The following is a 121983-nucleotide window of genomic DNA, read 5'->3' on the forward strand; positions in this document are numbered from 1 at the left end:
TATTAAATGATTTGAAAGATAAAAAAAGCTCGAATAGATTTTTGTTTTTCCTTTATTTTTTAGAAATATTTTTATTTAAAATTTAAAAATTTTTTAACCATTACGCTTTTCGTATAAAATTTTTAACCGTTCACTTTATTAACAAATTTTTTTAATCCCCTATAAACTACCTATATTTCAGAATTTATAGTTAAAACTGAAAAAATCTAGAAAAGTCTAGAAAAATCTAAAGATTTCTAATTTTTTATCTGCGCGCGCAGACTAATTTTTCTAGAACGTTGCAAACAAAGTTAACGTTTTGATTAACGTTACGAAGCCAGAATCATTCGAGTCCCGACGTTCGAAGCGACAAATTCGCCAGTGAAAAAGTATATCTCTCTCATCTGACTTTTCGATTAAAGTGTGTGTGTGTGTGTGTCAGCCGATATTACGAAGAAATAAGAACAATGGCTAGTCACAGAGAAGACGCTAATAATTCTGAGAAGCGGATGTTTACTCGCGATATTCCTGATAAAAAGATTCCCGATAAGGGACGTAACTTCGAGGGAAGAAACAAGCAATTACATATGCTGCTATCGACAACATATGGACTCAACAGCTCCCATACAAAAAGAATTCACGTAGGTTTGCAAGCAACATCCGAGGGAGTTTTCGTGCCGATGGTCAAATTAACCGACAACTGTGCGGACGGCATTTATTTCGACGAGAAATCGTGGCAGCAGTTTCAAGAAAACATGGGACTCGTAAGCGAATATTTAAATGGAGAAAGCAAATTGAAGCCGAATTCTATCTCCATTAACAATATCTCCGTCAATTTTATTTCGGCTTACAGAGCAAGATCCATATTGCTGGCGTACAAGAAAAACGATGAAGATACTTCTGCCAGGACGGATCAACGAACAAGCGAGGAAAATTGTCCACTGACGAAGAAACGAAAAACATACGCTGTTGCAATTGTGATGCAGAAGCCTACATTTCTCGGACTGAAAAATATTGCGAAATGTATCGATGCACATTTATTACATTTAAAATCAGTGGCCGATAATGTTAACAATTGCGCGCGTTATCTTATTAAAGAAATAGAGTTAAATCTTCCTAAAAGTTATATAGATGAGGATATTGTGAAATTAATTCTCAGAGGAAATTACTTCGACATCGAGCTAAATGTACGTACGCAAATAACCGATTTAACTTTCCTCGATATGTATTTTAATATAGTAATGATAGAACTTAGTTTGCTGCGCTTTACTATAATCAGTCGTATAGTTTTGTCGAATTGCAAATTGTAAATTTTATAACATTATTGTTTAACAATTTATCTACAGTCTTACTTTATAAGCGACAAAATTGTATTTTTTCCTATGAAGAAGAATTTGTAGTAATAAACATTTTTTTCTAACTTCTACATTTTTCTATTTTTCTTCAATTCTCACGTTCTCCGCAACAAATTCCTTTTTCTCTTATTTTTTCAAGATTGGTCAAAGTTTCTAAATCGTAAATTTTTCGAATGCGCTCAATAATAAAAACTTTTATCTAAAACGAACTAGTTGCATCACGTCATAAAGCGAATCTGTCCGTTCCTGTTTTACAACCTCGTTTCCGCAGGAAATAAGTAATACATGAGCAAATCTTAGAAACCAAGCGTATTTGTTTATTTCAAAAACACTTTGTCTAGACCCAAGTCCTAAAAAGAACCCCGTCATAAATCATAAAAATTCTTTGTTACAAAAAAAAGGGTTGGATTGCGTCTCGTGTCGATACAAGCGTTTCTGTCCAGACCCAAATTCTAAAAGAACACCGTCATAAATCATAAAAATCCTTCGATACAAAAAAGGGTTAGATTGCGTCACGTCACAAAGCGAACCTGTTCCGTGTTTCCCGTTCCTGTTTCCCCCGCCCCTCGAAGTAAAACGCTCTTAAAAATTACACTTTTCGTTTTCGACATCTTAGCATCATATCCTTTTTCGAGCTTAGCGTCTACCACGTGCTCCCACCAAAATGGCGCTGGCCGGCTCTTCCGCTATTTTACCGCGTGACTTCAGCGTCGTCCGCCACGTGCAGACCCAAAAAGACGCTGGACATTTTAGGCGGGAGAGCCAATCAGACGCTGGGTAGGTATAGGGTATCCAATCAAAACGCACCATTTAGTTACTATTTTGAATCCGACATTTTTGTTTCGTAGTCGTCCACCACGTGCAGTCCCAAAAAAGTCACTAGGCACTAAACACCTTAGGCGGGAGAACCAATCAGACGCTGGGTAAGTATGAGGTATCCAATCAAAACGCTCCATTTGAATCCGCCATTTTTGTCTCATAGTTTTCCACCACGTGCAGTTCGCCCCAAAAAATCACTAGACACTAGACACCTCAGGAGAGGGAGGGCCAATCAGACGCTGGGTAGGTATGGGGTATCCAATCAAATCGCTCCATTTTACTCCCACCCCTCACGCGGCAGCCAATCAGAGCGCTCCGAGGTCACGTGGGCAGACCGTCTGGCTACGCCCATGGCGCCGGAGGGGTCGGTTGAGGGGGTTTGTTTTGACGCCCCATACCTACTTACTTACTACTCCTACACAAATAACACAATAAATGTTTCTCAGCCGTTATGTTAAGACGTCCAGCATCATCTAAATGTAAAGTTAAATGTCAATGTCCGCGTCAAAAAATATTCGCGAGTGAAAACCTAGTGCAGCGGTGCCAAGGAAGGAAGGTTCTCGCACTGCGTTGCGCGTGGAAATTTTCACGGGAATCTTCTAGAACGGGCGTAAACGGGAGATGCGCAAAAGGGCACGCGAGAGAGTAGTGAAAATCATCGTGTTCTCGCATGATCGCGCCAGATGTGCCGGCCGCGAACAATAGACAATCGAGAAAGTTCCGAGGAGTGGGAGCAATCCGGCATAAGTGGGGAGCCCAAGCGAGAGCGACCGCTCGAGGCAGTCTCTCGGGTATAGCCGTGGCGAACACACGTATCACACTCTGTACGATCGGCATACGCGTTAAACTTTACAACCGAGAACTCCCGCGTACTATCGCGTAAAATTACTCGTCTTAACAATAGCGAGGGGCAACTAGTTGCCAAATACAATCGAGTGTTAGCAACAATACGTAAAGTTGAAAATCGGCTACATTGTTAATTAACGGAAGTGCATATTGAGTATATAACAACCACGGGCATTGGGTCACGCGAATACGGAATATTGTACGGACATTATTAATAAGTGTATACTACAACCGAATACTCTTGCGTAAATTAAGCGCACGAACATTGTATAATAGAGTGATGATCATAGCCGAGTGCGTGATCATAGTTAACAATCGTGGGACATAGAGTCCTCCAATCGGAATAATTATCTGGAATAAAAGCATCGTAACGACTAAACAAATAAGCCGAAATACGCAATTCAAATCATTGTGCAACTTTAGTAAATAAAGCGACATCCACACCGAGGCAAGAAACTCGCGTTGTGAGACACCTTTATGATATTGTAAAACGGCCTGTAATGTTGAAATGATGATTTGGAATTAAAGAGTAATTAATTCTGAAACAAATTCTCCTGATTAATTATAAAAAATTATCAATACTAACCTTCTACTTACCTTGTCCTTCGGCGATGATCCAACGTTGGCCAGCGGCAATCCGGTATGCGAGGTAAAGCGAGGATCCAGAGACGGGTAACGGCAACGGCGATCCGTTCCGGGCGTCGATCTGCAACAAAACCATAAAATAATCATCACATAACTATTTTATAATTACTTACCTCTATCTGGTATGCGATGTAAAGCGAAGATCCAGGGAAGAGAAGCAGCAACGGTGATCCACCAGGGACATCAATCTGAAATAAAAATTCAAATAAATAGGATATAATAATTTTATCCTTAATTACCTCTATCTGGTATGCGATGTAAAGCGAGGATCCAGGGATGAGAAGCAGCAACGGGGATCCATCAGGGACATCCTTCTGAAACAAAGAAATCCCATTAGCGTCTTGCGAATAATCGTGGCGTTGATGCGAACTTACCTTCTCGGTAGTCTAAGGTTAAACCGAGTGGCGACCGTTTGATAGGAATATTATCCGCCGGAATCGGGCTCAACTCGTGCCGTCCAGTCACAATCTTACAGGTCTCGCTGCTCGCTGCTGCTCGGCGGCGTCAAGGCGCTCGTCCCGGGGTGGCTCCTCGTCAACGGCTCGATCGACAGTGAGGAGTGGTCGGTTCGGCGGGACTACGCCAGGCCCCCACATTTGCGCCCTCAAGCTCGCGGTTCGTCCGCCCCGCCGATTGGTCGTGTGCGTCGCCCTGTTTGCGACGTTGCAAGCGATTTTCCGCCATTTTCCTGCGGCCCGTTTGATTTGGCTGCTGGTTGCGCGCGGACTTCTCTCGGTTTCCCGTTCGGCTGGCCAGGCCGTGGCGGCGCCGCTCGGCCCTCGGGGCGCCGTCGGGGGAAATGTGCGGGTCGCCTACCCGCGCTGCAGTCGCGGTGGTGCACCCGTGTTTATGCTGCGGCGGGGCCGTGTTACGCTGTGCGAGACATTCCTGGCGCTTCTCCAGCGGCAGGCCCCGGTAGCCCACCCGTCTGTCCGACCCCTCCGCCGTACGTTCTCCGAGCGCCCGTTCTTCCCTCGTCACGACTAACGTCGGTACATTAGGTCGTGATCCCAGGCTCCGGCACCACCTGTCATCCCTACGGAATTAAGCTTAAAAGAGTTAGTTAACGCGAGTGGCCCTTCCTCGACTCGAGTCGAGGCGCCATCCCTGACCTTCCTCTCGGCCGAGCTACCGTCTGGGCGGAGGACGCGACAAATGTCACGTCACAACTTCCCCTTCCCAGATGAGTGCCGAGGGGAGTGCGACTTCGACAACCGCGACCAATACTCCGGCACCGGTCAGTGCCACCATTCCAATCACAATAGGAAACGAATTTGGCCCATCAACTCGGGAGGCTTCCCCGACCCGTCCCCGTCCGTAATCACCCCGAATCTACGCCACTGATTCCGAATCGAACCCTAATCATCGGGGACAGGAAGGTGATACGGCTTTAGGTCCTGAACATGTATTTTTCCGATAGGGAATCCGTCCGGCCGCTCTAGTTCGTAGAGGACCGGAGAGATCACGCGTTTGATCCGAAATGGCCCCTGGAACTTCGGCGCCAGCTTCCCCGCAATATTCTGCGCCGCAGACGACAGCACGTGCTGTCGCCGTAATACCAAATCGCCGACGCGAAACCGACGCGGTCGCCTACGTTATATCTCGCGGCCTGCTGTTGGTTTGCCTGCTCCAAATTTTCCATTACCCACTCCCTAACCGCGCTCATTTCCGCCATCCGTTGCGACCACTCCGCAGGGTCTCTATTCTCTGCTTCGGCGACGTTCTCGCAACAATCGCGCAACGCATCGGGCGGTAGCAACTCGCGTCCAAAATTTAAAAATGCTGGGGAGGTACCCAATGAGGAATGACTCGCCGTATTGTACGCAAACCGCAGTCGCAGCAAATGCTTGTCCCATTCTCGGTGATCTTTCTCGACAAAGGCGACGATCATCGTCTTCAACACTTGGTTCACCCTCTCCACGGGGTTCGCCTGAGAGTGGTAGGAGGGTACCGTAACGTGCGTTATCCCGTTCTCGTCCGCGAAGCCCTTCATGACTTTATTTATAAATTCCGTCCCATTGTTCGTTAAGAGAGTTCGCGGGGTGCCCCATCTCGTCACGACCAGGTTCTCGAGTGCCTCCTTTATCTTTGGCCCCGTGGCCGATCGCAACGCCCGAATTTCTATCCATTTGGTAAAGAGATCTTGTACTACTAGCAGATATTGGTATCCCGCCTTGCTACGGGGCAACGGCCCCATAATGTCCGCAGCGACGGCGGTCCACGGCCCATCCACCACGCGGCGGCCCATCCACCCCGCGGGACTCGACTGTTCAACCTTCGTTCGTTGGCACACATCGCACGTTCTCACATGCCTCGCCACGTCCCTGAATAGGTTCGGCCAATAGTACGAAACGGCTACCCGGTGGTATGTTTTCTCGACGCCCAGATGACGCGCATGAGAGGCATCGTGCAACTCGCGGAGGGCTTTCGCGCGGAGCTCCCGCGGCAACACCAGTTTCCAACGATCGAGATCCTCCACGATATCCGAAACGACCAGCCTCGGCCGCAGAAAATACAAACGCCCCTCCACGATCCTCCAATGCGTGAACCTTCGGGGATCGGTAGCCACCTCGGTGAATCGTTTTCGGTACCAGCTATCCGATGTATCTTCGCTTTTCGGGATCTCCGCCGCGACGTTCACGTTTCCGGCATCTCCCCCCTCCCCCTCGTACATACGAGACAACGCGTCCGGCACGTAGTGTAGGGCCCCTTTACGATATTCCACGGTATAGTCATATTCCAACAGTTCGAGGGCCCAACGGGCCAATCGACCTGTCGGATTCTTCAGGTTGTGTAACCACCGCAGACTGCTGTGGTCAGTTACCACCGTAAATTTGTACCCTTCCAGGTAAGGCCGAAATTTCTGGATAGCCCACACCACGGCCAGACACTCCTGCTCGGTAACCGAATATTTCTTTTTGGGATCGGTCAACACGCGGCTCGCGTACGCTATCACCCGTTCCTCGCCCCCCCCCAGTTTTTGGGTCAGAACGGCCCCCAGCCCCACTGAGCTCGCGTCGGTCTGTAATATGAAGGGTTCTTCGAAGTTCGGGCATGCAAAAATAGGCGCGGACATAAGGCGCTCACAAATGCAGTCAAAGGCGCGAGACTGCTCATCCCCCCACTCACAGCGCCTATTCTTCTTTAACAGGCGGGTCAGGGGTTCACTGAGCGTGGCAAATTGCGGTACAAACTTTCGGTACCACGAGAACATCCCGAGAAAGCGGCGCAATTGTCTCAAATTCCGCGGAGCCTGGTATTCCAAGATCGGTCGCACTTTATCCGGGTCGGTCGCCAAGCCCCCCTCCCCAACAATGAAACCGAGGTACCGGACCTGCGATTTGCAGAACTCGCACTTCTCCAGATTTACCGTCAAGCCCGCCGCCGCAATCTTATCTAAGACGCGCTTGAACCACTTCATGTGCTCCCCAAAAGTTTCTGTCGCGATAATGATGTCGTCTAAATAATTGAATGCGAACGGCTCCATCTCCGGACTTATTAACGAATCAAGTAGTCTTTGAAAGGTGGCCGGGGCGTTGTGCAGCCCGTACGGCATTCTACAAAAATGGAAAAGTCCCATGCCGGGGACACTAAAGGCGGTTATCTCGCGGCTGTCTTTTGACAGCGGTACCTGAAAATATGCCTGACTCAAGTCAATGGTCGATATGTACTTTGCCTTTCGCAGCTTGTTTGTAATACCCTTCATGTTCGGTATGGGGTATGCATCCTTTTTGGAGATGTCATTTACCCCGCGAAAATCTATGCAAAACCGGTATTTTCCGTTTGGCTTTTTAACCATGACTATTGGGTTCGACCACTGGCTTGACGACGGTTCTATGATACCGGCTTTTAACATTTCGACGACTTCCGCGCGAATGGCCTCTTGGACTTTTGGCGATACCAGATAACACCGTTGTTTAATAGGCGCGTGCGCCTCCACGTCGATTTTGTGTTCCGCTAAGTTCGTAATACCCGGATCTTCTGAGGGGGTTGGTATCGTCCGCAAGAAGGAATCTAAGTTATTCTGTTGATCCGCCGTCAACTGCACTAATCCGCAGACCGGAGAGGTCAGTCTTAAGTCAAAACGATAGCGATTACACGAGTCGCCCGCGAAATGCCACTCGGCCTCAGCAAAATCCAACACGATACCAAATTTGGCCAAAAAGTCTGTCCCAACGATGCACGGAACCGATAAGTCCGGCAACACCCCCACGGTTATCTCGCGAACTCGATCCTTCAACCGCACCGACAAAGCGACATCGCCCCGAATGGCGGTTGTCTTTCCGTTCGCCATTTGTATGCGCGCACCGTCGTCACGCGTGATGAGTACGCCCAGATTTTTCGCGATCCGCATTCCCTCGCGACCGACGAGGGTGCGATTCGACCCCGAGTCGACGAGTGCCAGCAGCGGTTGTCCGCCTATGTCGAGCCTGAAGTATCTAAGTGGCGGGAATTTGTCAGGCTCAAGGGTCACAAACAAGTGCGGGGACCCCCCCGCGTCGGCGTCCATCAGTCGGGCCTCGGTCTCAGAATTTGGGGTCGTAAGGACCCGTCCTACGAACTCCCTTCCGCGTTTCCCGGACACGCCGGGCAGGTCCTCGTGGTAAACCCTCGGTTGCCGCACCGGTAACAGTGGGTTTTTGGCGCGCGCCTCGTCACAATTCCGCGCGCGATGTCCCATCTTCTCGCAATTCCAATATCGCATGCTCGCGTCCCTCATGCGAGTTCCCGTCGCGGCACCCCTAATCGCCAGGTTTGCGGAGGCGGCAGTCGCGCCCACGGCGGAGCTCGCGGCACTTGCTCTAACTCCGGCCCTCTGGTTCATAGCCTCCCCGGCGGCGACCGTGTTCGGGCTTTTCGGCTTCCCCTTCGGCGCATGGTACGCCAGATCGGGAAAAATGGATTGCTCCGGCGGTAGCGGGGGTCGGTAATATCTATCGGCGAGTAGGGCGCGCTCCACCCGCGCGGCGAGGTCCTCCAGCGTATGAAAATCACGGAATTCCTGCCGACGGATCGCGATCTGTAAGCGGGGCAACAAGCTTCGGTGCGCGAAAGTCAACTGCTCCGATAAATTCCACGGGGGATCCATCCGAACGAAAAGGGCACGCTAGCGGGTCAAATAGTCCGTAGCGGCTTCGTATTCCTTCTGGGTCCTCCGTAGGACCTTCTCCCGGAGCATATACTGGTAGTCCGGGTCCGCGAACCGCGCCCTCCACGCCCTCTCGAAATCGTCCCAATTTTGCCAGTTCTGCGCCTCGAGCTGTACCCAATATAATGCCACGTCCGACAAAAAAAGTGGCAGGCATTTAAACAAGTCCGCGTCGTCAATCGGAATAATGGCGCGGGCCTCCTTTATCCGCGCGAGGAAGGCCTCCGCATCGCTACCTTGCTTCCCCAAAAAGTGGAGGTCCCACTTCCGCATGAGGTTATATGCCTCGGAAGCGGACCCCCGCGTGAGCGGCTAGGCTCAGCCCGCAGCAACGGGAAGAGATGACTCGGCTCCCTCGCGCCCACCCATGCCGGCACGTAACCCGATGACCGCCCCGTCGGCTCGAAAGTCGTGCGGGGGAGTTCATACGCCGAGTAAAACGACTTCTTTCGCGCCCCCGTGCTCACGAGGGTCTCCGTCTCCCGGGAGTCAAGGCTCGATCGGGGTGGCGGCCGCGTCAACTCCAAATTGGCGAGCAGCTCTTCCGCCCCCGCGAGTTTTTCCTCCCGTTCTGACGGCACCCCTCCGATTGCCGCGGTGTCGGTGCCCCCTCCCCGAGGTCGACCGGGGCCGGCGGATTCATATCCGAGAGCTGCGCCAGCTCGTACTTCAACAACCGCGTGCGCAAAACGGGGAGTATGCCGTGGGTGTCGATATCCCTATCTGCCAAGTGCCGGCGGGCCTCCTCCAAATTCAACTCCGCGATCCACGTGTACGTCGGACTGACCCTCCGTATTTTCTCGCATTAGCTAAAAAAAAAAGGCATAAATATTGTAAATATCGAGACGATAGATTCTTATCAAAACACTTATTTCGCGCAATTTACTTTTTTAATATAAATATAAAAATCTAAACCGTGGCACTTTGTTCTAGTAAAATAAAGATGAAAAAAGAAAGAAGAAGGTTCAAGTACGAAGCTATAGATAAGAACCGTAAATGGTAGCTTCTTAATACTTACGAGCAGTATAATTAGTTCTGTAATGCTTCTATTCGAATATACCTTATGTTAAATTGAAAATTTTTCAACAGATTAAATCAATGTAGAAATATCAAAATGTATTGTATTTATTTCGTAAAATCCAAAAAATATAAACTATATTATCTCTATTAACAATACGATTTGGTACTCATGTTCGGGTCGGTCAAAGGAGACAAACACGGAAATCTCATTGGGCATATTTTAAAAGCACATAAATTGTGGAACATTTTATAACTAAAACCAATTTGCTATCTGTATTTTAATCAATTGTTATATTCACAGATCATCTTAAATACTTTTATGCCCGTTTCCACCAATGTCGTTTAACTTGAACCTTAGTTCAATTCACTTTTTGTCTGTTTCTAAGAGAGTTCATTAGAAAAAGACAAGGAGTGAATTAAACTAAGGTTCAAGTTAAACGACGTTGATGAAAACGGGCATTAGTTTGTAAAATATAATTTGTACAGCATCCATAGATATACAGCATCCATAGATATTACAGACTGTTTTATTGGCGAAAAAATTTTTAAATGTGTATTTAAGCGACTATATATATAAATATAAGAATAGATTATATAAATAAACCTTAGTGCGCACTCATTGTGCACTAATGCAAGCGCCCGAATTTGCTATTATTTCACAAACATCGGTTAACTCTTTGTCTCTTTCTAACGTCTTCCTTACGTCCATTTCTATACCAATGTGGATTAATTTTGATCTCGGTTTAATTTACTTTTTATCTGTTTCTAATTTTTAACTAGTAAGGTAAAAAGTAAGTTAAACAGAGATCAAAGTTAATCGGCATTGGTAGAAACGAACATTAGAAAAAGACGAAGAGTGAGTTAACCTAAAGTTAAAAGTTAACCGATGTTTGTGAAAAAAGTAAACAATTTGTTATATATAATAATAATAATAATTTAATATGTATATTATAACATACCTCAAGGCACACAAACACAGAATTGCGTATATGAATCCACGCGGCGGTGCCCGATCAAGAAATCTATTAAATACATAAATCTATAAGCTAAAAGAAACGGCAAATACTTTACTTGTAAATTATTGTTAATACTTACCAAATTACTAAACACGTTTACTTCTCTTTTATTATAGATTTCTTTATCAAGAAACGCGTACGGTTATCGTTTCACTCACGTAAATCGCTTCACTGACATAAAGCCTCTATCTATCTATACCACCATAAACCAAATAAATCATGATATTACCATGAACAATCCCAGTTGATAATTCCATTTCGCGTATCGTCGATAATGTTACCGATCGTATAAGAAAAGAAATTGTGTATAATACATAAACCGTGGATGAGCAGCTAAGTAACAATTAAGCTATATCCACACAAACTTCCATAGGTGCATATATCATGATTTCGACGTTGATTAAACGTCGATTCGATGGGTCATTTCTCGCTGGGATAAGCATGCATAAAGAAACGGATTGGTCTATTTCCTTATGCACATGCATATGGACCAATCAATTCTCTTATGCTTATGTTTATGCGCTATGCAAGTTTGTCTGGATTGACCTTTAAAGCGGGGAACACAGATTTTTGCATAACGCATAATACGTAAGCATAAAAAAACTGATTGGTTTATCCTTACATGCAAATGTGTATGGACCAATCAACTTTCTTATGCTTACGTATTATGCGTTGTGCAGAAGTGTGTGCTCCCCGCTTAAATATGATTGATTGGATCCAAAGATAAGAACCAATCACATTCTGTGTGCGTTCGAAAAAGCTATTAGCGCTAAAAACGCGCTCTCCGAACACAATCTCTATTGTTACTTAGCCGCTGCAGTCGCCACCCGCGCCACCGTCATTCGTTCATCAACCGACGTCCGCGAATGGCGCGAATCCGCCCCGGAAATTCGTCTCGAACTCGAACGGCCACGCGGCACGCCTGAGTGAAGTGAGTGAAGAGTCCGCGTAATAACCGCATGCATCTCCTAGTGCGCGACAAGGATCTCAACCAGCCTGGGCGATCCTCGGTCCTCGTATTTTGTTTCTTGCGCGAACGAGCGTGCGAGTGTTGCGCGCTTCCTCTCGAACGGCCACACCAGTCGAGTCCGCGTAATCGACGTTTTATATACGTACGTCTTTTCCCCTTCGCGATTTCGTTGAGATATACGGATCGGGGCTCGCGAGGAACGAGAGATTCTCTCCTTTTCTTCCCGACACGAGTGCACGCGCGCGCACGTACGTACGTACGTATGTACATTATACATCACAAGAATGATAGAAAAACTAATGGACGCAGTAAGTATTACGAAAATGAATCTTAAAATCTCGGGTACTCGCAAATCGTCGCGTAGTATAAAAGATTTATGGTGTGATCTCGCTTCGCGTATACTTGGCACGAGACATTAACTATATCTCTTGATTTATTATAATCAAAATATAATAATGTATATTTTTATTTTACAGGAAGACGGGACAGTATTGGCGGCGGGAGAACAGGTGGAACGGTTGCAATTAAAAAAAAAAGTTGGCTGCGAGTGCTGCGAAAACTACAGCGGACACAGCGGCTGCAACAACTACAACAGGTACAGCGGCTGCGACAACTCCGATGGCTGCGGCTGCGGCTGCGGCCTTGCCAGCTCCCACGAGAGACGTAAGTATATAAAAATAAATAAATATAAATAAATAATATTCATATATATATATATATATACATATATATATATAAATGACAAGATTATATTGATTTAAAATATATTTTTACGAGAAGCGGAAGAATATAATAATATAAGAAGAATGGAAGAATATAAAAATTCTAAATTAAAATTAAATTTATCTATCTGCATATATATATATATATATATATATATATATGCATGCATGTGTAATATGTTCATAGAGTTATTAAGTGTGCAAGTAGAAACTTGCACAGTATTTTTAAGTGTTAAGGTAAAATCCTGTACATTGCTTCCTCATAGTTTTTAGGTGTGCAATTAGAAACTTGCACATTGCTTTCTTAGAGTTTTTAGGTGTGTAAGTAGAAATCTGCATATTGTTTTAGTTTTTAAGTGGACAAGTATTTTTAGTATTTTTTAGTGAATGTACATAATTATTTACGCAGTCCCCAAAAGAGTTAAGTGTGAAATCAGAACCTTTGCTAACAAAGCTTCTTCTATGAGGAAGCCAATACAAATAAATACCGATAATTATACCTCAAATAAAATAAAAACTTGCACACTTAGGAACTATGAGGAAGCAATGTGCAAGTTTCTACTTGCACAATTAAAAACTACGAGGAAACAATGTGCAAGTTTCTACTTTTTTAATTCTGTTGCAACATTCAGATTGAAATAGTGTTGCAGTGAAAAATTCTGTGTTACATACTGTAAATGTAATGAATAACAATTACTTACGAATTGAAAAAGTAATACTTGATAAATAATTTTGTAAAAATATTTGTTACATTTTATGTTTTTTGTGTTTTAGTTTAATTAGACTAGATGGCATATTGTATATTTTACAAGGGATGAAACTTGTGTAAGAGATTTCTTAGTATTACCTACACTATAGGAGAAGTCTAGGTTTCTCTTCAATTTTGCAACATATTTTATACTTGCAGTATATATAAATGTTATAATTCTTGGCAAATATGGAGTTTGAACGAATTATATTTCTTGAAAGTAAGAAATATTAAATATATAATATGAAAGAAATATCATGAAAGAGTCTATGTGTTCATAGTGTTGCATCTGCGCTGAGCTCGAGCGAGACGCCCGGTACAAGAGAGTCTCGAGAAGCCTAAACTTCGCTCACGAGTACCTTCAAGCCCAAGCGTGTTCCCTAACGACGGGAAGTATTGATCGGTTTATCAACAACAACAACTGTCAGATTTGTTCTCAAGCCGCTGGACCGTTCGGACGTATGTCCGCGCTCTTCTGTTACGAGTTTTTAATAAACGTTGAGATTGTTTTGCAATTTTACGCAAACTATTTTCTTTATTTTCGCGAGCTTCGGGAGTGCGAGCGCGAGAGTTCGAGTGTGTGAAAGTGCAACGCGACGATCGCAAAATTTTAGGGGCTCGTCCGGGATCGAAGAGACGAGCTGCGCTTGATAAGACGAAATGGCCTCGACTGGCTCCAGGCAGCGACTCCCCAGTCAGACGCCCCGGAAGTGACGGCGGAAGTGACGACTCTGCAGGCCGTTATGCAGGAGGTGCGGCTGCTGCGCAAGAAACATCACGCGTGATGCGAGGAGGAATACGGCGCGTCGTTACGCTCTCGAGAGGAGCAGCTCCGCTTGCTACGGGAAACTATCCAGGTAAGTCCCTCCTTATTAAGAGCGTCTGGTGATACGGAACCGCGAAACGCGTTTACAATAGAGACACGCGGTAGTGGCGCGAACGCAGAGTTGGGCTATAAATTAAAGCCCGACAATTTTGACGGAACGACACCGCTGTGAGAATTCCTATCTCAATTCCTTTTGATCGCGCGCGCGAATGATTGGGATGACGCGTCGAAGTTCGTTGCGTTGGCCGCGAATCTGAGGGGAAAAGCGCGAACGGTATTAGAAACTGTTAAAAATTTGGAGAGTCTTAGTTTCGAGAAATTAAAATTAAAATTCCTCCTCCTTGCGTCGTTTTCCTCAGTGCTGAGGGTCGTGACCCCTTCCTGGAATAATCTTCCGTCTCACGACATTCCGCAAGCTGATTCGGTCCTGGGCGGTGTGGAGGGCCTCATGCATGGTGGTGTCGAGTGTAGTGCGTATCTGATCGGCCCAGCGTGTAGGGCTACGCCCCCTCGGTCTTTTTCCTTCCATCTTGCCAGTCACCATCAACTTTTCCAAGTTGTCATCGCTCCTCCTGGAGATGTGGCCGAAGTATTCAAGTATTCTCCGTAGGCAGATAGTAGAAAGTCTCGCTGTTATACTTAGCTCACGCAGGATAGATGCGTTGGTCCGGTGTGCCGTCCAGGGAATGCGCAGCATCCTCCTCCAGCACCACATCTCAAAGGCGTCAATACGTTTGCGGTCGTTCGCCTTTAGAATCCAGGTTTCAGCGCCGTACGCGAATATCGAGAACACCAACGTGCGCACGAGCCTGGCCTTGGTTTTTACGGAGATGTTCTTGGCCGCCCAAATTCCATGCAGCTGTGACATTGCGTTCTTTGCCATTCCGATTCGCTTGCGTATCTCCGCTTCACACGAGCCGTTGTTGCTGATGGTAGAGCCCAGATAGTTGAAGCTCTCCACTACCTTCAGGCCATGAACTCCGGTGAGCTCCAGCCTGTTAAAACGGTCCACAACCATGATTTTGGTCTTGGATCTGTTTATAGTAAGCCCCATATCGTTGCTAACCTCTTCTATTCTGCTCAGCAGGGCAACCATTTCGGCCTCTGTCGCGGCAAGGAGTGTGGTATCGTCGGCGTAGCGTAGGTTGGTGATTTTTACGCCTCCAATAGTGACTCCACCCTCCCATTTTTTGCAGGTTCGCCTCATTATGTATTCCCCGTAAACGTTGAACAAGATGGGGGACAGTATGCAGCCCTGGCGCACACCCTTTCCGAAGTTGAAAGGTCCCGATGTCGTTTTATTTACCCTCACAACTCCCCGACTGCTGTAATATAGGGTGCAGAGTAGTGCCGTTAAATGCTGCGGCACCCCTAACTCTGTTAGTATTCCCCACAGGCAACGCCAGTCGACACAGTCGAAAGCTTTACAGTAGTCGACGAAGCACATTATTACTGGTGTGTCGAATTCATAGGACTTCTCAATGACTTGTCTGATGTTAAGGATCTGTTCACGGGTCCCCCTCCCCCTGACAAAGCCCGCCTGTTCTTGCGGGATCTGCCAGTCCAAAAAATGCCGGATTCGGTTGTTGATGATATAGAGCAATATTTTGCTGGCGTGGGAGATTAGGGATAAGGTGCGATAGTTATCGCACCTCTTGGTCGATCCTTTTTTGTGTAATGGTAGGACGACCGATTCTGTCCAATCTTGGGGCCATTCCCCGTGCTGCCAGATGTGATTGCAGATCGCGTGCAGCGTGTCAATCCCCGTCTCGCCCAGAGCCTTCAGGACTTCTGCCGTTATTTGATCTGGTCCTGGTGCTCTCTTGTCCTTGAGTGAACGTAAGGCCTCTGTTATTTCGGAGCGAAGAATGGATGGCTCCTTATCTATTCCGCTCCATTCAGGTTGACGATCGAATGAGTTGCGGGGGTTTTTGTACAGTTGTTCGCAATAACAGCGCCATCTTTCCGCGATTTTATCTAATTCGTGCAATGGGTTCCCGTCAGCGTCTTCAATAACCCATGACTTAGATTTAAATTGCTTGGAGAGTACACGGACTTTCTTGAAGAGGTCTGAGGTTTCAAACCTGTGTGAGTGGTTTTTAATGTAGCTGCATATGCCCTCTATGAAGTTGTTTTTGTCTTGTCGGCAACACTTCTTAATGATCTTGCAGAGGGCCGTGTATTCTGCCATTGTCTGTGGATCCCTTAGGCTTTTCATTTTTATGTCCTTCCTTAGCTGTATGAGCTCCCAGGTGCGGTCAGTAATCCATGACTTCTTCCTACTGCCAGTGCTCCTATTTTTAATTATATGGTCCAGTGTATCACAAATGTGGCCTTTAAGAAGCCCCCATCGTGTCTTGGCGTCCGCGTCCTCGGGCGGCGGACTCTCTTTTAGCTTTGTCTCCACGATGCCCTTGAAGAGTGACCGCTCTGGGGACTCCAGGCGCCCAGGCTTTCGTGGTGGGTTCCTTCTAGACACTTTCAAGCGAATGGAGAAGTTCGCGACGAGCAAGTTATGATCAGAGCCGCAATCAACTCCGGGGAAGGTCTTAACGTTAGTTACTGAGGTTTTCCAGCGCGTGTCCAAAATGATGTAATCTATTTGATTTCTAAATCGGTCGCCCGGAGATCTCCACGTGTAGAGTCGTCTGGGATGATGCATGAAGCGCGTGTTCATGATGCTCAGCTTTCTGCCTGTACAGAAGTCGATGAGTCTCGCACCGCGTTTATTTCTCTCACCAAGTCCATATTTGCCAACAGTGTTCCTGATGTGATCGTCTGTAGCTGTGTTGCCGACTTTGGCGTTCCAGTCCCCGAGGATCATAGTTATTTCCCTGTTGGGAATTGTGTTCAGCGTCTCCTCCAGCATCCTGTAATAGTCGTCGATATCCTCGTCTGACGATCCTGAGGTGGGAGCGTATACCTGGACAATATTCAGCGTACATGGTTTTGTGCTGAGTTTGATGGTGATGATCCTTTCAGATACCGGGTTGTAACCGAGAACATATTTAGTCATATGCGGCGGCAGCAAGACACCGACCCCACTCCTGCTCAAGTCTCTGCATCCCGAGAAGTACAGTGCATACCCTGCGGCAGTTGTGAAATGTCCGCTGCCTCGCATGTGTGTCTCGCTAATGCCGAGCACGGTGACGTTATGATTCTTCATCTCTCTCTCGACGATGCTCAATTTGCCCGCCTGTAATAGACCGCGGACGTTCCAGGTGCCAATGCGATAACCTCGCATTGAGGCTTTGCCCAAAGTTGCCCCCCTCCCGCCAGTAGCAGCTCTTCCATCAGAGGCCCGGCGTTCCACCTCTTCGGAAGCTTCGGTCGCCAATTTCACAACACCCAGCCCGGACACTGAGTGGCGCCGATTGTTAATCGGATTGCCCAACGATCCAGTATCCATATCCATTTCTGATTCCATTGGGGGTTTTCTTGGGAAAGTAAGCACGGTGGGTTCCCATGTCCTTCCGCGTCAGTCATTTTGAGACGATTTAATTCCTCACGGCCACTGAAGCCGCTCCACGTATGTCGCGAAGTTGTCGGGTTAGTTTCCGCCGCCCGATGCTAGGCGTTGAATGTTTTACGGCTGGTCGTGTCTCCTCCACACCAACCCTCCTCCTTTCACATCCGGGCTTGGGACCGGCAACGGCGGAGTTAAAATTAAAATTAGAGCTACGATTTAGTGAGGGAAGTCTGTCCCAAAATTTTTTACTCAATTTACGAGTCGTAAACAGAGATATGGTGAGGATCTAGCCACAGATTAATAGACAGATAGCCAATGGCCCCTCAAAAGTCGAGACCACCATTTCCGTGACTTGATTACCAACACACTTTGCCCCTTACCGACACACTTTGCCCCTAGGATTAAGTCCGGATTAAATCACATTACAGACTTTGTCCCTGGTGCGAGTCCGAACTAAATATACCCGATTTTACCTACAGACTTTGCCCCTGGTGCGAATCCGGACTAAATATATCCGATTTTATCTATAGACTGAGACTTTGTCCCTGATGCGAGCGTGCGAGTCCGGACTAAATATATATCCAATTTTAGAGTTGAAAACTATTTTTTTTTGTTTCGGCCAAAATCGAAACTGAAAACCGAAACTTTTGAAGGAGTTTTACAAAAGCGATATAATTTAAAAAAATCGTTGGGAATCATTTATGTATTTACTCTTTTTATTAAATATCATTGAAATACAAAAATATTTGTCAAATATTATAACAATATAGAACATTATAATATTGCATCCCCAACTTTAAAAATTATAAAATCACATAAGTATTATTCAGATCACATAAAAGTTTGTACTTGAGATGTTTTTACTTAAATTTAGATAATACTTAACTTTAGTAATATCAGTAATTGAACTCAAACAATCAAGAGACACGGTAGTGTCTCGCGCCAAGTACACACGAAGCGAGACCGACCGTGATTTTTTTACGCGACGCGACGGGTTGCGAGTACCCGAGATGTTGAGATCTCGATAACGAGTGAACGAATCAAGTTCTAAGTAGGCTTGATTGATAGCTTGGGGTTTAATTAGGGGGGGGGGGTTTCTCTTATAATATTCCGCTACGTGCCTTACGAGCGGAGATATTGCGACGCAAAGTCCAAATGTGAAAATTTTTTATTAAGATACTTCCTCCTCTTCCTCTTCCTCTTCCTAACGCCGACTTATTATATAATTACGTCATAATCAGAAACGTCACTTTCACTTTTTCGACACTGGCGGCTAGCGGCGTTAGTATCGCAATGCAGTGCAGTGCAGACAGTGCGTTCGTTTTACGCGCTGTCAGTCAGTTCGTCAGTTAACCTATCTCGATCGATCGAGAGACACGGTAGTACGCGCGGAGCGAGACCGACCGTGACTCTTTACACGACGCGACGATTAATTTAAGGTAATTGTTTTATGTAATTATCTTATCTTATAATTATCCTATTTTCTCTATGTATATATCTATATCTATAAAGGAAGATGTCCTGACTGACTGACTGACTGACTGACTGACTGACTGACTGATTGACTGACTGACTGACTGACTCATTAACGCCCAGGCCAAACCCCTGAACCTAGAGACTTGAAATTTGGAGGGTGTATTCCTCTCATGACGTAAGCATCCACTAAGAAAGGATTTTTAGAAATTCCACCCCTAAGGGGGTGAAAAGAGGTAAAATGTGTTTTTTTCACGATTGTTTTGACTGACTGACTGACTGACTCATCAACGCCCAGCCCAAACCCCTGAACCGAATTTTTACCAAAAATATATGAAATAGGGGTAGAATTTTCCGGGGAGTGCCACTATGTGTATAGTTTTTTGTTATCGATTTTCTGGAAACCGATTTTTTTAATTTTTCCTATTTTTCGAAAAATAATTGATCAAATCTCAACAAATTATAGATCAAACAGGGATAGAATTTTCCGGGGAGTGCTATAAAATGTATAATTTTTTGTTACCGATCTTTTTGGAAGCCGGTACGGAAATTTTTTCAATTTTTTGGGAAATAATTGACTGAATCTGAAAGAATTGTATATGAAGTAGGGGGTAGAAATTTACGGCGAGCGCCATAATGTGTACAGTTTTTGTTACCGATTTTCTGGAAACCGGTTTTTTTAATTTCTTTAATTTTCGAAAAATAATTGACCGAATCTCAAAGAATTGTATATGAAACGGGGGTAGAATTTTCCGGAAAATGTTAAAAAGTGTATAATTTTTTGTTACCGATTTTTTTGGAAGCCGGTATCAGAAATTTTTCAAATTTTTCGGGAATTAATTGACCGAATCGCAAAAAATTATATATGAAGTAGGGGTAAAATTTCCCCGGGAGTGCTATAAACTGTATAATTTTTCGTTACCGATCTTTTTGGAAATCGGTATCCGAAAGTAGTATTGACTGTAAAATTTAATAACGTCAAAGGTGGCACTAAATAAGTTTTCACTAAATAATTAATTGCTCGCGACAGTCACGAATTGAAGTGACTGATTTATCAGTTTTGACATATAATATGTGAAAGCAGCAACTTCATACCATAACACAGACAAATGACATAGACACTACGCGGCGCATCGTCGTATATTTTCGCGTTATTAAGATCCGACATCGACCTCTATATCTAGGGCAGCGACATTATCCTTTGGTTTACCCTTACTAACAACTGACATATACTGAGTGAAATTATTAACTTATCTATACAGAATGTGAGAAGCCGATTAACTTGAAACTTGGTGACATTTATGAGTATATGTTTGGCTCGAACTTCTGAACTCGAATTTCTGAGCCGAACATATACTCATAAATGTCACCAAGTTTCAAGTTAATCGGCTTCTCACATTCTGTATAGATAAGTTAATAATTTCACTCAGTATATGTCAGTTGTTAGTAAATGTAAAAAGAAATATATGGAAAAAGAAATACATGGAAATGGAAAGTAATCTAAAGAAAATGGATATTGAGGAAGAAAAATAAGGGTAAAAAAATTAAAAAAATCTATATATATATAAATATATATATAAATTTCCCGGGAAGTGCTATACTAGCTGGTTACCCGGGCTTCGCCCCGGAGGACATATGTAGTAAAACACGCAAATAATCTCTCTCTCTCTCTCTCTCTCTCTCTCTCTCTCTCTCTCTCTCTCTTTCTCTCTCCCCTTCTCTCTTTTTCTCTCTCTCTCTTTCTCTCTCTTTTTCCCTCTCTTCCTCTCTCCCTCTATTCCTTTACTCCTCTCTCCCTCTCCCTCCCTCTCTCTCTCCCTCTCCCCTTTTTCTTTCTCTCCCTGTTTTTATATACAATTTTTTGAGATTTGGTCATTTGAAACCAGTTTCAAAAATGATTGGTAACAAAAAATAGTACACTTTATAGCACTTCCCGGGAAATTTATATATATATTTATATATATATAGATTTTTTTAATTTTTTTACCCTTATTTTTCTTCCTCAATATCCATTTTCTTTAGATTACTTTCCATTTCCATGTATTTCTTTTTCCATATATTTCTTTTTACATTTACTAACAACTGACATATACTGAGTGAAATTATTAACTTATCTATACAGAATGTGAGAAGCCGATTAACTTGAAACTTGGTGACATTTATGAGTATATGTTCGGCTCAGAAATTCGAGTTCAGAAGTTCGAGCCAAACATATACTCATAAATGTCACCAAGTTTCAAGTTAATCGGCTTCTCACATTCTGTATAGATAAGTTAATAATTTCACTCAGTATATGTCAGTTGTTAGTAAGGGTAAACCAAAGGATAATGTCGCTGCCCTAGATATAGAGGTCGATGTCGAATCTTAATAACGCGAAAATATACGACGATGCGCCGCGTAGTGTCTATGTCATTTGTCTGTGTTATGGTATGAATTTGCTGCTTTCACATATTATATGTCAAAACTGATAAATCAGTCACTTCAATTCGTGACTGTCGCGAGCAATTAATTATTTAGTGAAAACTTATTTAGTGCCACCTTTGACGTTATTAAATTTTACAGTCAATACTACTTTCGGATACCGATTTCCAAAAAGATCGGTAACGAAAAATTATACAGTTTATAGCACTCCCGGGGAAATTTTACCCCTACTTCATATATAATTTTTTGCGATTCGGTCAATTAATTCCCGAAAAATTTGAAAAATTTCTGATACCGGCTTCCAAAAAAATCGGTAACAAAAAATTATACATTTTTTAACATTTTCCGGAAAATTCTACCCCCGTTTCATATACAATTCTTTGAGATTCGGTCAATTATTTTTCGAAAATTAAAGAAATTAAAAAAACCGGTTTCCAGAAAATCGGTAACAAAAACTGTACACATTATGGCGCTCGCCGTAAATTTCTACCCCCTACTTCATATACAATTCTTTCAGATTCAGTCAATTATTTCCCAAAAAATTGAAAAAATTTCCGTACCGGCTTCCAAAAAGATCGGTAACAAAAAATTATACATTTTATAGCACTCCCCGGAAAATTCTATCCCTGTTTGATCTATAATTTGTTGAGATTTGATCAATTATTTTTCGAAAAATAGGAAAAATTAAAAAAATCGGTTTCCAGAAAATCGATAACAAAAAACTATACACATAGTGGCACTCCCCGGAAAATTCTACCCCTATTTCATATACTTTTGGTAAAAATTCGGTTCAGGGGTTTGGGCTGGGCGTTGATGAGTCAGTCAGTCAGTCAGTCAAAACAATCGTGAAAAAAACACATTTTACCTCTTTTCACCCCCTTAGGGGTGGAATTTCTAAAAATCCTTTCTTAGTGGATGCTTACGTCATGAGAGGAATACACCCTCCAAATTTCAAGTCTCTAGGTTCAGGGGTTTGGCCTGGGCGTTGATGAGTCAGTCAGTCAGTCAGTCAATCAGTCAGTCAGTCAGTCAGTCAGTCAGTCAGTCAGTCAGGACATCTTCCTTTATAGATATAGATATATAAATGACATATGACATGTGAAACTCGCAACTTGTGATGCTTTCTACAGACTGAATTTCGAATCGATTAAAATTAAAATCGTGCAAAACAGCTGTGCTTATACAACATGCTTTTGACATGGTTACATGTTACTGCTAATATCGTATTGACATAATAAATTTTTATTTTAACGTATTTTACCATATTTGATTTTATTTCACTTTATTTTACCAACCGTGGAACGATCCTGTATCCGACATCGTTCGAAAAAGAAACGTTAATGTCTGCTATATAGTTACTCCCCCCTTTACCAATCATCGCCAAATTCAATACCAACCTTCCTTAAATGATATTTTATCGATAAAGAAAATCAGCCCAATTTTATAAATATTTGAGATAGCGATTTATTTTTAATTCTATTATATTTTCCAGTTTTTTCTACTTCTATTTTATATATAATTGGTTAAAATTTGGTTGATCAGATCAAGTTTTATAAAGCTTCTATGTATGTACGAATTCTTCGAAATTTCAAATGTGTGTAATACGAGATCTGATCAATCAAATATTAATGAATTATATATGAAATATATAGGGGTAGAAAAAAAACTGGAAAATATAATAAAATTAAAAATAAATCGCTATCTCAAATATTGAGAAAGCGGCAGCGTAAAACACATTTTTCAAAAAAAGGAAAATCTGCATAAAATCTATACCGGTAAACCGATTTCAATAAAATTTGAGGAGGACATACTCTCTAGGATACTCTATTTGTGTGCAAAAATTCAAACTGGTATCTAAAAAATTGTAGAAGTAGATGCGTGTACAAAAATCTGTACACACACGCACGCACGCACGCACGCACGCACGCACGCACGCACGCACGCACGCACGCACGCACGCACGCACGCACGCACGCACGCACGCACGCACGCACGCACGCACGCACGCACGCACGCACGCACGCACGCACGCACGCACGCACGCACGCACGCACGCACGCACGCACGCACGCACGCACGCACGCACGCACGCACGCACGCACGCACGCACGCACGCACGCACGCACGCACGCACGCACGCACGCACGCACGCACGCACGCACGCACGCACGCACGCACGCACGCACGCACGCACGCACGCACGCACGCACGCACGCACGCACGCACGCACGCACGCACGCACGCACGCACGCACGCACGCACGCACGCACGCACGCACGCACGCACGCACGCACGCACGCACGCACGCACGCACGCACGCACGCACGCACGCACGCACGCACGCACGCACGCACGCACGCACGCACGCACGCACGCACGCACGCACGCACGCACGCACGCACGCACGCACGCACGCACGCACGCACGCACGCACGCACGCACGCACGCACGCACGCACGCACGCACGCACGCACGCACGCACGCACGCACGCACGCACGCACGCNCNTACGCACACACGCACGCACGCACGCACGCACGCACGCACGCACGCACGCACGCACGCACGCACGCACGCACGCACGCACGCACGCACGCACGCACGCACGCACGCACGCACGCACGCACGCACGCACGCACGCACGCACGCACGCACGCACGCACGCACGCACGCACGCACGCACGCACGCACGCACGCACGCACGCACGCACGCACGCACGCACGCACGCACGCACGCACGCACGCACGCACACACACACACACATACTTCCGGACATTTTTTACTAATATGATTTTTTGACATTTTAGAACATTCTAAACCTATTTCCATCAAAATCTCGAAAAAAAAATTTTTCACCATTACAAAGCTTCCTCTATGAAGAAGCAAAAGTGTTTATTTTACACTGTGTAATATAAAATCGAAAATAAATGTGTGTGTGTGTGTGTGTGTGTGTGTGTGTGCGTGCGTGCGTGCGTGCGCGCGCGCGCGTGTGTGTGTAAGTATATATTTGAATGATATATTATTGTATGTCAGTGTCCGCAATATTAAATTCGAATCCGTAGGTTTGTTAAGCCCAAAGGATTGTGCGGATCAATCCTTTCTACGGAAGTTTTTAAACAATGATGTTTACACTGAGTTACTGCTCATAATTCAGCGCAATGTAATTAAACGTCGCCAACTGTTTTTTTATCTCATATCTATCTTGTATCAGAGTGATAAACATCTATACTACATATCATGCAGTTTTTCTATTATATAAAATTTGTTAAATACAAAAATAAATACATAAATAAAAATATGTAAAATAAAGAAACAGTTGGCGACATTTAATTACATTGCGCAGAATTATAAGTAGTAACTTAGCATAATCATCGTTTAAAAACTTCCGTAGAAAAGATTGATATAAAGCATAAATTATGGCATAAACCAACGGCATAGTTACAGTCCTCTTCCTAGTTAGCAACAATCGTAAAATAAATTTCCTTTGTTAGATATTTTTTCAGCTGTAAAGTGTTTTGCGCGACAGTAAACACAAGATACATCCATAGAACCAATTTAATTATTTCATTAATTGGTATTGTACTACTAATATTTAAATAAAGCTGTTGCTTTTTCCGTGATTTAAAATAAAATTGATATTTTGCACGTTGTTGATCTAATGGTTAATTACTTGCAGAATTTTCTCCAACTATTTCATTATTCAATTTTATTATATGATTATTGTGTGTCGTATTATTGATACAAACACTACGAGTTGTAATTGTTGCCTTTGTTATCTGATGACGACGACGTTGATTTTCCATATTTCTTTTAAGACGTTGTTGTTAAAATCGTTCTTCTTCCTCTAAAATAAGATTTATTTTACGTCTTGGCATTTTGCATAAATATTCCTCAGTCCTATTACTCGTGTCCGAGCATGGTGACTTCTCTTCATATACATGTGTTGCGCACGTGGATTATACACATTGTATATGGAACCTACAGTTTAACGCCGAGGCAATTTTTTAGAGAAGTTCTCATGGCAAGACATACTCTCGGTGGTTTGCTATTGCCTTCCGAGAGGAGAACGAACGAATAAATTTTTCTAGCTCTACCGAGAATTGAACCCGGGATCTTTGGCTCAATAGACCAGTGCGCTGTCTACTAGGCCACGTTTGTCCCTTAGAAATATCTTATTTAAAATAAAATGTATAAATATATTATTTTAAAAATGTAAATATGGGCGTTTCTATTTTTATCGTGCGGTCTTCTACCTTAGTCAGCTATGCTTATTCTAACTTAGTCACTAACTTAGTCAGCTACTGGGTGCGTGCGTAGGAGTGGCCCAAGTTAGGCGAATCGCAAAGGAGGGTAGATAAATGTAGGCGACACAGTAAGATTAGTTTTACATAACTATATTTACATTTTATTTACATCTGTTCCGGGTGTCAGTGTACCTAGCTTTAACCCCCTCGCTGCTTAGTTTGCGTCGATGCATCCACCTTCGTGCCCTCCGGGTTCGTCTGGGTACCTACAGTGGACGTAACTGTGGCGTCCCGCATCGTTAGCTCAGCATCGGTTGTAGTAGAGGCGTCGCGCGTCTATTTCTTCTTGCTGGTGCTTGGAACTTTATCAGAGTTAACCTTGGAACGCTTCGGGGGATCGCCGTGCGTTGAGGCGTCTGTGGCCGCGGTAGTGCTACTCACACTCGTTACCCCGGATGAGTGAGAAGAGAAATTTATGTTTCTCTTTCGGTGTGAGATGGCCTGTAAAGGCATCGGTAGGGTCCGCCGTCGTCGAGTAGGATCATCATCTTTCTTAAACCGTTTTTCGAAAAGCCGCGGCGTCTTGCCTTCTGTTGTCTTACCGCTAAGTGTGTGGGATGCCAGGATGGGGCGACCACACGCAAGGGTCCGTACCCTGTGATAACTTGAAATGAACTGACGCGGTACCGTGACTCCGTGACAGGCCGTGCTCTGTGTATGGCATGCCGGCGACTGCGCCTTGTGCCGTTATTGGCTGGGCGACTCGCGCCTTGTAGGCGACTGGCGCCGTGTGTAGGCGACTCGCGCCGAGAAAGCGGCTAGCGCTGTAGGCGACTTGCGCCGTCGTAGGCGACCGAGCGCCGAGGAAGCGGCTAGCGCTGTAGGCAACTTGCGCCGTCGTAGGCGACCGAGCGCCGAGAAAGCGGTTAGCGCTGTAGGCGACTTGCGCCGTGTGTAGGCGACTCGCGCCGAAAGAGTGACGAGCGTCTGAGCGCTTTCACCTCGGCGTCTAGCGCCGAATAAGAATTCTTCAGTTCCGTAGGGGGTCTCCCTTTATACTAGTCGGTGCGGAAATTTGAACTCGCGAAAATGCCCGCGATACGACGCCTAGCGGCGTTGCTGCGAACTGCCGGTATTGCAGGCATCGCGCAGGCATGTATCATTGGTGGCGCGGTCCGCCACATCACCTCCTTCGTTGTTTTGAAGTCGGAATTTGAAAACGTACTGTTTTCCGTGACACTGCCACTCCGCGTTGTAGTTTCCTTAGATGGAATGTCTGTTGGAGTATCCTGTGCTGGCTGATGTGTCTCCCGAGGTTTGTCGCTTGATTCTTGATCTGCCAATATGTAGGCAGGCTTAAGGCAATCGATAGTTACGTGGACGGTTTTGCCGTTAATCCGTAACTTGTAAACTTTCTCGCCTTTGCTGAAGACTTCGTAAGGGCCGTCAAAAGTGGGTTGCAGCGCCCGCGTTGGTGCGTTGTGCCTGAAAAACACGTGTGTTGTGTTTGTCAGGTCTTTGTGCTAGAAGATAGCAGGCGAACCGTGTTTCTTGATTGGCTGTGGCCGTAAACTTTTCATCGTCTTTCTGAGCCTTAGTAAGAAGTCACTTGTTTTGTTTGGTTGAGTAGTTTTTTATAAAAACTCTCCCGGAAGTCTCATAGTTTCTCCGTATACAAGTTCTGCCGAAGAAGCGTGGAGATCTTCCTTAACTGCTGCTCGGATGCACATCATGACGACAGGTAATACTTCCGTCCAAGCTTCGGTTTTGTGGCATACCCACTAAAAACCCCTCCATTTTCTTATCCTTACTTTTTATATAAATTTTTTTATATGGCTCTGCTCTTTAGCAATAGAAAATCGGCCCAAAAAACACACACGCACGCAGAACCGCACGCACGCACGCAGGGAGCACGCCACGCACGCACGACACACACGACACGGGACCTCGTTCCCGAGTCTACAACTCGCGCGAAAAGCAGAGATTTTTGCCAAGCGTAATATAGGTACTGTTTTCCAGTACCAGTCACAAGGGCCCCCAAGTCGTAAGTTTATCCTTTAAATTTCTTTTTGGTCCGTTTTTTTGCAAAAACGATATTGGAAGGGGCGGAATGCCCCAATTTAATAAAAAGAGGGAAAGTTAATTCTTTGTAGAAGTGTACAGCCCAGTATATTTGCATTTATTTGCTCGCTCCAAGACACTAAACTTCTTTTTGAAATTATTTATAAATTCGGGATAGAAAATTTGAGTACGAGCGCCCGTCGCGTACGTACTTTGCCCTTTTTTGATACTGAGCATAAAGCTTTGCGGTTTAAAAATTTTCAATATGCCCTGTGTCAAATATATGACAAACAGACGTTTTTTTTTGATTGAATTTCCGCAAAACCCGGGGTTTTTAAAGGATTCTTTGTTTGTAACAGCCCATTGACAACCCTTTCGTTGAAAATTTTTGGAAAAAAAATTTTTAAAGTGCTTTTCTCCAAGTTCAAGAATCGATGGAATGGACATATCAATAGCATCGTCATAAAATTTGGACTAGTGAATCGAAACCACACGTGTTTATTACAAAATACTGCTTGCCATCAATTTTCCAGGCCACGTACATTTGAAACCATTCGGTAGGAAAAATGGTTTTTTTTTCTTACTGAGAGTTGGTTTATCTTTTCAAATTTTGGATAAGGCTTGAAAATTGCTGGTTTTAACCGTTAGCGAAATTTTTTTGAAATTACGCTTTTGTTGTTGCAATGGGTTTTTCCATGCAAAACGGTATTTCGGAAACTTTAAATCGTCTGTTTTTCTTCATTTTAAGTATGAATGTTCTGTCTTTACAGTATTTACGTTCTGAGGGAAGTAAACTGTGCTGTGTCTTCTCGATTATAACGTTGTGTTCGCTTGTCAATTGTTTCGTCGCTATGCCGAGTCCCCATCGATTTACATTGCTTTTGAGCTTTGTTCTTCCAGTCTTCTACGGACTTTAAGTCTGAATCCCGAAAAATTTGGGTTCATTTTCTGTTAAGCACGTTTGATTTTTTTTTCGTCTTCTGTGTTTTTGACAACGGAGTATTAAATCGTAAGACGCTTTCTTTGCTCTTGGATTTTGGAGCGGCTGAAACATTACCGGCCTTATTGTTATTTAATCTTTGTTAATCTTTGTTCGTCAACTATATGTAATTTAATATCTTGGAGCTAAATATTGACGTTGCCCCGGGACTATGTCGAGAAACAGTTGTTATAAAGTAATCAAACGCTCGGTGGTTTAGGCTTCGTCAGAACACTTTTTTTGATATCTTTAAAAATATCTTTCCACATAATCAAAGGGACGCGGCGGAAATAATACGGAAGCGCCGGACTAGTCATAAACGGGAATTTTTTAAATAACAAAAATAGATTTTAAATGAAATCGGGAAGATAAAAACGCCTTAAGGTTTTTGCCTTCGGTGTTTCTGTTTGGCCTTTGCTACATTGCCGAAGCCACCGTTCAATTGGGGGTACCGGCGTTCAAGACTTATCCCATTTGGGATGACTTTCGAAGATTTCTACCCATTTTTTTTTGGCTCAAATATACTTTATCGCAATCCATTTTCTATTGTTAAGTGACAGCGCTCGCCGCACTAGCATTTACCGCACTCGCAAACGCGCCGCGCTTCCCCGTCACCGGGAATAAAAAATCTCTGCTATTATAAAGAACGATTTATTGCTCTAATAAAACAAGACAGTCTGTTAGTTCGAGATCAGAGCAATAAATTGATGGCGGCTGTTAGTAACAGCATCGTCAAGCAACCCTCCGTGGTTGAATATTCTCTGCCGCCCCGGGTCTAACGGCGATACGGCCGAAGGCCAGCGAGGTACGCAGGGGCCCCGTAACACTATCCCCCCCTCTTCCAAGACGTCGCCCGACAATCCGGAGGGTAGTTTTTCGCGGTCCACAGCTCCTCGTTCCGTGGGCTCCAGGGCACCAAATAGTTTACTTGCCCTCCTCGAGCTGCTGCTCCGAGTCAACGGACCCTATCCCTCTTGGTCTCCGGTAGCCGCACTCCAGGTCTCCAACCGTCTCTCTTCTGGAGAGAGCTGGCCAGGCTCCCCCCCTCTGACGGTCCCAGGATGACCCCGCAGAAGCTCCGCTCTTCTCCCGGCGTAGTCTCTCTCGCTGCCGTCCTCCTCCGCTGCCGTTTCCCTAATCTTCGGACAAGGGGGGGGACTTCCTGAGGACCCAGCGCCACTCAAGGCTCCCCAGGTCCTGTTCGGCATTCGCCTAAGTCCCTCGGAAATCTCAGTCACATAACCGAGGAAGAGGCAGACTTCTTAAAAAAAAAAAGAACTTTTTTGAGAAGAAGTCTTCGGCCGATGGTTCTGCCGCAGTACCTTCTTATTCCTCACGTACCAACCAATTCCTCTAGGAAAATTAACATCACGCACAGTAAAGGGAACCAAATATTTAAACAACGAAATCAAAATAAAACTCATTATTTATTTTTTTTATAACATTCAGAGCAACTTTTCATTAGTAATAATCGGGTGGTATCTATAACTCGAGCCCAAACCCACCCGATGAGTTTGACTAAACCGCGTTTCAGTTAACTAAACCGCGTTTCTCCCTTCCTCGGGACACTCGGACGGAATGTCCGGTCTTCCCCGCATGTCCAGCATTCCCCGCGGTAGCGCTAAATTGCTGCCACGGCCATTTCCTTTTGATCTTTTTTCCCTCCTCTTTCTGTTCCTATCCCCTTCTACCTACCCTTATCATTATTCGCGCTTCCTTCTGTTTTTTTTCTCAGTGATTATAAAATTTTTCGCGGGCGAAACCCTCCCCCTGAATATTTTTTAAAACCTTTGCTCTCTCAATCGCTTGACACAAAGAGGTATCCCCTCCATTTGTAATGTCCGTCATGATAAAGTGGTCCGTGACGGCCGTCACAAACTTGAGCACGCAATCTTTCGCAAATTTCTGGGGCACTCGGGGTATGCGAGACGCGACAGTCGTTCAATATCAGTGCCGAGAGCGGCTAAATCTTCCTCGAATTTTTGTCTGCGGTTTGTGAGCGGGAATAATAATTTTGGGTTAAACGCCCCTTGCCGAAACGCAACTCGGGGCTTCGATTTTAAACTCCGCAAAATTAAGACAGTAGATATCAATAACAGTCCTAGGCCGGGGATCTCAGGGGGGTGAGGGGCGGGGGGGAAGGACTCGTTGGGGGGAGGGGTTTGCCGGGGGGGGAGGACGACTTGTTGGCGAGGGGTCAGCCGGGGGGGGGGGGAGGGCTCGAGGACGAGGGGTAAGGGGGGCGGGGGGGAGGGCTCGAGGGCGAGAGGGAGCGGAAGGGGTAGACGACTCGTTGGTGAGGGGGAGCGGGGGGGGAGGACGACTCGGTGGTGAGGGGGAGCGGGGGGGGGAGGACGACTCGTTGGTGAGAGGAGCGGGGGGGGGAGTCGGCGAGCGTGTCGGGACATGTTATTAAATATTAAAAACCCATATCGTATTGACAAGAGGTACCGCCGAGGGGGGGGGGGGGTAGATGTCCACTTCTACGCCGAGAATGGTCCCCGGGGGGGGATCGTCACTTTATCGGCGCGGGGGTATTACAAAGGCGCCGTTCGGCTGCCGGGAAATTTTATCGGCGAATATAAAACAAAACAGCGAGTTAGACATTTGACTCCGCAATGATCTCAACTCTTCTAGAACATGCGAGCCGCCATTCGGTTACGGCGTCTCACTACAAAAGCGAGCGTCGATGGCCCTACGACGGTTTGAAGATAAAATAGCCGGGGGTAAACAATTGATAAAATTTGTCACGATGACGATTAACCGTTGCGGAGTCCTCTTCATGTTTTTTTCTAGAAGAGCCGCTGCCGATTACGATTTAACCGTCGCGGCGGTATTCGGTTATGGCGCGGCATATTACAAAATGCGAGCGCCGATATCCGGCTGCTGGAATGTATAAACAAAATATGTCTAACGATAATTATACGAACGCATAGCATCCGTTGTCGCCAGGATGATTATGGATCCACATCTTGTGGATCAGTCTTTGGCTAGTTTTCGCGACGCGAACGTTCATATTCGAGGGTGAAGTTTTTTGTGTCAAGTAATCAATACAGAAGAATATTTTTCACGATAAAAAAGATGACAATAATTCCGATATGGATCGCGAGTTAACGGACGACAGTGACTACTTCAGTGATGAAGATGACAATCATGAAGAAGTCATCGATAGAATAATGCTAAATTTACGTGAAAGACATTGCGTAATATATTTTTATTATTCAACGGGTGGTGCACTTGCACTATGTGCTCCGTGTATGGTTGCACTATGGGACCTTGATTTCGGCATGTACGCTCGCCTAAAACACTTCGTTGAGAGACGCGGAACGACGCATGGCCGGTATTGTTCAAGATGTCGTGAATCATTGTTTATGATATTTCCGCGTAATATGTGCCCGATTTGCACACGATAAGAAAAAAACATTATCGCGGCTCTTAAAAGTTGATACTTGGGGCTAAAGTTCTTGTGGCGAGTAAGCGGTATAAAAAAACATTTTTTCAAAAAACAATGAACAATAATTTCGAGGCAATGGATGTAGATTATCCGACGAGGATCGTCCGTTGTCGCCGACAGAAACCTATAACAGCGATAAAGACAATAACCGTAGAGAAGTTATGAAAAAAATAGTGTCGCGTCCCGAATTTTTAGCGTTGGATGGACGTACAAAGTGTTGCGCAATTTATTTTTATTTTGAATACGGCTCAGATAACTTGTGTTATTCGTGTATGATCGCTTCACCAGACACTGGTGAGCACATACGTGAACGTCGAGAGCATGTAACCTAGGCGTATGACGTAATGACCTATTAATGTTTCACAGATTGTCGTAATACTCCATTGTTTCAAATATATCCATGCAACATGTGCCCGATTTGCATGAAGTAATAAAAAACATTATCGCGAGTGGGACATTATACATAACGTGCACAACATGGTGTGGATAATTGAAGAGGAATCTGTGGAGCCTCCAAAATCTGACGATGATATACAAATGGAATGTATTACAACAGATATCACCGATGGTTGCGTGAAGAAGATCAAGGAGTGAAATTGACGGATGTGTGCAACGAATATCGCCGGTGCAGTCTTCGCGATCGCGAACTCGGTATACGCGGAACCGGTCAACGCTTCGCTAGACAAAGAGTCGTTATCAATACCGATTCTCCTTATAAGTGGGATTCTAACGTTAGACGAAAAGTGTATCGACGGCTGCGGGACGAGTGCGTTAGCGAGGAAGAATCACGTGCAGCTCGCCGTGCTGACGTTGTGCCGTATCATATTAGACCTATTGTTGACTATCGCTATTGGGCGTCTAAATTTTGTGAACAACTCTATGATTGTGAAGCAACATACATTAAGATTCATACAGGTATTGGGAAAATACGTCGAATTGGTGGTGATGAACAATTCGATACGTTTGTATAGTACCCTTACCCTTATCAATAATCCTAATCATCTATTGATGCTTCAAAAAATCTTTGAACGTGACTGTGATGATGTTGATAATTGGGAGCATAATGTCCCTTACTTCTTGCCTCATTATGTTTGTCTAACTACTATCGCATTCAAAGTGGCAAATGATATTGTTCAGCGTGCGATCGAGTCACGTGCAAGTGCTCCATCGAAAAATGTGACGTTATTTAAAAAAGACAATATTAAAAAACAAAAACATGGAACATCTCGATAAAACGGAACGGACCTGGTGGAAGAATCCAACCAAATCGCTACCTTAAACGAAAATCTCGCATGGGAACAGCGATGTGAGAAGTTTATTGAGCAGCTCAAAGAAGACTGTCGTTCCAAACGTCCGCGGCCTCAGACGGTTTTCAGACTGTTGGAACAGGTCATCTTTAGTGGCAAGAATCGCGCGACTCGATGGTGCGAAGTCTCTATTACAGAGACGGTTCGTACATATCGGTGGTGATCACGCGGCGGGCAGTAGTAGCGGTAACGAAAACGCGGAAAGACTCGTTTGGCGAGAATCGATGCCGCGTTCGAATGGCGTGTATTGACCGGTGCGGGTGATAAATATCAATTACATCGAATCGCGAAAATTTCTCGAAGACGCCGAAGTCATCGTGCTCGATCGGTGCGGAACGTCGTGCAAAGACACGCAAGTGTAAAGATAAACACCGTGTTCAACGGCGAGTTTGTGACGGGTTACAAACGTGCGAACAAAAGTGTCAGCACGGGAAACCGTGAACTCTTTCATGCGTCCGATCTGCGCGAGTGGTACGAGCTACACGTTATCGAGCCTACTTTATCGCGTCTCGAAGAGTTTCAGGAATGCGATAGCGGATGGGCGTTTTCGCGTATACTCAATTTGACAGTGAAACGTGAACAAGTACAATCTTTGCGCGCGGGATGTTACATCAATTTACCGCAAAAAATTAAATCGAAAAAAGCGGTGATAAACGTGCAATCGATGAACAATGCGTGCTTTGCGTGGTCAGTGGTCGCCGCGCTGTATCCTGTTCAAGATCATACATATCAGGAATTTTCGTACCCTGATTACACAACAGTATTAAATTTACAAGGCATTGAGTTTCCAATGACTTTGAAACAGATATAAAAAGTTCGAACGATCTCAACGATATATCCATCAATGTGTATGCCATCGAGGGAGAGAAGACACCGAACGTTCTCCCGATACGGCTCACCGACCTGAAAGAGAAAAGCACGTAAATCTGCTGTACGTGCAGGACCTGCGAGACGACAACGTGGGACATTTCGCGTGGATAAAAAATCTATCCCGCCTCGTGAAGCTCGCAATTGAACAGGTACGATGATCGGAAATACTTTTGCGATCGGTGAGTACTTATACTCCTTTTAATAAAAATAAAATAGTTTATTTTTATTTAATAATTTTCAAATTGTGTTTTTTCTTTTTTGCAGATGTTTACATTATTTTCATTCGAGCGAGAAATTGGAAGCCCACGGAGTAGACTGCCGAGAGATAAACAAATGTGCCATCCGACTACCGAGCGAGGACGACAAGTGGCTGAGATTCAAGAATCACAGCAGGAAGGAACGAGTTCCATATGTCGTGTACGCCGACCTAGAATGTACCCTCGAGAAGACGGATGCGGATCCGACAACGTCCACATACACGTCTCAACGTCATCGAGTATTTAGCATAGGATATTACGTGCGGTGCTCGTACGACGACTCGTTATCCGCGTATCGATTTCCATCGCGATAAGGATTGCGTCGCGTGGTTCGCCGAGGAACTAGACGTTTAGCACAGGACGTAAAGAACATCTGTCCAATAATATACCCATGGCGGATTTTACGCGAGACGAATGGAAAAAATTTAAAGCGCAACGCACTGTCACGTGTGCAAAAAACCGTTCGAGCCAGACGACGTGCGCGTACGCGATCACTGTCACTTGACCGGTCGTTATAGAGGTCCCGCGCATTCAGCTGTAATCTAAATTACACAGATTTGCATTACATTCCCATAGTATTTCATAATTTATCGGGTTACGACGCGCATTTTATTATCAGGAAATAGCTACAGCCTACGAAGGACGCGTAGACTTACTTTCAATCACGAAGGAAAAATACATTTCATTCACGAAAACGGTAAAAGCACTGAGGATAAAAACTACCAAAATGCATCAAATTAAGATTCATCGACTCGTACAAATGTCTTAGCGCGAGTCTCGAAAAATTAGCATCCTTCCTCGATAAGGATAAGTTAAAAATTTACGTTCAAAATTTTCCGCGTTATCCGACCAAGATTTCGAATTATTGACGCAAAAGGTGTCTTTTGTACGAGTACATTGACTGCGTCGAAAAGTTGGAGGATGCGTGTTTACCATCGCGCGACTCGTTTTTACAGTTCATTGACAGGCGACACCGTATCCGAGAGCGATTACGCGCACGCCGTCAACGTCTGGCAGCGTTCTCCATTCGAACGCTCGGTGACTACAGCGATCTGTATCTAAAGATCGATGTCTTGCTGTTGGCCGATATCTTTGAAATTTTCGCGATAGCTTGCGTCGCGAGTTATGGACTCGATCCGGCGTAATTATTACACTCTACCGGGGTTTACGTGGGACGCTATGTTGAAGCATACGGGTATCAATTTCAAACTGCTCACGGACATTGACATGGTCATGTTCATCGAACGCGGTATAAGCGGTGGGTCTGAGTCAATGTTCCGGCAGATACGCGCAGGCCACTAACAGGTACATGCAAATCTTACGATACATCGAAACCCATCGTCATACATGATGTGATTTCCGAAGTAAAAACAACAATTGTACGGCTGGGCACTGTGTCAACCAGTGCCTTATGCAGACTTTCGATTGGGTTGAAGACGTCTCGAATTTCGAGTTTAGCGCGATCGCTTCGGATTCGCCCACGGGTTACATTCTCGAAGTTGATCTAGAGTATCCGCAGAATAAACACGAACGCGCACGCTGACCTACCGTTCTGTCCGACGCGCGATAAAAACCACCCGGCAAAACGGCAAGACAAACTTCTCGCCACGCTGTACGATAAGAAGCGTTATGTCACACGCTACCGCAACCTACAGCAATGCACGCGCCACGGTCTTCGCGTCACAAAAATTCATCGCGTATTGCAATTTGCTCAATGTCATGGCTTTGCAATTACATCCATCTCAATACAAAATTTAGAACACTGGCCAAAAACGATTTCGAGAAAAATCAGTATAAATTGTGAACAACGCGGTTTTCGGGAAAACGATGGAGAACGTTCGAAATCACGTCGATGTAAAATTAGTGACAAAGTGGGGAACGGTAGATACGGCGCGGAAGCACTGATCTCGAAACCAAATTTTCACAGCAGGAGCTTTTTTTCAGAAAATCTGATAGCCGTCGAACTGCGAAAACTCGAGGTTAAATTTGACAAACCTATTTACGTCGGCATGTGTATTCTCGACATATCGAAAGTCTGTTGTACGAATTTCAACACGAGTACATGTCGCCCCTGTATCGCGACATTGTAGAATTATGTATACCGATACGGACAGCCTGATATTACTACATCGAGTGCGAGGATGTGTACGAGAACGTGAAACGCGATCGCGCTAGATTCGACCGAGCGATTACGCGATCGACAACGCGTACGGTATAACGCTCAAGAACAAAAAAAGTGCCGGGGCTTTGATGAAGGACGAGAATAACGGTGCGATCGTGACCAAATTCGTACGGACTCAGGGGGCGAAAATGTATGCCTTGCGAGTGGATGGTAAGAAAGACTGTAAAAAAGCGAAAGGTGTCAAGAGCAACGTCGTAGCCAGGTCGATAACGTTCGTCGATTACACGAGATGTCTGCGAGACGAAATTGAAATGAAGCGACAGCCGGCTTGCATACGGTCCGAAAAACACGAGGTGTACACCGTATCCGAAAACAAAATCGCTCTGAGTCCGTACGACGACAAGCGATACATTATACCTAATTCGCCCGATACGTTACCGTGGGGACATTATCGAATACCTTTGTAACGTGTGTATTGTATAACGTGTGTATTGTATAACATATGTATTGTAAACGTATGTATAGTATAACGTATGTATAGTATATGTATGTAACGTAATATACAGGGTGTTCGATATAAAAGTAATACTCGAATAGGGGGGGGAGGGTAGATTGGGTCAAACTGAAAAGAAAAGTCTCGTACCATTTTGCAAAATTTGCAATAGTTAACGAGTTATTAAAAAACGTCTGAGCGAATGCGCGCACAAGGAGCGATAGAGGCGGGCCTCGGCGGCTGGCAGGGCTGGCACGGTGCCCGGCGCGCGGCGAGCGGTGGGGGTCGAGAGACGACCGGCGAGCGGGGCGCGGCGCGGCGCGGCGAACGTCGAGCTACAGATGTTATACACTGCGACGAAAAAGTATTAGAGCCAGCCATACTAAACTTACGATAATTCCTTCGCGTAAACGGGATTTGTAGTAAATTACAATAATTTACTCCGCGTAAACGAGTGAATTATCGTAAGTTACTACAGAAGTAACGCGCTCGCGTAAACGTAGTAAAAAGTAGGTAGCACACGTATTGGCTATGCGTAGGCATTGCCGTAACGTTTACGCCTTAGATAATATAATTAGTTTAGCTTGAATTATGTGGAATAAAAACATTTAATTTTAGTAAATTTAATTATTTTGCATGTCAAAGGTTACGAGGTTTACCACAAGCCTTACTTTAACTTTTGTTTATGTTTTATGTTTTAATAACTTTAATGGTGCGTGTCCACTTGCGAGTAAAACTCTCGAGAGTAGCTCTCGAGATTGATTCTCGCAAATTGACATATTCCTAAAGAGTACTTATAACGGAGAATGAATCGCAGCTCTCGGCGAGCGAACTTTTCAAGACCTACTCGCAAATCGACACGACGTTATTTTACTCTCGGAGATCAGCTCGCCAAGCTCGAACGCTGTTTGTATTTTGAGAGCTACATGAGGACACAAAGGAACTTATTGAATAATGCGGAAATCATGAACCATTGTAGAATACTACTGTGACAGAAATAAAAGTTTTTTTAATTTTTATGTTTTGCGAATTAAAGTGCGAAAAATTCATAATTTAAAAGAATTAGATAAGAATATTTTTAATACATTCTCTGCTTATTACATGTCAATAATTAGTAACACTTTAGTTTTACATACTTTGCACGTTTAGTTACAGCGTTGAAATTAAATACATTTTTACACCGCTAATTAAGTACATTTAAAAAAAAATTATTAATATTTACATGTAAAAATCTAACATCAAGGTATTTCGCAAACTGAAAACTAAATAATAATATCGGCACTATATATTACACTTCACAACTTGTAAGTCTGCAGAAACCTTTTTATTGTTAGGAGTCTTCATCTCAAGCTCTCTAATTAAAGCAGATCCAGCACCGAATGTACACCTGCGATCAATCCATTGCTTGACCCCAGAAAGGTCTTTTTGTTGTTTCAACGGCACTATAGCTCAAGTTCCAAAGCCATAGCCCTCCTGAAGTTCGGCCTGTATAAAATCCGAGGCCTCCCTTCTGCTTTCTTAGAGATACACTCTCGGCGGGTTGCCCATTAACCCTTCCAGAGGTGACGATCAAATAAAAACCGCGGGACAATTTTCGGTCGGATTTGAACTCGGATCTTCAGCTCGCTTAGAGCAGCGCATATCTTTCTGCGCCATGATCGCCCTTTTCCTTTTAAATAATGCTAGTCACTATAGCAGCCGCAAGTTTTTTCGTTTACGCGACATTATGATGTCACCACTCTCAGACATCAACTAAAAAAATACGTAAGTGGATACGGTTTGAGAGAACTCTCCGAAAAAAATACTCTTCGGATTCTCGCGAGATGCTCGCGAGAAATACAATGTCAGAAAATTACTCTCAAATGGACAGTGTCAGAATAACTCTCGAGAGATATTATCGAGGTAGTTTTAAGGCGCGTGTCACCTGCGAGTAAAACTCTCCAAAGTAGCTTTCGAGTTATTCTAACACTGTCCATTTGAGAGTATTTTTCTAAACATTGTACTCTGCGGCATCTCGTGAGAATCCAGAGAGTATTAGTTCTCTCAAAACTGTGTCCCACTTGCGTACTTTTTTAGTCGATCTCTGAGAGTGGTGACATCAGAATGTCTCGTAAACAAGAGACTTGCGGACTATATAGTGGCTAGCATTATTTTTTAAAAAGAAAAAGGGTTGTTAAAAACATAACAACAAAAGACCTTCTGGTCAAGCAATGATTGATCGCAGGTGTCGGATCTGCTCTAAATTAGAGAGCTTAAGATTGAAGATTCCCAACAATTAAAACATTTACAGACTTACAAATTGTGAAGTGGAATACATAGTGCGATATTATTATTTAGTTTGCTGTTTGCGAAATATCTTGATGTTAGATTTTTACATGTAAATATTAAATAATTTTTTTTTAATGTATTAATTTGCGATGTAAAAATGTATTTAATTTCAACGTTGTAACTAAAACGTGCAAAGTATGTAAACTAAAGTGTTACTAATTATTGACCATGTAATAAGCAGAGAAAATGTATTAAAAAATATTCTTATCTAATTCTTTAAATTATGAATTTTTCGCACTTATCGCAAACATAAAAATTAAAAAAACTTTTATTCTGTCACATTAGTAGTATTCTACAATGGTTCATGATTTCCGCATTATTCAATAAGTTCCTTTGTGTCATCATGAGCTCTCAAAATACGAAACAGCGTTTGAGCTTGGCGAGCTGATCTCCGAGAGTAAAATAACGGTAGTGCGATTTGCGAGTAGGTCTTGAAAGTTCGCTCGAGACCGAGAGCTGCGGAGCTGGGACACGCACCATTAAAGTTATTTAAACATAAACAAAAGTTAAAGTAAAGCATTGTGGTAAGCTCGTAAACTTTGACATGCAAAACTAATTAAATTACTAAAATTAAATGTTTTTATTACACATAATTCAAGCTAAACTAATTAATATTATCTAAGCGTAAGACGTTACGGCAATGCCTATGCAATAGCCAATACGTGTGCTAACCTACTGTTACACGTTTTACGCGAGCGCGTTACTTCTGTAGTAACTTACGATAATTCACTCGTTTACGCGGAGTAATTATTGTAGTTCCTACAAAACTCCCGTTACGACGAAGGAAAATCCCGTATTACGCGAAGGAATTATCGTAAATTTTAGTATGGGCTGGGCTCTAATACTTTTTTCGTCGGCAGTGTATAACATCTGTCGCTCGACGTTCGCCGCGCCGCGCCGCGGCCCCGCTCGCCGCTCGTCTCTCGACCCCCACCGCTCGCCCCGGGGCCCGGGGACCGTGCCAGCCCAAGGGCCCGCCGCCGAGGGCCGCTTCTATCGCTTCTGGGGCGCGCATGGGTCAGACGTTTTTTTTAATAACTCGTTAACTTGCGAATTTTGCAAATGGTACGAGACTTTTCTTTTCAGTTTGACCCAATTACCCCCCTTTGGGTGGTTACTTTTATATCAAACACCTGTATAATGTAGTAGTAGTAATATAAAACGTATGTATGTACGAAGTGTGTGAAGTAGTAAACGTAACGTATTGGGAGTATTATATTACAGTATTTGGGAAAAGAATATTATAATAAAGATATTACACATGTGTATTTCATTTTTTTATGTCTTTTATGTATTTATATTTCAAACATTTTACATGTATTAAATTAGATATTGCATTTTTTTTTTTAAAAAATAAAAATACAGTTTACACGAATTAAATAACATTGTTTCTTTTAATGAGTTGTGCGATCCATCAATCCCGCCATTTAACGTAAACCTCGTCGCCCCCCCCTGCCAGTTCTTTCTCCACGAATAACGTCTGGAAAGGCGCGATAAAATCGTGCTCGTAGAAAACTCCAGACCGGATTTTCCACGATAGGCCTCGAGTTTGATAGGTTAGGGATTGGTACGGGTCCCTTTAACGATCTTTAAACACCTCGGTTGGGCAATTGGGGGTGTGCCTTTTCGAAAATTGTTTTGTATTTGCTAACCGACCAAATCACCCACTTTTAATTTTGCCGGACCCGCGATCTTTATCGCGTTGTAAAACCAAACCTGCCAGAGTCTTTCGGCTTTCGCGGGGGTAAAAGTCGACGGGTCGCTGCCGATGTTCGATGCTTGCGGGGCGTTTTGTAATCCGACACAGTCGCGGCAACGCGTCGACCCACTTGTAATTTTCCGTTGAGCGTAAACATCTTCCACATGTTGTTTTTTAAAAAGTACGATTAATCGCTCGATAAACCCACCCTTCACACCGAATACGTGGAAAATGATTGATGTCGTGTTTTCTCACGAGACGTTGCACTCGGGTTTAAAATTCCCCTTTCCCCCTGTCGGTTTGGTAGATTACTAGGGCACCTCCCGCTGGTCGAATTATCTCACGATACGTCGGCTGTCTCGCTGCCGCCTTTACCCTTAGCGGCCCGGCCCAGCGTATTGCTCAACACATCGATACGGTGAGTATTTTAGGTACCCCTTTAAAAACGCGGTAGGGGCCATTCGACGATGTCGCCTCCACAGGTCTTCGTCCCCCTCGCACTATACGTGTCTGCGGGGAAAATTTTTTTTTTTGGGAGCGTGCATTCCTCACACCTTTTCGCTTTTGTATTTTTATCCCATGGTTTTTTTTTTAAAAGGGTCTTTTTTTCTTGTCGCCGTTTTGTTCTTTTGCAAATCTTTAATTTCCAAACAGTTTTCCCCGTTCAAAACATTGGGGAACCGCTTTTAACCATTCAAAAACCGCTTCTAAACCCATTCTGAATCGTTCTTTGTCGCTTTCCCCGTCGTCGTCATTAAAACCTTTTTTTTTCCCCCTCATGGTCGCGTAAAAGTTCTCTACCGTTTTTACCTTCGTTCCGCGTATTCGCATGTTTCTAACGCCGAACTTTTTTAAGGGTTTTTTAACCTTCGAAAACCGTCCGCCAACTTTCCAAACCCGCTAAAGCCGCCGACAACCGTTTCAGTCTTTTGTTGCCGTTCCTCCCCGTCTTTATAACCTTCTTTTTAACTCGAGCCTTTCGATAGCCCTTTCTGCGAACCTTGCCCTTCTTTTTTCTTTGTCGCTCCGATTAACGGTAGCCCAATGGCGAACTTTTTTTTTCGCACCCCAACGCTTGCAACTTTCCTCGAAGCGTCATTTCCCTCGTCTGTTCTTTTCTTTATTGTTCAATATTTTAAAAAATTGAAAAACGAAACAGTTTTTAAAACCGGTCCCGTCGTCCGGTTTTCGCACGCGACAATTTGCGCGATTGCGTCAAACCTTTTGGGGGGCGCGAACAGGCTTTTTGCGCACGAAATTTTCTAATTTCCCCCCCAAAATGGTCAAATGGGTTCTCCTCTCCCTGTGCTCGAAAAAAAAAATTTTTTTGATGGGCTTTCAGGGCCAAAAAACGGATCCCCGTCGATTTTAAATTTTATAAGCCCGGCTTCGCGAATTCCTTGATGACGCCCTATGCGTGGGGGCTTTTTTGCCGCTTGACCACGCGAGCAATCGCAACATCCACCACTCTTTTGGGGTCCCCCCCTGCACAGTCGATTTTATTGCTTTAGCGTCATCGCGCGGGAAAGGAAAACCCCTTTCCCCCGGTTTTTTTTTTGGATTCGGAAAAACCTCAACGGGGGAGATTACAAATCGTTTTTTAAACCCCCACTTTTGCCCTTTATTTCCCCCCGGGGAAGGGATCGTTTTTGTTTTATGAGCACTCTTTTTCCCAAAAATAGCCCCTGATTTTATTTTTTCGCCCCCCCGTGTAGTTGCTCATGGGTTTTTTTTTTGAAGATCAAATCTTTTAAAATTTTTTTCCCGGCTATCGTAGCCGTCGAAAAAATTTACCGTTGCCACGCAAAACTTTTTTACCGACAAATTTATTTTTCCGAGATAAAGCCTACGCTTTCCACGATGGCGGCCCCAAAAATTCGATGAAATTCGGCTCAGGGAAAACCCAATGATCTTCCAACGATTCTATAAACCTTTTTTGACCCTCCACGTTTTGCAAACCAAATTTGAAGGTCTTTCCCGATCGAGTCTCCGGGGTTTTAAAACCCTTGCTTTTTCAAAATTGGGGGTTTAAAATTTTTAGGGGTTTGCCGGGGTAGGGGTTACCCCTGTAAGGTTTCGGTCGTTTCGATTGATCAATTTAAACGGGGTCGAGACAGACCCCCCGAGTTTTAAACGTTTTCTTTTTTTCTTTTTTTTGGGGTTTCCCCTCCTCCCCCTCCTCCCCCGCCTGTTGAACGGATAGGGTTCGTTTTTTGCGTCAGGTCCCCTCTCCTCGGCTCCCTTTTTTTTTTTTACCGACAAACTCAATTGTCAACGATCTTTTTCAACGGGGGATGAATTTTTTAAAGTGCGTGCCAACTCAATGTCCTTTTCCCCCATTTTAAAAGGCCCCTTCCCCAAAACGCAAGTTTTCTTCGAATCAATTTCGTTTCAACCCCTTTTTCCCCCCACCCTTTCCTTTTTGGAATTTCTCGCCCCTTTTCGCCCCGCCCCTCGCGAAAAAAAAGGGAGTTTTCGCTCTTTCTGAAAACGCATTTCCCCCCCCCGACAGGTATGGAACGCCCCGATCGTTTTTAAAGGGGATCGCAACACGTTAAAAAAACCTTTTTGTATCGGGGTTTAAAAAGGGGCGGGCCTTTCTATCATACGAACCGAAATTTTTTGGGCCAAAAATTTGGCACAAGGAAAAAAATTTTTCGTACACATGTGGGGGTTTACGTGATCGTTGTAAAAAGGGGTTTTTTAAAATTTGGGACCAAACCTTTTTTAAAAAAGACACAATTCCTTGTCCCGTTAGTTTTTAGGTTTCCCCGGTACGTCTACAGAGTAAAGGGTCACGTTGATTGCCTCCCCCATTAAAAAAATACCCTCTCACAGCGTCTTGCTACCACGCCTTTTTCCCCCCCGAAGCCGAAGACGATTGGGGGGACGGCGTCCCTCGGTGGAATTACTTCACTGTTATTGGAGAACGTAAAACCCCCCTTTTTTTCGCCCCCCCGATGTAAAAAAATTTTCCCTCCAAAAAATCAATTTTCGGTTTAAAAATCGTTTTCGAGTCCCCCGGAAACCCCCCTTTTTTGGGGAAACGCCCACCTTTGGGTTTTTCCCCCACAAGCTGACAAAAACGTTGGTTTTTAAACCCAAAAATTTTAAAAAAGGGCCCAAAAATATCGCGCGTGGGGGTTTTTTCGGTAACATCCCCCCTTTTTTTGCTTTTTCTCCACGTGCCCCCCCATCAACCTGATCTGCCCCCCCCAAAAATTCGTCACGCGAATCCCCAAATTTTTTTTTCCCACGAATTTTCTTTTTTTTCCCCACACTTGCCAAACTTTTTTTGGCTGACTCGAACGCTTATTTATAGGCCCCCCGGGAAAAACCGCGAACGCTCAGAAAAAAAATTTTTTCGTCCAAACTGAAAAATTTTCCTTTTTCCGATTTCGCGCCTTGACGCCGAACAGTTTGGAATTTTTCCCCCGAAACCCTTCTGCGGGCAAACTTTGCGGCGATCACGCCCCACTACGTGGGGGAAAAATTTTTCCCCCAACTTTTAAAAGGGGCGGTTTTGGGGGGTTTTCCCCCCCTTCGTCGTTTTTAAAACAAACTTTAAAAATCGCCGTGGCGGGGGAACGCAAAATCGACGGTCCCCGCGCCTGATAAAGGATTGCGGCTAATAAAAACGAAAAAAAATTTTGGGGGCCTTTAAAAACCCCCGCGAAAAAAGCACTTCCTTTCAAAATTTACATTTCCAGCTATCAATTTTTTCGGTCCGGGAACTCGTTTCAAGAACGTTTGGGGAAGGGGGGGATAAATTTTTTAACCCCCTTTGGGCCGGCCCCTTCGCGAGCACGACATCCCTTTTTTGCGAAAACCCCGATCTCCCCCCGAAGCCCCGGGCGAACAAAAAAAACCTCCTGCGGAAGCCGAAAACCTTACCGCGAGAGTTTTGATTTTTTGGGAGGAGACCCCCCCCGCTAAAAAAAGGGCCCCCCGGGGGGGCCCCTGAAGGCTAAGACAAGCTGGGGAAAGGGGTTTTGGGGAAAAGAAAAATAAAAAAAAAAATGGGGAAGAAAAAAAATCAAAAAAAAAAAACGGATACTTCCGACACGAACGGGGGGGGCGTTTGCCGATTCTACTGTTTGTTTTTCCCCGGGTTCGGGGGGGGCGGAGCGGCGGGCCCCAAAGGGGGGTGAACGTAAAAAAAGCCCCGGCGTCAGCTGGGGAAAATGAAAAGGGGCCCAAAAAACGCGCCGGGGAAAGGGGGCGGTATTTTTTCCCCCGCTCCGTAAAAATACGGCCCCGGGGGGTTTATTTTCCGGGGCCCCCCAAACGCGGGCGGGGGGTGCGTCAAAAAAAAAAAAAAAAACCCAAAAAAAACTTTAAAAAATGCCCCGGGTTTTACGACTAACGTAAAATTAAAAACCTTTTTGGCCCCAAAGGGGGGTGCGCGTCCCTTTTTCCTTTTAGGGTGCCCCTTTTTATCGGATTCTTTACCGATCGGGGGTGTAGGGGGCGAAACGAGAGCGGAAAACGTAAATTTTTTGGGCGAGGGGGGGGGCCCCCCGGGAATTTTTTGGGGGAAAGAAAAGCGAAGGGGAAAAAACGAGTCTTTTTATTTCGACATTTTTGGGAAAACTTCGCCCCCCGAAAAAATTTGGGGGCAAATTTTTTGGGGCCAAACGTGACGAAATTTTTTGGGAAAATTGAAAAGCCTTTAAAACAGGGGCCCACCCCCAAAATCGGGGGGCCCCAAATTTTGCCTGCGATTTTTTTTTCCCCCGGGCGATCGACCAAATTTTAAAAAACCCGAGGGGGGCCCCCGTGGTGACTCAGTATTCTTTAAAAAAGGGTTTTTTTTTTTTTTTTTCCCGGGGGGGGACATGTCCTAAAAACCCTTCACGCTGACCGGGAAGGGGGCCCCTTCCTCGCGGGGAACCCCTTTTTTCCCCCCCGTGGGATCTGAAAAAGACGGTGACTACAACTCGGGCTAACTTTCTTTTGGGGACTTATCACAACGTTTTCCCCCCGTGAAAATTTTTTGAAATAAAATTTTTTTTTTTGACGAGGATTTTTACGGAAATTTTCATTCCCCAGGGGTCGTACAAGATCGACCATAAATGAGTTTTTGAAACGGCCCCCAATTTTTTAGAAAAAAACCCCGACCGTAAATCGGGGGTCGGGGGAAAAAACGTCGGTCGCGAAATTTTCCCCCCAAAAACTACGAAAAAGAGGGGCCCCCGGAAAAACCCCATATTGGGTTTCCCCCAAATTACAATACCTTTTAAACGAGATCAAAAACGCTTTTTTAAAAAAACTTTAAACAAACCGAAAAAAATTGGGGGTCGCTTTTTTTGGGGGCCGTCGAAATGTTATTGCAAGCCCCCGGGGGGTGGGACAAAATTTTTTGGCGCGTCCATTAAATTTTTCAACGTAAAAAATTTTTAAAAACCCCCTTGGGGGGGGGGGCCCCCAAAACCCCCGGGGGCCTCAGCAAAAACAAACGTTTTCACAAAAAAAAAAACGAATTTTTTTCCCCCCCCGTACCACCGGGAAAAAAAAATAAACGGAAAAAACCCCCGGGGGAAACTTTATCTGCCGATCTCGCCCGAAACGTTACCAAAAAACGAAAAGCCCCCCACGGATCAAGACGGGACGATTGCTCCCCCTTTTTTTGGAGAAGAGATCACCCTCAATTTTCACGTACGACGGGGGCAGCAAAACCGCGAAAAAGTGAAAAACTCCCCCTTGAACGACTCGGAGCACGCGACAAATAAGAAATCTTTAACTTGGGGGGCGATCGACGGGGGTCACAAAAAAGACATTCGGTAGCGTTAAAAAAGACCCCAAAAAAAGACAGAAAAAGCTCAAAAATCGAATTTAAAAAAATTTTCAAAAACTGGATTCCCCCGGGACGAAACATCCCAACGATGAATGAAATTCTTAACTCGGGGGGGGGGCCGGTCCCCTTTTTAAAAAACATCGGGAAAAATTTTTTGAAATCACACTTAAAAAAACCCTTTGCTAACACCCAAAAATTTGAGTATACGACGAGAACGAATACCCATACAACAGCAGGGGGTGTTTTTTTTTCCCTGCCCAAAGTTTTTTCCCCCCCGGGGGGGAAGGGGAAAAATTTACGGGGGCCAAAAACCCGGGGCCCCCCCCATGACGTGGTAAAATTGGGGAAAAATTTTGGGTTTTTGTTTTATGTTTTTTTGAAAAATTTTTTTCGCTCTGCGAACGGGTCGGAAGAACGTCATATCCGCGGACACGAGCCGATTCGACGACTGCAAATTGTCCAACGTGAAATTCTACCTAAACTCGGAAGTCTATCCGTACGACGATTTGAATTTGGACTTTGGTAAACACAGATGGGCGATTCTGTACGATATGTACGCGCGTTTCTGCAAGGGCTATTACGGATACGAATATCTCGAGCCGAGTCTCACCGTTTCGACTTTTCTACGTAACGGCCCGTTCGTGATCATCGATTGCTCTCGACAAAACGAATCCGTCAAAAACGCCACCGTGGATGTCAGACTAGAATTCGATTGCATGGAGAACGTACCGCCGAATACCTCCGCGTACTGTCTCATCATACACGATCGCGTGATCGAGTACAATCCGTTGACCAACGTAGTGCGCAAAATAGTCTGAGTGTTCGCGGCAACGTCGACGAAAATTTTGTCTCTCTTTAACCCCCGATACAAATTTATGCAAGGAAAAAAGGGGGAGCAGAATATAAAAATCAGAGTGTCGCGAAACGCGCGTCTTTCCTCTCGATTCACGCATCGAAGAAAGAGAGATATCTCTTCATGTCCGCACCAACGTTCGTCGACCTGCAAGGTTTCGTCGTCGGGATGAAATTTGTCGTAAAGGAGGCGGCGGTGCTGAAAAACGGGGCCGTTCTGGCGCATTACATCTTTACATGCCCCATGCCGTGGAATCTCCTCACAAAATCCGACAAATCGTGCGCTTCCTGGTTGATTCGCAATCACCATGGATTACGATGGGAAGACGGAAACGTGCCGTACAGCAAGGTGAAGCGTTTAATTACATCGGCCGTGCTCGGTGAGGAAAAGGACGACAACGATGACGACGACGACGACGATGACGACAAGATGCTGACTCTCGTGTACGTCAAGGGATGCCAGAAACGAGAATGGCTGGAGGATCTGCTTGAGAATAAAGCGAGAAACCTAAACATCGAGACTCTGGATGCGGATTACGAAGATATAGAATCTTTAAATATTCTAGATGCTACCAATACTGTGCGATGTGGAAAACACGTTAAGAATTGCGCGTTGCAAAATGTAATAAAAATATTTAACTGGTGGTCGAAACGCCAGAAAGAATTGTCATCTTTTTAAAAAATAAATTTTATATGTATGTGTAAATTTACAATGCTTTATTTCCTTTCCCCCATTAGTCGATAGTGTACAAAAAATTAAAGAATAAGTAGGTACGTATCGTGACGAATTCTAACTCGATAGCTTCGAAGGGGGTATCAGTTTTAGACGAACATGTTTGAACATGTTTCGCGGTTGATGTCATGTGGGTGGGAAGGGGGGGATATACGTCTTAATAAAGAAAAAAACCTTTTACCTTAATCCCCTCTCCTAAAATTCAGAGCGCTAATTGGGCGTTCCAGAAACATTAATCTCCCCCCTTCTTCATCATAGTTTTGTAAGTTGCCGCGTATATTCGATTAATTTTATACGACTAGTCTCGTATCGACTGCTTGTGCGAACGGTGTTCACTTCTCATAACCGAGAGAAAGAATGTATTCCGTTGAAGGAAGCAACGGCGGTAACAGCAGTGGCAGTAGACGTATGAATTATTACGTGCCGATTCCCGATGTTGAAACTCCAACGTGTGAAAACAAGTAAGTTTTGTATAATTTATAGAGCTTTTATATTTTTTTATATCTTTTTTGCGAATTGTATTATTTTGAAAGTAATCTCATTATTTTTTTCTATAGCATTTCGTTGGGGCGTCGCGCGGTTCATATACTAGGCAGACGATACGCATTGACAGCAACAGCTTATAAATATTTGGATATTGGGATCAACGTGGGACCTATGTCCTCTGTGGATATACATATTGGCGATAACCGAGGCAATCGGATAATTCTGCCTCATGCAACGTGGGTGACGTTCATCGAAAGACGTGCGGATATTCAGCAACTCGTGCATTCACCATCGCATGCAGTACCATCATCGCTAGCGTTTCGAGATCTGGAACTCGTTAAAATACGTGACGCAAATATTGTAAAATTGGCCTCGTGCGACACCAGCTTGTACATGAAACCGTCAACCGTACTCTTCTTGTTCGAACTAGAACATTGCGTCGAGAATGTGTATTTTCAACTATGCCAAAATGTACATGGCGTAAGTGAAAATTTTAAACAATTTGTAATCATTTTACGTCAAAATTGTATCACCGATAAATGTAATGCAGTTAGAATCTTGCGTGAATTTTATGATAAGAATTCAATTATTGATTGTGAACTGTTGGCGTATGCTGCAGATAATATTGTACACGATGCATTACATGAGAAATAAATGTATATATATTAAAATGCATATCACTGTATCTAAAATTATCTTTCCTTCTCCCAATTATTTATTATAACGAAAAGAGACGCAAAGGGGCGCGAGCGAGAGAGAACGCGAACGAAGAGACGCGAGCGACAGAGAACGTGAGCGAGAGAGGAAATCTATATACATTATTATACTGTATATCTATTGTGACGTTGCGGCCCGCCGCTTCGTGGCAGCGCCCCGCCGCCGTCACAAGGCGCGGAAATTTGCGTCCAGGGACGAGCCAGAGAGGCGATGACGAGATCTCCAGAGGCCAAAGATTCGATATCGTTTCCGCGTTTTGACTATTCTTTTATTTTCATGTGTAATTATAATGCGCGCGGCGCCTCACCCACACCACGGCGAATCTTCGAGGGAGTACCGATAGCGAAAGGGGTCCGGGAGGACCAAGGACCGAGGAGGGGTGGCGAGAGCGGAAACTATAGGGATCACGGGCGGCGAGAGCAACGCGGCAGGCGTGCGGCGAAAGGGGCAGCGATGGACAAGGCCACCGATAGCGGGGCCCCGGGTACCGGGGAAAACCCGGCCTCAGCAATCTGCCTCCACGGAATACCGGCCCGCGGGGTGACTGATGACCGCCCCGAGGGCAACCGGAGGCACACCGGCCAGAACAAAGTCCAGTCCGCTGCCCAGGGACAAATTGAAGAAGTCGCTACGCCGCCGAGGGACCGTTGCGCGCCCCCGATGGATCCACCTTACGACGATCCTGCGTTGGAATATCGCGCGAGCTTGCAAGCTCGCTCTCGATTGGTTGGCACGCCCCTACGGAAGGGGTTGCCGCATCGATTCCGTTATCGAGCGAATCTAGCGAGACACTCTCTGGTCGTCCGTCGGCGAGTCCGAACGTTTTCTTAAACCACGCGATAGCCGCCCCGAGTCGGGAAAATCTGTTGCGCTGCGGCGATCCTCCGTACGAGGTGACGGCAAGGAGCCCTACGAGGAGACATCACATCGGTGAGGTTGCCCGCAGTAATTAATCGCAAAATGTAACGCCACGACGCCGCCTTCCGGTGCACGCTCTCGTCCGGGATAACGTTGTAATATCGCGACACGTGCGGTCCCTTGAGACCGCGTATCGAATGGCGATCGACAGCGAGAGCGAAGGGCCTCGGGATGGTATCGTGGCAGCGGAATTGAAGTAAAGACGCGATTGCGAGCCTCTGGAGATCGCAATAGATTCGTGGCGAAATCTGTTGCCGCGCGTCCGTTTCGCATAATGTCCGCGCTCGTGGTTGTGCCTCGCGCCTTCCGTGTTCCCGGCGTATCAAATTACCAAGCATTGCTCTTGTAGAATGTCGCATGCGTCGGCACATCATTCGCGTTAATCGGCCGTCTGTGAGTGGCTAATTGCCTCAGAGAATCGTGTGTGTTAGGGTAGTTATGTTCGGATGCGTTGTTCGGTGATTGCGTGTTATTATTGCTCGCGGTAATCCCGCACATTTTCCTCGCGTTTCTTCCAGTATTTCGCGCTACGCCGATTGCCTCGGCGTCTCATTTCCGCGTTCAGAAATCACTGAGGACAGTATTGTCTTTGCCCGAATGACTGGCGCTACCGTTGGTCATTTCTCGCGTTAGATTAAGTCCGTATTTTCGCGTTTGTTATAGTATTTTGCGTCTCCTTGCGATCGCGCCGAAATTGATATCGCATTATTGTGTTGCGTTCGATCCTCGTTACGTTGGGACGTGGCTTACGCCACGATTCGTACTTGCGTTAGGCTTAAGATAATTGGCGACAGAATTCTCGCGCGACTCCCGGCGTTGCGTTCACGCACTCCGAGCGTGAGGTATCGTCCTGTCGCGATTTTTCCTGCGAGATCTTATTTTCTAATTCCGTGCTTATTTCGTGTTTGCCGTCGATGTTCCATATTACTTGTAAGTTTTGTCATACTGTTCTGAGATAGTCGCAGCGCCTTCTGCGCGTTACTATACGATAACGCCGTACCTCGTTTATTCTGGTGTCCGCGCTATTACACTAATTCTTTTGTTTCATTTCTAACGCTCGCGCGACTGATGATATGATTGTCTGACCGACCGAAGCCGACTCGGCTTTTATTGGTTCACGCGTGAATTTCTAACGAATAAATGTTATTTTGATTTGTTAATTGTTTGAGTTCGTGGCCTTATTTATGGCGTGTCACCCCGCCGAATATCGCGCCGCCCTTCATCACCCCCGCCCTAGCCCTTAGGTTGAGCTAGCCGATTCCTCGCACATCCGCACGTCTCGCTTTGCGTCTCGTGTTGGTTTTCTTTTGCGATTTCGCGGACGCGCGTTGACGCGTCTGGCGCCCAACGGTAAATTCGTTTCGCGGAGTGTCGGAGGTGCGAGGGAATCGTCGGAGAGGCCCGTCATTCCTTACTCCTTTTGATCCGGCACACGTCCCGGAGCGGTTCGGGAGTGAAAAAGCCGTGACACTATATACGATATTTCGCCTTTGTAACGCGCGACGACATAGTTGAATGGCGCCACGAAACACCGATAAGCGGCTCTTCCTAAGACAAAAAAATAAAGAGGAGAGACCGCGACGGTTAAGTCAAAAAATTTTTTGGTCGAGTACCTACGTCGTCGGGCCATCGACGCTCGCATTTTGTAGTGAGACGCCGTAACCGAATGGTGGCTCGCATGTTCTAGAAGGGTGAGATCAATGCGGAGTCAAGTGTCTAATTCGCTGTTTTGTTTATATTCGCCGATAAAATTCCAGCAGCCGAACGGCGCCTTTGTAATACCTCCGCGCCGATAAAGTGACGACACCCCCTCCCCCACGGACCACCTTTGGCGGTACCTTTTGTCAATACGATATGTTTATTAATATTTAATAAACATGTCCCGACACGCTCGCCGACCCCTCCCCCCCGCTACCCCCACCAACGAGTCGTCCCCCCCCCGGCAGACCCCTCGGCCGCGAGTCGTTGTAACCGAACTTAGGAGTGATATTCCCCCCGATTTAGATTTAGGTGTCACCGACACGGTCGCCACTCGATTTTAACCCCCAAACCGAGAAAGGATAACGCTAGATATTAGGATTTTCCCAACCTTTCGACGCTTTGCTGATTCCTCTTTCCTTGTTTCTGTTTCAGGTCGCCCCGTTGCCGCTGGATCTTGGATCGTCGATGGACCAAGCACCTCGGACCTCTTCTGGACTGCAGCTGTGCACCGCTGACTGTGTCTCTGGATCTGCGTTGGACCGACTTAGGATCTCCCCAAATGGACTTGGGATCGCCCACAGGTAAGTATCAGGATCAGGTAAGTATGTCTTTTAGGTAGGTTACCCGCACACGATTAAATTTGAGTACTCTGATTTCTTTTAGCAAATAAAATATAATCTATTTTATTTTAATTCAGGTTGTACAAATTTCGCGTGACCGACTTAAGATTTAACGCGTCTACCGCGGGATATGTTACGCAGAGTCTAAGTGTTGATCGTAAGGTTCTCAAGACCGAATTGACTGTACTTGTTGAAGCTCTAGCGCGGAATCCTCGATGCTTGGGCTTCGCTTGGGCTCCCGACTTCGGAGCTGCCTCCCCACTTCGGCGTGGCTCCGCCTCTTCACATCTGTTGCACACCTGTTCGCCTTACAATGCCAGGTGCCACACATCGCTTCCGCGTTCCTTTGAGGCAGATGTTGCCTCGAACAAAAGGCCTATTGTGTCTTATTATTCGCCTTCCTATTATTCGGGATAATGGCTCTCGCAATAACAAGTTTTTCATCTTTCTCGAACATTCCTTCGAGAATCTACCCGGTGTCCCATTTCCATTAATTCGTAATTAATTATTCGTTCGTCTGAATTTTATCCTTAATTTTCGCGGTAGAGATGGGACCCCGCGTTTACAATGGATTACTTATAGCTAACGCTTCGCTCGCTGTTTCGTGAAGCCTCGTGGTATGACCACTGGTCACTTGTCGCATACATTGGTCTATCGTTCTGTGTGGGATCGTTTACTTAGCCCGCGACGGTTGTATTCTCGTTTCGATTTTACCGCTCCGGCTTTTCCTCCGTGAAATCCGTTTACCATTTTCCTTGGTAACTCGATTTCGCGAGTTCCATATTATTCCTATCGGTTGCCGATGTCCACGGTGTTTTCGCGACCTACTTATTCCTATGTCGTTCTTAATTTGTCCTGCGACCTCGTGGTTCGCGTGGTTCTCTTACCATCCCGTATGGTAATGCGATCTCGATACCTATTATTTCGCTATGTTATCTATTCGCTGTAATCCTCTTTTCGAGGTGTTCCCGTTACCCTCGCATCGTAACTTTATCGCTCGCGTTGTTCATTTACCCGATGTGCTTACCATCGCCTGTGGTAAGCCGATTTTCGTTTTCGCACACTTTGTCGGACTTTTGTTGGTGGCTTTACGTTATTATTTATCTCCGTGATTCGCTCGCGTTATTTTTGTCCCGATTCGCTCGGTGGTTCGGCCTATTTAGTTACCCCCTAGTACGTGTGAACGCACCTTTACCGCGCGTCAGTAGCTCTCATCCCCTTCAGGGGTTATCTACTAGAGTCTCCCCGCTCTTATCAATCTTTGTCCTTAATTTATTGTTTTAGTATTCGCTGGGTACTCGGGATAAATTACATTTCGCATTTTATTTAAACAAACCAACTTTAAACTCTTTATTGAATGCAATTGAACCTTTTTCCTCGTTCGGACGGGTTTCCATAAACTTAAACCATAATTGTCGTCAACGCAACTAAAAGTAAAGTATAGGAAAACAAACGCAACTCTGAATGTCTCTAATATAAGAAATATACTTTCTTGTGCCTAGTCATTTGATACTTAATTTACTATCTTTAATCCTTAGGCCTATTTATTTTATTCTCTACATTTTTACGCATACGGCGCCTCAAATGGTCGTCCCGCGTCGCATGGCGCTCAATCGCTCCGCCATTGTCGCTACGTTCAACTTTGCCGCCCGGACTACACGCCGCTGGGCCTGTATGATCTCAGGGCTGGCTCGCACATCATTGTCTCCGGGTGGTGATGCCGGTCTGTACCCCTTTTTTTCCTGATCGTATTTTACCAAGGGGTGTGGCAACACTACATCCCCCATGATCCTGGGTTGTCTCCTTGTGTCGTCGTTGGTCGTCGGCAATGCAGCTGCCGGCTGCATCGTCATCCCCCCCTCGTTCCCCCTCGCCTTCGAGTCCTCCCCCCGCTCCCCCTCGCCAACGAGTCGTCCCCCCCCGCTCCCCCTCACCAACGAGTCGTCCCCCCCCGGCAGACCCCTCGGCCGCGAGTCCTCCCCCCTCCCCCCCGCTCCCCCTCACCAGCGAGTCGCCCTCCCCCGCCCCGCTCCCCCTCGCCTTCGAGTCCTCCCCCCCCTCCCGCCCTCCCGGCAGACCCCTCAACAACGAGTCCTTCCCCCCCGCCCCTCACCCCCCCCTGAGATCCCCGGCCTAGAACTCTTATTAATATATCTACTCACTTTCGTATAGCTTCGCGGGCCGTAGTCTGGCCCACGCGCTCGGCGCGTGATCGGTGGGCGCGCGCGCGCCGCGCGTACCGTCTTGATTGTGCGGTCGGGAGACTGCCACAATATCATTACATAATTTTTAAACACTTTAAAGATGTACCTGTTATACACAAATACAGTTAATAAGGAAGCATCAAGGTGAGAAGATCGTCACTGTCCACTGGATCATCGAAGTCAAGCGACTCCGACGCGGTACTGTACTGGGATGGGTGACCGCCTTGAGAGAGCGGCTATATGCACATGGCATGTAACGAAACAGTTAAAAAGACTTTTTTTCTTAAATAAAGAAAAAGAACATATTTTTATAAACGTTTATCAAGTAGACATTTTAAAATTTTAATTTCATAAAAAACATTTCTAGAAACCGGTATGTCGTACATTGGACCTATTTTTGCCGTCAATAAAACGTCAGAAATTGACGTCTTTAGGATGTGACTTAGGACCGCGTAAAATACGTCATTTTTACGTTAAACTATAAGAATAAATGACGTAACATACGTCATAAAATGACGTAAAAATCACGTCATTATGACAACTGTCTGCTACCTGGTAGTTTTGTCATATTGTATATTTATTTATCGACAAATTGCTTTGTCGTACTTAGCTATAGGCTATTTGAAGCGAATCGTAATATAATATATATCTACTTTAGTTAATGAAAAATGGCTAATACTGACTAAAAATGGATAAACTTCGATTACTGTCCCTATCTTTAAAACGAAGGATGATGAGATTAGACTCACCGATAAACTCGAACCCCGACAACTTCCACGTGCCCCTTTTTGTGATAATAATGCTCGTCGGGCAAATGTTTCTATGGAGAACTTTACAGTTGCCATGAAGAAATAATAAGGCTTCGGTGATCTGCAAGGAGTAATAAAGGATTCGTAATGTTAACTGGAGCAATTATTCGGACCGCACCCCTGCATTTTCATGCCAATATTATTGTAACGATGCACCCCGTGCGCTAAGCATCGTTCCCGGCTAACGACCGCCGGATGCCGCCCGACCGACGACCAGTCGGGCGAAGACCAGGGCGCGGTGAGCCCACATTTTTAATGTAATTTCAATCGCACCGTGTGCGCGGGCCAAGCGCGGCACCAGTGCCTCCCGACGAGCGACGACGGCAGCCGAGCCGCCCCGAGGACGAGCGCGGCGCCGCGCCACCCCACCACAGCGCGACGATCGGCGCTCCTCGCAAACCCGCCGCGCCGGGCGGGTATATAAACCGCCGCTCCGGCGAGAAAGACAGACTTCGTCGAAAAGCTCCGCTTCTTCCAGACGAAACCTATCCCGACTCCCAGGGAACACACCAAACGAGGTCCGGTGCTCCGAGTCTCGACTGAGAGCTCTCAGGTGTTCTCGCACTCCTTCAAACCTAACGCCGAAGGCACGGTTACGCGGGGTCGAGCGCGCTCGGCCTCGCAACGAGGGCTCTTGCTGCCGCCGCCTCGGGGCCGGGGCTCCGGAAATCTTCCTACGCTACGCGGTCCCGCACGCATATCATCGCGATTCCGCGACATCCGCGAGCCTCCAGGCAGTATACCGCGTTCGTCGTTAAATACCGCGCCGTTATCAAGTGCAAAGGCACTTCCTGTAAATATACCGCGTCCGCCTATATGTAATACGTCTATGTAATATACCGAGCCCGTGGAATACGTCTATGTAACGCTACCGCGTCCGTTGTTGAACGCCGCGCCGTTATCAAGTGCAAAGGCGCTTCCCGTAAATATACCGCGTCCGCCTATATGTAATACGTCTATGTAATATACCGAGCCCGTGGAATACGTCTATGTAACGCTACCGCATCCGTTGTTGAATGCCGTGCCGTTATCAAGTGCAAAGGCACTTCCTGTAAATATACCGCGTCCGCCTATATGTAATACGTCTATGTAATATACCGAGCCCGTCGAGTAACGATACCGCGTTTGTCATCAAGTGCATCCGCACTACCTCTTCGTTGTATATATCGCGTCATTTCGGGTAGATAATTAAACTGTGAATAAAACTCCTGCATGTCTCACTAAATTGATTATTGTCTCTGGGCCTGTCATCGGACTCCTGATCCCGCACACCAGTCCGCGTTCGATAAAGTCAGGCCGTTACATGGCGCCCGAACAGGGACCGTTTTGATCCGCTCCGAGAGACAGTAATCAAGAGACAGCATGCCGAAATCGTGGATATATAAATTGGCGAAAAGCCAGCTGAACGCGGAGCTCGTCAAGCTCGAGCTGGACACCGACGGCTCGGTTGACGAGATGCGCCAACGCCTGAGCGCGTATATAACCAAGCACCCGGAAACGGTGCCGTCCACCGTCGCGGGGGATGACCCGCCACAGGATACACCCCTGATCTCCGTGCACCCGCCCGAAAAACTACGCATACCGATCGACACACGCCCACCGCTATCGCCGAACGTGGCCTTTCACACGCCGCCGGTAATGACGACGCCGTTCGTACCCTTTCGCCCGACCGCGAACGACCGGCCCAGCGAGACCCCCGCCCAGGTCATGGATCAGATACGGAAATGGAGGTGCCACTTCGACGGGAAAGACTCGGTGACCTTCCTCGAGCGGCTCGAGGAGCTGAAAGATGCCTATAGTTATTCCGGCGCGCAGTTACTCATGGGGCTACCCGAACTACTCCGGGGCGACGCGCTTCTCTGGTGCAGAAACAACCGCCCCAACTGGCAGGGATGGGAGGACTTCTGCGCCGACTTTCGCGAATATTACCTGCCGCGCCGGTATCACGCCACGCTGGTCCGCGAAATCCAAACACGCTTGCAGAAACCGGACGAGCCATACCGGAAATTCGCGACCGAAATGCTCACAATGATGCGGAGGGCCACCGGATTCGCGGAAGACGACCAAGTCGAGGCGTTGTACAATAACATGCATCCGCGGTACCAGATGTATATTCGCCGCGATACGGTGACCCGTACCCGAGACATTCTGCGCCTGGCGGAAGAGTTCGAACACATCGAGGAAATGACGCGCGCCCGCCAAGTCATCACGCCGAAACCCGCGGTCGCCGCCGCAGCTTACGACCGTCGCGAATACTGCTGGCGGTGCAAGCAGCGGGGCCACACCCGTTTTGATTGCCGACGACCGCCGCGCCGGTTCTGCTCGCAGTGCGGCCGGGATGGCGTTTTTACCAAAGATTGCCACCCGCCGCCGGGAAATGCCGCTCGGGCCGGGGAAGAAGCGGCCGTCCCCCGATCCTCCGAATAGTATACAAACCGCGCCCGTTCCTAACCGTCATGGTAGCCAAACAGCCCGTCGACGCCCTGCTAGATACCGGATCCGAGGCATCGTTCGTAAACGCACGCACCGCCGATAGGCTCGCCCGTGACTTTCCAATCCGACCGGTCGACGGGCACGTGTACCTCGCCGACGGGTCAAGCACCACCGTTTCGGGCTTGATCACGTTTCCCGTAACAATGCAAGGGAGGATGTTTTGGCACATATTTCAAATCATGCCAACGCTCGAGTACGACCTGCTCATCGGCGTCGACTTATGGATGAAATTGGACTTCGCCATACCGTCCCCGACCGCACCGAGCACGGAGACGCGGACCGCCGCCGTAGAGAACCTACCCGAGGGGGGCGCGCAGCCGGAGGACGAACGCCTCCGCCGTTTTTTGGCCGACGAACTGGCGAAATTCGAAGCCGTGCGAGGCCCCACCGACTGTGCCGAGCACGTTATCCGCGTAAAGACCGACCGTCCGATTAAGCAACGGTATCGGCCGCGCAACCCCGCGATGCAAGCGATCATCGACGCCGAAGTCGACAAAATGCTTCGCGACGGGATCATCGAACCCTCGCACAGCGCCTGGAGCTCGCCAGTCGTCATCGTGCGGAAAAAAAGACGGCAAACCGCGGTTTTGCATCGATTTTCGCCAAGTAAACGACGTGACCGAAAAGGACGCCTACCCGATACCTCAGATCACCGCGACCCTCGATAAACTCCGGGGGGCCCGATACCTGACGACTCTTGACTTAAAAAACGGGTACTGGCAGGTGCCGCTTTCACCGGAAAGCCGGCCCGTAACCGCTTTTACCGTCCCGAGAAAAGGCTTAATGCAATTCACCGTAATGCCGTTCGGGTTGCACTCGGCGCCGGCCACGTTTCAGCGCTTGCTCGACACCGTGTTAGGCCCCGAGCTGGAGCCACGCGTGTTCGTCTACCTGGATGACATCGTCATTATCAGCGAGACATTCGAGGAACACCTGAGGATCATGCGCGAAGTGTTCCGCCGGCTCCGCGAAGCCAGCCTGCGGATCAACCCCGAAAAGTGCCGGTTCTGCGTCAACCGAATTAAATATCTCGGCCACATCATCGACCGCGACGGTATTCGAACCGACCCCGAAAAGGTCAGCGCCGTCGCGAACTGGCCCGCCCCGCAAAACGTCCGTCAAGTCCGGCAGTTTCTGGGGATCGCGTCCTGGTACCGCCGGTTCGTTAAGGACTTCGCAACCCTCGCCGCACCGCTCACCGCGTTGACCCGCAAGCAGGCGCGGTGGACCTGGGGGGAAACCGAACGGGCCGCGTTCGAGACGCTGAAAGGGGTTCTGACAACCGCTCCGGTGCTCGCTTGCCCCGACTTCACGCGCCAATTTTACCTGCAGACCGACGCCAGCACCACCGGCCTCGAGGCCGTGCTGACGCAGTATTTTCCCGAGGGAGAGCGCGTGATCGCGTACGCCAGCCGCACTCTGAATAACGCCGAACGAAATTACAGCGCCACCGAATTAGAGTGTCTTGCGGTGATCTGGGGCATCAGGAGAATGCGCGGGTACCTTGAAGGGTACCGGTTCACGGTGATCACGGATCACCAATCTTTAAAATGGCTGCAAAAGATAGAATCACCGTCCGGCCGACTGGGGAGGTGGGCGTTCGAATTGCAACAGTTCGATTTCGACGTCAAGTACCGTAAAGGGACCCTCAACAAGGTGGCCGACGCGCTGTCACGGCAACCCGAAAGCCTCGGCATCTCCGCACCGAAATGCCCGTGGTACACGCGTATGTGGCACACGACCGAAGCCACTCCGCACGAAGTACCTGACTTCCGAATCGATCGCGGACGGCTGTGGAAGCACGTGCTCCACAGCCTGGACTTTAAAGACACTCCGGCGGGCGAACAATGGAAGGAGTGCGTCCCGAAGGACCAGCGCGCCGCGATCCTCGAACGGTACCACGACGCACCCACCGCCGGCCACCTGGGAATCGCTAAGACGATCGCGAGAGTCGCGCTCCGCTATTACTGGCCCGGCATGTTCCGCGATATCGCCCGCTACGTAAGGGAATGCCCGACATGCCTGGCGCACAAAGCCGCGCAGGAGAAACCGGCCGGTCAGTTACATCCGACCACCCATCGATCACCCGTGGCAGCAGGTCACCATTGACCTCGTCGGTCCGCTTCCGCGATCCGCCGCCGGCCATGTTTGGCTCTTAAATATGCAAGACCGCTTTACGAAATGGGTCGAGCTCCGCCCGCAGCGGCGAGCCACCGCGCCGGCCATCGTAAAGGCTATCACGGAAGCCATTATCCTCCGTCATGGATGCCCGGACGAAATCCTGTCGGATAATGGCACCCAGTTGAAATCGCAACAACTCGCAAAGTTGCTAGACGAGTGCGGGATTCGTCACCGATTCACGCCGGCATACGCGCCCCACTGCAACCCGGTGGAGCGCACAAATCGCGTGATTAAAACGATGATCGCACAGTACGCAAAAAGGCACAAAACCTGGGACGAAAACCTACCCGAGCTCCAGTTCGCGTACAACACCGCGACGCACGACGCGACCGGCTACACGCCCGCATACCTAAACCACGGCCGCGAATTACGGCGCCCCGGGGAAAACGCGCCGCGCGACGCTCTGATCCCACCGTCGACACTCCACCGCCACCTGACCGAGGCATACGGACTCGTAAAAATCCAGTTGGCGCGCGCGTTTCAGCACCAGGAGAAGCATTACAACCTCCGCCGCCGAGAATGGAGACCGAGAATTGGGGAATGGGTATGGAAGCGGGACCGCCCGTTGTCCAACAAAAGCGCGGCGTTTAACGCGAAGCTCGCGCCAAAGTTTATCGGCCCGCTAGAGATTCGCCGCATCATTTCGCCGGTCATTGTGGATCTCCGTAGCCGCTTGGGAAAATGGTACCGGCACGTGCACGTGCAAGATTTAAAGCGCGCCCCGGCCGATATACCACCCGCCGTGCCTGATCCGGACCTGGAGGGAGGGAACGCGCTCGCACCGGCCGTTACCGCCGTTCAAACGAACTCCGCCGGAAAGCGTGCGTCCACACGTCAACGCCGACGAACCGAATATTGTTACGCGACGACGACCTACCCCGACATAAACAGTTGCCGGAAAACAGAAACAAGCGCAATGAGCCCCGACGCGACGCACAGTGGGGCCAAATCCCGAAAAGCTGGCCAAAACCTCAAATGAACTTAGAATCGAGCAAAAATTGGTATACTATGGTTTTCGAAATTGCTGATTACAAATCCAAAGTTAAAATTATTGTGAACAAAATGGCGGATCCAATATGGCGGTCATACATGTAAAAAAGATATCAGACTTTAATAAAAATTAATATACAAGTGTTTTTAAGGTCGCTGATTACACATCCAAAGTTAAAATTATTGTGAACAAAATGGCGGATCCAATATGGCGGTCACACATGTGAAAAAGATATCAGACTTTAATGAAAATTAGTATACAGGGGTTTTTGAGGTCGCTGATTACAAATTTCAAGCCAAAATTACTGTAAGCAAAATGGCATTTAATATGGTGAACGCATGTGTGAAAAATATGTAAATTTTTTTAATAAAGAAAAAATTATAGGCTCGATACTAACACAACTAAGCAAATATATATATATATATATATAAAATAATGTTAGAACGATAGTGATCAAAAGATAAAACATGATTTAAAAACATTACTGGAGATAATTAATCGGAATCCACGTCAGAATCAGAATTAAGTCCGCGTCAGAATCGGAATCAAATCTACGTCAGAATCAATTTCCGAATCGTAGATCCAAATCGTGTCAATCGTAGAGCCGTATTCCGTTTCGGTTGCAACAGTCACTGTAAGAAAGACACAATTATATTTAGTTTAAATTAATACATTAAAAAATAAAATATATTTATTTGACAAAAAATATTACTAAGGATAATTAATCGGAATCACTGTCAGAGTAGGAATCCACCCCAGATTCAGAATCAACTTCCGAATCGGTGTCAAGCGTAGTTCCAGATTCGGTTTTGGTTGCAACAGTAGGTGAGAGTAATAGCTCTACAGCTTCCCGTGATAAACTTTTTAGTTTCTTCTGTGGCAGTTTTCTGATGCTGGAGATGAAGTTACCATAAGCCGATTGAAAATATCTTCCATTGTTTTGGCTCTTGAACATTTTTGTGAGAAGTCTTCACGATATCTTTTCGAGCTTCTTGAGCATCTTCAGATAACTGGCCGATTGGTAATAATGCATGAGCTATTATTTGTGGACCATGAATTAATAGCTTATGCACCGTAGTATGCATATAATACTACGGGTATAGTTCGACAAATTTTCTTGCAGTTTCAACCGCATATTCTTGAAATTTGTCACAATTTATCTCGTGGCCACTGGAAATAACTTGTAGAATTACGTGAAAGCGTTTGATTAAACCTTCGTCCAATCCTGTTATCGAAGCAGACTTAGCCGAATTTTCAAAAAAGCGCCGAGCTGTATTCCCATCATTGGTACTTCCGTATCCTGGCTTTGGACGATCGATGTTTAGCCCCAATTTTAAACGAAATCCTTTTTGAATATTTCTCTTGCGGTCTTCTGTCATCTGCTTCTCTTTCGTACAACGCACTTGCCATTTTTTAATGTCGAGTCTGTAGGACAAATGCAAACAGCATTCGAAAAAACGTATCCACGCATGCAATGTCGACAACCCAAACTTTATATTATTTTCATCGACCTCTTTTTGTAACATAGCATCAATGTTATTAAAATCTTTACTTGTAGCTCCACACAAATAACAACGTTGCGCAGATTTCGTAGATGTCAATGCGTTGCACACTTTACCATCGATCATTGTAAATGCCATGTTGTACACAATCGAAATTTCCTTTCCATCTATGACAGTTTCAAAAGGAACAAGTGCTTTAATCTGTTCTTCGATGTATTGCGCTTCGTTGACTGTCGACTCTATGTCTTCGTGCAGAAACTGTAGTCTTAACGGTCTACAAAATCGAGGTGATGAAGGCCTAGGGTTTTTCCAAATCATGATTTGTGCCTTCGATTCGTGATCGACAGACATGAGTTGTAATGGCACAAGTGAAGTAAGAAATACATTCGCATTTGATTTGCTGTCGTCAATAAATGTCTGTTTGTATTCACTTTGTCCAGAGCTTCCATCACAACCCCATTTACAAATAAAGTCCATATTATTTACGTTTCTTTGCGTCAAACTTCGAATTACGTCATTTTGGAGGAATAAAATACGCTGGACTGTATGGTCCAATAAAGCTTGTAAATTGACTTCTGCACTACTCTCTGTGATACTAACAGCCGTACAAGGTGGATAACAACGTTTTTTTGCTTGTATCACTTTCTTGTAAGGAGGATACAATTTACAATTATTTTCCTTGCTCACTGATCTTAGTCCTTGGTACTGACTTTTGGATAATTTGCATTCTATCAAAACGGAAAGTGCAGCATCATCAGATAATGTACTTTCTGTTGTTGATTGGAAAGCTTTTCGATACCGCAAAGCTCTCGTTGGACTCGTCAGTGCTGCTTCCTTCACAAGTTTCGAAGCGTGTAACTGTCCTGCAGATCGTAAACTCATTTGAGTGGCATATGCTAATTCGCTTGAGGTCGATGTTGTACGAATTCCTTCGGTCTTCCTTCGTTTTGATCTTTCACTGCAAGACACAAATTCCGAGGAAGGGCGACCGCTTTTCTTGGTCGGTATCTTTTGAAAAATAGCAGGTAGTGGAAAGAATACGGGTTCACTAAGCCATTTCTAGTAGTTTTTGAAAAAGATCCCCTCTGTCTTATTGACCTTTTGCCACATGGTTCTCATTTTATAGAATGATGTGGAAAAGGACGCTCTCATATCTTCACGTACCTGTACGGAACGTCCACTTTTTTCGAAAAAAATTTTTTCCAGGTGTTCTATTATAATATTTAATTCGTCTTTTAAATGATTTCTGACGATTATAAAAACTTCCTTTCGAGTATATTGTAAAAATTGTTGATCACTAGATCCTGTAATAAAAGCATACAAAATTTAAAAAACTGATTTGAATATGAAAACTTAGAACATTAAAATAAACCGAAATAAAATAAAAATGAAGTAACTGTAAATATATAGATTTAAACGTTTTGGATAATGGAGCGCGATTTATCGAAAACACTAATCGACGTAAACATCGATCCGGGATATGTATATTGTATGATTTGTTATTATTAGGGATAGAATTACTGAAAGAACAAAAGGACATAAGCATTTTCAAGCCGAGTCATTGTCCTGAAGCGAAACGATCGACAAATCGCAAATGAGCAACGTAGCGATAATAAGCGAAAAAACAGCATGATAGGCAGCTCTCGGCAGCTAATTTTTGTGAATTTCGCATGATAATAAAATGAACTAAAGCCCTAAATTTGGATCTTCGCGGAATATAGCGGAATATATAACTTTCTATCCAGTTAAAAATAGAAGTTTATAAAATTATATTGTCTTCGTAAGGCAGAATTATGCCTTGTTTCAACACGATAAAAATTAAATTTATAGGTTATATTAGTGTAAAAACATTTTCTACATACCTGCAGGAGTTATTTCCATGTCGTAGAATTAAAATCGAACACTTCACTTTCAAGCTATCCGATATATAATATACCGTAATTTTCTTTCCTTTGTTACGCGATGCGTGCGCTCTGAACGAAGGCTAACTTTGAACTGAGCTCACAGACGCAGGTATGAGGATAGGGTCTTTTCCTTTTACAATTGGATGCACCAAACATCCTTCTACCCATCCCACCAGTCAAAATTCCCCGAATCAAATTTTCATTTTTTAAGTTTTGGCCAGCTTTTCGGGATTTGGCCCCACTGTGCGACGGCGGAAGAGAGCGCCGATCGTCAGAATATCAAGAAACATGACGGACGAAACACCGGCAGCCGCCACATTCTAACCGAAATCGCCAAGATCCTCGGCGAAGATGAGGAGTACGACCCGGCCAACCCCGGAATCGACCGAGGATGGGCCACCGTGTACAGGGGCGAGCCCGACACGGGACCACCACCGCCGCCAGCCGGGCCGACTCAGCCGAGGGCCGTGCCACGGGTTGGCACGGTCATACAACGGTCGGACGCAGCCAACAGGGCCAAGCAAGCCTGGCTGCTGGCCACACCGCCGCCACCACCACGACGACCACGACCGCTGAGCGAGGCCCCCCGATGCCCACGGCCAACCCTGCAGCCGGCACGGGTAATGGGACCGTTGCCGCCACCGCCGATCCCGATCCAAGTCGAGCCCGGGGTAATCGTCGAAGTACCCCACTTCGCATGCCACGTCGCCCGGCAGTACAAGCCCACGCTCGGGCATCGACGATGGCACATCCGCTTTAACGGAGATGGCTCCGTACGGTGGATAAAAGAAAAGTCGCGGGGAAAACCAGCCTGAGGCCAGCCGACCATCCAGCCGACGCCTCCGACCAGCCGAGTGAGATGGCAAGCAATATGCCTCTAGTTTCAGGCATTCCTAAGAGGGGGGGGTGTAACGATGCACCCCGTGCGCTAAGCATCGTTCCCGGCTAACGACCGCCGGATGCCGCCCGACCGACGACCAGTCGGGCGAAGACCAGAGCGCGGTGAGCCCACATTTTTAATGTAATTTCAAACGCACCGTGTGCGCGGGCCAAGCGCGGCACCAGTGCCTCCCGACGAGCGACGACGGCAGCCGAGCCGCCCCAAGGACGAGCGCGGCGCCGCGCCACCCCACCACAGTGCGACGATCGGCGCTCCTCGCGAACCCGCCGCGCCGGGCGGGTATATAAACCGCCGCTCCGGCGAGAAAGACAGACTTCGTCGAAAAGCTCCGCTTCTTCCAGACGAAACCTATCCCGACTCCCAAAGAACACACCAAACGAGGTCCGGTGCTCCGAGTCTCGACTGAGAGCTCTCAGGTGTTCTCGCACTCCTTCAAACCTAACCCCGAAGGCACGGTTACGCGAAGTCGAGCGCGCTCGGCCTCGCAACGAGGGCTCTCGCTGCCGCCGCCTCGGGGCCGGGGCTCCGGAAATCTTGTTACGCTACGCGGTCCCGCACGCATATCATCGCGATACCGCGACATCCGCGAGCCTCCAGGCAGTATACCGCGTTCGTCGTTAAATACCGCGCCGTTATCAAGTGCAAAGGCACTTCCTGTAAATATACCGCGTCCGCCTATATGTAATACGTCTATGTAATTTTTACGTCTTGCGTTTTACGTTTCGTCGGTAGGGTACTGTCGTGAGTGTCTAACATAGAGACAGTATGGATTGCTCGTATAGAATAACGTACTTTTATTACAATATCGGGAGATACAGAGCTCGTAACCGCCAGACAGAGTACATCCACGAACCGGCGACTTAAAAACTAACTGAGAACGGACTCTCGCGCTATACTCGTTTTTGATTGGCCGATCGCGCGCATGTGCTCATACATAACATTCTTCCCTCCTCAGGAAAATAAAGAAAGTTAATTTGGAACATATCTGTTGGGAGGACGAAGAAATCGAGTTGATCTGCGCGGTATAACCGGAGGCGTAAAGAATGGTTCCGGGGACGACTCTGGTGTTCTAATCGGTGACTGGGTTGGAGTAGACCGAATTGATCCGGGGGTTCTTGGTCGTCGTTCAGGAGTCGAACAGGTAGTTGCATCTGGGGTGCTTCCCGACCTGTCTCCATAAAAATGAACTCGTCGAGGTGATCTGGACTGTTCAGCACTACCAGATTGGCTGACATTTGCTGACGAGCAAACGGGTTCTCTCGCAGTGAATGCTCGGATTTGATCCAAATGACGCTTAAACCGTTGACCTGCATATTCCACCTCGTAGTGTAGATTGCCTAGTTTGGTAACAATTTTACCTGGGATCCATTTATCCATTCGAGAGTTACCCAAGAGGAAATAAATCGTTTGTTCAGGTTCGAACGATCTAAATAACGGGTTGAGCTGTTGTTGCTTCTCCTTATTCCTGGTAAATACATCATCAGGTCGGACCAAATCTAACCGAGTTCGTATGTTACGTCCTAGAAAAAGTTGAGCAGGAGGCTGTCCTGTTGCTGCGTGTGGAGCTTTTCGGTACTGTTGCAGGAACTGATTCAAGTTTCGTTGTATAGATCCTGGCGTAGTAGACATGGCATTTAAGGCATTTTTCACGGTCTGCACATACCGTTCCGCTTGACCATTTGTCGAAGGATGATACGGCGCGGTAAGCTTATGGTACTTTACGCCGCTCATTTGCAAGAAATTTTCAAATTCAGCTGAGACAAACTGACGACCGTTATCCGAGACAACAGTAACTGGAACACCGTATCTCGAAAATAATTCATTTAGAATGGTGATCGTTGCTGTGGTTGTTGAAGAATTGGTGGTTTTCACTTCGACCCATTTACTGTATGCGTCTACGATAATAAGTAGCATCACTCCTGCTACGGGTCCGGCGTAGTCTATGTGTACGCGTTCCCATGGCCCTTTGGGATACTCCCAATGATGGTCTCTGGACTTCGGAGGAGCATGTGCATGTTTGGCACATTCTGCACAGGATTTCGCAACTCGTTCGATATCTGCGTCGATACCTGGCCAATATACGAAGGATCGCGCGATGCCTTTCATTTTTACGATCCCGACATGTGCCGCATGTAGATCGTTCAGGACTGCTGGCTGAAGTATGGCTGGTATCACTACTCTATGCTCAAATAATAAGCAGTTAGCAGATAATGTATAATTGGCTTTTGGAGCTTTGTAGCCTGCTCGTGTAAGATCCTGACCTGCTTCTAGAATCTTGACGATCTTGTCTAAATGTTGATCTTTGCGCGTATCCTTTGCTATGTGTTCGGCGCGGACTGGTAGCTGTTTCACTTGACATAAGACAAATTCATCAAATTCGTCATATACTGTATCCTCTTCCTCTCTGCTTCGGAGCTTGAAGACTGTATCGTGCGTGGTTGACAATGGTATACGCGAACAATAGTCTGCATTGCTATTTGACTTTGTCGGTTTGAATATTACATCATAATTAAAATGTGAAAGATAATCAGCATAATTGGCCATACGACTAATACAAAGAACGGGAAGAGATTTTTCCGGATGCAAAATTTTACTTAGTGGCTTATGATCTATATATAACGTAAAATGACGTGCGTATACATAGTAAAAAAATTTGTTAACTGCCCAGACAATAGCTAACGCTTCTTTATCTATCTGCGGATAACGTTGTTCGGTAGGGCTTAACGTACGGCTCGCATAAGCTATAGGGCGTTCTTGTCCGTTACTTAATCTATGAGATAGAACTGCGCCTAATCTTATTTTACTAGCGTCTGTTGCTAAAATTAATGGAAGTGAGGGATCGTAACACATGAGAACTTGCGGAGAAATTAAAGCTTCCTTTATATCCTTAAACGCTATCTCGCCTGCTTGCGTCCATTCAAACGGAGTAGTAAGAAGCATGTCTCGAAGCGGGCGGCTTCTAGTCGCAAGATTCGGAATGAATGAACTATAATATGTCGCTTTACCTAACAAGAGTTGTAATTCTTCTGGAGTACGTGGTCGGGGTGCGTCGCGGACTGCCTCTATATGTTTGTCCGATTTGTGCACGCCTGAACTATCAACTCTGTGTCCTAGGAACTCTATAGAGGGAGAGGCGAATGTACATTTGGATTGATTAAGTCGAAGACCATGTGACCTTATTCGTTCCAACGTAGTATCCAAAACTGATATCAGATTCTCGAAGCTATCTGCAAAAATGAATATATCATCGTAAAAATTAAATACATTAGAAATGCCTTGAAGAACCGTTTCCATTTTTTCTTGCCAAATTGCAGGGATATTTGCTGCACCGTAGACTGCTCGTTTGGGGCGGATCAGTCCGTGAGTCGGTGTATTCATTGTAAGCGCTTGTTTGAATTCCTCGTCGACTGTTAAATGCGTATATGCATCGGTGATATCCAGATGACCGAAAAATTTTGCATTTTTCATCCGGCCCAGTAGATGCTCAATCTTAGGAATTGGATGTTTATTGATAATCATGCGAGGATTCAGAGTAGGTTTGTAGTTTCCTGTAATGCGAAGTTTTCCATTTTTCTTCACAACGACATGTGTCGACGACGCCCATTCGGAGTTTTGCACTCTCTCGTAGAATCCTGATGCGATCTTGGCTTCGATTTCCTCTGCATAAGCGTCGCGTAAGGCTAATGGTATCTCTCGTGCTCGAGTAAATACTGGTGATATTCCTGGTTTGAAATGCACCGTGGCTGGTGGTCCTTTTAACGTACCGGCAATGTCACTAAATACATCTTTGTAATTGGAGAGTAATTGATCTATCTGCTCTTTCTGCTTCGAGGTTAGGCATGGTGCAGTAGTAGTAGCTAGGGCGTGTATGTCGCTTGAAAATAATTTGACAAAGTTAATTTTTTTAGCAAATTGTGTAATCCATTCACGTCCAAATAAGGTATCGAAATGTCCATCAACAACATAAAGATCCATCCTTTTCGTGGTTGACCCCATCGTTACGTCTACCGGAATTAAGCCCATGCACTTAATGTAGTGACCTGTATAGCTCATAAATTGTCTGTTTGTGTCTTGCAATGTAAATCTTGGTTTGATGGCTCGTAATTTTTTGTCGCTGATAATGCTGCAAGGCGATCCAGTATCGAGTTCCATTTGTACCTCGTGACCGTCGATTGACACGTCTAGCATTTGCCTGCGTAATGAATTGACAGCGTTAACTTCATGAACTTTACTTAATCGGTAAATCATATCAACTTGTTCCGCTGGTTGTATTGCTGGTTGTGTTGTCGTAGTTGCCTGTTCGGATTGACATGCTTTCTTCGATTGACATACTTTAGCGATATGACCTCTTTTTTCGCAATTATGACATTTAGCTTCACGGAATGGGCATTGATTGCGCTGGTGTTTGCCTCCGCATCCTTTGCATGTTGTAAACTTATCGTTGAAGTATCTATCTTTTTGTACAGTATCCCGGGGACTTCGCTGGTATCTTCTATCACGCGATTGCGATCTTGGTCGTGTCGTCTTCTTGCCCTGTTTTGTTTTCTCTAGACTGTAGCCTAATTTATGTGTTTGTTCTAATGATGCCGATAGCCCTGTCATTTTGACTTCTTCGGCGATGTGATGTGTAGCTTCTAGTGATTGAGCAATCTCATATGCTTGGCGAATGTACTCGGCTTTTTCGCAATAATCTCGTCGCACATTTCTCTCGATTCCAGGCCGTGTAGAAGTTGCTCGATTAGCATTCTATCTAAAAAATTATTGTATTCACAATAAGCAGCTCCTTGTTTTAAACGTAATGCGAAATTAGCAATTGTTTCTCCTTTTTGTTGTACTATGCGACGGAATTTAATACTCTCGGCATATTTATTTTTTGCACGATCAAAATGATTAATAAGTGTAGATCGTATTTCATCGTATGTTAGATCTTCCGGTTGTCGCGGGCTAATAAGAAATTTGAGAGCATTGTTGAGTTCTGCGCCCATATGTACACGTGCATAATTAGCGTATAAATCATTTGCGATTTTACTTAACTGAAGAGCCCAATCAAAGCGTTTGAAGTAATCCTCTACCGTCGTTCCTTCTGAAGTTCTGTATTCGGCCATCGAAAATGTTGGTGCTTTCCCTCGATTCGTTGATGCTTCTACTGGATTCGTTGCATTCGTTGAGGTTATGTTGGCTGCAGATGCTTGTAACGCACTAGTCAGCATGCTCGTCATTGCTTGCAGCAGTTCTTGTGGAATTTCCATTTTTTTTTTTTTTACGAATTTCCGGCGACTTGAGACTTAACCTTGCTTTGTGTCGCGTAATCACTATTTGCGTGGATATGGAATTCTTATACTTCTGACACCACTTTTACGTCTTGCGTTTTACGTTTCGTCGGTAGGGTACTGTCGTGAGTGTCTAACATAGAGACAGTATGGATTGCTCGTATAGAATAACGTACTTTTATTACAATTTCGGGAGATACAGAGCTCGTAACCGCCAGACAGAGTACATCCACGAACCGGCGACTTAAAAACTAACTGAGAACGGACTCTCGCGCTATACTCGTTCTTGATTGGCCGATCGCGCGCATGTGCTCATACATAACAGTAATATACCGAGCCCGTCGAGTAACGATACCGCGTTTGTCATCAAGTGCATCCGCACTACCTCTTCGTTGTATATATCGCGTCATTTCGGGTAGATAATTAAACTGTGAATAAAACTCCTGCATGTCTCACTAAATTGATTATTGTCTCTGGGCCTGTCATCGGACTCCTGATCCCGCACACCAGTCCGCGTTCGATAAAGTCAGGCCGTTACATTATTTTTAGCAACGTCTCATATACAGTTTCGATGTTATGCTACGCAACTTTAATAATTTTTAACAATTAAAGTAATTTAAATCGACCTGACTGGCAATATATACATATAACGTCTTTCCGATATGAACATTGAAAAACTGTGAGCCAACTTGGTTTGTCGGATTCACACAGCACTTTTTTCAGATCGATATCGAGACATTATTAATTCTGACCATAGTTTTGATCTGTTGATGTAATTTTTAAATTAAATAGTTTTTAATTTTATTGCGAAAAATATTACCCCAGCCAGGGTTTGAACCTGGAACCTCCCGTATACCGTGCGGGTGTCGTGCCAATTCGACCACTGGGGCTATGGTAATATTTATCGCAATAACAACTGTAAGATGGAGCACCGATTACTAGGTCGACGGTGTATAATAAACAGAATAATAAATTTCTTTCGCCAGTATATAGAATAACAATTAAAGTAATTTAAATCGACCTGACTGGCAATATATATAACGTCTTTCCGATATGAACATTGAAACATTGGGGTAATATTTTTCGCAATAAAATTAAAAACTATTTAATTTAGAAATTACATCAACGGACCAAAACTATGGTCAGAATTAATAATGTCTCGATATCGATCTGAAAAAAGTGCTGTGTGAATCCGACAAACCAAGTTGGCTCACAGTTTTTCAATGTTCATATCGGAAAGACGTTATATATATTGCCAGTCAGGTCAATTTAAATTACTTTAATTGTTATTCTATATACTGGCGAAAGAAATTTATTATTCTGTTTAATAATTTTGTTTTTTTTTGTAACGCTTCTAATAATTTCTGTTTATTTTGCGTAATAGATGAGCAAATAGATTTGTTTAAAATTTAATAGATTTAGATATTACTTTTCGCGAAATTCATAATTTCGAATTTGAGTCATAAAAACTGCGTTGCGGAACGCGATCGCTGTTACTTGACGCGGCGGCGCGAGTCTGGCTTGTGGTTTGAGAGGGTTGACAGCATTAAGCATTCTATTACGCCCCTCGTAATACATTCTATTATGTGAGCTACATCGAAGAGCGGCACCGTTATGATGGAGTTGATTTCGCGTGGTTACAACCAGAAACTCGTTTTTGAGAAAATTTACTTTGGCCACCCTTTCTCCTCTCCTCTCCTCTTCTTTCTCTCTCTCTCTCTTTCTCTCTCTCTCTCTCTCTCTCTCTCTCTCTCTCTCTCTCTATCTCTCTTTCTCTCAACATCAGATTATGAAGAGGGTGAATTCTGCGATTCTAGCGTTATCGGAGACTAGATTGACTGTAGAAATTGAGGATAGTGAGGTCAATGTACCGAGGTATAGTATAGTTAGATGTGATGCTGAAAATAGAAACACAGGAGGAGTACTGTTATATATATATATATATATATATATATATATATATATATATATATATATATGTTAGAGATGATATTAAATTTAAAATAGTTGATAAGAAAAAGATAGTGTCAAATTGTTGGTGCGTGGTGATAGAAATACGAGAGAATTTATATAAAGGTATGATAGCAGTAGTGTATCATTCGCCGAGTGCGTCAAATGGCGATTTTGTGAGATTTTTGGAAGATACGGTTGAAGATCTAATAATAAAGTATGACTGTATAGTGATAGGGGACTTTAATATAGATATAATGGTAGATTCATTTTACACAAAGAAATTATTAACGGTAATGCAAAACCTAGGGATGAGGCAATACGTTGATTGTCCAACGAGAGTTACAAAAGATAGTCGTACCATGATAGATTTAATTTTTTCGAATAAAGAAATAAAGGTACAAGTGAATGAGAAACCGAACATAACGGACCATGCATGGCTAAAAATAGAATCTAATATGAATAAAAAGAGAAATAAATATAAAGAATTTAGAGGCAGGGACTATAGTAAATTTAATGTAGATAAATTTCTTAGAATAATGGAAGAAAGAACTGAGCAAGGTCAAGAGCTAGATATAAGTATAAGGGCGGAGAGATTTGTTAATAGTATGGTAAGTGTAATGGAGATACTGTAGCACCTAAGAAAAAGTTTAAGATTCCGAAAATATGGGAAGGGAAAATGTGGTATTCAGATGAAATTAGAATGGCAGCAGATAGAAGGGATGAGGCTCACAGTAGAGCAATAAGCTCAGGTAAAGAACAGGACTGGGGATTTTTCAAGAATGAAAGAAATGCAGTAGTTAAACTTATTAGGGCAAAAAAGAAAGAATATTATGAGAATATGATAGATAATAATAGGAGTGATCCTACAAAAATGTGGAAAACTTTGAAAGAATTAATTAAAGGTGAGCAAAGGGGTTCAGAGAACATCGATAATGTAGATTTTGAAATATTAGAAGACATAGAAGAATGCAATAATATAGCTGATAAATTTAATATATATTATGTAAAAAGTATTAGCAACATTGTGCAATCTATTAGTAATAAGGGGATAGAAGGCACAGGTAGGAGACCTATTTATGTAATCGAGAATAAGGGAATTATGGAAAATTTTGAGCTAATTAGTGCAAGTAATCTGGAACAAACTGTTAAGGAACTACCACGAAAGAACGGAACAGAGGAAGGGATAAATAGTTATATACTGAAAATGGTGCTACCTGTGATAAAAGATGAGTTTGTAGGGGTAATAAATGATTCGCTTAGGGCAGGTAAATTTCCAGAAGGATGGAAAACATCCACGATAATACCGATACCAAAGGTAAACAAACCAAAAAAAGCGAGCGAGTATAGACCGATCAATATGTTACCGATATATGAAAAAGTATTAGAGTTAGTTGTAAAAAAACAGTTGGAAAAATTTCTAGAAAACAATAAAATAATAACCGAATACCAATCGGGATTTAGGAAACAGCAGTCGTGTGAGACAGCAATTCAAAGTTTTATCGAGGAATGGAAGTTGATAATTGAGGAGAAAAAAATGGTGGGGTTGTTATTCCTGGATCTTAAGAGAGCGTTTGAGTTAATAGATAGGGTAAGATTAGTGGAAAAATTATATCAGTATGGAATAAGAGGAGTGGTATTGGAATGGATAATATCGTATTTAAGTAATAGAAAGCAACAAGTTAGATTCAATGATATATGTTCTAAAATAATTGAGACAGTATATGGCGTGCCACAGGGATCAGTATTAGGACCTCTATTGTTTATTTTATATATAAATGAAATAGTTAAAGTTTGTCCAGAGGGAAGTACATTTAGATTATTTGCAGATGACACGACCGCAAGTGTAACAGGAGAAAGTTGTGAGGAATTAGAAATAAAACTAAATATGGTGCTCGGTATACTTGAAGAATGAATGAATGTGAATATGTTAAAAATAAATGCAGATAAGACCAAATATATGATAGTTAGATGTATAAGGAAAGAAATAAAAACAAACATAATAGTAAAAGTTTGGATGGAACTATAATTGAGCGTGTCGAGATAGCGAAACATCTGGGTGTAATGATCGATAGTAAACTCCGTTGGGAGAATTACTGTGATTATATGTTAAAGAAAATAGGGAAAAAAGTGAGTTTTCTGAGTAGAATAGGAAATGATATATCGGCGTACACTCGATGTACTGTGTATAAGTCTATCATAGCGCCTCACTTTGAATATTGCGCAACGATGTTGCATGGGTGAGACGCAACTGAATCGACTGCAAGTGGCACAAAACCGTGCCATGAGAGTCATACTGCAGTGCTCGCGATATACAAAGGTAGAATTGATGCTGCAAACCCTTAAGTTTATGAATGTAAGACAGAGGCTAATGTACAATGTATGTATTTTTATTTTTAAGATAGTAAGAGGCATAATGCCAAAACATTTAAGTAATAGGATAGAAATAGTAGGAGATGTAAGTGGACGGCAAACAAGGCAGACTGAGAATATTAGAATTCAATATCGCAGGACGAGAAGCGCACAGAAAAGTATATTTTATGAAGGTTTGAACATGTATAACGCCCTGCCGATAAAAATTAAGCAATGCGAAAGAATTGAACCTTTCAAACGTAGGTTAAAAGAATATATTGTACCTCACACACACATGTAGAGGAATTAATTTAAAGATATTTTATGTAAAAAATAGCCGAGAAGGCTAATAAAGCTCAATCAATCTCTCTCTCTCTCTCTCTCTCTCTCTCTCTCTCTCTCTCTCTCTCTCTCTCTCTCTCTTTCTCTCAGCAGAAGCAGACGTGTAAAACATCGCTCCGTAAAAGTGTTAATTTTTGGGTGGTTTAGAAGTGAGGGAGAGTGTTAAAAAGTTGTGTAACGAATATCTTCATAGACCGGGGGTAGCCATGAGTGTTATCTAGCCGGAATATGTTGATACATAGACACGAGAACTGCATTTTGTACAGAGGTCATCGAAGCCTCGTACGACAGGTAGACATCGGCGACGAACACAAAACGCTGACGTGTGAAAGTGACGTGTTATAGTGACGAGTCAATTAACTGTCTCTGCCGATATTAACAGAATGAACGAAGAATATGCCGAGTATCGATGCTCGGCATGTAAAGAAGGCGATTAAGAGCAGAGCCATTAAATGTAAAATTTGCCCAAAGCTTTTTTACCATCCGGGATGTGTAAATAAGCATAAAATTATCGATAGAAACCAAGAGTACGTGCCGTGTAAAGGCCCATTTGAGGAATTCGTAATTGATAGTGAGAAGGTGCCGGCGGCAGGGAGAGACAGGACATCATCTACAGGATCTACAGGATCTACAGGATCTACAGGAGCGTTCACAACATCGAGGAGTGGAAGTAAAGGATCAAGCATGGATATAAAAGTAGACTGGATTATAAGAACTGTCAAAGAAATAAAAGATGAAACGCTGCGTAAAAATGAAATTAAAATAATGATTAAGGAGGTAGTTCATGAAGAATTAAGTAATGTTAAACAAGAGCTGGAAAACTTGAAGAAAATAATACAGGGAATAGAGTATGGATCGAAGGCAGGAACGCAAAGAAGCTACAGTGAAGCGGTTAAAGAAAAGAAGAAAGAAAGTCTTATAATTGTTAAGCCGAAAGTGCAACAGGAGAGTGAAGACACGAAAAAAGTGATTAAGGAAAAGGTAGATATAAAGAATATGGCAATGGGAATAACGAAATTAAAAAAAGGAAGCAAAGGAGTAGTAATCATGGGATGTGAAACTGGAGAGGAGGTAAAAAAGCTGAAAGAGACAGTTCAGGCTAAACTGGGAGAGAATTATAAAGTAACGGAGTCATCTAAGTAAAAAATAAATATAGAAAAGATGAACTTAGATGATAATAAACTTATAAGTACGATAAAGAAGCAAAATAAAATAGATACAGTAAATATGCGAATTGTGAAGAGAATGGTCAAAGTAAAGAATGATCAAAGAAGAGGAAATGAAGAAGGATCAATAATAGTGGAATTAGATGAAGAAACACATGAGATGATATTGCAGAAAGCAAAACTAAATGTAGGATGGAAAAAGTGTCCTGCATTTGATCACATCAGTGTCAAAAGATGTTTCAAGTGCTGGGGATATTTTCATATCGCGAAAAATTGTAAGAGAGAAGAAACATGCTACAAATGCGCGGGGAATCATAACTCGCGTGTTTGTACAGCGACGGAGAAAAAGTGTGTGAACTGTATGTTCAAAAATCGAACATACAATTTGAAGATAAATGACGACCATGAAGCTATTAGCCGGGAATGTCCGACCTTTATAAGGGCGTTACAAGAAGAGAAGAGGAGAGCAGGCTGGGAAGAGGAATAGCAACGACAGAAGAAAGAAGAAATTTTACTGTATACAAATGCGCAGAGCTTGACAGCGCATAAGGATGAGATTCAACATCGGATTATGAAGAAAATATATCCTGCGTTCTTAGCATTTTCGGAGACCAAATTGACCGAGGATATTGAAGACAGTGAAGTGAACGTTTCTGGTTATAGTATAACTAGATGTAATGCTGAGAATAGAAATACAGGAGGCGTTGTTCTATATGTAAGGAATGATATTGTTTACGAGACAGTGTTAGTAAGAAAATTAGAATCGAATTGTTGGTGTGTCGCGGTAGAAGTAAAAGATAAATTATATAAAGGAGTGATAGTGGTAATATATCACTCACCTAGCGCATCGCACGGGGATTTTATAAGATTTTTCGAGGATATAGTAGAGGAGTTAATAATAAAGGGAGAATGCATGGTAATAGGAGATTTTAATATAGATCTTAGGACGGACTCGTTTTATGCAAAGAAACTGCAAACGACAATGTTAAGTCTGGGTATGAAGCAGTATGTAAATGAACCGACGAGAATCACGAAAGACAGTCAAACAATTATAGATCTAATCTTTGCTAATAATAATAAAACAGTGCAAGTAATTCATGAACCTAAAATTACGGACCATGCGTGGCTGGAAGTTGAGTTGAGTGTGAATAAAAGTGAAAGTAAATATAGAGAATTTAGCGCTAGGAATTACAAAGAGTTTGATGAAGAAAAATTTGTTATGTTAGTAAAAAATAAATTACAGGAAAGTCAGGGTTGGCAGTGTGTATGTATGGGTGTGAGTGAGAGAGCAGAAAAATTTGTCAATAGTATAGTAGACGCGTTAGATAAAATGGCACCGAAGAGAAAATCTAGAATTCCGAAAGTGTGGGAAGGGAAAAAATGGTTCTCAGATAAAATAAGAGAAGCTGCGGATAGGAGGGATGAGGCATTTAGGCAAGCAATGTATGCCAATACAGAACAAAGCTGGTTGCAATTTAAAGTTAATAGAAATGCAGTAGTAAAATTAATTAGGATGAAAAAGAAAGAATATTATGAAAATATGATTGATTTTAATAAGGAAAATCCTACGACTATGTGGAAAACTTTAAAAGAAATTATTAGAGGCGAGCCAGTATATGCAAAAGAAATAGAAGATATAGATTTTGAAATATTAGATAACATAGATTATAGTACAACAAGGTGCAATATAGCGGATAAATTTAACTTATATTATATACAGAGTATTAATAGTATAATAAAATATATAATCGAGGATAAGCCTACAGGCGCAGGTAAAAGAATTATTTATGCTATAGAAAATATGGAAACTATGGAAAATTTTGAGAATATCACGATAGAACAGCTAGAGAAAATTGTTAAGGGACTGCCACAAAAGAAAGGTACGGAAGAGGGAATAACTAGCGATATATTAAAAGCAACGTTTTGCGTAATAAAAGAGGAATTTGTTGATATAATAAATAACTCTCTGAGAGATGGTTGCTGTCCAGAAAGTTGGAAAACGTCTACAATAATACCGATTCCAAAAGTAGATAAAGCCAAGAAGGCGAGTGAATTTAGGCCTATTAATGTGTTACCTATATTTGAGAAAGTGCTAGAATTAGTAGTAAAAGAGCAAATTGAATTATATTTAGAAAATAATAGTATTATAACTGAACATCAATCTTTAGAAAACACTATTTATGTGAAACAGCGATACAAACTGTTATAGACGAATGGAAACTGATAGTTAGTGAAGGGAGAATGGTGGGGGTAATTTTCATGGATCTGAAGCGAGCGTTTGAAACAGTAGATAGGAAAAGATTACTAGGAAAATTATATCAATATGGAATCAGAGGTAAGGTTCTTGAATGGTTTAATTCATATCTAACGAATAGAACTCAGAAGGTGAGATTTAATAATAAATGGTCAAAATTAATGGCAACGGAATATGGAGTTCCACAGGGATCTGTATTGGGACCTTTGTTATTTATACTTTACATAAATGATATAATCAAAGTCTGTCCAGAAGAGTGTAAGATAAAAATGTTTGCCGATGATACTTTAATATATGTAGAGGGAGAAAGTAGCGCAGAACTAGAAAGGAAAATGAATTCAATGTTTGTTATAGTAGAGAGAGAGAGAGAGAGAGAGAGAGAGAGAGAGAGAGAGAGAAAAGTGGATGAATATAAATAAATTAAAAATGAATGCAGGGAAAACGAAATATATGATAATTAGAAGTGTAAGAAAAGAGCTAAGAGGTAATATTATGTTGACATGCTTAGATGGAACTGAGATAGAGCGTGTCGAAATGATGAAATACCTAGGTATAATGATTGACGATAGGCTTAGATTTAGAGATCACTGTGATTATATGCTAAAGAAAATAGGAAAAAAAACGAGTTTTCTTAATAGAATAGGTAGTTATATATCGGCTTATACCAGATGCACGATATATAAGACATTCATAGCTCCTCATTTTGAGTATTGTGCAACGTTACTAATTGACATGAGTGAAACGGAGCTAACCAGGCTGCAAAAAGCGCAAAATCGAGCTATGAGAGTCATACTGCAATGCAATAGATATACCAAAGTGGAGCATATGCTGCAAGCGCTGCAGTTTATGTCCATAAGACAGAGGCTATATTATAATGTGTGTACATTTATCTTTAAAGCGGTGAACAACATGTTACCGGAACAATTAAAAGACCGTCTAGAATTAGTGGGAAAGAACACTGATAGGCAAACCAGACAAACCGGCGATATAGCAATAGTGTTTCGTAGGACGAGAAATGCGCAAAAAAGTATTTTCTATGAAGGAGTAAAAATGTATAACGCACTGCCAGCCGAAACTAAAAGATGCGAAGAACTAAAAATGTTCAAACGTGTGCTAAAAGAGTACGTTCTGTTATATGTATAAATATGTAGTATGTAAAAATAGCTGAGAAAGCTAATAAAGGTCATTCATTCATTCATTCTCTCTCTCTCTCTCTCTCTCTCTCTCTCTCTCTCTCTCTCTCTCTCTCTCTCTCTCTCTCTCTCTCTCTCTCTCTCTCTCTCTCGAGCTCAACACCAAGCTTCAGAGGCTTATCAACTGTACTATTCGCTTCATCTTCAACCTTAGGCGTGACGCACATATCACCCCCCACCGTCATCGTCTCGGCTGGCTGTCGGTTAAAAACCGACGCCTGTACTTTCTTGGTGTTGAGATGTTTAAGATTACTCACGGCATGTCTCCTGGCTATCTCTCGGATATTTTTACTAGCCTTGATCCCTCCGTCAGACGTTCGTCACGTCTTGCGCTACCTCACTCTTTTCACATTCCTAACCACCGTACTGAGGCGTATCGCAGGTCCTTTCACCTCGCGGGTATCTACTTGTGGAACTCGCTTCCTATTGATGTCACTTCGTCATCGACCATCGCCATTTTCAAGCGTAAGTTACATGATCATCTTTTCTCGCGTGAGCTTAGCTCTGTTCACGATCCTATTGTGAGCCTCTCTGATCATTCATCGCTTCATTAAGAGTGTCAACATATTACATATTAGTTATAATTAGTCAAGTTAACATTACATATTAGTTATTATCAATTATTTTATCTACTTTTTCTTTCCAACCATTCTAGCGACTTTGCTTTGTAGTTCGCTTTCCGTTGCTTACAGTCTGCGCATCATCCTCAGCTTGCGTGCATCTGCTGTAGTAATACTGTTTTTATAGATCTAATTTTGTTTTTAGGGGAATTGTTAATTGATTACTATTAATTTGTCTACTCGCTAACTCTCTTATTAAATATCTACTTCTTTTCTTCTTTGTAATTTGCCATTTTGCCTAAAAGTCATAGACTATGGCATAATAAAACCATCATCAATCAATCAATCTCTCTCTCCTCGCTTTCTCTCTCTCTCTCTCTCCTCTCTCCCAATAGGGGGAAGAAAAAAAAAAGAAGCGCTCTCTCGTCGCTCGACTCGAGCTCTCTCTCTTCTCTCTCTCTCTCTCTCTCTTCTCGCGCCTCTCTCTCTCTCTCTCCCTCGCTCTCTCTCTCCCTCTCTCTCCTCTCTCATCTCTTCCTCGTCTCTCTCTCTCTCTCTCCATTCCTCATTGCTGCACGCATGCGCTCGGAGTCGACTTAATTTTCCGCAACGCGACCCTGTTATTGCGTCTATTACGCTACGATTCCGTGCATACGCACAACGTCACGGTCGTACATGCGTACTCGTGTATCGAAATTGCCTTCCTCTATTTGCTACTACTCCCTATATCTAATTTCGTGCTCTTTCACTCTGCATTAGTCGCAAGCAGCCAATCGCATGAACGCAAACAGTACTATTTCCGGTCGCAAATAGCGATTGTAAGGTTTTGATCAAATTCAAAATTTGCGTCTCTGCCATCACCTTTATGAACGTTCGCGTCCAGAAATTCATCTTTAATCCATGTTAAATCATTCATTATTAAAATAAAATTTTCTAACTTACGAGCGAGCAAGCCAAATAGACAACGGAGCTCGAAGCGATGACAACGTACCTCGACGCTCATATTGCCTGTCACAAATCGCAAAGACTAAATTTTGGATTTGATCAAACCTTGTGATTGCTGTTTGCGACTACGTTGCGACCGGAAGTAATACTGCTTGCGAAGAAAGCAGTACTACTTGCTTGTACTACTGGCAGTTCTACTTGCTTAGGATATGTGATAACGACATTTTTAGGCAAGATTCCGATAACTCTGGCGCCTTAATTTGACGATGGTTTCTGGTAGTACTTTTAATGCTGAACTTAAAATTATATACCTCTTATAGAGCTAACTGCTCTGGTTTTCGAGATATACAGTGTTAAAATTAAAAATAAATAATATGAATTTTTAAATAATACTTCGGTAATTCTATAGAATAGGGTTTTTTCCGAATTTTGATATTTTCTTGCGGTTTTCTTGGTAAAAACCTTTGTTGTGACTCCGCCAGTGATAATCAATCGGGGGAGCCCAAAAAATATGCACCCTACCTATTTTTTAATCTATTTTTATTTTATTTTTGGTAATTATATATATATATATATATATATATATATATATATATATATATATGTAGTATAGAGGGGACCACTCTCCATGACCTTGACCTTTTTTTTATAACGGAGAAAAATCCACACGGATACCCCCTCTTCCGAGGTGGGGAGGGCGGTTGTGTGGGACTTTACCCACTAAAAACCCCCTCGAATGTCTCTCACGGCGCTTTTTTTGGGGAGGCCCCGGAAATCACAAGTATACCTTCCGTGACCATGACCTTGACCTTGACTTATGTGGTGAAGGTCACTCTCCTGAGTGACTTTTAGAAGGTTTTAGCCCTCGGTCATTGTTTCTTAAAAAGTTATTAACAAAAAAAGTTTGGAAAATGTAGCATATATAGGTGCAGATATAGGTTAGTTGACGCGCTTTAAACACTTAAATACTTTAAAAGCGCGTCACTTATCTATACGCCGACGGCGTGATCGGTTTTAAAGTGTATGCGTGAACTATTTCGACATATATGTATATTAGTCATTTATGCCTTCCAATACTCAAAATAGCTGCTATATTTTCCAAACTTTTTTTGTTAATAACTTTTTAACGATAACGAGCGCGGGCTGAAAGGTCTTGTGAACTTGGCACACCATACCTAAAAATCTAAAAGTTTTTTTAGAGTTCTGACTTTCTTTTGAATAGTTCTAGAGTTCTAGATAAGCATTTTAAATAGTTCCGATGATTAATTACAAACAAATTGAATTTGAAAATATGGTGCGCTAAGTTCACGCAGCGCACCAAATCATGAAAATTAATTATTTCTTCGGAGTTCTAGTTTGTTTTACAATAGTTCTACAGTTCTGTATCAAATATATCAATAGATCTAGCAATTAGAAGCAAAAAATCGATTTCTGAAAATCCAGTGCCCAAACTGTAACACCTATCTAAGAAAGATAACAGTTCCGACCGGATCGTATTTTTGCGACTTTTCCACGTAGTTTTGCAAGAAATTTTAATCACTTTCCACTAATTCAATTATTTAAAAAATAAAAACTATATATTTTCAAATTCGATTCTCTGTAATATTAATCATCGAAACTATTTAAAATGCTTATCTAGAACTCTAGAACTATCCAAAAGAAAGTCAGAACTCTAAAAAAACTTTTAGATTTTTAGGTATGGTGTGCCAAGTTCACAGGACCGGGCTAAAACCTTCTGAAGGTCACTTAGGAGGGTGACCTTGACAACGTACTAAAATATTAAAGTCATCCAAGGGGGTCCTCCCCATCTATACAATTACCAAAAATAAAATAAAAATAGATAAAAAATAGATAGGGTGCATATTTTTCGGGGTCCCTCGATTGATTATCACTGTCGGAGTCACAACAATGGTTTTTACCAAGAAAACCGCAAGAAAATATCAAAATTCGGAAAAAGTCCTATTCTATAAAATTACCGATACTTCAATTGTGGGTGTGTAAACAGTACATACGTAAGCGAGGGAGGGGCTACCGCACTTCTCCCGAAAGCAGGGGGGAGGTGGGGGTGAACCTCGGTTCGCATGAAAAGTGTATGCGTGAACTTTTCATGCGTGGAAAGTTAATGTGAATTTTTAAATAATACTTTAATTGTGTGTGTATAAACAGTATACACGTAAGCAAGGGAGGGGCTACCGTACTTCCTCCAAAAGCAGGGGGGAGGTGGGGGTGTGTAAAGTGTGTAAGGTACAAAGAGATAGTCTGTACTCGTGGCAGGTAAGAAGCAAACTGAACTTTATTCACAACGGTCGCTGCGCTCTCTGTATCGCAAGGTGCACGCAGTGCCATCTACCTTACATCTCTCTTTTTAGGATTAGTCGTAAGCAAGAACATAAACGAGTTATGCAATACAAAAATAATCAAGTGAACAGAAACAATCATAATGAACAAAATAATCATAATCATTGGCACCTCTTGTTACAGCTTCAGTCTCCGAGGTGGTCTGCTTACTCTGCTTGACGCAGTTCTTACAGTTTGGTTTCCCGCTTCCACCTCCGAATCTGAACCTGTACTCTCTGACTCCATTCTCGAATCTTCAAACTCTTCTGTACTTGAGGTACTGCTGTTAGTCTGTAGTTCAGCGACGTTATTTACATTTGGAATCGGTTCGACCTCATTATCTCCTATTTCAATGTAAATCTTTGGTTCTATCTCTTTCTCCGCTTTTTTAGAAGCTTCTGTTTTAGGAGCCGCGTTTAATGATACGGTCCGGGTTTTAACAAGCTTTATAAACCTTTTATTTCTAATTAGTATCGAGCCGTTTTGAAGCTTGACTTTGTACGACCTATCTCTCATTTGACATAAAACCATGGCAGGAACCCAGCTAGACCTTGGACTTCGTTTAACATACACAAAAGAATTGTCGGGTATCTGTGGCAACTCTTTCGCATTTCTCGCATTATAGTACTTTTGTTCGTTTTTTTGTAGTTTAACCACAGTTTCTGCCATTAGTTTTGTCGCGACTTTAGGTTTTAACATTTTATTTGTATACGGTAATTTAGAACTAAGTTTTCTAGATATTAACGCTTCCGCTGGTGAGACATTCCCAAGTATTGGTGTGTTTCTATAGTGTAGCAATGCAAGATCTAGATCTGACTTCCCTTCTGAAGCTTTCTTAAACATGCTTTTGACAGTTTGAATATTTTTTTCCGACATTCCGTTGGACTGTGCATATGTCGGGGACGATGGTATGTGATCAAACTCATATTCTTTTGCAAATTGTTCAAACTCTCTGGAAGTAAATTGAGTCCCTCCATCAGATACCACCGTCCGGGGTATGCCGTGTCTCGCAAATATAGCTTTCATCTTTTTAATTACAGTATTGCTAGTCATGTTATTTCCGAGTTCTGCGATTTCCGGATATTTAGAGAAGTAGTCTATTAACAATAAATATTTTTTACCATTTAGTTCAAAAATATCGCAGCCTATTTTATTCCATGGTAAATTTGGTATTTCGTGAGATCTTAACGGTTCTCTGTTTTGTGATTTCGCGTATTTTAAACATAATGGACATTCAGCGATTTTCTGTTTGATTTTATTTGTCATTCTCGGCCAAAATATTGATTCCTGGGCTACTGAGAGACATTTGTTTACACCTAAGTGGCTATAATGAACTCTGTTCACCATTTCGTTTCGCATACTTTTTGGAATTACAAGGCTTTGACCCTTAAAGACTAAACCGTCCGCAATAGTTAATTTGCTTTGATATTGTTTGTAACTTTTCACGCTGTTCGGCAATTCTTTCGTATTCTTAGGCCAACCCGCTAGGATAACTTTTTTAAGCTCAACCAATTTGTCATCTTTATTTGTCTCTTCTACTAACTTTTCTAATTTTTTAGGAGTTGCATTTATTTGACTAGCTATTAGACAAACTTGAGCATCAATGTCTTCTTCCCATTCTGCTATATTGTGCTCTTTGACATACGCTCTCGACAGTGCATCCGCAATCACTAATTCTTTACCGGGTTTATATCTTAAATCTATGTCATATTTCTGCATCTGCAGTCTCATTCTTTGTAATCGAGCAGGACATTTATACAATGACTTTTTAAATATCGAAACCAGGGGTTGATGGTCTGTCTCTACTATTACCTTTTTCCCGAATACGTATTCGTGAAATCTAGTTAGTCCAAAACAGATCGCAAGTAATTCTTTATTTTCAATTTGTGTGTACCTAGATTGAGTTTCTGTCAATGCCTTAGATGCATACGCACAAGGTAATTTATTTTGCATAAGGACAGCCCCAAGTCCTGCTTTCGAAGCGTCCACTGAGACAACGGTCTCTTTATCTTTGTCAAAAAAACTGTAGGACTGGCTGACTACAGAGAATTTTCTTAATTTCATCTAAAGCTTTAGTATGTTCAGTCGACCAGATAAACTCTACGTTGTCTTTTATCAAATTTCTTAACGGAGCAGTTTTGTCTGAAAAATCCTTTACAAACTTACTTACGTACGTCAACATACCTAACAATCTCTGAACGTCGGTTTTGTTTTCCGGTTGTTGAAACTCTCTTATAGCACAAATTTTATTTCCATTAAGATACATGCCCTTGTCAGTAATTATGTGGCCCATATATTCAATTTCCGTTCTTCCAAATTTGCATTTACTTAAATTAAATGTAACATTATTTTCTTTTGCTAACTGGAACACCTTTAATAATCTTTTATCGTGTTCTTCTTTTGTCCTTCCCCAAACAATTACGTCATCAATATACGTTTCTGAACCCTCTGTGTTGAAAACTGAGCTATAACTTTCCTGAAACACTTCCAGGGCTGAGCATAACCCATACGGCATCCTCAACCATTTGTACTTCCCGAAGGGTGTTGCGAACGTGCACAGATCTGAGCTTTCTTTGTCTAACTGTATCTGGTAAAACCCCTTTGTTGCATCTAGAGTGCTAAAGTACTTTGCCCCCTTAAATTTCGTTGTTATTTGTTCCAGTGTAGGAATTTGACAGTATATGCGCTTAATTACCCTGTTTAAATCTTGTGGATCTAGACAGATACGCAAATCCCCGTTAGGCTTTCTGACAATGACAAGACTATTTACCCAATCCGTGCTATAATCGACTTTTTCGATAATTCCTTGTTTTTCTAAAGCGTCTAGAGTTTCTTTTAATTATTCTTTAATGTGCACTGGCACTTTTCTTGCAGGTTGTACTACAGGTGTCGCATTTTCTTTAAGCTCTATGTGATACGGTTTCTTTAAGCAACCGATGCCTTCAAATAACTGTTTATTATCGCTAATTAATTTTTTGTAATTTAAATTTACTGACTCGACTGCATCTATTCTCTGTACTAAATTTAGTTTAATTAAGGTCAGTAATCCCATTAATGGTTTTTTATCTGTGTCTATCACAAAAAACTGAAGATTATAATTTTTTCTCCCGACTACGCACGGTATGACACAATTTCCAACTACCTTAAGCAAATCACCTGTATACGCTGATAGTACTACATCAGTTCTCTTTAAAACATTTTTCGGAAAACCTAATTCGTTATAGGTCTTTAACGGCAACGTATTTACACGAGATCCCATGTCCATTTTAAAATTTATCTCTTTATCTCTTATTTTGATACTAGTTGACCATTCGTTCATCAATACCTTATCTTTTGAGTCAACTGTATCGACATCTATTGAGCCAACAAACATGTAATCTTCCGCGTTACTTACTTCTACTTTGTGTACTTTATTTTCCGCTTTACTAAGCGTTCCTAAGTCGTCTACAGACGATTCCGAGTCTCGACATCAAACTCGCGAAACTCATGTTCGACCGTTAGACGCCGTGCCGTCGTAAGCGGTGAGATCCCAACGACGGGCAGAGGCGCCGTACGGCAAACCGGGCTCGTGCGACGACCGGGTCTCCCGTTTAAGGGGGACCGGCCGCCTAGTAGTGTGTCACATTGTTTTGAGCCTTTCGACTCACGAGACTCCTAGAGATATCATTGCCACCTTTGACTAGAGAGGATACGGCCTTAGAGGCGTTCAGGCATAATCCCACAGATGTAGCTTCGCACCACCGGCCGCTCGACCGAGTGCGTGAACCAAATGTCCGAACCTGCGGTTCCTCTCGTGCTGAGCAGGATTACTATCGCAATGACTGGTCATCAGTAGGGTAAAACTAACCTGTTAAGAATCTAAATATAAATTTAGTTGAAAAAGCAAGTTTTTATAGGATAGTTCGGAGCATCACTCAGTATGTATTGTCACGAGATTTGAGCGTGTCCCATGCGTGAACAAATGTTATTCTATAAGCTCGACACAGTCAGAAGTCAGTCGTACGTAAGCAGTCGCTGGCTAAAGACGTATAATGTATAGACTCCGTTTTTAATAAACGTTATTTTGTTCTCTGTAACTCGAAAAGTGCTAACAGGTTATGGGCCCAGCATAACGCATTAGAGAAGCATAAGTTACTCAAGTGAAGTTAGAGTGACACTGGGTATATCGTGATATATTGGTCAATCTCGACGTCAACGATGGATGCGGGTGCATTCAAGATTGAAAAGCTGCGAGATGCAGAAAACTGGCAGCAGTGGCGTTTTGTCGTGAAACGTTGTTGGACAATGACCTTCTAGGAGTGTGCAACGGGACCCAACCTATTCCCGTGAAGGAAGACGAAAAGGCAGCATGGAATAAAGCCAATAAGGCTGCAAAAAAGTTGATAGTTACAACCATTGAAAGTAAGCCGTTGCAGCTAATCATGGGATGTCAGAATGCAGCGGAGATGTGGAAGAAACTGCACAGTATTTATGACTTGAAAAGTGAGGAAAGTTTGTCGCTCACACAGAAGCAATTCTTCGATTTTCAGTGGAATGCTAGTGAAAACGTGGTAACAAACGTTTCAAACGTTCAGCAAATAGCCAGCAAAATAAAGTCGCTAGGGAGCGACGTAACGGATTCAATGTTGATATCTAGAATCCTCTCGACCTTACCTCAAGAGTACGCTCATTTCCACAGTGCTTGGGAAAGCACAGCAGGTGCGAAGAGGACAATAGATAATCTGTTAACAAGGCTAATGACCGAAGAGGTACGACTACATAGGAGCGCGACAACGTCGGAAAGCGAAACGCAGGCATTGCTCTCTAAATCAAAAGCAAATAAGCCAGGAACGAAGACAAGTTCCGATAAACGAAATAATCACGATAAACGGTATAATGACAGCAGGTTCAAGAAGCGAGGCTGTTTCAATTGTGGAAAGCCGGATCACATACAGACAGACTGTCCTGGATGCTTCAAATGTGGTGGCAAAAATCACATAGCTAGAAACTGTTACGCTAGTGAAGATCGCAAGAGCGAGTATAGAGGTAACAATGACAGAAGAGGGACGGAGTTCAAGCAGCCGCAAAAGCAAGCGTTCATGGTACGAGTCGACGACAAATACAGTGAGGAGCATTGGCTGATCGACTCAGGGGCGTCCGATCACATGACGAGCAGGGGTGACTGGTTCACCGAATACAAGCAGTTTGGAACGCCGACGACAATTCGAGTGGGCAACGGTGCAGTTATGTCAGCGCTTGGGAGAGGCAACATCGACGTGCAAATGTGTGTGAGAGGAAAATGGTATGATGCGCGATTATATGATGTATTGTATGCGCCGGGTTTGAAACAAAATTTATTTTTCTGTAAAAATGACAGCGAAAAAGGGCGTTGATATGACCGTGACAAATAGAGGAAAAACGTGTACGTTTTATAGAAACGGTAATATAGTTGCAATCGGTTTAGAAATTGGAGAGCTGTATCGAATAGATATGCGAGTAGTTCTTCCAAAAAATGCGAATCTGGCAAGCGCGGTCGACACCCTGCAATTATGGCATGAGAGGCTCGCACATCAGGATAAAAAACACGTAAAAAGTTTTTTAAAGAATTTAAATATCAATGTAGAAGTAGATAATGAATTTTGTGATGCATGTGCTTATGGGAAGCAACATCGTACAATGTTTGGTAAAAATACTGCTAGGGCTAAAGAACCACGAGAGAAAATTTATTCGGATGTGTGTGGGCCTATGGGTGTGGATTCACTTGGGAAAAAACGATATTATGTTGTTTTCAAAGATGATTTTACGAGTTATAGAACCGTGTATTTCTTAAAAAACAAATCAGAATTAAAATTAAAAATAGAACATTATTGTAATGAGATTAGAACGCAATTCGGGCGCGACATCAAAGAATTAGTTACTGACGCTGGTCGTGAGTACATTGACAAAGATGTTAATGAATTTCTTAGCAAAAGGGGAATAAAGCATATTGTAACGGTACCGTATACGCCTCAACAGAATGGTGTAGCCGAGAGGGAAAATAGAATTGTTATGGAAGCAGCGCGATCGGTTCTATATGCGCAAAATAATATGCCTGAATTTTTGTGGGCAGAGGCAGTCAACTATGTAGTTCATGTACTAAATAGAAGTGGCCCAACTAAAGTTGAAAATAAAACTCCATATGAGTTATGGCATAATAATTCAATTAATGTAAAATATTTTAAAGTATTTGGCACCGAATGTTTTGTACACATACCAAAAGAAAAACGGCGAAAGCTAGATAAAAAAGCGATGAAAGGTTACTTAGTAGGATATTTAGAAAACTTGAAAGGTTATAGAGTATATGTACCAGAAAAAAAGAGATGTACAAATTACTAGAGATGTTCAGTTTAAGAGTGAAAAACTGTCAACTGCGTATATAGAAATTGAAACTATGAGTCCAAAGAGAGAACCGTTAAATGTATCGCGAGAAACTATAGGTCCAAAGGAAGAACCGTTAAATGTATCGCGAGAAAGTACATATGACGATGCGGAATATTTACAGGTCGACACACAAGATACTGATGAAAACACGCGATCACTACGTGATAGAACAAAAGTGAGGAAACCAAGCTGGTATGGTAGTCCGTGCGCGAATATTGCGGAAGTAATTCCGAAAAATTACAATGAAGCGATAAATTCAGAAGAGTCTAAAAATTGGATTATTGCAATGAATGATGAATTAAATTCATTAAAAAAAAATAATACTTGGCAATTTGTAAATAAACCAAAGAATGCAAAGGTTTTAGGAAACCGCTGGGTATTTAGAAAGAAAAAATGCGATGAAAACGTGAAATATAAAGCAAGATTAGTAATAAAGGGATGTTCACAACGCGAGGGTATAGATTATATCGAGACTTTTAGTCCAGTTGTACGATATGATACACTACAAATAATATTAAGTATAGCGGCAAGTAGTAAGCTAAAAATACGACAATTCGATGTAAAGACAGCCTTTTTATATAGCCCTTTAAAGGAAGAAATTTTTATGAGACAGCCAGAAGGCTTTGAAAATGGTACAAATAAGGTGTGCAAATTAATAAAAAGTATATATGGGTTGAAACAAGCACCCAGATATTGGGGCGAACACTTTGAGAAATTCCTATTAGATTGCAATTTAAAAGAGAGTAAAGCCGATCCATGTTTGTACTATAGAAAGAAACGCGATAAAATTCTGAAAATAGCTTTATGGGTAGATGATGGCCTAGTGTTAGGATCATGCGAAAGAGATTGATGAGTTTCTTTGTAAATTGAGCGAAAAATTTGAAGCAACAATTTTTGACAATGTAAGAATGTTTGTAGGAATGGAAATTTACAGATTAAGTGATAATATGATCTTTGTAAACCAAGAAACATATGCGAGAAAAATTATAGAGCGATTCAATATGAGTGATGCAAAAGAAGTAAAAATTCCGATAGAGCATTAGTGGGATGCATATGATTCCAAACACACTGATAGCAGTGTGCCCTACCGAGAAGCAGTAGGTAATTTAACGTTTTTGCAAGTCGTAAGTAGACCAGATATTGCGTTCGCGTTGAATGTAGCATCAAGAGCGTTAGATAATCCAATAAAAGCTCATTGGAATTTAGTTAAACGAATAATTCGTTATGTTAAGGGTACTACGGATTACGGAATTGTATACGGCGCAAATATTCAATTTAAAACTTTTTCCGATGCCAACTATGCAGGCGATAAAGAAACGCAAAAATCTACAACAGGTGTAGTGTGTATGTATGGCGGAGCTGCGATTAGCTGGCAAAGTACAAAACAACAATGTGTAGCCGTTTCTACAACAGAAGCCGAATATGTGAGTGCAGCAGCAGCAGCGAGAGAGAATGTGTGGGTTATGAGACTGTTAAGAGAACTTGACGTAAGTGTGAGTGAGAATATACTATATATAGATAATCAAAGTGCGTTGAGACTGGTGAAAAATCCAGAGTTTTACAAAAGAAGTAAACATATTGATGTGAAATATCATTTTGTACGAGATCTCTATGAAAAAGGTGAGATAAACGTATGCTATGTAAAAACTGAAAAACAGTTAGCTGATATTTTCACAAAAGTTTTGAATGTTAAAAGATTTGAGTTTTTGCGTAATAAGTTAGGAATTACAAGCAAAAATAATGTTTTCATAGAAGACTAGCTTTTAGGGAGAGTGTTAAGAATCTAAATATAAATTTAGTTGGAAAAGCAAGTTTCTATAGGATAGTTCGGAGCATCACTCAGTATGTATTGTCACGAGATTTGAGCGTGTCCCATGCGTGAACAAATGTTATTCTATAAGCTCGACACAGTCAGAAGTCAGTCGTACGTAAGCAGTCGCTGGCTAAAGACGTATAATGTATAGACTCCGTTTTTAATAAACGTTATTTTGTTCTCTGTAACTCGAAAAGTGCTAACACTAACCTTATCTTTATTTTTAAGACATTTACTCGCGAAGTGATTTTTAATTTGACACGCGTTACATTTTTTCCCGAACGCCGGACATTTATTTATCGCATGTGACCTTCCGCATTTTGTACAGTCCGTTATCATCTTTGTCTGCTTGCTGTTTCCGCCGCCGGTCGTTGTGGTAGGTCGCTGTTTACCGGCCGGAGACATTCCGCCCTGGTGGCTGCCCTGATTTCTCCTCCGGTTAATGGCGTCTACACTATTTCCGTTGGTCTGTGCCCCCTCAATGGCATCGCTTCTTGCTTTCGACATCTCGATGATTAGACACTGCTCGATAGCTTTATCGAGAGTTAACTCATCTTTTTGGAGCAACTGTTCACGTATTGTGGAATTATTAACCCCACAAATTATCATTGTTTTGATGAGGCTGTCTTGTAACTCGCCGAGTTTGCACTTCATAGCCCTCTGCTTCAGCTCCGTGATGAACTGTTCTAGCGTCTGACCGGGTTGCTGTCTATAAGAGAAGAATTTGTATCTCTCATAGGGTAGATTCTCCTTCGGCAGGAAATGTGCCTCGAATTTCTCGAACAGAGTATTGTAATTTTGTCCCTCTCTGCTTCTGAGAAGGTGAAGGTCGTATATATTTTATATTTGTATATATTTTAAAGCCTTCGTCACCAATGTAATGCAGCAGTTGAGCGCACTGAGTCGCTTCTTCTCTCTTGTTAATTTCCGTTGCCACGAGGTAGTTCTCGAACCGGGACCGCCATGTTTTCCAGTTCTCGGCGACGTTGCCCGACATGCTCATCGGCGAAATGCCTCTGTAGTCACTCATTTTCATCGTTCCTTGTAGCACTTTGTTATTTCATCTTTATGATTTAGCTCGTTGTCGCTTTCTGAACGCCGACTGCCGACTGCGCCATGTAAAGTGTGTAAGGTACAAAGAGATAGTCTGTACTCGTGGCAGGTAGGAAGCGAACTGAACTTTATTCACAACGGTCGCTGCGCTCTCTGTATCGCAAGGTGCACGCAGTACGGAAGCCGGGTTGGCTCACAGTTGACTTGTAGCCAAGTGGCGCTGCACACGGCCACTTTCAACATGTGCACAAGTTCACACGGCCACTTCCAACATGTGCACACACCCACATGTGCAGATGTGCGGGGAAAGTGCGGGTATCTACCTTATCGATTCGAGATAACAAAAAAATATATATATTTTTGTCTCTCTCATAAGAGAGACAACTGACAAATTTTGTAAACAATTCAATTAATCGGCGTTGCTAAGAGGTTAGGAACGATTAAAATTTCGTTTACTTTGAAAGTAAATAGAAGTTAGTTATTGAAATTACAAAAAGCATTACGAAAAAAATTGACAATGAGTTTTGTCAAGATAAAAGACAATAAAACAGCAGTTAAATTACCGGCAAATCGCAGAAAGCTAAAAATAGAAGTCGTTAAAGCATACAGGTGCTGACGGCTTAACGTTTTTTGATGGAGAAGACAAGTGTGGAATTAATATTGAAAATGGAGAATTTGATTTAATTGAAGGTGTAGATGAATACGAAGTTTTTTACTCTCATCCTCTCAAAGGTAAATTTTTTTTCATTAAATTTATTATACGTTTGATTTTAGAATTTAAGATAACAAAAGAAAATTGCGATGCTAAAATTTATAATAATCGCGATAATAGTAATAATAATAATAATTAATATTTTTTTATAGAAAATATTTACAGCGATGCTAAAAGGATTGATGAAATTATGGGTATCATTGACGGACAGGAAAATAAGGATTTAATATCCCAGAAATCACCGGACATTCCAGTACGTATGACAGTCAAATTCATTTCGTCATTGGTTTATTTTCATTTCCTTAATAAATTTATTTCATTCAACAATTCTGAAAATTTTTGCTAGCATAATTGTATTAAATATGTATCTTAAAATTTATGAGTTACTACATTATTGCAGTTGTACTTAGAAAGATATTTTTTACAGATCCCATTGAAGAAAGTCATGAAAACTTTACATGTAGGTTGGAAGCACAGAGAAAGTCCTAATGAAGTATATAAGTAAATTATTGCCCCAGTTGGTGGTATAAAAAAAGTTGAATTGAATCGGAACAAAAAAATATTCTTTTGACGAAATTAAAAAAATAAGTATGTCTCTGTGCAATGGAAAATATATATAATAAAGAAATCTTGGCCAGTTCAGTGATCCTGTTAGGAAATTACCAGGAAGAAATTTTTCACAATTTCACAGATTTGAATAAGAAGAAGAATACTGATTTTTGGGACTTTAGTGATAAATTGAAAATAAAAAACTCACAGTTGCGATTATATTTATTTTCAACTATCGTTAAGTATGAAAACAGTGTAAAAGTTTGTTCTTCCACAGTCACTTCGACAGACTCTAAACAGTGTGATATCAGTAAAAAAACCGTGACAAAACATTCATATACCGGAACAATTATCTCATTTTCTCAATCGAAAAAAAAGCATCTTCTAGTACTGAAATTAACACGAGTTCTAAAAAAACGCAGGAAGAATCAAGGTCTACGGACGATAATGAACATCAATTGAGATTCTCGATACCTACGATTGAAGAATCAGATATTAAGTTCACCAAGACATTATTAGGTAGTGGATCATTTGGATGTGTAATTTTATCAATTTGGAAAAACACAGAAGTTGCCGTGAAGAAGATGAAAGCTTCTGAAGAACAGAAATATATATACAGAGAAATAAATGTGATGCATAAGATTCGTCACCCTAATTTAATTTCCATTATGGGTATATGTTCTACAGAATCTCATTTTTACATCGTTATGGAATACTTCAAGAGTCAAAATTTAGCAGTTTTCATATTGAAGCGAGATGAAGCCTTGGATTATGCAGTAAAAAAGAATGAAAACTATTCCATCGCATTACAATTTTGTAAAGCAATAACGTTTCTTCATGAATTTAACCCCACTATTCTTCATAAAGATATAAAACCTGAAAATATATTAATAAATCATTTCTTAATGATTAAAATTTGTGATTTCGGGTTAAGCAAGATATGTGATGGATCGTCGGCCTTAGAAACAACTGTTGGTCAATATTTTCGTAGAACACCTTTATATATGCCACCGGAAATTCTCATTGAACATGCACAAGGTACTACATACTCTGATGTATGGTCTCTGGCATGTTGTATCGTCGAACTGTTCACAGAACGAAGAGTTAATTTGGAACGTAGTGCCCGAACTTAGAATACCAAATTTGAAGAAAGTCGTTAAAACTCAAAAAATACCATGCTTAGAAGGTGTACCAGTATTAATACAGGACACAAATTAAAAGATGTTTTGAACATGAACCAAAAAAAAGACCAAATGCCGCTATATTGCTTCACCTATTCAAACGTATTTATACAGAAGAGGAAGACAAATAATAAAATAAGAAATTAGAGAGAATGATTTTTATATAAAGTTTTTGCTGAGCACAGGTTGTGATTAAAAGCTTCAGATTCTTTAATTAAAATAGTATAAAATTGAAAGTATTAACTATTTGCAATGTCAGTTATAGATTAATTTATTTAAAGTACAGATAGCATTAAAGAAGCTGTTAAGAAGCCAGAATCAGTTTTAAGTAACTATTATTTTTTCCATTAGATTCTTTAATTAAGTTAGTAAAAAACTAAAAGTATTAACTATTTGCAATATCAGCTATAACTTAATTAGTTATTTAAAATACAGATAAAATTAAAGAAGCTGTTATAAGAAGCCAGAATTATGTAGTTTTAAGTAACTAATATTCTTTCCATTAGATTCTTTACTTTTGTCAATAATAAATTAAATGTATTCACTATTTGCAATTTCTGTAATAACTTAATTTGTTATTTAAAATATAGGTCAAAGTTAAGAAGCTGTCCAAAAGTCAGAATTATGCAGTTTTAAGTAACTATTTATTTTATTATTTTATCTCCATAAGCTTTCATAAACTGTAAAAAAGCTGATAAAAATCTTGAAAAAATTTAAGCATTTTAGTAATTATATTTCAGAGACTTTCTTTTAAGTTTTTTTTTTTTTTTTAATTTTAATAACTTTGCTGGTGCTTTATTTTTTATATTGTTATCAAAATTCAAGAAAATATATTTAGACTGTTAGAAGTTAAAAATTTAAGCTTTAGGAGTAAAATTGGATACTTTTAAAACGAGAGTTTTGTGAAACTTATTTTAAAATATATATAAATGTAATGCTGTGCATTTAAAACTGTACTAAACAAAAAATACTAATAAAAAATTTAAAAATGAAAAAATTAAGTTTAAATTTTATTATTACATCAAATTTATATTGTAAAAACAACAATTAGGTAAGCTAAAAAATTTTAATTTTTGTTTCTATGAGTTGCATATGCTTCTAAAATATTTTTATATAAATTCAATGCCTCCGTAGGATTTGTTGGAGTTTTAACATCGGGCACTAATAATTCCACCAATTCTGTTATGATCGGATCAAACAATTGTGGTTTTTTTGTAAACTTATCCATTAATCTTTCAACTGTATTTTTGTTAATAAGCTTTTTAAAATCTCGGCACTGGTATTGGTGAGGTAAGTTGAATAATGCATTAGGCCGTCCAGCAACTAGATTTCGAGCTGCTTGTTTTCTGATACGGTGTTCATTCCATAGCCTCCGATTATAATCCAAATCGTGTTTCAATAATGATCCAAAACAAAATTGGAGGCACTTAATATGAAAATTACTTCCATCAAATAGACCTTTCAACTGGATACTCTTAAATAATTGGATGTAAAAATCCACTGTATGCTGACGCATTCGACCCCAATATGATTCGATGCGTTGATTTTTAACACTCTTTCCTTCGATGAAACTTCCATTTCCAGCAAGCTTATCAGAATGTTTACTACGTAAACAAGTTTGAAAAAGACCTATAAGCTGGTTTTCAGAACCTTTGTCACACCTGATTATTGTCGGGAGAAATTCAAGCTGCTTAACCGTTTTTAAAAAGTAATGAGCAGTAACTGCTGGGTCGTTATTTGTAGTTGCTACTTCTAACCATAGAATTTTTTTTGAAAAGCCATCTATGCAGCCATGTATAGCGAAGCCAAATTGTTTTAACTTATCGTAACCATCCAGGTGCCACAGAAAATTAGGTCCTGGGCTTAAGTATTGTCTTCGACGTAACTTATTTCCGAATCGGTTGGCAACTCCAACTGGATCCACAATCTTTAATATTTCGTAAACAGTGTCTCTTTTTACTTTCAGGTGATACTGCATTTTTAGTTTACTCCATAAGTCTCTGTATCCCAAATTGTAACCACATGAGTGAACCTCTTCAACAACAGCAGAAATTATGTCTCTCATTTCTGACTCCTTGAAATATTTCCTTTTCAGTCCCAATGAAGAAAGTATTCTTTTAATAGTGCTGATCGATTTAGAAATTTCATGGTTTTTTAACAACAATTCGCGTATTTGTATAATTGTATAATTTTCTAAGAAATATTGTTTTATTAAACTTTCCAACATAGTAAATATCTCTTCAAATCGTCTCGTATAAACAAACAATTACCTGTAGGTTTCGTGAATACAAAGAATTACTTGTAACTGATATATTAAATGATTAATTGACTGTTTTGGATTTTTGACATGTTTTTTTGTCACTTTTTTTAGAGTATATTATTTTTTACTTACAAATTACAAGATAATGTTATTCACTCCAAAGGCTAACTTTCAAAGCTGTAGAAATATTTTAAACAGTTTATTCTTTTATCATAACAAAAAATCTTCATAACCTTTTGGCGATGATAAGTAATATTTCAAATTATTTATCATTAATGATTAACATAGATATTGACAATGATTCATACATTCATAGGTAATATAAACTTTCATTAATTATCAAATAACTCAATTGATTGATATGCGAATTGCACGTTTTTTTCACTTGATGACATATAATAGTACTGAAAATTGTTAAATTGTTTATAAAATTTGTCAGTTACAAGAGAGAGACAAAAAATATATATTTTTTGTTATCTCGAGTCGATAAGGTAGATACCCGCACATCTGCACATGTGGGTGTGTGCACATGTTGGAAGTGGCCGTGTGAACTTGTGCACATGTTGAAAGTGGCCGTGTGCAGCGCCACTTGGCTACAAGTCAACTGTGAGCCAACCCGGCTTCCGTACACGCAGTGCCATCTACCTTACAGGGTGAACCTCGGTTCGCGTGAAAAGTTGAAAACACGAACCGTGATAATGATAATAAACCTTGTTTTGCCTTATATTCAAGTCAAAGGAGAAAGGGTAGACCTCGAAATATTTTACGTTGTTTACGTTTTTGTCTCGAGTGGAAAAGGTATGCGTGTTCTTGTGTACATACATTTTTTACCTGTAACATACAGTTTAACACTGTATATCTCGAAAACCAGAGCAGTTAGCTCTATAAGACCTATATAATTTTTTGTTCAGCATTAAAAGTACTACCAGAAACCATCGTCAAATTAAGGCGCCAGAGTTATCGGAATCTAACCCATTTTTACAATTATTTTTTTGATTGACTGTGACTTACGACTGCAATGTAAAAGTTCTAATTGCAAGCCTCTTGCGACTTGCGACAATATGGATTACTACTAATGTAGAACAACCTTAACATCCGCGTTGTATCGTAACAATGTAATATAATACAAGGGGATAGTTTTTATCAAAACATTAGATCGTGCGTCTATTGAATATTATATCAGAGGAAGGAAAGAGAGAGAAGGGAGAGAGAGAGAGAGAGAGAGAGAGAGTGTGTGTGTGTGTGTGTGTGTGTGTGTGTGTCAGTGTCAGTGTTGAGCAAAATTTATTCCAAATAACGAATAAAAAATAACAAATAAAATAAATTTATTCGTTATTCGTGAATAACGGATAATTCGATTATTCATTATTTGAACAAGACGAATCACGAATAATTTATTCGTAACTCATAATATTTATTCGAAAATGTAATGAAAAAAAAAAAAAAATTGATTACGAAGAATGATGCACCAATGGAAATTTAAAGTTCACTTTACTCGTGAATGTAAAGTTATAATTTATTAATATTAGTATTATTAATATTAAATAAATTAAAACAAAGAAATAAAATAAATTTTTCTTCATACCTCGGTCGAAAGTACGTACTTTCGTCCCTAATAACAGGGACGAAAGTTTAACATTTACTCCCTGTGAAAAGTACACGCGCTCTCTCTATAACATTAAACCTTAACGCCCTTTAACCTTAAAAATAGTCATCAATATTGTTCTGTCAATATGTCATCTGATGAATCCGTAGACGAGGAAAAAGTTATACGAAATTTCGATGCAGAAGCGCGATTGATAATAAATACAGATACGTTGCCAAAGAAGTCTGTTGATCGATACAATCTTGTTTAAGACACGTATAAAAAGTGGCAGATAGAACACAAAACTTTACTGTCAAACTGTGAAGAAAATAATTTGGTTGTGTATATGACAAGACTTGACTCTTGGAATGTATTTGATGCCTGCCCCCCCGACCAGCAGCACTCGCTTCGCTCGTGCCGCAAATGTCGGGGGCAGGCATCAAAAACATGCTTATTAGCATTTAAAGTTAAAAAAAGTAAAATTAATAACGTACTTTCGACCGGCTATGAAGAAGAATCGTATACACTACGCGGGCCAAAAGTTGAAATCTCGGTCCTGCGCGTCATGATGCCCCGAGGCGAAGCCGAGGGCATCATGACGCGCAGGGCCGAAAATTCAACTTTCGGCCCTTGTAGTGTAATATACTATACAATCAATAAAATAAAAATAAAAATTTATTTTTATAAAAACTGATTGTGTCATTAATTTTAATTAATAAAATAAAAAACAAACTAAAAACCAATTTTATTTATAAATAGAAAAAGATAAATATAATGAAAAAAGTACATAATCAACTTTAGATTCTTGAAAGTGTAAATTTCAAAATGTTTTTGTAGGTTGTTTAATACAATCAAATCTCATCGATTATATCAGATAGTATGTTTAAAAAACGTATGAAAATGTATCAAATAAAAATAAATTTTGATAAGAATTACTTTTAAAGATGTATGTCGCTATAGCTATCATACTATTATATAAAACCCGACTGTTTTTCTGTCTGTCCGTCCGTCCGTTTGTCCGCAAACTACTCATTCGTTAGTGGACTGAATTTTTCCCAAAAGTATATGAAACAAAGGTAGAATTTTCCGGGGAGTGCCATGATGTGTATAGTTTTTCGTTACCGATTTTCTGGAAACCGGTTTTTTTAATTTTTTCAATTTTTCGGGAAATAATTGACCGAATCTCAAAGAATTGAGTATGAAGCAGGGATATAATTTTCCGGGGAGTGCTATAAAATGTATAATTTATCGTTACCGATATTTTTGGAAGCCGGTATTAGAAATTTTTCCAATTTTTCAGGAATTAATTGATTGAATCGCAAAGAATTGTATATGAAGTAGGGGTAGAATTTTGCGGGGAGCGCCATGATGTGTACAGTTTTTGTTACCGATCTTTTTGGAAACCAATTTTTAATTTTTCCAATTTTTCGAGAAATAATTGATTGAATCTCAAAGAATTATACATGAAGTAGGGGTAGAATTTCCGGGGGAGTGCTATAAAGTGTACTATTTTTTGTTACTGATCTTTTTGGAAACCGGTTCCAAATGACCAAATCTCAAAGAATTGTACATAAAGTAGGGGTTGAATTTCCCGGGGAGTGCTATAAAGTATACATATAATTTTTCGTTACCAATTTTTTTGGAAATCGGTATCAGAAGTTTGACGAATTTTTCGGGAAATAATTGATCGAATTTTAAAGATTTTTATAAAACGGATAGAATTTCCCGGGAAGTGCTATAAACTGTATAGTTTTTTGTTACCGATCTTTTTGGGAACTGGTATCTTTTTGGAAATTGGTTACGAAATTTTCCGGAGAGGGAGAGAGAGAGAGAGAGAGAGGAAGAGAAAGAGAGAGAAAAAGAGAGAGAGACTATTTGTGTGTTTTATTACATATGTCCTCCGGGGCGAAGCCCGGGTAACCAGCTAATATGTAGTATAATTTTGTTTTCTTGATTAAACATAGTAGAGCTAATCTAAAAAATTATTCATAAACAACATGGTATCATTGGAACAGAAAAAGCGTAAAAATAGCAATTTTGTCCTATTTTTGTACTTGATATTGTTTAAATAAATTATTTAAAAATTGAAAAAAAATATAAACAGAAAATCTTAAAAAACCGTAATTGCAATTCTCGATGTCATAGAAGTGTACCATAAAAATTTCATTCATTTTTACCGTACATGAGCAGAGATACATATTATGATATTTACATGAGAAGTATATCTATACATATATATATATAATTTCTGTAACTTTTAAAACAAATATCTCAGAAACGGGTCGGACAATCGATCGCAAATTTAACACAGGTTTTTGGGATGTATAAGTGCACAATCTCTGTAAATTTCAGCTTTATTCCTTTATTTTGACATAAGGGGTAACACCTTTGGTGGTATATTATTTTTAGAAAGGAATAAAATATATAGTCAAAAAAACTTTTAGGCTGTATTAAACATATATTAAAGTATGTAAAAAAATTTTATATTTGTTAAAAAAATACAAAATGGCGGCGCACGAGTCGCTATAGCACTACTTCGCGGCATGCAGTCCAACAATTTTTATTTTATTTACTCCAAATTTTGACCATATTTTTAAAATAACATTCCGAAGAGAAATACGTACGAGATTTTCGATAAGTTGATTCTAACATTATTTATTAACAAATGATTGCCCTTTTTTTTGTCAAAAATTGAACTATTTACTTCAAATGCTCGCCAATCACACACAAATTAAAATTTTCAAAATCCCCTACGTATTTCTTTAGCTATACTCATGTAGATTAAAATATAATTTTTTGTTTTTTTTAGTTATACTGCGTGCCGCGGAGCGCGACATGCCTCGCGAGAATGGCTGCAGCGTCGCAATTTTGTGCTATTATTAAATAAATATTTTTTTTTGAACACTTAAAAACATGATTAATTACATCCTTGAATATTATTATCCACTTACTTTTCTTTCCATCCCAAAAAAAACCGCAAAAAAACGCTTAGCCCAGTCAAATTAGATTATTTTTGGGCGTTTAAATGAAAAAATTGCCGGCAAGTTGGAAATTGGTATACAGGTTCATTTTAGTGTTCTTTTAAACATACTAAAACTCCCCATACATAGAGCGTGAGCCGGCTGCGCCATCTTGAAAAAAAGAGTACAAAAATGGGTTTTTTGCGAATAACTCGGAAATTATTAGTTTCACGGGAAAGAACATTCAGAGCGAAAATGTAGCTGATAAAATTCTTCGCAATTTGGTTTTTTGTAGAACTTCATACGACCATTAGTTCCCGAGATAGATTTTTTTGAAGCATCAGGCAGATGAGGAAAGAGCTGTTTCTTCGAGCATTTTTTCAAAATATCTCAGTTCTGGCTGTCCGAAAAAAAAATGCATACAATGAAAGTGAAAAAGAATTACCTACAAAATGCATTATTTATGTTATACCGCGCGACTAATATTTCTGGAAATATCGTGTATTTAGAAAGTACAAAAATTTGGAATTAAGTAAAACAATCATTGGAAATAATGAGAACAAAAATTGTTGAATATTCAATTATTTTCATCCGAACTCATGTCTGAAAAACAATTTATGCAAATAAATTTGCGATTACACGTACGCACACATTTGTCATGGGCCATATGCTGCATTACAAGCATCGTTTATTATTGGGAACCAATAAAACAGCGTGTCGACTTACAAGAGAACCTCGCGAACTGGAAAATTTTGATTTTAATGAAACTTTCCACACATGTAGGGGGAGTAAAAAGATGAATTTAGATATTTTTTGTAGCGGCCCAAAAACGGTTTTAAGGGGTGAAACCACTGCTTATATGTAGAGCGGTTTTTTCGAGATATATCGAGAAAAGCAAAAAACTGCTCTACATATGAGCAGTGGTTTCACCTCTTAAAACCGTTTTTGGGCCGCTACAAAAAATATCTAAATTCATCTTTTTACTCCCTCTACATGTGTGGAAAGTTTCATTAAAATCAGACTTTTTCAGTTCGCGAGGTTCCCTTGTTAGCCCCGAACGTCGTTTTTTACTTTTGTTACTCCAAAAATATAAAAATTTTGAAAATATGCAAAAATTATTATCGGATTCGTATAAAGCATCGAATTTCCCATCAAAATCACTTACCGGTAGATTCGCAAAAGTAAAGCTCAATGAAAGAGTAGACATTTTTGAGAGATCAGAAAAATTACTTTTTACTATCAAAAACACTTATGTCGCGTTAAAAATTACACTATAACTCAGAATGTTACCAAATTCCGTTGATAATACTGGCACATAAAGACGTATTTACAGTAGGAAAGGCAAGTTTCTACAATAGATTTAAATTGGCAAAAAGCTTAGTGTCAAGTTTGCCTCGTTGTCGGCATAGCCCCGGTCTCCCCTATTTTTGATATCCGTAAAAGAAACGGTTTTTAAGTACACTTCTCAAAATGGCGGACTTCCAAGTTATCTTTTTTAAAAAAATACACATGTTTCTTTAAGTTTATTAAATTATCTTTAAAATGATTTTTTATTTGACCTTCTGTGATGAATACTTCCAGAGATATAGCCTTTTAAATATTTGTTTATGTTAAAAACTTCTTAATATATTATAGTTTTTTTTACAAAACATGACATAAAATTACTTTAGAAAAAATAATATCGACATTTTTTCAAAAGTTTATATGCATATGTATGTGATCCTGCAGTAGAACCGTTTTTGAAATAAAAGTTTTTAAAAAATTGTCATTTCAATTATGCCTTTTAGATACACGATTTTTAAGTACACTTCTCAAAATGGCGGATTTCCGAGTTATTTTAGGTTATATGTACGCAGTTTTTTATGTTTTTATTGGTTTAATTATTAGTATATCAACAATAAATATGCATCCCTTACTTGCACTGTGTGCTTGCTTCTGCATATGAAACAGAAATTTGTTGCGGCCACTTTCGACGCCTATATCTCGAATACTACCCGTCTTGAAAAATTAACCCAAAGACCAACGGGAAGCTTACATCATGTATAATGAAAAGGTCAAATAAAAAAATTTTATAAATAATTTAATAAACTTCAAGAAACATGTGTATTTTTTTAAAAAGGATAACTCGGAAGTCCGCCATTTTGAGACGTGTACCTAAAAACCATTTCTTTTACGGATATCAAAAATACTATTAGTCTTATGCAAATCGGTCAAAAACCAAAATAATGAAAATTTAATAACCTTTCTATTTGATTTTAACAATTTTTTACGTAGGACTACCCATTTCCGACTTATATTGTGAGGAAATATTTATTCTCATAATTTCCGAAAGTCAAAATTTTATTTAACCCGTAATATTTCCTGAAATATTAGTCGCGCGGTATAACATAAATAATGCATTTTGTAGGTAATTTAATTCTCTTTCACTTTTATTGTATGCATTTTTTACTTTTGGACAGCCAGAACTGAGATATTTTGAAAAAACTCTCAAAGAAACAGTTCTTTCCTCATTTGCCCGATGTTTCAAAAAAATCTATCTCGGGAACTAATGGTCGTACAAAGTTCTACAAAAAACCAAATTGCGAGGAATTTTATCAGCTACATTTTCGCTCAGAACGTTCTTTCCCGTGAAACTAATAATTTCCGAGTTATTCGCAAAAAACCCATTTTTGTACTTTTTTTTCAAGATGGCGCAGCCGGCTCACGCTCTATGTATGGGGACTTTTAGTATGTTTAAAAAAACACTAAAATGACCCTGTATACCAATTTTCAGCTTGCCGGCAATTTTTTCATCCAAAAATCTTAATTTGACTATAGTCCAATCACTATGTACAAAAAAACGGATTATATAAGACATAATTCTGACCCAGGATTTTTCTTTTGGGGGGTGTTGGGAGGCTCAAGAAAAGCTTAATCTCAAGTTTTCGATCTCTGTTTCCCGCTTGCTTTTTTTACGGGAGTAAAAAATGTGAAAAAATGGTTTTTCCGCGATAACTCGGTTTCTAATAAAATTACAAGGTCGAATCAAAGCTCATTTTAAAGCTTTTTTTACGCTCTACAAATGATGTCGTATGACATTTTTACGTATAATTGATTGTTTTTGAGACATCGAACGAGAAAGGGAAATAAAAAAGTATGAGAGAGAGATATTTATTAGTTTTTTTCTTTTTACTCATTATTGTCGTCCGAAATTGCAAAAATGCTTCAAATGAAACTTGTATAGCATAAAAAAACCTACAATTTTTATTTGTTATTTATTTTATTTGGTTGAAAATTACGCCTTGTAGAGCGCCTCAAGGTGGAGAGTCGTCGTCATCGCGTTAGCGGCTGGTTACGTCGATACGCGGCACCGAACGCTTTCGCTAAGATTTCCAACTTTATGGACGCAAAAAAGTAACATAAAAGGTGTTTTTTATAGGATTTTTCCCGCTCTAGAAGTTACGTTCAGTGATATTTTGGCGTACGATCGATAATTTTCGAGATATCGAAAGAGAAAAGGAAAAATTGAGCATTTTTTGTTCGTTTTTTTCTATTTTATCGTTTTTCGCACACGAATGTGTATAAACGCTTCAAATAAAACTTGCACAGCAATAAAAATCGTAAAATGTTTTTATTTATTACTTTAATTTCGTTGAAAATTTCATATCGCATTACGCCTCAAAGTTGCAAATAAATATTGCAAAGCCTGAAATTATTGTAGCTATTTTGAAACCGTCAAGTTTTTTTTAAGGGAATCAAACACGTATTTGCCATTGCAGATGTTTTGAAACGAAAATTACACTTACCGTTTCATTGAAGAATACATAAAAGCGTGCAGTTTTATATCTAAGTGACAATATTTGTGAAGTAAGTTTATAAGAAAGAAATACCTTACCGCTGACGCGATGGCGACGACTCTCCACTTTGAGGCGCTCTACAAGGCATAATTTTCAACAAAATGAAATAAATAACAAATAAAAATTGTAGGTTTTTTTACGCTATACAAGTTTTATTTGAAGCATTTTTGCAATTTCGGACGACAGTAATGAGTAAAAAGAAAAAAACTAAATATTTCTCATACTTTTTTATTTCCCTTTCTCGTTCGATGTCTTGAAAACAATCGATCATACGTAAAATTGTCATACGACATAATTTGTAGAGCGTAAAAAAAACTTTAAAATGAGCTCCGATTTGACCTTGTAACTTTATTAGAAACCGAGTTATCGCGGAAAAACCATTTTCCACATTTTTTTACTCCCGTAAAAAAAGCAAGCGGGAAACAGAGGTCAAAAACTTGAGATTAAGCTTTTCTTGAACCCCCCAACACCCATCAAAAGAAAATTCCTGGGTCAGAATTATGTCTTTTTTAAATGTACATAGTGACTGGACTACTGGGCTAGCTTTATTTTGGACTTCTAGAGTGGTGTAACCCCATAAGCAACATACATTTTTAAGTAATTTTTTATAAACTAACTAATAACATTCTGAAGTCTACACTTTTGGGAACTAAAGTTGATCATGTACTTTTTCCATTACATTTCATTTTCTCTATTTATAAATACAATTAGGTTTTAATTTGTTCTTTTTTTATTTTTTTAATTAAAACTAGTGATACAGGTTTTAAGTAAAATAATTTTTTATTTTTATTTTACTAAAAACCTGTGTCATTAGTTTTAATTAATAAAATAAAAAACAAAATAAAAACCAATTTTATTTTGATTGTAAATTTATTTAATTTCTTGTTTTAATTTATTTAACACAGCTTGATACTCATGCTTTGATACTGTAACACACATTTATTTCTTTTTATCTCCTTAGGGGTTGAATTTCTAAAAATCCTTTCTTATGGGTGCTTACGTGGAAGAAATGTACTCCCCGAATTTTATGTTTCTATAGGTTTTTAGGGGTTCTAGGTTTGGGCTGGACGTTGATAAGTCAATCAGTTGATAAGTCAGTCAGTCAGTCAGTCAGTCAGTCAGTCAGTTAGGACATTTGTTTTTATATATTTTCAATATGGCAGGTTCGGATAAGGACCCTCCTGATAAAGCTGGTGTAAGAATTTAAGGTTTACGTGTTGTCCGAGGAAGAATGTTGGTGTTTCATTGTGCATAATATGTGAAAGTGCTTTTTATTCTTCCTGTGTTGATCGTAAAAAGGGAGCTCGGAAAATTACCAAGAATCTTATTATTTGCGGTAAGCATGGTGATGTCAACCTAACCTCCAAAGTCAACGACTCGGCTCTCAGCGATGACGCAAAAAAAATCATCGCCCAAGTCAAACGATATGAGAAGGAAAGAGTGGAGCAGGAGACAAGCTCAATCACGATGAGTTTTCAAGGAGTATCCTAGATGAAACTGGTCAAGGAGAGGATGATCAGGATACTGATAAAGTGGCTGTTCTCGAAAGGGAGAATGCGCTGTTGAGACAGCTAGTCGCGGAAATGCAAGATAAAAATGAAATCTTGAAAAGACAAGTTTCTGTCCAGCAGCAACAAGCGAGTAAAATCACATACGCGAATGTTGCAGCTGTTAACACGACAGCAACTAAAGAGATCAAGCATGTTCCAGACATAGTAATCAAAGCGACAAATGATAAAAACAAAAAGGAGATTTTCAAAAAGGTTACTAGCTCTTTACAAAGTGATGTGATTGTGCCGGTCGACAAGGTCATCGAAAGGAGGGATGGGACGGTGGCAATCAGATGCACACATTCGAAGCAAGTAGATAGAGCAAAGGAATTGCTATCAGGCTCTCTGGGAAGTGAGTTTGAAGTTAACAAGGAGAGTCTAAAAAATCCGAAAATGCTCATAACAGGTATCGAGAGTGAGCAATCCTTCGAAACTATTGTGGCCGATATAAATGAGAGAAATTTCCATGATTTTGAGAGTGAGTGTCTAGGGACCCACAGTTTCAAAAATGAAAAATCCAAGTTATTAAATGTCGTGATTGAGCTTACGCCGGAATTATACAGCTGTGTAAGGGCAAAAAATTGCAGGGTGTATGTAGGTCACCAGAGATGTCGGGCCTATGATAATTTGAATGTTAGACCGTGTTACAAGTGTGGGCGATATGGGCATAGTGGCTCTAAATGTGAAAACCAGGAGTGCTGTGTGTATTGTGCGGGCCCGCACAAAGGGAGTAAATGTTCTAATCCCAATAATCTTAAGTGCCTAAATTGCGTTTATGTTAACGAAAAGTTTAATCTGAAACGAGATACAAATCACAGTGCTATGGACAGTGACAAGTGCAAAACGCTTAAAGCAAAAATAACCAGATGCATAAACACCACGGACTATCCAATTCGGCCGATAGTGCCGGCCCTTTTGGGGACAGCGGCAAAGAAGACAGAGACAACGAGGACAGCGGCAGAGGCAACGAGGACAGCGGCAACGGGGACCACAACGGTGGCGCGGGGACGTGTGGGGGGCGAGAAGGGGAATGTACCTTTGAATAAGAGGAATGGCTAACGCCCCCTTCTCTCGCACTACCACACGCTCTCCGCGCAGCCAGGGCAATACAACGCGGGTGGGCAATGACGACTCCACACAGTATCCCCCTTACAGCATCTCTTCACAGACAGAATATAATGACAAGTATTCTTTTTTAGATTTAGATGATGCGAGTTTTACACATGAGTTGGAGTGCGGAACAATGCGGTTAATTAATGAAAGTATTGATAAAAATGCTTTTGTACTAGTCAATTTAAACATAAGAGGTCTACAGACAAATTTCAATAATCTCATTGTTTTCATTAATGGACTGCAAGTTAAACCGCAAGTTATTATCTGCTCCGAGACCCATAATGTTCCTTACGCCTCATATTATAACATCCCAGGATACAACTACTACTATAATGAAAGTCACGTAAATATAGCGGATGGTACTATTGTATATGTTGAAAGTTCTCTAAGTCAACAAGCTGAAGTCCAAGATTTTAATGACTTTAAGATAACGAACATAACAGTATCTTTAAACAACAATAAGAATATTAAGATTTCTGCGATGTACCGTTGCCATGATGTAGACAAAAAGAAATTTGTTGATACTATAAACACATTTTTACAAGATAATCGCAATACTAAAAATCATTTCGTGGCAGGAGATTATAATGTTGATTTATTTAACTTAGATGATTTAACGGAAGACTATTTTAATAATTACCTCGATTACAGGTATTTACCACTTTGTACTCAAGAGGCTCTTGTATAGATAATGTATTTTATAAAGGTAATCTAAGTAATGTCAGAGCTGTGAAGTATACACAAATTCTTCCTGACCATTATCCCCTTTTTGTTACTTTTGACACGACTGATAAAAAACACGAAGAGACTGAAAGAGTTAATATAATTAAATTTAAGAGATTGCAAAGTTCAAAATCCGGAATTAATAATAAAACGCCGCTAAATGCTAAATGTATTTTCGCCATTGAGGCTTTGAGCCATCATTATCATTGTCATCGATTAAATTTTGAATCTTTCACTAGCATTACAAGAAAAAAAGAATTATTGCTACCTATGATCTACAGAACAATAAATTTTAAAAGTAGTTTTATAACTTCCTTGAAGTTATTCAATTTCTTGCCAATTGATCTAAAATGTTTAAAAGTTTTTAATAGAACTATAAAAAAAAGTATTTCTAAGTGGATTATGGGTAACTACAATACAGTGGTAAAGACACGAGCGAAACACACTATAGTGTGATTATTGTTACTCTTTTGTGTATTTTCTTCTTTTCATAGTTTATTTTCTTGTTACATTTTTCTCTTTTAGTTTTTAAGTACCAGTCCTATGTACAGGCAATTTATTTGCCTCTATAGGTTTTTATTTGCGAATGTACTGTTTGTAAATAATATTTTACTGGTCAATAAATAAATAAATAAATATATAGATTAAAAACACTAATTAATAAATTATAACTTTACATTCAGAAATATTATCATTTGTTGACAAAAATTTTTATATACATATATTTTATTTTATTTTATTTTTTAATAAAAAATAGCGAACAAACATGTTTTATTGTAATTATAACGAATAATTTTAATAATAAATAATTCAATCAACGAATAAAAAGTAATGAATAAAAAATTATTCGTTATTTGTAATCGAATAAAAATTTATTCGATTAATGTACAACACTGATATGTGTGTGAGTGTGTGTGTTGCTGCGCGCGTTCGCTCGCGTCTCTCTCTCTCTCTCTCTCTCTCTCTCTCTCTCTCTCTCTCTCTCTCTCTGTGTGTGTGTGTGTGTGTGTGCGCGTGTGCGTGTGTGTGTGCGTGTGCGTGTGCGTGTGCGTGTGCGTGTGCGTGTGCGTGTGCGTGTGCGTGTGCGTGTGCGTGTGCGTGTGCGTGTGCGTGTGCGTGTGCGTGTGCGTGTGCGTGTGCGTGTGCGTGTGCGTGTGCGTGTGCGTGTGCGTGTGCGTGTGCGTGTGCGTGTGCGTGTGCGTGTGCGTGTGCGTGTGCGTGTGCGTGTGCGTGTGCGTGTGCGTGTGTGTGTGTGAAAAAGTACTAGCAATATTATAACAACGTGAGTATAAACGTTTAAAAACACGTCACTTTGTAACTTTCTCCCGTGGTTTTGTTTTACGTGACTTAACTGCTAATGGACGAATCCTATTATCGGTGCCCCTGGATTTGGAGCTGCAAAGGGTGTCCACGAGAGTAGACAAATAAGGGAAGTGAGACTTTCAAAAATTGGTTTATCGGAGTATACTTTACAAAGAAAAAGGTAACAATTGTATTTATCCAATTTTAATACTTAATTTTTGGGATTTTTAAAAATATTTTTCTTGTAACGTCATTTTTCGTATTTAAAATTTTTGTCAAGAGAAGAATTTAGATTTTATGATTTTTATGGAGATGAATTTAAATTCCATGGGTTATAAAGATAAAAATTATAAAACATTTTAAAATATTTTAAAATATTTTCACCTGTAGAAGCCCGTACTTGACCTCCAACTCGTGCAGCTCGTACTCTTTGACGAGGGTCGACCGGTGGTGGCTGGTGGTCGGCGGGTGGTTCTGCTTGCCCATCAGCCCCGAGGATTGCGCCGTGAGCGCGTTTGCCAATTGTTCCTTGTACGCCAAGACGTTCGCCAGGCTTGCGAGGACTGGCTCCGAAGCGAAGGTCAAGGTGTCCGCACACTCCTCCACTTTATACGCCTAAATCGCCGGTCAAATATATCGCGTATTGATCTACGGAGTGGCTCGCGAAAACGCTCGAACGGCAATATATGTTTATTGGCTAAAAGAGCTCGAGTGAATTCGCGTGCCGCGAATACCTTGCGTATGCATGTACCTGAAGAAGCTTCGGGTGCGAGTACCGCTCGATCTGAGCAGCGCCCGCGCGCAGGATATCCGTGACCGTTTCCCGGCGTTTCGGTTTGTGCAGTTTCTCCACAGACCGTTTGTCGAACAAAAAAATCGAGACCTGCAACCGAGCCAAACATTTGCACTCTTCCTCTATCCACTGTCGTCGAGCTCTATGAATTGCAAGTTTAGAAAATTCAAACGCGAAAATCAATCTTCTCTCGGCCAAGTATATATTAGATTCGAGATCGAACGAATCATTCTCGCACTTGAATCTTTCAGAACCCAAACTTCCGAATCCGAATTAATTCAAATCTAATCTGCGATTTGATCCACTTCTTTTTCTATTTCTTTATCCGGATATTATTAGAGTCGCATCGTTAAAAAAATAGGAAACTATAATAAATCACGGTTTAAAATATCGACGTTGATAGGAATCGGTCGTTAACGATAACTAATCCGTTTATTGATATCGCTAGGTATATCGTTTAAGAGAGAGAGAGAAACGCTAAGAAATAGGAAATAAAAAAAATAAAAGGGGCAAAAGGGAGTTCTCCCGCGACTAATTTACCATCCCATCCTTTTTCCGATACCCGTCGTATATGCGCCAGACGTTCTCTGGTCCGGCCGTAGCGGACTGCTTTCCGATTTCATATGTGTTACGTATCGAATCGGGAAGCAAGTCGCACGGCACCGTGCTGCTGCCTCTGGACTTCGCGAACATGATGATGGCCAGCCAGCCAAAAACCCTTTAGTGAATCAGCGTTGACCTTGCCCGTTTATTATCTGCCAAACCGAAATCACGTCGGCCACGTTATTCTATCGTTTTAGGGAAAGATGGGTTATGCGAGGGAGAATGGCAAAATATAAGTGTAATATCGGGAAAACGATTTCTATATTCGTTCGTGACAATGGAATACGCTGCGATGTGAGGTTCGTTTTCCCATACCTGTGTGACACGTGAAAATCTGATTTGTCCAAATTACATCGATTTTAAACATCACTTTTATCGCTGCCATTGTTACGCACAAATTTTTGTAAATTCGCGCGACCGTACGAAAAATAAACGAATTCAGAGAAATTCGCTCCGCGAAGAGCAGAAATTTAAATCGTTTTTTATTTTATTCTTTCCTCTCCCTGTATCTATTCATATTGTTCTCTGACAAGATAAATGACGATAATTAAAATAAGTTTTATTAAGAATTGAGGGATTACAGGGATTGGTCGGCAAATATAAACAAATGGAGAGGGGGAGAGAGAGAAAGAGAAAGAGAGAGAGAAGAAGAGAGAAAGAGAGAGAGAGAAGAAAGAGAGAGAGAGAGAGAGAATATAGAAACAAAGATATAAATTTATACTGCACAATTATATTACGGCAAATTTTTGTAATTTTAAAATTGTTTGATTTAATTTTACATATCCATTTCCGTTTTTACAAATAAGCAGAATGAAACAAATATGTTGAACGTGCTTAATATTAGTGTATAATTTATTAGTAATACAAAGGCAGATAAGCCTTTGTAAATAATCCCTGAATTTTAATATAGACTGTTTGATTTTATAAAATTGAAGTTCTGTAATATGCTTTCATAATAGTTATTTGTGCAACAAGTGCTGTAAGATAAAAATTCAAGGGTGCGGAGGGTGCGGTCACCGCACCCGGGAATTTTCATCATTACGCACGGCTTGCACACCCTATTTTATGTTGCAAGTGCGTAGAAAGTGGTCTATCACGCACGCGTAGCGTGCGCAATGGGCCACTTATGCACGTGTTACATAAATTGATTTTTGATACAGTATATAAATAACACTTTCATTCGTGTTTTATTTCATATATAAAAACAAAATTTATTTTATTTTATTTTATTTTATTTTTTAAAAGATGCTTTATATGTCTATGTGATCTATAATTGGTCTTTTTTCTTTGTAAAGATTTAATTTAAAATTTCCGTATTTCCTGATCAATTGAATTTTATTTCCGTGCTTTTATGTTGTACGAAATGTTCAAATCATGAAATTCTTTGAATCGGAGATTGAGTCTATCTGAGGCATCGCTATCATCAGCAACTTTTTGATTATCGACATTGGAAGTTGAAATTAAGCGGAAATGAGGTTTCGTTACTGATTTGCTGATCTGCGGCTTAACTTGGAAACTCGTTTTTTCATCCCAGTACGTTAAGTAATCCTGTAAGTATTGAACCTCTCTCTCTCTCTCTCTCTCTCTCTCTCTCTCTCTCTCTCTCGATATCGATTTGCTATAAAATATAAAAACTGACTGTTTACAGTTGCCGTTTTCAACCATGGGTTAAACATTCACGAGGAGAGCTTCTGAAAAACGGAGCAAATAATATTGTTACGCTCCGTTCGCTATTCGTGTCGCGCGCACTCACGAACGCGTTCGCGTACTTCCGGGATCGCAGAAATAACCACTCTCGTTATACAAAAAGGAACTCGGGTTTATTTAAACTCAGAACGGAATACAAGAAAGTTCTGGGAAACCGGACCGAACGATTCGAGTCACCAGATCAATCTGACGGGCGGTAATTAAATCAATAATTCTATGCGTCCCCGTTGTCAAGGGACGCGCTTCGGCTTGAAACTTCTGCGGAGCGAAGCCAATTTCAGCCCACGAGAACGAACGTCTCGGCACGGGCGAGCGGGCGTAACACTGCCCCCCCTCTTCAGATTGTCGTTTCGACAATCCAGAGGGGCAGTTTCCTGACTGGGCGAACTTTTCCGTACGATTCCAGGGTACCGGGACGGCCCCCTGCCCTACCCTGTGCTGCTGCCACAGGTTACCGGGCACCGTCCTCTTCTCGGTCCCAACCGTACTCTGGAAGTCCAGGACCATGTCCTCTTCACGGCTTCCTGCCCTACCCTGGGCTGCTGCCACAGGTTACCGGGCACCGTCCTCTTCTCGAGTCCAGGATCATGTCCTCTTCCTCATGGAGCGAGTCCCCAATCGACATTTTCCGGAAGAAAATACTCTCTCCCACCTGCCGACTCCAGGGCGACCCCTTATCAATTCCCTCGCAGGAGATCTCGCCTCCCAACACAGGCCTCTTCCTCTCAGCTCCCGAAGTCGTCGGAGATGTCACTGCTCCTCTTCTAAATCTTCGGACAAGGGGGGGGAAGCTTACCGTGGACCCAACGTCTCGAAAGACTCCCCAAGTCCCTGCCTCGGCATTTGCCCTATGTCTCACGGAAAAATCACGGATCAAACAACCGTGAGAGAGGCAATCTTATCCTTCGCCGGTATTAGGTTCGGCAACAAGCCAGCTCCCAAGATGTCCAACTCGGTGAGGAGTTACGACCGCTTCGGCTTCCGTAAATATCTAAGAACAAAATAACACGCGCAGTAAACAATGCAACACAACAATCTTAATTTCTACCGTAATTAACCTTCCCCGCAAATTATTACACCCAACCTAGTCCATAATATCCCTATCAAGCTCTAATGTCTTTCGGAAAAAGAAGCCAACCTATCCGCATGCACAATTTTCTTCTTATGTCTCACAGATCTTTGAATACAATAGACCACATCATTCAACTTTTTCACTATTAAGAAAGGTCCTTCCCAATTGCTCTGCAATTTAGGGGCTCTACCTTTCATCCTACGAGGATTATAAAACCAAACTTTCTCCCCTTCTTGAAAAAGAGTTTGCCTGGCCTTTCGATCATACCAAGATTTTGCTCGTGAAGACTTTATATCCATACGTTCCCTAACGTTGGAATGGATCTTGTCCAACTTCTCTTTCAAATTCCCAATAAAACCTTCAACTGACTGAGATCCTCCCCTCGGAGGACTTCCTAAAAGCAGATCTAACGGCAACCTAAGATCTCGGGCAAAACACAGCTCGGCGGGAGTTACTCCAGTAGTCTCGTGTTTAAAAGATCTGTAAGCCAATAAAAACATAGGGACCCAGCGATCCCAATCTTTCTGATTTTCAGAAATATACTTCGCCAAATAACTAATAATAGTCTGATGTTGCCGCTCGACTTGTCCATCCGATTGCGGATGTAGAGCAGTTGTTTTCGTTTTCCGAATTCCAAGGAGATTCATCAAGTCCGCGAAAAGTTTGGACTCAAAATTCTTCCCCTGATCCGTATGGACTTCTAAAGGGACCCCGTGTCTAGAAATGACTTGATTAACGAAGACTTCTGCCACTGTACTTGCCCTAATATTCCTGAGAGGAAAAACTTCTACGCATTTGGTGAAACAGTCAACAATGACGAGGAGATATCTATTTCCGGAAGTAGTAATAGAAAGAGGGCCAAGTATGTCCATTTGTAATCTTTCGAATGGGGCCCCAACATTATAAATTTGTAATGGAGACTTTCCCATCCCCAGAGGGCCTTTTTTTGACACACAAACTTTGCAAGTTTTGCACCATTCCTCCACATCTTGTTTACAGGTAGCCCAATAAAACCGCTTTCGGACTTTTTCAAGAGTTTTATTGACTCCAAAGTGTCCTCCAGAAAAAGAATCATGCGCTTCTTCTAGAATCTGGTTAACACGGTTTCGAGGAACAATAAGCTGAAAAATACTTGACTTAAGATTTGGTGCTTCCCATCTCTTATAAAGAACCCCATCCTTTAAACTCAAAGCATCCCAATAAGACCAATATATTCGGGCGGAGACATTTCCAGCGGGTATTTCAAAACGAGACGGACGTATTCCCGTTTCCTTCCCGCGGTAAATAAAAGCAATGCTAACGTCCTCTAATTGCTCCTTGCGCCAATCTTGAAGAGTTTCTCCTATGAGAATAATACGAGCGACTGATTTTCTTGATTCTTCAATCTGCCTTCTCTCCACTTTGACACAATATTCGCAACCAAATGATTCACATTGTCGTCTAGAAAGCCCATCGGCATTCTTGTGAATTAAACCTTTGCGATGAATAATCTCGAACTCATATTGCTGGAGTCTTTCCAGCCAACGCGCCAATTGCCCTTCTAAGTCTTTAAAGGACATCAACCACCTAAGAGAAACATGATCCGTACGAATCAAAAACTTCCGCCCTAGAAGATAATGCCGGAAAAATTTAATAGAATCGACTATCGCCAAGAGTTCTCGACGAGTAACGCAATAATTCCTCTCAGACTTACTAAGTACACGACTGAAATAAGCAATGACTTTTTCTACTCCCTCTTGCTTTTGTGAAAGGACTGCGCCAATTCCAATATTCGAAGCGTCAGTGTCCAAAATAAATTCTCCCTCCCCACTCGGGAAGGATAACATTGGAGAAGAAGATAACACTCGTTTCAACTCTAAAAATGCACTTTGACACTTCTCGTCCCAAGAAAATTTAACCTGATTTTCTGTTAGAGCATATAAAGGTTTGGCTAAAGAAGAAAATCCTTTTACAAATTTCCGATAATATGAGCAAAACCCTAGGAGACTTCGAAGCTGCTTCTTGTTATGTGGAATCGGCCAATCCTTCACAGCAGAGATCTTTTCCGGATCTGTAGTAACACCTCCTGAAGAGACTATATGTCCCAAATATTTTACTTCCTTTGCAAAGAGAATACACTTTTTAGGGTTTACTTTAAGATTAACAGAACGTAACCGTGAGAGCACGTTCTTTAAATTCTCTAGCATTAAGAAACAAATTCAGTTTAAAAAGAGTAATAAAATTTTGAATTGGATATATAATATAATCGGATATAATATTTCTTATAATGTCGGGTGAATGTCAGAAACCGGTGTCGGCTCATTACGAAATTTTGTGTTCGTAAATATATTTATGAAAAAAGTATATTTATAAAGACTTATCTACATAAGACGCAGAACGCGAGTCGCAAGACACACGCACAGTCTACGTGTCAATCTAACCTCTATACACAAAGAGGTTAGATTGACATGTAGACTGTGTGTGTGCTTGCGACTCGCGTTCTGCGTCTTATATAGACAAGCCTTAAAGTTAAAACATCCTTATCAAATCCACTTTATTCGATGCAGAAATTATTTTGCGCGCGCAATGGAACTAAACTCTCAATCATGCAGGGATTCAGTGCTGTACCGTGCAGCTTTATCTTATGGATCTCTCAACCATAATAGTTGTGCTGCAGACCACATAAGAGGGATAGCAATAATCCTTTGGTTGAGGCAACCATATACGAGGGTATTATAATCGAATGTTACGTATCGTAAGAACTACGGTTATGACAACTGTATAAATGGGCATATCTTAACAGCTACATTGAATGTAATATCAATTTAACTTGAATTTACATACATTTCTCTTTTAATCATAGAGAACATTGTTGTAACAACCGTAACAATTTTCTCCGTGAGAGAGAAAAAGAGAGAGAGAGAGAGAGAGAGAGAGAGAGAGAGAGAGAGAGCACTTTCAATTCGTATCATATGTATTTGTATCATAACATTTCAATGAACGGCCATTTACAAATGAATTCTTTTAAACTATAGAGATCACAGACTATTTTGTTTTTCTCTGTAAATACTTTGACATTTGAAATGTACCAATCTTCATGAGGAAAGATATCATTTTTTTGCACTTCCATAGCCAGATGCAGGAGTAGAGATCGTTTTTGCGTATTCTTAATACAAAAATATGAACTTACTAAAAGACTCTGAAATTTTTTCCGGATGCTCGGCGAGCACAATACGCGACTGACGCGAATCGTTGTTAATTATTCAGTTGGTTCGTTAGAAAACGTAACTAGTTGCGCGAGTGCACATTCATTGTCAGCTACACGATCTTTACACACGTATACCTTACACAAATATGCTTTTATTTATTAAAAAATTAACAATAAAGATATAGTGATTAACAATAAAGATAACATCTGCTTTTGTAATAGTGTATAAAGATCGCGATTAGAAAAAGAAAGAGAGAAAGAGCGAGATAGGACACAAGAAACAGTCAAATAATGGAAATTAAACAAGGGCAAAAGGGGTATTTCTCATCCCTCAGACTCTTGCTTCTTTCTTGAAGGACTTCCCGTGCAGGAAATATGATTTCTGATAAGCGCTTTTTTGAACTGCGTTTGTTTCTTTCTTTCCTCCCGTCAGCTAATTGTTTCTCCCGTTGTGAGGTAGAGACGTTCCTCTCTCGCCAACGTTCTCCCGTAAAATTAATATCGCTCCATGAAATCGTAATTGCCATAAGTTTTCGTTAAATTGACGTTAACGGGCGGTATCCGCTCCAGTAAATCAATATTAGCGCGCGACCTGTTAGCGTTAGTAGCGTACGCGCGAGCGCAACCCTCTAATAACATCCCCGATTTTCTGCTTGATGTCCCGCGGCGATGTTATCTCGCCGGATTTCTTGGAGAATTTCCAATCTTGCTCCTATTTTCGTCCATAATTTTCTTTTCTTGCGCGCCGCCTTCGTCGCGCCTCCTTCGTCATTCGTTCATGTATCGCGTCTTTTCGTGCAAATACGATTAGAAATGCACCAGAGTAGCGCAGGAAGGAATACTCGGGAAGGTGCGTCTTGGTAGAGACGCAGTTATCGCGACTACGCGCCCCGTGAAATTACGAACGAGGCCATATTCTTCGCGCGAGATACAGTCGTCGCCGAGGACGAAGAATGCGATGCCGTGAGGTGGAATGAGATTCTTGCGAGGAGGTAGCGATAAACAGCACACGCAATTCACGCGTGCATCACATGAACATACGGAACACGTTACGGAGACATGGGAGAATGAACAAAAGGTAATATAGACCGTATGGGCGGATAGATGAACAGGGAGCGCGGAGAGTGCGTGACTCACCTGTTGCCGAACGATATCGGGAAACGCGCGATAGCACCACCACCGCACATAGACTCTTTCTCTGTGTCGAAAAGAGAAAGAGGAAGTAAAAAAAAGAGACACTGCGGCGGCGGTGATATCGGCAGCTGCGGCTGCAGCTGCGGCTGCGGCTGCGGCTACGGCTACGGCTGCTGTTGCGGCTGCAGCTGCGGCTGCGGCGGCGGAGGTGGCGACAGCGGCAGCAGCGGTGGCGGCGGCGGCGGCGGCGCGGCGGCGGCTGTGAAAAAGAGAGCAATAATCGCGCGGGTTTGTACAAGTGAAGCGGAATGAAGCGGATAGTGATAGGCGCGTGGCGCTCGCGCGATGCACAGCAATACGGATAGAGCTCTCGCGCGGGTAGCACGCGCCTGAGGGTTGCGTGTATGTGGGTGCGTACGTGTATATGCGCGGTCGTACGGCCGCCGTGCCGTGACGGATGCGCCGATGATGTATCGCGACGATGGACTGGAGCGACTGTAGGAGAAGAGGATTCTGTTATCCTGTAAACAGGTCCCTTCTCCCCGCTCTAGCGGCGATGGCGTATCACCGTCGTCGTCAACGTCGACGTCGACGTCGCCGTCGACGGCGGCGGCGGCGGTAAAGGACGCACGCGCGTGCGCGCTCGCCCTCTGCCTCCTGACTCTCCGCCGGCGCCTGGCAGGTCCTCGCCCGGCTCCGGGCTCAGGGTGTAGGCCTCTGCGTTGCCTGAAAATTATAAGTCTGGGTTGCAGGGTAGGTAGGTTGGTAGGTTTGTAGGTAGGTACTAGGTAGGTAGATAGGTAGATAGGTAGGTAGGTAGGTAAGTAGATAAAACAGTGACAGACCTGCCCCGGGAGCTCCGAGGGGGGAGCGGGGGGGGACGACTCGTTCGTGAGGGGGAGCGGGGGGGGTCGGCGAGCGTGTCGGGACATGTTTATTAAATATTAATAAACATATTGTATTGACAAGGGGTACCGCCGGGGGGAGGGGGAGGGGTGGGGGAGGGGGGGGGGGGGGGGGGTGTCGTCACTTTATCGGCGCGGGGGTATTACAAAAGCGCCGTTCGGCTGCTGGAATTTTTATCGGCGAATATAAATAAAACAGCGAGTTAGACACTTGACTCCGCAATGATCTCACCGATGACGATTTAACCGTTGCGGAGTCCTCTTCCATGTTTTTTTCTAGGAAGAGCCGCTGTCTCTCTCGCTCCCATCCCCCTGTTCGCGTTATCTCTTCCTCGCGCGCGGTCTCTCTCTCGCTCTTACATTTTCAATTTTTTAGGTAAAAAAAAAAGAAAAAAAATACCTTAATCTCGACGAGGGGGGCTCCATGGCCGCGGCCCACCGACATCCGTCTAAATGCTGTCGATAGTGCCTCCCGTGGATTTTGGCGGCCAGGGCGGTTGACGGGAGGAGGAGGAGAACCCGCGACGTGCACAATTTGAACCACGTCGAACAGCAGCTCGTCCGCCAATCTCTCGTCCTCAGGTGTTGGACGATACGCGCGACCCTGCGCGAGGGAATCGGCGTAAGATTGCGCCCGCCTGCGTCCGAGAGCCGGGAGGCCGAGAGCGTTCCTCAGCGCTCGCCCGCGTGAGATCCTGGGTGGTGTGCCCACCTGAGCTGTTGGGAGCAGGGGCGCGGGTGGCTGACGCGGGGGAGCAGCGGACCTCTCCTCTCGAATCTCACTTATTTGTGCCCGCCCGCGTCCAAGAACCGAGAGGCCGAGAGCGTTCTTCTGCGCTCGCCCGCGTGAGATCCCGGGTGGCGTGCCCACCTGAGCTGTTGGGAGCTGGGGCGCGGGTGGCTGACGCGGGGGAGCAGCGGACCTCTCTTCTTTAATTTCACTATCACTATCACTACTATCACTATCCTCTAAATTGTCAATATCAATATCGGAATTAAAAAATTCCGCGATACTAACGTTTAGCACAGGCCGCCCGCGGGGGAAAAGCCGGACGCGTCCAACACCAAGCGTCCGCGGGATACGCGGGAAACGCGG

General features: G+C 42.3%; 2 protein-coding genes and 2 pseudogenes across 2 annotated transcripts; 2 read left to right on the forward strand and 2 right to left on the reverse strand.

Annotated features, from left to right (window-relative positions):
- The first annotated feature begins 446 nt into the window (after positions 1-446).
- On the forward strand, positions 447-1289 carry LOC143908879 (uncharacterized). The gene has a single exon (XM_077426709.1). It carries the CDS (start codon positions 447-449, stop codon positions 1287-1289), a length of 843 nt encoding a protein of 280 aa, XP_077282835.1.
- A 54680-nt stretch (positions 1290-55969) lies between these two features.
- On the reverse strand, positions 55970-112323 carry LOC143908874 (SCY1-like protein 2). The gene is made up of 3 exons (XM_077426706.1): positions 112238-112323; positions 111871-112101; positions 55970-56170 (listed from the first exon to the last, which is right to left on the reverse strand). Exons 2-3 carry the CDS (start codon positions 111970-111972, stop codon positions 55973-55975), a joined length of 300 nt encoding a protein of 99 aa, XP_077282832.1. The 5' UTR covers positions 111973-112101; positions 112238-112323; the 3' UTR covers positions 55970-55972.
- Positions 62235-63186, reverse strand: LOC143908868 (uncharacterized; annotated as a pseudogene).
- LOC143908871 (uncharacterized) lies at positions 76379-79318 on the forward strand (annotated as a pseudogene).
- Positions 112324-121983: the final 9660 nt, after the last annotated feature.

This window comes from Temnothorax americanus, unplaced genomic scaffold (assembly GCF_048541705.1).
Source record: "Temnothorax americanus isolate GAGA-0224 unplaced genomic scaffold, ASM4854170v1 Scaffold119, whole genome shotgun sequence".
Classification (NCBI taxonomy): Eukaryota; Metazoa; Arthropoda; class Insecta; order Hymenoptera; family Formicidae; genus Temnothorax; species Temnothorax americanus.

What these genes read in the sequence shown, in the direction of transcription:
- LOC143908879 (XM_077426709.1), top strand. Translation starts at nt 447, where the DNA reads ATGGCTAGTCACAGAGAAGACGCTAATAATTCTGAGAAGCGGATGTTT.
- LOC143908874 (XM_077426706.1), bottom strand. Translation starts at nt 111,972, where the DNA reads ATGGGCAAGCAGAACCACCCGCCGACCACCAGCCACCACCGGTCGACC. An exon ending in TCAAGTACGGGCTTCTACAG is followed by an intron (nt 56,171 to 111,870) that starts GTGAAAATATTT and finishes TACTCCTTGCAG; the next exon opens with ATCACCGAAGCCTTATTATT.